General features: G+C 41.9%; 1 protein-coding gene across 1 annotated transcript; it reads left to right on the forward strand.

Moving 5' to 3' along the window:
* Window positions 1–3,125: 3,125 nt before the first annotated feature.
* LOC142735665 (synaptopodin-2-like) lies at window positions 3,126–83,020 on the forward strand. Its single transcript, XM_075849605.1, has 5 exons — window positions 3,126–3,244; window positions 23,235–24,013; window positions 31,486–33,608; window positions 47,406–47,417; window positions 75,932–83,020. Exons 1-5 carry the CDS (start codon window positions 3,126–3,128, stop codon window positions 76,481–76,483), a joined length of 3,585 nt encoding a protein of 1,194 aa, XP_075705720.1. The 3' UTR covers window positions 76,484–83,020.
* The last annotated feature ends 28,804 nt before the right edge of the window (window positions 83,021–111,824 follow it).

A 111,824-nucleotide genomic window follows, 5' to 3' on the forward strand; every position in this document is an offset into this window, starting at 1 on the left:
CAGTTTCTCCACTTTTCTAGAGAAAGTTGACATTGGATGTCCTGCTCCCACTTCAAAATATAAGGTAATTTTTCCCCCTCTGGTGGAGAATTTAACAAAGAGTATACATAAGAGATGAGGCCCACTCGTTCAAGAGAATATAGAATAAAGCGTTCCAGAACAGAACATGAAATTGATGGTACATTCGTAGAACGCCAAAATGAAAGCATCTGTACTAGTCTGAACTGCTCGCTTAAAGGTGGTTTGAAGCGTTCTCTAAAGTGGTTAGAGGAGATTAGCTTGCCATTGGATAAAACATTTGCCAATTTGCCGATTTGTAGTAGGGGAGGGGGTGTGGGGATACTGTATATATACTGTATATATACTGTATATATACTGTAAATTATGTTTAAAATGTACAGCCCTCCACAAAAGTATGGAGTAGTAGCATAGAATTGACGTAGTCTTAACAGCTTTGGGTAAAATAGTGCTTCTCCAAAAAAGGGTATTCCAGGAAAGTGGAGCGAGGAGTTCAGATTTCAAACCCACCCATTGAGGAACGTCTCGAAGTATGTATCAACAAAAGTTGTGCCAACCTAGCAGTCCTATAATATTCAAAGAACATGAAGATGCAACACATCAGAACCACATATGGTGCACTCAAGTAAAATATAACCATGCACCATGTTTGCATATATCTACTCTTGAGATCTACATGAAAGCTGTCTGAACTAGGACCATGTGAATCAAGGGGCAAAAACTGGGAGAGAGCTGTAGTATCGGAAAACATAACCGTGATGAAAAAAAGAAAACCAAAAAGGATATACAATCCAACTAGAATGTCTGGGGTGGGGAATCCGGCCAGCGCAACCATAAGTCCAGGAGGTCAGGGACAACATGGTAACCCAAACCACTTACGGGTTAAATATGAACAGGGAATATCTGTGACAGAGAAGGTGAATAGGGAGTCATGAGACCAGGTCGTATAATGTGTAGAGGGATGTACAGGGGCATCCCCTCTTACCACAACCTGTCGACTAACGAAGCTGCAATGTCAGCAGAGCTCTCTGGTTGCTTTACCACCCCAGAAGCCTGCGAGGAAGTTGTTGTCGCTTTGGTCAGCCATGATCTTGTGGGAAGAGGTATTCTGGGTGGTAATGGTGGCTGAACCGCAAGAGAGATGCCAGCTTTAGGGCTTATTCAGACGAATGTATAATACGTCTGTGCAACGCGCGTGATTTTCACGCGCCTCGCACGGGCCTATATTAGTCTATGGGGCTGTGCAGACAGTCTGTGATTTTATGCAGTGTGAGTCCACTGCGTAAAACTCACGACATGTCCTATATTTGTGCGTTTTTCGCACATCACGCACCCATTGAAGTCAATGGGTGCGTGAAAATCACGCGCACCACACGGAAGCACTTCCGTGGGACGCGCGTGATTCGCGCAACAGCAGTAACATTATGAATGAAAACAGAAAAGCACCACGTGCTTTTCTGTTTACAAACATACAAACAGAGTATCATAATGATGGCGGCTGCGCGAAAAGCACGCAGCCACGCAACATATGATGATGACACACGGAGCTGTTAATTGCCTTTTGCACATGAAAAACGCAGCGTTCTTTGCGTGCGCAAAACGCACACGCTTTTGTGAATCCGGCCTTATGTAGTGCTTTGTTGCCATCATCAGGGTTGCGAACCACATATGTTTGGGCATTGACCTGAAAAGTCACAGAGAATGGAAATTCCCAGTGATATTTCACCTGGGTGGCCTGCAGGGCTAAGGTGATGGGCCTCATATCACTGTATCTGCCCAAGGTCGATGGCGCAAAATCTGCATAGATGCATACCGTGTCTGGAACACCAGGTAGGGTTTGAAAGTTCCGTGCAGCTCCTAAGATCTGTTCTTGAACCTCTGGATAATGCAATCCCAGAATAAGGCCTTATTCACACGAACGTGTCCGTTTTGCGCGCGTAAAAAACGCAACGTTTCTCCTGCGTTGCAGTTCCGTGTGACATCCGTGTACGGTGCGCGTCTGCATTTTTTACGCGTGTATGTCATAGGTATGTTTAGCAACTGTTGCGTGAAAAACGCATGGCACACGGATGGGTGCGTGATGCGCAAAAAACGCACAAGTATAGGACATGCAGTGAGTTTCACGCAGCGGACACACGCTGCGTGAAAAACACTGAATGTCTGAATGGCCCCATTGAATTGCATAGGTCCGTGTGGCGTGCGTTTTTTTAACGCGCGTAACAGGGACGTGAAATACGGTCATGTGAATAAGGCCTTACATCTCTTGGCCAATCAGGGTTTCTTGATTTTACCAGAGCTCTAGAAGTCCTGTCCATCATAAACAATGTCGTGTCTAGTTGAGGCAAGAGTGCCTAAGATAACATAGTGACCAGAGCGGGAAGATCTGTAGATGATTCGGGAACACCCCTTATACGAAGATGTGCACGTCTCAAATGATTCTCGAGATCTTCCAGCTTTATTTCCAGGGCCTCCATCTGAGGGTATGTTCACACGGCCGAAAATAGCGCCTCAATAGCGCTGACAAACATCTGCCCATTGAAAGCAATGGGCAGACGTTTGTCTGTTCACACGAGGCGTATATTTACGCGCCGCTGTCAAATGACGGCGCGTAAATAGACGCCCGCGTCAAAGAAGTGACCTGTCACTTCTTTGGCCGTAAATAGAGCCGTTATTCATTGACTACAATGAATAGCAGCGCTAATTACGCCCGTAATTGACGCGGCGTTCAAGCGCCTGCACATGCCGGTACGGCTGAAATTACGGGGATGTTTTCAGGCTGAAACATCCCCGTAATTTCAGCCGTTACGGACGCCCTCGTGTGAACATACCCTTAGAGGTATGCTCATCAATGTCCCGTCTATCAGTAATGATGGCGTTTACCATGCTTTCCATCTTAGCTTCCACATCGGCAACTCGTTGACTGTGCTCCTGCACTTGACTTGTAAATTGTGTCACCGCCTGGGCTAATTCAGCCCTAAATAGCTTCTCTATATTTTGGTAGAGTTCTGAGTGAGTCTGCAGGTCGTTAATAGGTGAAACTGGATCAGGAGACACCGCGTGCTGCGGCCTGAGTTTTTTTACTAGAGGCCTGTGATGTTGCATCCGCCATGTTGGACTCCGCAGTGGAGCTGAACAAAGCAGGAATAGTTTGCGATGGACCCTGTGAATCTCGGTTACCACCAGATTTTTTTGTCCAGGTCATGATCGGGAATGAATCCCGGTTCAGGTAATGCTGCTGGAGCTGTGAATCAGCGCTAATTATCACCCGGTTGTAGTGGTCGGCACGGAGCTCACACTAAGCACATCTGCTCAGTCGAACCTCGCACATGCGTCCCCTCAGTTTTATGGCTTTTAAAGGAAAAGTCCACTCAGTTAATTTAAAAAGTAACTATACTTTCAAAAAAACTTTTGACCTGTCATAGTCACATGTCAGAAGTTTATATCAGTGGGGGTCAGAGCACTGAGACTCCCACCATTCGCTAAAGCGAAGCGGCAGAAGCGCTCGGGTGAGCACTGAGTTGCTTCGTTTCTGATCGGCTTTTCTCAGAAAGCCGAGCAAGTGGTATACGGGCTCAATAGAAAGTCTATGAGCTCGTATAACACTTTGTTATATTTTTATGGTCTAAATAGAGTCTGTTCCTTATGGTATTTTTGATGGCAAGAATACTGCAGTATGCAACACTATTCTTGCTTTAAAAAAAGCAAAAAATAGAACCCTGGAGATGGATGGAGATACATCAGTGTCCATTTGGATCCATTAAAAAAATTGATCCGTCACAGTGTTATGGCTCCCATTATAAACAGAAGCCATTAAGCCAGTGTGAACAAAGCCTAAAATATAGAGAATAAAGACAGTGATGACTACATACACTACACAATGGGAGAATTTTATTTAAATTTTAAAGTCACTGGCGGCTAAACAGTTAACACAGCTGGCATCATGACGTCACTGTAGGCCAAGGTGGGTGCAGGTTGGTAGAGACTCCTAACAGTTGGAGGCTCTTTGGATTGCTGTATTTTTTTCAATTCTATAAACTGGCCCAGAATGGTTATATACATTACCCTTTCCACAGTATAAAGAAATCCTCTGTTGGCTAAAGGTGTCATAAATAATACTTTATTTGCCACACCTGATGTTAGACTTTGTGCCTACAAGAACCTATCAACCTATCGGGAAGTTTTATAGCACAGAATTTTTGCCATCAAAATGACAGAAACCAGCTAATATGGTCAGCACATGAGCATGGCTTCCCTTATAAAAGCCATAATGCCAGTGTGAACAGAGCCTTACCAGTGAGATGGATCAGTTCCCAGCACTCCACATAATGTACGGCCTAGTTTGGCTCTGCGTTTAGCATGTACGCAGAGGAAACCTCCCGACGTACACGCTAAATGTATCTTTAGGACTTCATTAGTCCAACGGAGACCAAAAGAGTGTCCTTTCAGCCTCAGTCGAGCTGGTATATGTCCGTATACTTTTTTCAAAGGGGTGGAATCTGAAAATCGTATCCGTCGGGAAGCTCCAGTGGCATGACTGTCCATATTCAACCAGTTATCGCTGGAGCCTTTTTGATACAGTAGAGGCTGGCTTGCTCACTCTATCCCACGCGGCCATAATACTGTTAGGCCGCGTGGGATAGAGGGTCCGAGTGTCGGTCAATAAAAAGGGTCTGTTTTTCTCGACCATTTTGCATCCGTTTTGTATCTAGCTAATGCCACACAGCCCCCTGTAGGTAATGCCACACAGCCCCCTCTAGGTAATGCCACACAACCCTCTCTAGGTAGTGCCACACAGCCCCCTCTAGGTATTGCCACACAGCCCACCTGTAGGTAATGCCACACAGCCCCCTGTAGGTAATGCCACACAGCTCCCTGTAGGTAATGCCACAAAGCCCCCTCTAGGTAGTGCCACACAGCCCCCTCTAGGTAGTGCCAGTGTCTGGAGTTCCCGGGCAGAGCACCTCCGACACTCCGGCCAGTGCCGTCAGGAGCTTTTCCAGGTTCAGAAGCGCTCTGGCAGTTGTAATGTGAATGAGCTTTCCCAGGCAAAGCATTGTGCTCTGCCATGAGGTTCGGGCAACGTATCCCGCTGTGTGCTTATTCAGTTGGATACGTTGCAGCCTACCGTCGGAGGTATACATTGGGAGTCTTCCGGCATATACCTCCGACAGAAGTAATAAACGCAATGTGAACTAGGTGTAAAAATATCAGTAACAGCATGCACGAAAAAATACAAATACTTTATCCTCCAACTGCTATTCAGCTCTGTCTGTTTTTTATGATCCTTGAGAAAAATTTGGGATAGAGCAAGATGATGACACTTAGGGAAATAAAGATACAATAAATATACATGTATACGTGGACACAAACAGAAGAGGGTCCCTGGGCAAGTACAGTATATGAGTCCTCGCTTTTTAATAGCCCATCTAGTAGTGTTAGCCATAAAATTCATTAGCTCAGTCCCTTATATGCAATACAATAGAAAGTAGGATGATGCTTTTGAGGTGACAATGGGCCCCCTTACCTAGAAAGCCTCTGTGAAGCTGCACAGGTTGCACATTTGGTATGTCTGCCTCTAATATATATATTTTTTTTATGGAAGGTGTAAGCAGTCACAACCTTTGTATCTAATGTTGAGATCCTAGGTAAAATGTTGGTTTGTGTAACGCAACAAAACCCCAAAAAATTTAAGTTACTTCCAGCTATGATGATCTAATGAAATGTAATCATGTTTTGTTAGGGTGAGTTTCTGTTTTTTTTTCACAGAAATTTCTGCAACTGAAAATCCAATCCATACATGTAAAATCAGGTTGTTTCTGCAGCATGAGCATGGATTTCTACAGCCCCATTTAGATAAATGGCACATTCGCAGAAGTTTCTGCAAAAAATCTGCCACGTGTGAATTCACTCTTTGTCAAACGTATCTGTACTCTCCACTTGACACAAGCAGTATAAAGTAGTGTCTGTTGTCTGCCAACTATAAATTGAGTTAATACAGCGAAGGTTCCCGGAGAAATGAGGATTGGCTGGCAGCAGCGGTTATTGTCAGAACAGTAAGCATCCCCAAATGTTCACAGCCTTTTAAGGAGGAAACAACGGCAGAACAGTGCTTGTTTTCTATCCAGACAAATTTACAACATTGGAATTGATGACTGTAGAACCGAAAGTTCACTGCTTATTATATTAAGCAAGATCTTGCCATCGATACATTTGATTTGAAAAACAGAAACCTATTGGTAAGGTTATTGGAGGGTTAAAAAGTGAATACCAATTAAAATAAAGGAAAACAAAACCAGTATTTTGATTCAACCCTTTTTGGAAATGAAACTTGTATTACAGATTAATTTCTTATAACCACTCTGATTAATTTTAACTAATAGTATAATGTATAGAAAACCATAATATAGGGTTGGTATTGACAGCCCCAGGCTACATGCCCCGAAACATGTCAACAGTCAGGGTTGTATATATGTATGTGTTGTATACCTTGCAAAGATGCTGATGATATGGTATGACTGTATAGTAAGTATATAATAAGGGTGAAGAGATGAGTATCATGGTATCCCTAAAAGCCTCATGTTTACTGTTCCCTAATATACTGTGATTCTATCATTAGAATTAATAATTCGATAAAAGAGTTAGGGAAGTCAGGGAAATCAGATGCCATATGTAGCTCACTTGCAAACCTGTCAGAATACACAGGTTATAACGGTTCTCACCAGTTTGTTTGTGGATCCTCTGTGTCGTCTGGGAGATGGTGCTTGTTACCCAGGGCAACGCTTGACACAGCGGGTTTAGAGGCCGTCAGATGTATAGGCCAGAAGTCAGGACAGGCAGCAGACGTAGTTACGGGTATGGATAGCAACAGGTCAAGGCAGGCGGCAGGCAAGGATAGTACAAAGTTCAGGCTGAGGTCCCAATGGGAAATCCAAACAAAGGCAGAAGGCAAGGTAACAGGGAGAATGCGTACAGGGAAGCTCACAGGGATAACCTGATTGAACAAGCAAGGATCTGAGGGAGGAGGATCCTTAAATAGAAAGTTCTTGGATTTTGGCATGCGCTGGCCCTTTAAGAAGGGAAGAGTCAGCGCGCGCGCCCTCTAGTGGCTGCAGACGCACATCGTGGATGGTAAGAGATGCAGTTACCTGGCGCCGCCCAGAGCCAGCAGAGCGTCCGGATCGGGTAAGTGGAGCTCGGGACGATCATGAGGGAATGGAGGGTACAGGAACCGGAGAGGAGGCCGTGGAAGAAGTGGGGAATGGCGCGGCGGCCGTTACACAGGTTGTCTTATGACAGCCTGTGTCTGCTGTACTATAGGCAAATACAAACTGCCCTCCATAGCGGTCCCTGTTCTGCCGACAGGACAATGACCGTGAATCTGAATTTCCCACAGATTGGGTTATTGGTTTACTCCTGCTCATGAAGGGAGTGAGTGTTGTAATACATATATTAGGGGCTTGGTATATACAGGGTGATTCAAAAAGGATAGTGCAAAATTATAGCCGAGAGAACATAACACAAACTTATTAACATGAAAAGATACACTATCTATCCAAGTTTTATCTATACACTACAAATGTTCAAAGTGATTTCCATTGGTGACACGGCAGATGTTCTGTCCAGTTCTGTCCAGACGCGTGTCAGCATATCATCGGATATGGATTCCACTATTTTAGTGATGCGTTTTCTTCGGTCGTTCTGATCCTGTGGCTGGGGAGTCCTTGATGTAGCCCCGCAGAAAGAAGTCGCAGGGTGTTAGATCTGGCAATGGTGCGGGCCAGCACAACATTGGTGAATCGTTGTTTCCAGCGTGGCCGATCCAATTTTCCGGTAGAGTGTCATAAAGGTATCTGCGAACATCCAAATGGAAATGTGGAGGTGCACCATCCTGCTGATAGACTATGTTTGGCAAATCGTCCTCTATCTGTGGCATAAGCCATACCTTTAACATGTCCAGATAGGAGTGGCCAGTTGCAGTATCCTCGGCAAAAAAAAAATGGACCGTAGACTTTGCGCCTGCTCATTTCACAGAACACGTTTACTTTGGATAAGTTCCTCATGTGCTTGTTAAGGAAACATGGTTTTTCTGAGCCCCAAATTCTAAAGTCGTGGCGATTGACCTTCCCACTAAGGTGAAAGGTAGACTCATGGCTGAACACCAGCCTGTCAGCAAATTCGTCCTCTTCCAATCGGCCCAGCAAGTCAATACAAAAGTCATTGCATTTCGGTTTGTTTTCTGGTTTCAGCTCCTGAAGAAGATGTAATCTGTATTGCTTACAAGGCAGAAATTTTCGTAAGATACGCCATACCGTGGTTTGTAGCACCTGTAGTTCCATACTAGTCACCCTGGTTGACTTCTAGGACTACGCTCGTACACGGCTTGAATCCTGTTCACTGTCTCTTCTGAAGTCTTTGGGCGGACCGGACCTTTCCCATAACAAAAACACCCAGTGGTTTGAATTGCTTCAACCAACGCAAAATGCAGATTCTATGCAGAGCATATTTACCAAATTTATTCGGAAAGTTTATTTCTACTGTCACAACAGACCCCATTCTTGCAAATTTCAACATGCAAAAAGCTTTTTCTTGCTTTGATGTCGCTATCTTATGTCACACTATGTAGGCACATTTCAAGTTAGATATCCCTTTTGTCACACTGAATTGTTTCTGATCTTTAAATAAAGTATAATAATAGACAAAGGGAGTAACGCAGTTATTGAATTATTATAATTTAAGGAACAAAGGTATCCAACACCAATATCGCCCATGCGAAAACCTAACTGTGCCTTTAACCCCTTCCCGACATCCGCCGCATATATACCAGGGCAACACTTTCCAAGCAAAATTTCACAAACTACAAAGGAGGAAAAGTCCCCAAAAGGTGCAGAGTGTTAGAAAAGGGGAATAAGAAAAAAGACACTGTTTATCAGTACGACACTGGCCTGTGCATAATGAATTGGTACACAGCGTACCACACATCTATGGATAGTTTTATTATTTACCCCATTATTATACCCTCTTTTTATGCCCTGATGTACTCCGCAAAGATTACATATGCCCCCACATTATAAACTGAAATACCAGTAATACTCAAACAAAACTTCTACCAAGCAAAATCCACGCTCCAAATGGTGCTCCTTCGCCTTCTAAGCCCTACAGTGTGCCCAAACAGCAGTTTATGTCAACATGTAAGGCATTGCCATACCCGGGTGAATCCACTTAACAATTAATGGGGTACGATCTCCAGTAGCACAAGCTGGGCACACCATATTGTGCGGTGAAATGGCATATTAGTGGAAAAATTGCAATTTTCACTTTGCATCATCCACCGCGTGGAAAAACACCTGTGGGGTCTAAATGCTCACTACACCCCTTGATAAATGCCTTTAGAGGTGCAGTTTCTAAAATGGGGTCATTATTTATTTTTTTTGGTACATCAGGGGTTCTGCAAATGCAACATGGTGTCCACATACCATTACTGCAAAATCTACACTCCAAAAGTCAAATACCCCTCCTTTTCTTCTGAACCCTCCCATATGTCCAAACAGCAGTTTATAACCACATATGGGGTATTACCATACTCGGGAGACATTGCTTTACAAATGCTGGGGTGCTTTTTCTTCTTTATTCCTTGTGAAAATGAAAAAATTTTCATCTTAAGGTATGTTCACACGTTTTACGCCTCGAATTACGCCTGAAAAAAACGGCTCCATTATGCCTACAAAGATCTGCCCATTGCTTTCAATGGGTTTTACGGTGTTCTGTTCCCACAAGGTGTTATTTTACGCGTCGCTGTCAAAATACAGCGCGTAAAAAGACGCTTGTGAAAAAAAGTGCATGTCACTTCTTGGGACATTTTTGGAGCCGTTTTTCATTGACTCCATTGAAAAACAGCTCCAATAACGTCCGTAAAATACGCAGCGAAAAACGCGAGATGCTACAAAAACGTCTGAAAATCAGGAGCTGTTTTCACCTGAAAGTTTATGACTACATATGGGGTATTGCCGTACTCAGGAGAAATTGATTAACAAATATTATGATGCTTTTTGTCCTTTAGTTCTTGTAAAAATGAAAAAAAAATTGTTAAACCTACATTTTATTGGAAAAAAATTAGATTTTCATTTAGACGGTCTACTCCCAATGATTTCTGGAAAAAACCTGGGGGGTCAAAATGCTGAATAGACCCCTAGATAAATTCCTTTCCTTATTTTGGCCCTTTAGGGGCTTTGCAAATGCGACATGGCCTCAACAAACCGATCCAGCAAAATTTGAGCTCCATATGCCAAATGGCACTGTGCCCTGCCGTGTGTCCAAACAGCTGTTTATGACCACATATGGGGTATTGCTGTACTCGGGAGAAATTGTTTTAAAAATGTAGGGGTGTATTTTATCCTATAGTCCTTGTGGAAATTAAAAAATTCTATGTTTTATTGGAAAAGAAAATATTTGTCATTTTTAACAGCCCAATTCTAATAAAAACTATAAAACACCTGTGGACTCAAAATGCTAACCACACAGCTAGATACATTCCTTGTGGGGTGTAGCTTCCAAAATGGGGTATTTTTGGGGTGTTTCCTTTGGTTTTGTACCACAAGAGCTCTTCAAACTTGACATGGTGCCTAAAATATAATCTAATAAAAAGAAAGCCCCAAAATCTACTAGGTGCTCCTTTGCTTCTGAGGCCTGTGCTTCAGTCCATTAGAACACTAGGGCCACATGTGGGATATTTATAAAAACTTGAGAATCGTTGTGTTTCTCTGGTAAAACCTTCTGTGTTACAGAAAAAAATGGATTAGAAATGAATTTCTGCAAAAGCTCTACTTTCACCTCCACTAAATTTCACCTCCACTTTGCTTTAATTCCTGTGGAACACCTAAAGGGTTAAGAAAAGTTCTAAATACTGTTTTGAATACTTTGAGGGGTGCAATTTTTAGAATGTGGTGATTTATGGGGGTTTGTAAAGTATGGGCCCCTCAAAGCCACTTCAGAACTGAACTGGTCCTTTAAAAAAATAGCCTTTTGAAATTTTCTTGAAAATGTGAGAAATTTCTGCAAAAGTTATAAGCTTTGTAACGTCCTAGAAAAAGAAAAGGATGTTCAAAAAACTATGCCAATCTAAAGTAGACATATGGGGGATGTTAATTAGCAACTATTTTGTGTGGTATTACTATCTGTCTTACAAGAAAATGCATTTAAATTTACAAAAATGCTAATTTTTCGCTAAATTTCGGTGTTTTTCACAATTCAATACTGAATATAACAACCATATTTTACCAGTAACATAAAGTCCAATGTGGCATGAGAAAACATTCTCAGAATGGCTTGGATAGGTAAAAGCATTCCAAAGTTCTTACCATATAATAGTTATTACTATATAGTGACACATGTCAGAATTGAAAAATGAGGCTCTGTCAGGAAGGGAAGGGGTTAAAGTGTGCTTCCAAAGATCTGAACAAAAGCATTCTGGGTATGTGCCATAAGGTCTACAATAAAATGTCTAACATTGGTTTTAGAAGAGCTTTGTCTTATTTGTTGTATTTAGGGCTGGACTCATCACAGGATTATCTTGTGGCCAGGCTTCGAAACAATAATAGTCCCCAAAGGTCCAGCAGAAGTCAACCCTATTTGGAGCTGACTTGGGAGCTAATCACTTGCCACTAGGACCTGTTTATTATGGATTGATTCACAAATAACATATTAGACCTAATTGATAATATGGCTAGAAACAACGTTTCTAATGCAATTAAAAGTGCATATGTCCTGCATAGATGGAGGGTGGACCCATAGGGTATGTGCACACGAGAAGTAGGCTTTTAAGTCTGAAAAGACAGACTGTTTTCAGGAGAAAACAGCTGCGTCGTTTCAGACGTAAAAGCTCCTCCTCGCATTATGCGAGGCGTCTTTGACGCTCGTAAATCTTGAGCTGCTCTTCATTGACTTCAATGAAGAACGGCTCAAATTACGTTGCAAAGAAGTGTCCTGCACTTCTTTGCCGAGGCAGTAATTTTACGCGTCGTCGTTTGACAGCTGTCAAACGACGACGCGTAAATGACAGGTCGTCTGCACAGTACGTCGGCAAACCCATTCAAATGAATGGGCAGATGTTTGCCGACGTATTGTAGCCCTATTTTAAGACATAAAACGAGGCATAATACGCCTCGTTTACGTCTGAAAATAGGTCGTGTGAACCCAGCCTTAGAATAATTTCTTCTGACGGGCCCAAGGAACCCCTGTCTGACAAAGCTGGTATTACACTTTCTTCAAGTTCTAATGCACATTGCTGTGAAAGAAAGTCGGAATCGCTTTAATGATATCATCTCTCAATGACATCATCAGAGAACTACAGTGCCGTGCATGCCTAGCTGCCATGAAGTTCACAAGGAAACCATCAATGTCTGTCTGTATATTATTCAAATTGTGATTTCAGAGCTCACATGCATAATGTATTTGCCTTGCGTATATTTAACTGTTTATATGTTTACCATGTACATATACACCAGCTGTCTGCAACTTACTGGTATTCGAACAACAACAAGTACCATCATGCTAGGGCAAGGCTGGAACTAGTTAACCCCTTAATACCGAAGGTATTTTAAACCTTAATGACAGAGCAATTTTGTAAGTTTTTCCATCGTCGCATTCAAAGATCTATAACTTTTTTATTTTTGTGTCAACATAGCTGTATAAGGACTTTTTTTTTTGCGGGACAAGTTCTATTTTATAATAGCACCATTTTGGGGTACATATAATTTATTGATTAACTTTTGAATAACTTTTTTAGTGGGGTACTGGAAAAAATGTTGCCAATTTTTTTGCGTCTTCATTTTACACCGTTTACCGTCTGGTATAAATAACATAATAACTTTATTCAGCGGGTCATTACGATTGCGGCGATACCAAATTTCTATGGATTTTTTAATGTTTTCCTACTTTTACACAGTAAAAACAATTTTTTTTTTAAATTATTTGCTTTTTTGTCGCCATATTTTAAGAGCCGTAACTTTATTATTTTTTGACCGACGCAGCTGTATGAGGGCTTTTTTTTTTTGCGAGACGACTTGTGGTTTGATCACTTTTTATCAAATTATTTTGAAGGCAGGATGAACAGAAAACAGCAATGCTGGCGTTGTTTTGTATTGTATTTTTTCGGCGTTCACCGTGCGGGTTAAATAATGTAATCATTTTATAGTTGGGTTCGTTACGAACGCGGTGATACCAAATATGAGTAACCTTTTACTTTTTTCACAATAAAGTTTTTTGTAAGGGGAAAAAGTGGGGGATTTTATGTTTTTTTACTTGGGACACTTATTTATTTCAAACTTTATTTAACTTTTTTTTTACTTTATTTTTAGTCCCACTGGGGGACTTTACTGTGCAAACTTTTGATCGCCATTATAATACACTGCAATACTTCTGTGTTGCAGTGTATTATTGCTGGTCAGTGTAAAACTGACAGGCATCTGTTAGGTCATGCCTCTGGCATTGACGAACAGGCAATCACTAAAGGCAGACCTGGGGGCCTTTGTTAGGCCCCCAGGCTGCCATAGAACCCATCGGCACCCCGCGATGCACGCGGGGATGCCAGTGGGATGAGAGGGGGAGCTACCTCCCTCTGATCGTTGCCCTGAAGCCCAAGGCTGTTAGCAACAGCACAGGCTTCAGGAGATCCCCGCACGATGCAGGGAAAGTTCTTCTGAAGTGCCGACGTGAAAAGGCGGCGCTTCTGAAGAACTACCCTGAACGGCCGACGTAAAAACATTATACACCGGTCGTTAAGGGGTTATACTACAGGTGGAGATACACAGGTGTTTGATGACTACTGATGTAATTGGATAAGACATTTTCCTATTGGTATCGGGTATTTGCCCACACTTTGGGCATGTTCAGGACACTGGGAAAAATTGAAATGGACCCAATCTTACCTAGTTAGTAATGTCTTACTGCTAGATGTCTGTCTGCAACTTTAGGTGTTGGTTTAATTAGGGAAAGGGATTGGAGAGGGATGGTTGAATGACAGTGATTGGGTGGCCAGCAAGAGCTAGCTGATTGAGAGAGGAATAAAAGTAAGACACACCCAGGCTTGTAAGCTTTCTGTCACTGAGAGACCAACATTTTAAAAATCAATGAGTGCAACAATCTCTTTCTATCGGTTTTTCTGATCTCTGTTGACAGTAAACCCCATTGTATAATGAACCTAACCATAAGAGTAAAGAAGTCACTGTGTTTCTACAAATTACTGTGCCACTGTGAGATTTCAGAAGAGATGAGGAAAAAAATGTTTTTAAATTCATCAAATTTACAAAGTGATTTTTGGGACTCTGGGTACCACTTATGTCAAAATGGAGGAGGATTGAAAACATGGCGAATCTTACCAAGAGTCTCTGCCCTGCCGAAATGGTTCCAAGGATGCAGTGACTAGTCTTCCAGGAGGTCTCAAAATGTACCAGAAGAGCATCCAAAGAGCGGTTATCCTCTCTAGACTCCAGTCTGTGACTTCATAATACAAACGACGCAAAATATGATTTCTGATTTATAAATAATAGAGTGATAATTAAAAAGGGAGGTCACTAGGTCACTGATTTTAAACTGATACAGAGAAATTATTTAACTACATTTGTTGAGTTAGGAGAACATTTTTTCCCCCCTGAGGCAAAATTGACTATAATCACCCTGGGGATATTGTTTAAATCAGCTAGGTCTGAGAAAGGTTGAACTTGATGGAAAAGTGCCTTTTTTTTCAACCTAGATATGCTATGAGAAAGCAGCAAGCAGGAAACCTCTACTTTTCAAGAGTGACCTCTGTCCATAACTTGAAGATGAAGCAGCATGCAGCAATACAATTATCTACAGCACAAAATAGTCTACATTGGAATAACTTATTGATAAACATAGTTAACTTTTTTAATTAACCTAGTCGAAAATATTCATTGTTACTCAACAGAAATGCTGATGACAGACTTGAAATGATTAGCTCATGCATGAAAACCTAGCAGTATTGTTTGGATGCAACTATTGCTGCTAACAGTAGCATAACTAGTTAATACATTTTATGGGGCTAATGCTTTTTTCACATGGGTGATATCTGTATTTAATAACTTTTTTCCTTAAAGCGTACCTAACTTTTCAGGTGACTTTTTAAGAATTAAAAGGTGTCATATGTGTGTACATGAGGAATAACACTATTTTTGGCCTTTATATGACTTCTGTATTTTTTAGCAGTTTTCCCCTCTGTAGGCTCTATCTCTTCTTAGTTGTCTCTGATCTAGGGGGCGGAGTCTAATGGCTATCATGTCTCCTTTACACTGCACAGTGTAGCTGAGAATCCAGCCATGGGGTGAAATATAAGTCTTATCAGTAGCTGCAGCACATCTGTGACTTTCCCACTCTGCTCTTGCTTCCTCCTCATGCTCACCCCTCCTCTCTCCATAGATTTGTATGTAGTGTGTTTGTTGCTGACTTACTCGCTCTCTGCTCCCTCCTCCGGCTCCCTCCTCCCCTCTCCATGGACTTGTAAAAGCAGGCAGTGAAGTGACACACCTCCACTTTCTGCAGCTGTCAAATCTGCTCTGTAACCAGGGATGAACAATGCTTGACAACAGGGAGCGGACAGCAGATTACAGGAAGAGAGACCCCTAGTGGCAGTAACTTCACACAGACTTAGCATGGATAAAATAACTACGTTTATCAGTAAGTAAATCACAAAGTTGATCTACAGTATATTAGGTAAATTTTAGATTAGTATACATTTTTGGGAAAGTTAGTGTCCATTTAAAGGAACATTCCAGGTAAACAGATACACTGTACTATGCCTAGTGCTATGCATGACATAGGGATACAAAGAACACCAACAATAGAAATATCTCTGTCATGCAGTACCACATCAGGCTCTGCTTTAGGCATTACACAGTTTATAAACTTCTGAGTGTATAATATTAGCAAATCTGTGCTATATGTTTATTCAGGTTCTTTTTGTAACACTATAGTTTAAAGGCCAGAAATTGATGTATGCATTTATAGGGGCATTTTCCAAACAATATATATTTTTTATCATAATGATAAAAAAAATTATATTTCATTGGTTACTTTGTTTGATAATATTAGTGTATGTATGCATGTATCACATTAATTATTCTTACTGTGCAAGGGTATGTAAACTACTAGCATAAATGTAACAAAAGATCTACAAATAGGCAAACAACAGTTGCATTCTTATTACATTTCCTCCATAATTGCAGGGTGATACGCTGGAAAATGACTAAATAATAAGATAACCAGGTCATCATGTGGATTATAATAAGGATGTACAACGGTATTAATATGTCTGGAGTTCATGCAAATTATATCCAGTATAGTCTGTCTTGCAGGTTAAGGAAGCCTGTAATGACGGATCCCCCTTAAGAATGGAATAGATTAAGATGATTGTAGTAGACAATCAGTTGCAACTGAACAGTAACCTTTATTCTTTTCACAACAGTATACTACTTTACTTGAAAGTCCTCCTAAAGTTATTACTTCACATAGTTAACAGATGGTGTATCAAGCTGATCCTTGATCCAAAGGGAACATGAGATACACCAATTGGTCCACCAAGGTTGGGTTAAACCCTAAGTGACTGTTGGCTTCCTTCTGTCCTACAGTGCCACTATGGTAAGGGAAGAACAACAGACAGAGAGGCAGCCCTTCCAAAATGAATAACAGCTTTATTCATCCGTGCAACGTTTCCGTCCAGCAGGACCTTTCTCAAGCATGGTCCAGTGCTGCGGAATCTTTTCATTTTTGCTATGGTAAGGGAAGCACCCCTACCACAACCTTTCCTACCTTCGCGTTACTTGCGGAGTTGCACCAGTCACTTAGTCAAGGTGTGCCCTGCGCCTCCGTGGGTCCTCATGTTTGCTTCCCTACTACATTTTACGGTTTAGCCCAATTACCCACAGGTCTGAGCAGGGGCGTAACTAGGAAAGACTGGGCCCCATAGCAAACTTTTGACTGGGGCCCCCCCTCCCCTGGGTGTCACACAACCTCCCCTTGTAGATAGTGCCTTTTTTACAGCCCCCCCTGTAGATAACGCCATACAGCCCCCTCTGTAGATAGCGCCATACAGCCTCCACTGTAGATAACGCCATACAGCCCCCTCTGTAGATAGCGCCATACAGCCCCCACTGTAGAGAACGCCATACAGCCCCCTCTGTAGATAGCGCCATACAGCTCCCTCTGTAGATAACACCATACAGCCCCCTCTGTAGAGAACACCATACAGCCCCCTCTGTAGATAGCGCCATACAGCTCCCTCTGTAGATAACACCATACAGCCCCCTCTGTAGAGAACACCATACAGCCCCCACTGTAGAGAACGCCATACAAAGTCCCCCCTGTAGATAACGCCATACTGCCCCCACTGTAGAGAACGCCATGCAGAGTCCCCCCCTGTAGATAACGCCATACAGCCCCCTTTGTAGATATCTACAGAAGGGGCTGTATGGCGTTCTCTACAGGGGGGCTGTATGGCGTTACCTACAGGGGGCTGTATGGCGTTACCTACAGGGGGGGCTGTATGGCGTTATCTACAGGGGGGCTATATGGCGTTACCTACAGGGGGGCTGTATGGCGTTACCTACAGGGGGGGCTGTATGGCGTTATCTACAGTGGGGGCTGTATGGCGTTATCTACAGAGGGGGCTGTAGGTAACGCTATACAGCCCCCCTGTAGGTAACGCTATACAGCCCCCCCTGTAGGTAGCGCCATACAGCCCCTCCTGTAGGTAACGCCATACAGCCCCCCTGTAGGTAACGCCATGCAGCCCCAACCCCCCAAAAAAATTTGACCTACAGTGTGTCCCGGTCACATGCTGAAAACGTAATGACAGGTCCTTTAGGTATCTCCTCGCTCTGCCATTAAACAAAAGACATGTATCCCCTATCCACAGGATAGGGGATACATGTGTGATCGCTGGCAGCGATAGGGAGAACGGGGGACTAAAAGTCCCCTGAAGTTCTCCATGACTAACCTCTGACTTCTGGCGTCTGCGCAGCTCAATAAAAATGAAAGGAGCGCTGGTCACGCATGCGCACAAGCGCGACCGGCGCTCCATTCATTTCTACAGAGCTGCCGACACAGACCCCAGAAGTCCGAGGTTTGTGATGGAGAACTTCAGGGGACTTTCGGTACCCCGTTCTCCCTATCAATGCCAGCGATCACACATGTATCTCCTATGCTGTGGATAGGGGATACATGTCTTTTGTTTAATGGCAGAGCGGGGAGATACCTAAAGGACCTGTGATGACGTTTTCAGCATGTGACCGGGACAGGAGGGGCGGAAGTTTATCAGTGGAGAGACCTGGTGGATGAAGGACCTGTGATATCAAAATCACGAGACCACTGCATCATAAGGAGGAGGAGCTTAGAAGTGGGAATAATGAGCTCATGTCATGTGAAGAGGATCACATGACATGAGGGTCGGATCTCTGTGAGGGAGCAAGGCTCCTGCGGTGTGTGAAGGTGATGATCATGTGACATCAGGGGGCGGGGATCTGTGAGGGGGCGGAGCTCATATACGCTGTAAAGTGATGATGATCACGTGATATGAGGTACGGAGCTCTGTCAGGGGGCAAGGCCAGTGGCGTAACAACCGCCGTAGCAGCCAAAGCGGCTGCTAGTGCAGCCTACGGCCATGGTGGGGGCCCGTGCCGGCGGGCGACACGGCCCCCTCATGCCGCGGGCCCCATAGCAGCCGCTACGGCGGTAGTTACGCCACTGGGTCTGAGTGTGCATATTACACAATACTCAGCGCAATAATAGTGTGTGGTCTCAGGCCACTAGGTGGTTTACGCAGTCCAGTATAAGGCCTTATTAGAATAGGGGTAGACTGTCTAACTATCCTACGCTAGTCCACCTTTCCATGTGTTCTGTCTGGTATTCCAGCTCAGATCCATTGAAGTGAATGGGCTGAGATGCCATGAAATACACAACCTGTGGATACATGTGGCACTGTTTTTGGAAGAACGTAGCTATGTTTTTCTAATCCTGGGCAAATGTCTGCTTTTCTAGTAATTTGGGATAGTGGAGAGGTTAATAGCTGCTTCACAGGTGGTCTAGTGTAGTGCAGGGGTAAATACCTGGTGTCCAGTAGGTCTTTACTCCCCACCCCTGGTTCTAGATAAGTGATGTGTCCTGTCCCTCTAAAGCATACATTTTAGATAGCTGTCGGTCAAACATTTGTATGCAAGTTAGATACAGTCCTAGAAGACATCAGAGAATCAGACAGGGCAATCAAGGCACTTGCGATTCCACCCCTAAAAAAAAAAAATACTCACCCTCCCCTGGTATTCTGTAGCGTCCCTGCCAGCCTCCTGAGATGACAATGTTTTGTCCCATGTGATCGCTGCAGCCAATCACACCCTACAGCGGTCACATAAGACAGAACAACATCATCACAGAAGGCCTCCAGCCGGCCTCCTATGATGACATCAATTTGTCCCATGTGATAGCTGCAGTCAATCACAGGCTGCAGGGACGTGTCGCTACTGTAACATGAGACCAGGGGTGGTGGTGATGGTATTTTATTTTTTTTTAAATCACCTTCCTCCTTTTTTCCTCTTTTTTTGCCGATTTGTGAGCCGTAAACCCAAAACGTTTCGGATTTCGGTGAATCTGAAACTTTTGGGAAATTCTGACTAATTTTGATTAGTTTGGAATCTATACGCTAATATCTATTGCAGAGATAAGAACCTCTCAAGATCAGATTAATAGAGCAGTGGAAGAAAGATTTAAACTAAAGGGCCCTTTACACCGGCCAATATGGGCCGTGAAAATAAGTGCCGTTCAACAAGACAGCTCCTTTATCTGCGCTCGTTTTCTCCTTTCACAAGGTGCAATGATTGGTTATGGGGATAAGCGTTTGTTACTACGGTTGTTCATCCCAATTCATTTCCATCATGTTGATAGCACATTTCACTGTTTACATAGGGACATTTGCTGCCAACAATGATAATATTCATTGCTGCATAAACAATACAATCAGCCGATGAACACTCATTTGCCTGATAATTGGCCCGTGTAAAAAGGCATTTTATCTTGTTGTGGACCAGTGTCAGTGTGACTTAGCATGTGTTAGGCACATTTTGATCTCTGTACAGTGTTAGAAACTCTAAAGACAAGGCAGTAATATTTTAGACCTAAAACTAGCCATAAACTTTTGATAGCTGTCGGACGAGTGCTTGCTCTGCCAACGCCTATTCGTCATGACCCCCCCATACACATCCACACTAAGTCGAGCATAGACGTGCTCTCGAAAAGGAGAAGAGAGGCAGTGGCTTATAACCTCAAACGAAAGGATCGGCATGCCGAAATCCAACAGCCCGATCCTTCTCTCCCCCAACATCTGCCATTGAGGGGAGTCAGGACACCTCCATACACATGGGATGGTCATTTGGTCCACCGAATTCAGCAGGTTCGGACGATATTCATCTAATATATATGGCCACACCCGTACTCTATGTAATCGATGTAGCAGTAGTACATCTATTACATAGAGTACAGCGGTGCCGGTCATATGACAAAGTGTCGTGTCATCATGAAGAAAGACTGTGCAACTAGACTTCCAAGGGGGGCCGGAATGTATGATGGCAGTGTACGCACATACTACAGTGAGTACACTGCTAAAACTTTTCGGTCTCCACATAACCCCTATTAAGGTGCCCATAGTTTTCATCAAATATATCACAGCAAAATGATTGAGCATATTATCATTTATATTATAAAACTGTTTTTTTGTTTGCAGTATTAGTAACTCTGAAATAATTTTTCTTTGTTCACACTGGGCGAGACTTATCAAGACTGCTTATATGTTAACTCCCATTGTAAAAAAATAAATAAATCTCGTAGTATCCTTTTTTTTGCGGGATCTCCTTGTATTGAAAGAGAAGTCAACTACACTTTTTAATACCTTTAAAAAAAACAAAAAACCGGTATACAAATGAATACCGACCAAATGTATGCCAAATGGATATACATGTGCCTACATTTGGCTAATGAGATTCTATAGGCACAGACATCATGTGACCAGAGCCTTAGTTTGTTGTAACAAATAACATCTTGGGAATTACAAAAATGTACATAGTTAGCCAAGTGGACGTCCAAACACTCAGTGCGTCCAAGTCAGCTTATAATTTATAAACATCTTTCCTAGATTGATCTACTGGATACTACATAGCTTGGTGTAATCTACAAAAAGCCGCAGCAATGAACCATGAACCTTGGGGTACACCACTTATAACTGTTGACCATTCAGAGTAGGAATCATTGACCACAACTCTCTGGATATGGTCTTGATCCAATCTTCAATCCAATTACAAACTAAACTTTCTAAACCTATAGACCTTAATTTACCCATTAGGCGTCTATGAGGGACAGTGTCAAATGCCTTTCCAAAGTCTAAAAACACTATATCCACAGTGGCCCCTCTGTCTAGGCTTTTACTCACCTCTTCAATAAAACAAAGGTTGGTTTGATAGCTTCTGTACTTCGTGCTGGCTGTCACTTATAATACTAATTTGTCACATACTCCTGTATATAGTCCCTTAAAAGCCCCTCAAACAATATAAATATTTCTTGTCAGTGACCCATTCTGTAAATTCGCACATTGAGTGTTTCCAGATAGTAGGATAGGCAAAGTCTATGCCCAATAACTACTCATCCCATGCCAATATACAGCATATCTGGGCATAGGGGTTTCTTACCTATGTTTGATTTTAAAATGTAGGTCTGTATGCATATTTAATTCTAAAAGCTCACAACTTTGTTAAAACATTACTGTCTACTGATGTTTGAACTCTCTATTAAATACTAAGTATGGTTTTCAAGTTTACCTGTGGCTGTCAGGACATACTGGGAGTTGTAGTTTCACAACAGCTGGTTGCAGACCACTAGCATATATATCTATCTATATATATATATATATATATATATATATATATATATATATATATATATACACAGGGTGGGCCATTTATATGGATACACCTAAATAAAATGGGAATGGTTCTTGATATTAACTTCCTGTTTGTGGCACATTAGTATATGGGTGGGGGGAAACTTTTCAAGCTGGTTGTTGACCATGGCGGCCATTTTGAAGTTGGCCATTTTGTATTAGTTTTTTCAATGGGAAGAGGGTCATGTGACACATCAAACTTATCGAGAATTTCACAAGAAAAACAATGGTGTGCTTGGTTTTAACGTTACTTTATTCTTTCATGAGTTATTTACAAGTTTCTGACCACTTATAAAATGTGATCAAAGTGCTGCCCATTGTGTTGGATTGTCAATGCAACCCTCTTCTCCCACTCTTCACACACTGATAGCAACACAATGTAAAAATAAAAAAAATTAAAAAATTGGTCCGAAAAAGTCCGAAACGATTACAATATAGAATTATTTGACATACACAGTGAATGGCGTAAAAAAATAAATTTAAAACCCCAGAATCGTTGTCTGGTCACCATAGCGCTAAAAAGAATGAAATAAAAAGTGATACAAAAATCATATGTACCAAAAAAATGGTGCTAAAAAAAACTACAGCTCATCCAGCCAAATATAATCCCTCACACTGCTCAAACGATGGAAAAATATAAGTTATGGCTCTCAGAATGTGGTAAAACTGAACAAATTATTTTTTTTAACCAATAGTTTTTTCTTTGAAAAATATGAATTTTTTCCCTATTTTCTTTTGTCTAAAACCTGGGTGTGTCTTAGGCCTAATTCACACGAGCGTGTCCATTTTGCGCGCGTAAAAGATGAAGCGTTTTTCACACGTATTTTACGTCAGCAAAAAAACCTGAATGAGGTGTTTTATTTTTTCCTCATCATTTCTTTAGCAACTGGTGCTTGAAAACGGACAGCAATGGGTGCGTGATACGCACAAGAATAGGACATGCAGTGAGTTTCACGCAAGGTGTGAATAAGGCCTTATAGTAAGGTGCGTCTTATAGTCCGAAAAATACGGTATATAATATAGGAGTTTCACTTCTTGAATTGAATTACTGAAATAAATTAACATTTTGATGATATTCTAAATCATTGAGAAGGACTAGTGTATGTGTATATATATATATATATATATATATATACACACACACACACACATATATATGTGTACATATGTGTTCAACTTAAGAGCAGATGTGATCACGGGAGTAAATATTTATTTTTTATTTTTATTACAGGACGTCTAGCAAGACTCTGGAAGTGGAAAATAAAAACGGTGATGAAAATACAAACAAGGAAGAATACACAGAAAGTACCACACTGCAGATCCGTACGGGTCCAGAATCTGTATCCAGAGAGCATGAAATCTCTGAAAAAAACTGTCAGTCTTTTTACTCTAGGACAGTATGCGGTACTGGTGTGATGGAAGCAGAAAAAGACAAAGAGATCATATTGTGCCACAAGATTACTCCTAAAGTGATTGAAACTCCAAAGGGGGACACAACAGTTGATATCCCTGTGACAAGAAGAATAGAAGAGGGACGACAAGGTGCTATGGTAGAATTACAATTGTCCCTCTCACAAGACATACATTTGAGTACTGGAGGGGCTGCTTTTGCGACTCTTTTAGGTGCCGACCCATCTTCTGAAGCAGAGATAAGTGTACAAAACAGTGAAGTTGATGCTTCAGAATGCCTTAATAAGAAGGAGACAGCTATACAGAAGACATCTACCACATTCCAGATAACAGGCAAGCAGCAGGCAAACATTTTCCCAGTAAGAGAAGCACAAGAAACAACTTTCCCCAGGGTTAAATTGATCTTAGACTGCTCTGGCAGAGATATTGAGCCCAGATCGTTGCTTGCTGAGGGGTGTGTTAAGTCTGTAGAGGAAGGAGGGCACTCGGAGGAACCTCCTTCTACTGTCTCCTTTGGAATCACAGTAGAAGAATCAGAACAAGGCGAGGAGGATCAGCAAGATCACATCAGACCTAACAAACACCGGGCCAGGCACGCCAGTAAGTAGTAACCATTGGGCCATTCATTACTTTTTGTGTCATTTTTTTCTTGCACTAACGTCCATTGACCTATAATCTATTATTCCAAATTTTTATATAATAGTATTTACTTTACAGAATAAGACACATTTATAGGTCATTACAGAAGTGTATTTTGCATGAAAGGGCTAGACAATGCAAAAAAGGTTAATTGATAGTTCATTGTACAGTAAAATAAGACTTGGTGAGATAGACTGGATGAAAAGCCTGATGATCCTTGCAGAATACAGTTTGACAGACACTAACATGTGGAGCCCTGACAAGCTACATGATCCTTTTCATTTTGTGAGTCTGCTAGACTGTGAAATGAACTTACTATTTCTTCTGCCTTGATCCCTTTAGAGGTCAGACACAAATTCTATTCTGAGAATTACCCTGACGTAGTCGAAAGCTACATGCTGACTTCACAATATTCTCTTAACTTTCCTGGATAACATTACTAGGGTTTGTAGTGGAAGATGGAAACCATAGACTGAAACTAGAGTAGACTGTGAATTAACTTGGTTTATAAGTTATTTATAAGTTGATTTATAAGTTTTATACACATTTTATATGTAGATCTTTATTGTATACAGGTCTATTATTGATCACTGTAGGTATAAGTATCAAGTATTAATAATAATAATCTGGGTATAAGGAGCGCGTACATTTAATACATTTGACAGCGAGCTCAGTAGCAGCTGTGTCACAGGCGATAGTTGTCATTTATGTCATTGGCTTGTTGCAGGGGTTACTCTCTTTATGCGATATTTAATGTAATTCAATTTTACTTGTCTTTTAACTATAAGGCTGTGTAACGATTTTGGCCCCAATTAAGGTGGACATCCCAATATTTTACTATTAAGTGATTGCCTGAGCTGCTTAGAAGGAAACATTATCGGCACCTCAACAAAGTGAATCCCTTCTACTCCCCAGAATGGGGTTTTCTCATTCTGCCAGCAGGGATTAAATATAGGGAATTTTTAGGCAGGTTATATAATGATTGAATCCAAGCGAACTGAGCTGAACACAATGGGCATTTGTACATGGAAAATATTATTTTTATCTGTCTGATAATCACTGTCTGTTTTATGTATTGGTAATGTTGCAGTTGCTGAATATTGCTTATATCGGTAGTGGATGTCAGGGCATGCTGGGAGTTGTAGTTTCAAAACAGGTGGGAAGCCACAGGTTAAAGGCTTACATGCAAACTAAGCATTATGTAAAAATTCATAATAGTATAATTATTGTTATGAGAGGAAGGTTGTCATTTTTGTGCATGAATGGGTGAAATAATGGAACGTGTAATAATTGTGAATGATGTAAGGTTGTGAGGTTAATTTAAAAAAAAAAAAAATCCAAATATTTTAAATAAAATTAAAATTAAAAATATAAAATATAAAAATACAACCTAATGTCTAAATCTTCAATAACAGAAATAGAAGTAGCATTTGACTGTCCACGAGAAGTTTCCAGCCAGTATATGACTATCTGTTTATCGAATCAGCTGTTGGAAGATGTCACATAAACTTCAGGGAAGGGACAGGAGAAACTGTTGGAATGCAGCGCTGAGGTAAGGGTGCTGTAAATAAGAAGCGAGCCCCAAAGCTTAGGCAAGAATTCAAGGCATACTTTTCAGAACATCTTAGGGTTCTGACACAGTTGTGCAGTAGATCTACTAAGAATATCTTGTGTGACATGTGAAAACTGAATGTTTCTAATACGTTTTTCATACTGGCATGTGTTTCTATGTGCCCGGAAAACTGAGCTTGAATAGACTGGTGGCTAAATTTAGCACAAGAAGAAAACTCTAAGGTTCATTCACTTGTATTTTTAAAGTTGATGTAATTTTATTTGTTAATATAAACCCCAATTACAAGAGTTTAAAAGTAAAAATTGAAAATTATTTAACAATTATTTTACTTGACAAGAAGGCCTGATTTAGTAAGGGTCGATTCACGCAGAATTTGTTGCAGAAATTTAATCTGAATGGAACTGATTTTGTGCTTGCTGCCCAAACAACCCCATTCAGATGAATGGAACTGATTTTCAGACATAGAAATTTCTGCAACAAAATCTGCTAAGTGTAAATACACTCTAAGGCTATATTCACATAGGGCAGACTTGCTGTGAAATTGTATTTGCGGAATTCGCCCAGAAATTCTGCAAGAAACTACAGTACAATGTTAGTAAATGTGCTGCACATTTTAGGCATTGGAGATTTTCAGGTCCGCAACATGTCCTATCTGTTGAAAGAAATTCATTGCAATGAAAGAAATCTGCAGCTAAGTTCCACACCAAAATCCAGGGGCACACATACCATTGCTGCAACCTGTGCAGCTGAACAGGGGCCCAGTAAGGAAGGGGGCCCACTGTCACCTTAAAGCAACCAATCGGATGTTTTTGGAGCTGTTTTCAATAGAGTCTATGAAAAACGGCTCCAAAAATGTCCTGCACTTCTTTTTCGCGGCCATTTTTTTACGCGGCCGTTATTCCCATTGAAATCAATGGGCAGATGTTTGGAGGCGTTCTGCATCCGATTTGTCGGTCGTTTTCGGCCGTTTTACGAAAAATGGCCGAAAATAGGCTGTGTGAACATACCCTCAGAGTTCAGCAATGCGTTTGATTTATTTAACTTTAATTTCAAAAGACATGAATAAACAAATTCACCAACCAACCAATCCACCAACCAGTTAAGCTGGCCATAGATGTCAAGATATTTCCAACAATACAAACTATTTTTCTGAAAATAATTTGCCTTGTAGAAAATATAATTCATTTGTATTGCTCCATGTAATTTTTTCTCTGTCTGCAGTAAACAAAACAATATGATCTAACCACCGAGAATAACAAGTGTTCCGACTAATGGAGCAGATTCTCATTGATCGGAATCAATATTTTTTTAGTGCCAGAGAAAAACCTTTATTATTAACAATTGCTAAATTTTTGATTGTTAAGGCCAGGATCACACACACAGTTTTGATTCAGCTTTTTGTTCAGTTTTTGGAGCCAAAGCTAGAAGTGGATTCAAAAGGAAGGAAAGGCATAAAAAAAAAAGAGTGATGCATATTCTTTCTTTTGTGTTCACCCCTGTGTTTGGCTAAAAAAACGGAGCCAAAACCTGCACCAAAAACTGCATGAAAACAGCGTTTGATCCTGGCCTAATGATCATTTTTATGACTACAAATCAGCTTTAGTTGGCAGACTTAGGCCTGGTTCCCATGAGTCGGATACGCTGCGTAAAAACTGTGCAGCGTATCTGACCTGGAACCCGCAGCACCTTCCGTCCGAAAAAACGTATTTTCGAACTGAATTTCCTAAGATGACGTTGCAGACCATGTGACACTGCAGCCTCTAATTGGCTGCAGCGGACACATGGGATGCAACGTCATCCCAGTTTTCCGGACTGTAGGAAGAAGGAGAGACTTCTGGGTAAGTATGATATTTTATTTTTTCCTGAGTTGAGTTTTTTGCGTTTTCCGCCGCAAATGTCGTAACACTTCAATGGGAAAAACCCGCAACAGAAAATCAACGAAAACGCAGCATAAGTTGACATGCAGATTTTAATTCCGCACTGTAGGTCAATTTATTAACGTTTATGCTGCGTTTTTTTTCCGCAGCGTGGGCCTGAGATTTTCTTAATCTCATCCACTTTGCTGCTACTGTAAATGCTGTGGAATTTCCACACAGAATTTTGTTGTGGAAATTCCGCAGGGTTTACGCTACATAGGAACCCGGCCTTAAAGTTGTCCATGCACCTTCAAAAGATGTCGGCCAAACGCTCATTCTTATTATGGTAAATATCTTTTAGCTTATGCCCTCTTCGCAATAAGCATTCTGATTTAAGTTCAACCGGAATGTTCATTACATCTTTACGTCTATGGCCAGATTAAGAAACAATTTAAAAATTTCAATCAATTTTCTATCCTAAAGTTACTGTAGTAATAGTGTCTTAACACCTTAGCATATCATGATATAAATGAAAGTCACATATTGCCTTGCCTAAAGGCTCCATGATGTACACTTACGTCAGGATGATCGTATGGGCACAGGAGCTGTGGTCGTGCGATCAATACTTTGGCTGGGTTCACACGACCATGTTACGTCCGTAAAGTACGGAACGTATTTCGGCCGGAAGATCCGGACTGAACACAGTGCAGGGAGCCGGGCTCCTAGCATCATAGTGATGTACGATGCTAGGAGTCCCTGCCTCGCTGCAGGACAACTGTCCCGTACTGTAATCATGATTACAGTACGGGACAGTAGTTCCACGCAGAGGCAGGGGCTCCTAGCGTCGTACATCACTATGATGCTAGGAGCCCGGCCCCCTGCAGTGTGTTCGGTCCGGGTCTTCCGGCCGAAATACGTTCCGTCCATTACGGACGTAACATGGTCGTGTGAACCCAGCCTTTCAGGGCCAGTCAACAGGTGTATTGGCCAGTCAATAGCGACCACAGCATCTAAGAATATAAGAATCTTGACAAAATAAGTGGGCTCCCTCTGTCAGTCCATTGGCGCCCTGTGACGTGATTGCGAGGTGCAGAAGGGTTACCATGGCAGCTTGGGCCTAACAAAGGCTAGTATCTGCCAGAGGCATAGTCTAATAGATTGCTTGTCAGTTATACACTGACAGACAATAATGCTTTGGTTACCCCTAGTGGTAACAAAAAAAAAAATTAAATGAAATAATGAAATCTCTTATATAAAAAAAGAATACATTTTTTACAAATAGTAAATCCTACAAAATCACATATGGTTACTGCCGCAATCGGAATGACTCATAGGTTACATATTATTTGTATCACACTACGTATGGTGTACAAAAAACAAAAAATATTGTTGATTTGCTGTTTTTTTTTCCGTTTCCCCCAAATTTTTTTAACAACACTTAATTAATAAAATGTATGTGCCCCAAAATGGTACCAATAAAAGTTACAACTCATCTTGTGAAAAAGAAACCCTTATACAGCAATACTGATAGAAAATAAAAAAGTTATGGCTCTTGGAATGCGGCAACACTAAAATAAGAAAAATAAAGGCTGGTCTGCCAATAGGCATTTGAATAAATTTTGTATAAATAGTACATGTGAATATAAAAAACTTCGTAATATATCTTATTACAGAAAAAGGTCTTTCTCCACTTTTCAGGCTCCTACCCCCTCTCATCCCTTCTAGCTGTTCACTCACTCAGAATTTACTGCTAAATCTGTCTCATCAAGACGAGACGGACTTACAGACCAGGTTACAGTCGCCAATAGAAGTCCATGGAAAGGGGAGGGGGAGGGAGCAGGAGCAGCAACAGAGTGAGAGGGAAGCAGAGAGAGACACAGAGATGCTGCTGCAGCTTCTAGTAAGCGTTATATCTAACCCCAGTGCTGGATACTCAGCTACACTGCTCATTACTGCTGTATGAACTACTCCATTCTGCTGCAGCTTTTATATATACATATATATATATATATATATATATATATATATATATATATATATATACATATATATAAACATATTAAAAAAATTATATATACAGTATATATATATATATATATATATATATATATATATGTTCACAGTATTACAGCCATCTCCCATTCACTTCAATGCGAGAAGGTTCTAACAATGTGGTCCACCGCTACTGCTGTGTCGGCGATTTGCAATACAAGTAGTCACCAGAATAAAGGGGAAGCAGCGCTCATACGAGTGCTGCGGTCCATTCAAAACAGCAGATCGGCAGGGGTCCCGGCAGTCGGTTCCCAACCGATCAGATATTGATGGCATATCCCGAGGATAGGCCAGAAATTTTTAGGGACTGGACAACCCCTTTAACATTGCCTAGAAAGTTAACTACACAAACCTGGCTCTGTTATGCTAGTTTTTGTATTTCAATAGTTTTTTTTAATTCTGCTACGTATTCCATAATTTAAATGAATATACTATCTGGAAGGGAAATGTGGGATTATAACGTTAAACATCCTATTACAATAACCATGGGTGGTAATATGGAGTTCGGCCTCCTTTTATGGCTATAACAGCCTGACACTTTGCTGAGAAGGCTTTCCACAAGATTTTGGAGTGCGTCTGTGGGAATTCAGCCAAAATAATTCAGAATTCTGTGCAGGCAGCATGAGTTCCTTAAACCAAATTTGTCACACCATGTATTTATGAATCTCCTTTTGTGCACAGGGGCACAGTCATGCTGGAACAATAAAGGACCCTCCCCAAACTGTTGCCACAAAGTTGGAATATACAGTTGTGTAAAATGTCTTTGTAGGCTGTAGCATTAACCCTTCAATGGAAATAAGGGTCATAGTCCAAACACTGAAAAACAGATTATTATCTCTCCTCTACCAAATTTTACAGTAGGCACTATGAATTCTCCTTGCATCCGTGAATTTTAGATTCATCAATCAGACTGTCAGATAGTGAAATGTGGTTCACCACTTCAGAAAATACCACTCCAGCCAATGCTTTCAATTGCGCATAGTGATTTTAATGTCCGATTACATGAGCAGATATTCGTATTAGCGATCTTTGATACGATTGCTGTTAGCACTCTAATAGCGGTTACAGACAAGTATTTACACACAACGTTATTAATAATCGTTAACAATGCATTGTTTGGTCCCCTGTTTAACAATTTCACATATCTGCTATCAAACGATTCATGTTGACATACCACAATGTCAGAACGACAAATTACCTTTTTTTGTTCACATAAACGATTATTTGTATGATCAATGAGGTTTTATAGCTAGTCGTACAGTTGCTTCACCTATTCACGGTAGACTATTATCGTGCACAATTGTTCGGTAGCGTTGGATTCTGACCGATTATCTACTATTGTAAATAGACCTTTAGGTTTGTGTGCAGCTGCTAGACTATGGTAACCCATTTCATGAAGCTCCTGACGCACAGTTCTTGTGCTGATGTCACATGTAGAGGCAGTTTGGAACTCTGTAGTGAGTGATGCAACAGAGGATAGGTGATATTTATGCATCTCCCGAATTAGCACTGTGCTGCCCCACTCCGAGTTTGCATAGTCTACCGTTTCATGGCTGAGCAGTTGTTACACCTAGACACTTCCACTTTACAATAACAGCACTTGCAGTTGACTAGGGCAGATCTACCAGACCAGAAATTTCACAAACCAACTTGTGGCAAAGGTGGCATCCTATGACAGTGCCACATTTAAAGTCACAGAGCTCTTCAGTATGACCTATACTACTAGTAGTGTTTGTCTATGGAGATTGTCTGGCTGTGGGCTTCATTTTATGTACCTGTTTGCAATTGGTGTAGCTGAAATACTTGATCTCAAAGATTAGGAGGGGTGTCCATATTCTTTTGCCTATATAGTGTATGTTTGCAATAGGGTATACAACCTTTTGTTCACGCTTCTATTAAGTTGTGCCTGGGTGATTGGTTTAATCATTATTTTTTATTTTTTTCTTATTCAGGGCTCAGACGCAGTGAGAGTCTTTCTGAAAAACAAGTTAAAGAAGCCAAGTCTAAATGTAAAAGTATTGCTCTTCTCCTGACTTCCGCTCCAAACCCTAATTCCAAGGGGGTGTTGATGTTTAAAAAGCGGCGCCAAAGGGCCAGGAAATTTACGCTGACAAGCTACGGCACAGGGGAACTTGATCGATACGAAGACGAAGAAGACGATAACGAGGAAGAAGAAGAAAATAAAGAGAATACTTTTGAGGTCACTTTGTATGGGGCTACTGAATCAGATCTAGATGAAGATTTCTCATCAGATCCTGAAAACAACGCACATATTGTAACTTTTGACTGGGACACTGGGCTAGTAGAGGTTGAAAAGAAACTGAATAGTACTGAAGCAATGGAGGAACTTCCAGAGACCAAAGGTAAAGGGGTTCTCATGTTTGCAAAGAGGAAGCAGAGGATGGATGAAATATCAGCAGAGCAAGAAGAGATGAGGAAACACAGTGTGGAAGAGAATGTATCATTTACAGAGAATGTTAATAAGACAATTTCATATCAGGCGCAGCAGCAACAGCAAACCATTAAGACCCAGAGCTGTATAAGTAAAAGTTATATAGAGGTCAGCAACAGCCAGCAAAGGGTACAAAATGGTATTGCTGGAGCAAATGAGTCAAACAATTCATTTCAGTCGTCTTTAAACAGAACAGCAAGACCCTTCGGTGGAGGTCAAAACCAAACAGCATTGCCATTTTCACCTACCAGAAATATAGCAAGCCCTATGTCAGATGTACCTGCACCACCTCCTTATTCTTCAGTCACTCCACCTCCTGAACCAAGATTTCAAGTTTCTTCACCAGTGCCTAATAAAGCCCAGTCAGCTGTTTGGGCACCATCCTACCCTATAGAACAAATTGCTTCAAGAGATGAAAGAATCGCAGTTCCAGCAAGCAAAACAGGGATCTTATTGGAAGCTAAGCGTAGGAGCACAAAACCTATGTTCACTTTTAAGGAGCAGCCAAAAGTAAGCCCAAATCCAGAGCTTCTAACACTTGTTCAGAATAGGGAAGGTAAACGTGCTACTGGCAATGAGTCAGGACCAGAAGAAGACTACCTCAGTCTTGGAGCAGAGGCTTGTAATTTTATGCAGGCTCACAGTGGCAAGCAAAAAACACCTCCTCCTGTTGCCCCAAAACCATCAGTCAAGTCTCCAACTACAGTGATGCCAACATCACCAGTATGGACCCCACCATCTGCTGCTCCTACACAGCAACCGTTTGCAATCCAGAATTCATTTCAAAGCCAAGGTCCTGCAGAAGCCACTGTGGCACACTCAAATTTTCATTACAACCCTCCAAACACTCTTAATTTATCTGCTCCCACCAAAGGTCCTCCTATGGTATCTACAGGTTTAAGCTACATATCTAAACCTAAAACATCACCCACTACTCCATCAGGGTCTGCAGGTCCAGCCTATGAGATGCCAGCTTTAAAAGGAAAAGGAGCAGAACTATTTGCCAGGAGACAGTCTCGGATGGAAAAATTTGTGGTAGATTCAACCACTGTGCAAGAAAAGGCAGCTCGACCAATTTCTCCAACTCCATCATTACCATGTTCTTGGAAATATTCTTCCAATGTCCGAGCCCCACCTCCATTAGCATACAATCCAATCCAATCACCACTTTATCTCCCAGCAGCAAGCAAGCCTGGATCCAAGACTGGATCCTCAGCTATGAAGAAGAAGCCTACAAAAGCACTGAGCGCTCTTGAAGTAATGAAACACCAACCATATCAGCTTAACTCTTCTTTATTTACATTTCAAGCACCTTCTGCTAGTACATCAGATACAGAAGCACCTAAGAAAATCACAAAGTCAAACCTTCCCCCTCTTGCAAAGCAAACTCAAGCTGCAAAACCAGTCAATGCTTCTTACATCAATGCCCAGCCAACGCCTGAATATCCTCAGCCAGTGTACAACACCCAGCCTTCCTTCCAGTCAAGTGTCTTCACTCCTACCAGCGACTCCTACCCCTCAGTGGGCTATGCGATGCAGCCTAGACAAGAATCACCAGTAGCAACATTGATAGCTCCTCCAAGGCCGAAATTTTCTGCAAAGAAAGCTGGTGTTGCAGCCCAGGTGTGGAAACCAGAAGTTGGTGAAGAATAGTATTCAGTTTATAAATGTATTTCCACTTGTAGAGGGAAAAATAGTTTGCAGTGGTGATCCAACAATGCCATATGTCCTGGCTATACTTAATACCGTAGCATTGTATCATCCTTTAAAATGGGTCCAAATCATTTATCACCTTTAAAAAATAAATTGCACATAGGTTTTCCTATATATGTGTGTGCGTATATATAACTTCATTACAGTACTTGGCAGTAATTAATGTCCCAATTGGATGCATACATTTGTATACTATTAAGTAATCAGGACTGCTGGGTTTGTGCTTCAACAATGAGTGTAGTGACTACTGATCACTATATATAAAGCTAGTATGCAATAACACTTTCTATTGTCTGTCCAGATGCCAAATATGTTAATGTTAACATATCTCCTTAGGTCAGTGATAAAGCCCGTGGTAGAGAGATATTTACAATATGAGGAGTTTTTGTGCAACGTATACTTTTAGTTAATTTATCTTGGGTGATGAGTGAGTTTGTCATATTTTATTTATTCTCATAAAAATGTACTAGACAAATGTACAGTATGTCATAGATAGCATCATGCACAATATAGATGAGATATCAGATCCCATTTGTTGTCTTAGTCTTAGAAATCTACATTTTTGGACTGGCACCTGGAAATTGATGTGCTTCTCCAATTCTAGCTATGTAGAGATAATATATTGAATGAATGAATGAATGAATGAATGAAAGTGTAAGAGAGAGTACATCAGTTATGGTTATGTTGAGTATGTTTTATATATAGGCTACGGTGGGTGGTTCAGTTAATGTATTGTATTTAGTATTTTTGTTATGAAGCAACATTTGATGGGGGTAACTATTATGAAAAGCTCCTGCGAATTCACTAAAATAGCCCAGATTACCTGTGGCCATCTTGTGATTATGGCAAATATGGAGTATTTTATGAATATACATCATGACTTGATGAACGCTACTTTTTTTACTAGCCGAAAGTTTTATAGTTACACACCTATCTGTACATTTTACTTTTTTTGCTTTTATAACTGTAACCAGCATTAGCTACCACAGCTCGTGATGAGCCTTTTTTTTTAATATACGGAAGCGTCTACACTTTTCTGTATAAAGGGCTAGTTGGTTTGAAGAGTTGATTATATTTTTCAGCCGCCATTTAATGTAGTAAACCCTATTATGACAAAAGAGAGATTGTTCACATGTATGTTCACCTTGCAGAAAGTAATTTCTCCCAATCATTGCTGGCCATTCATTTTATTTTGATGTTAGTTCTAGTCACTTGTTAAATTTCTTACAAGTTTTACAACATAAATAACACCATAAGAATGCAACCTCAAAATAATAAAAGCAGGATATCACCATATATGAAGTTAAGTGAATACAGTAAATTCACAGAAAAATACCTATACTTACCGATCGATACAAGACAGGTTAAAACACCTGTTCCCGTCAGGATGCAAGCAAGCCCCAAATCTATATCCGGAGGTAGCACAGGTGCAAAATACTGATGAACATCTACTTACACACCTATCATCCATGAAGGGGGAGGCTGTTTAGTGTTATAATTGCACACAGATAAGGCTTCCATAAGGTGCCAATCACACAGTTATGTGTAGGGTACCATGCTGGCTTACAGTTCCACCGATGCTGGCCAGCACCTTCTAAGTGCATTACACAAATTACTGAGTCCCCATTCTCCCCCAACATCACAAGGCCAAACTGTATCCTGCAGAAATACTAAAAATGACAACCATGAGGCATTAGCTGATAATTGATCCAAAATATGCAAGCTTGCAACCCGCATCAAGGGTTCTCATTGTCTTGCGTGACCGTATACTAGCATTACAAAGAAAATAACAAACATAAAAAAAATCAAATACATTATTTTTACATTTAAATGCACTTTAATATCATGCACAAGATAGATGCCAAAATCCCCCTAAACCTTTTAACCAACATTTGTCATGTAAAACGAACATGTGAAGTGCAGACCAACTTGAAACTGCATTTCATTGTATAGAGTTTATTAGGCTAGTATATACAGGAGAAGTGGTCCCTCCTGGCACTGGCTCATACCATCACAACCACCAATCTTAGGACATAACAACCCATTGTATGCTCACCCCCACTTCCCCTATATATTGGAGATGACAAATGTGGTTTAACCTTAAAGGGGTTTTCCCATTAGGGACATTTATGACATATCCACAGGATATGTCATAAATGTCAGATAGATGTGGGTCTCACCTCTGGGACCAGCACCTATCTCCAGAACGGGGACCCCTAACCCCGTTCTACCTCTCTGTGTTGCAGCTGAAGCGTGTGATTCCTGACCATGAAGAAGAAAACAGCATAGCTCGCTGATCTAAGCTAATTTTGTAACTCCCATAGTAGTTAATGGCAGTTACGGAAGCAGCGTAGAATGTGACCTACGCTGTTTCCGTAAATACCATTCAGTTCTATGGGATTTATGGAAACAGCGTAGCTCAGCGAGTTACGCTGTTATTGTCTTCATGGTCGCTTCAGACGCAACACAGAGAGGTAGAACGGGGTTTATGGGGCCCCATTCTAGAGATAGGTGGAAGGTCCCAAAGGTGGGACCCGCATCTAGCTGACATTTATGACATCCTGTGGATAGGTCATAAATGTCCCTGATGGGAAAACCCCTTTAAGAATAGTTGGTTCTTCCTTTGTTTGCTAACATTGCAGCCACAGTGGAATAGATGAGCCATGTACAAATTCACTACACCAATAGAAAAAGGGGTTAGAGCCAAGGTGAGCAGGGACCTCTATCTGAGTGAGCCCAACATTGTAGCAGCCGCAGGCGCTACTTTTATAGTACCTATGCTCTTGGAGCCCATAAGCGTAGAAGACAGATATTTATACACATAGATCATTGACATCAGCCTCCATACTATATTACAATCCTAAACCAGAGATCTTGATAACACAACAAGGTCAATGAGACAATTTGCTGCTTTCATACACTTTTTATGATTATTTTTTCTAAAGTGTTTATTTCACTTTATATTTTGTTGGTTTTGTTATACTAGTAAATTAGAAACGGCTCTAGTAACATGGATGTATCCCTGATATTTAACGCCAAGTCTAGTAAGATAGTGAGATAAGCAGTGTTATTACCTGTAATCATTGATTTCTTCATATCTAAGCTGAAAATAAGACAATGGAGGGAATATATTAAGACTGGCGTTTGAAACGGCAGTCTTAAATTAATCTAAGTCAGCGGGTAATGCGCCTAATTTAATAAGAGCTGCACATCTCCTAAATAAATTTGCCGTATTCGTGCGACAGAAATGCAATTCTATGCCTGCTATGGGCATGTGTAGATTTGTGCCATATTTTACACCAGTTTCTGGTAAATCTGTTGTTCTTTTGAAGGCCCCATCTCCTCTACTAAACCTCAACCTCTTATCTATCCACTTTAGAAAAGTGGGGAGGGGAGTAAAAAGTTGCACATTTTAGTGTAAATATGGTGTGTGCCAAAATGTGTGACTTTTTAATGCCAGTAAGCTGGCGTAAAAGCTTTTAAAATATTCCCCCCATGTTCTTTTATAAAGCTCACAAAAGTCCAAGTTGACTGCCATATTATTATTGTGTTTAGTACAGTAGAATCATACTATTAAATGAGGTCTTAGCTCACTTATGTAGAGTAGATGCCATCATCCACTGTATATCTTAAAGTCAAGTGCTTTTCTCTGTCCTGTGGTGGTATCTGCCATCTCCCGATTTCTTACGTCCTTGATTTGGTGATTTTGGTGATTCGTTTAATTGGCAAATTACCCTTTGAAATATCCTTAGTATCTATTCACACCATGATAGTGCACCATAGTGCTGCCTTATCATATGTACAGCTGCTTCCAGAAAGCACTAGGGCCACTTCCAGCCACTTGAGAAAGAAGCTAAGTAATCAACAATGCAGGAGGCTCGTCATGTCTCTGGAATTTACCAACCGTACTATGTCAACCTTTGAGTTTGAAGACCTCATATCAGCAGAGATGTCTGTCCTCAATATAATTCCAGAGGTGACTGTGAGTGAGCATCTCCTTTTGGGGCCAGGTTAAAGTTAGAGAAGAGATTGTATTTCATAGCAAGAGTATGTGTGCTGCATTTAGAGTTACATATATAAGCAATGGCTTTCAAGTAACTTCGGATGATATTCTCTGGTGTGAAAGCCCAGCTAGGAAAAATACCTTTATTGTGTAAATTGGTAAATATCGCTATTATGGTACTATTAAGAGGGGTAACTTGAAGCTCCTGGGCCCCTATGCAAAATCTGTAACAGAGCCCCCCACCTACTATGTGCCATTTATAACACTGGTGTCTTATTGTGTGACAGAGGGTCCTTTAGACCCCCTCAGGCATCGGCTACTGGGTGTGACAGCTATCTCTTTTTTTTTTTTTTCCTATCTCTGAACCACCTACAGCTACACCCCTGGTAAAATTCTTGTTTCATAACTTAGCAAAGAAAGGTATCCTGCAGTAATGGAAGAGCAATCGACTCATTATGGGAACTGAATATCCTATAGCCTCCCCCCCCCCCTCAAAATGTCACCGGTTACACCCCTGTATTTACTAGAAGATCATTCTGTTTCTTTTTCCTTCTTCGCATTTTCATACTTCCATTGTTGATTTGCTGTATTTTTCACTCCAGCATTAAAAACTATTCCTGTCTTCTCCTTCTGTCTCCTGCATCTTCTTTTAGTGCATGCTTCTTTTAGATCAGCCATTTTGTCATGTTAACTGAATGGGATACTAGTAGTATACTGACTATCACTGTAAATGGGTTTTCTGAGATTTATAAAAAGCCTTCTGTGTTCCTAAAATAGTGAATAATGAACTTAGTAATAGAGTACATTTTCATATGTTCTTCGAGTGCCACCACAACTGATCTCTCTTGGACCTTTCGGCTTAGTGTCTTAAATGTATGTGTCATCTATAGCACCGATCCCCAACCTTTATTGCACCAAGGACCACTTTCATGCAAGACCATTTTTCCACGGACCGGTGGTGGTGGTGGGGGGAGGGATCACACGCATTACAAAACACCCTGCAGACTGCAATTAAATGGAAATAAAATAAAAATGAAAACGTTTTTAGGGTCAGTTCACACATTGCGTAAATTCGGAATTCGTTGCATAATATACGCAGCATAATACAGTGGCAGCAAAGTGGATGAGGGAGAACAAATCTCATCCACACACTGCGTAAATAGTGAACGGAAAACACGCTCAGAAATTGACTTGCGGTGTGGAGTTTTATTCCGCAGCATGTCAATTGTATTTGCGTAAATGCTGCTTATTTGTTGCGGGTTTTCCCTTATGAATTCAATGGGGAGGTAACACCCACAACAAATAGCAGTTGTTGCGTTTATTGCGGCGGAATCATAGTGATTCCACCGCAAAAAACGCAATTCAAAGAAAAAAAAAATCTTATACTTACCCAGAAGTCTGTGTTTTTTTCTCCAGGACAGCCTCCTGGGATGACGTTTCATCCCATGTGACCACTGCAACCAATCACAGGCTGTAGACGCGGTCACATGAGATGAAACGTCATCCCAGGAGGCCGGCCTGCTAGCAGTTTTCTGTAGCGGACATTCCTGGCATAAAACCGCACCACAGTTTGGTGCGGTTTTTCTCCCCGGAATTCCTTGCGGCCATCAGGGTGGATACCGGATACCGCAGCCCACTACCAAATCCAGAAAATCCAAAGCAACACAGTTGTAGTAGCAGTAGCGGGTGCTATCCCCAGCTCACTACCCTCCAGCAGATGCAAAGTAAAGTGGACTTTTAATCTATTCAAAGATGCACCGTTTCGGTCAAACAGGAACCTTTCTCAAGAAATTAAGTGTTACATACCAGGTATATAAAAGTAACAAAGTTAATTATCAATCAATATACATCAGTATACATCAATATACATCCAACACAATCAGTGTAATATTAGAGTGCAAAGTGTCATCCATTTTTGTCAAAATGCAGTAGTAATTAGTTAGCTTCACGTAGTATTAACCCCTTCCCGACATTTGTCGTATGGATACGTCATGGAAAGCTAGTGCTTCCTGCATTTTGCCGTATCCATACGACAAATGATGGACACCGGCTCAGAAGCTGTGTATTACAGCTGACATCCAGCTGTAATGGTGGGGACCGAAATTAGCTTCGATCCCCGCCATTAACCCCTTAAATGCAGAGGTCAAAAGGGATCGCTGCATTGTAGGGAGTTTGCAGCTCATCGGCACCCCAGCAATGAAATTGCCAGGGTTCTGATGGCTGCAAAGGCAACTGGAGGCCTAATACTGGGCCTGAAAGGTTTCCGTAGCCGACGGCAAGATGGAGCCGGCTCAGGAGCTGAGCCGGCATCATCAGCGGTAAATGTCAGCTGTACGTTACAGCTGACATCCACCTGTAATGGTAGGAACCAGAGCTTGCTCCGATCCCTGACATTAACCCTTTAGATGCAGCGATCGAAAGCGATCGCTGAATCTTAGAGGTTGCTAGCTGATCGACAGCCCGCCATGCGATAGCAGGGCTGCCGACTGCTGTTATGACAACAGGAGGTCTAACAATGGTCTCCTGCTCTACCATTACGGAAGTCGATTAGGCCCTGCCAGGAGGCAAAGCCTAATTTAAAAAACTATACCAGAATTTCTGTTTTTTGGTCACTTTGCCCTACAAATATTGGAATAAAAAGTGATCAAAAAGTCGCAAGTATCCAAAAATGGTACCTATAAAAACTATAGCTCGTCTCGCAAACAAACAACTCATACAGCTCCGTCGACGAAAATGTTTTAATGTTATGGTTCTGACAAGATGGCTACAGAAAAATTTCATTCTGATTACAAAAGTAATTTTATTGTGCAAAAAGATGTAAAACAAAAAAAGTGCTATAAATTTGGTATCACCGGAATCGTACTGACCCGCAGAGTAAAGTTAACATGTAATTTATAACGCATGGTGAACGCTGTATAAAAATAACTAAAAAACAATGAAAGATTTGTAGTTTTTTTGGTCATCTGGCCTCACAAAAAATAGGATAAAAAGTGATCAAAAAGTCGCATGTACCCCAGAATGGTACCAATTAAAAACGACAGCTTGACGCGTAATAAAACAGCCACTACGTCTATCAAAAAATACAATTAGTTAAGGCTCCAATAAGTCAGGAAATAAAAATATGCAGTTGTGCAGGCCCGAGGGGAACATTTCTTCTGTTTCAAGAGGCGATTTATCGAGGCCCTAAAATGAGGGAACCAGGAAGGGTAGGGCCCGAATATATCTGCTGGAAGCGAGGGTGCCCGTATTATATCAGGACAACACTTCCCAGCAAAATTCCCCAAACTGCAAAGGTGCGGAGTGTGTACCAAAAGGGGGATAAGGAAGTACATAATTTATCAGTGCGACACTGGCCTGTGCAGAAAGGATTGCTTCACAGCAAAATACACATCTATGGATTATTTTATAGGTTTTTTTTACCCCATTATTATACCACCTGACTATGCCCCTGATGTACTTTGACCAGCTTACATATGCCCCCACATTATAAACTGAAATACCAGTAATACCCAAACAAAGCTACTACCAAGCAAAATCCATGCTCCAAAAGCCAAATGGCGTTCCCTCACTTCTGAACCCACCAGTGTGCCCAAACAGCTGTTTACTTCCACACATATGCCATCGACATACCCGGGAGAACCCTTTTAACAATTTTTGGGATGTGTGTCTCCAGTGGCACAAGCTGGGCACAACATATTTGCCACTAAAATGGCATATCTAGGGAAAAATCTAAATTTTTACTTTGCACCATCCGCAGCGCAATCATTTATGGAAAAGACCTGTGGGGTAAAAATGCTCACTACACCCCTTAATAAATGCCTTGAGGGGTGTAGTTTCCAAAATGGGGTCACTTCTCAGGGGTTTCTTTTATTATTTCACATCAGAGCCTCTGCAATTGTGAACCAATACTTTGTTAATCGCCAAATTAGGCCTCAATTCAACATGGTACTCTTTAACTCTCGAGCCCTGTCAAATGTCCAGGAAAAAGATTAGGGCCACATGTAGGGTGTTTCTAAAACCGGGAAACACAGCATAATAATTAGAGACCTGTCTTGTTACGGTGGCAAAAGCTGGGCACCACATATTGGCATATCTATGAAAAAATCCCATTTTCACTCTGCAACATCGAGTGCACACTAATTTTTGCAAAACACCTGCGGGATTAACATGCTCACTACACCCCTAGGTGAATACCTTGAAGGTGTAGTTCCAAAATGGGGTCACTTCTGGGAGGTTTCCACTGTTTTGGTCCCACAGGGGCTTTGCAAATGCGACATAGTGACCAGAAACCAATCCAGCAAAATCTAAACTCCAAAAGCCAAATGCCGCTCCTTCCCTTCTGAGCCCTACCGTGTGCCAAAACAGCAGTTTACAGATTTAGCCGTCTTTATCTTGATTTTTAACGCATTAAATACACAGTGGCCTTTATCTTGACTTTTTCAATGACTTTTCAATGGCTTTTGTTGTGTGTTATCACGCTGCAGCAAGTTATCAGAGTCAAGTTAAAGATGGCTACACCCGTATGGCCACAAATGAGGTTTTGCCATACACGGGAGAAATTGCTTTACAAATGTTGGGGTTCTTTTTTTCCTTTATTTCTTGAGAAAATGTAAAATTTTGAGCTAAAACTACGTCTTATTGAAGAAAAGGGTTTGTTTTTATTTTCACTGCCCAATTCTAATAAATTCTATGAAACACCTGTGGGGTCAAAATGCTCATTACACCACTAGATGAATTCCTAAAGGGGTGCAGTTTTCTGAATGGAGTCACTTTTTGGGTGTTTTCACTGTTTTGTCCCCTCAGGGGCTTTGCAAATTGCGACATGGCTTCGGCAAACCATTCCTGCTAAATTTGAGCACCAAAAGCCAAATGGCGCTCTTTCCCTTCTAAGCCCTGCCGTGTGTCCAAATAGCCATTTATGACCACATGTGGGGTAATATTTTACTCGGGAGAAATTGCTTTACAAATGTTGCAGTGCTTTTTCCCCTTTAGTCAGAAATAAATTAGCTAAACCTACATTTTCTTTGAAAAAATTTAGATTTTAATTTTCACGGCCTACTTCCAATAATGTCTGCAATAAACCTGTGTAGTTAAAATGCTCACTATACCCCTAGATAATTTCCTTGAGGGGTGTAGTTTCCCAAATGGGGTCACTTTTGGGGGGTTTCCACTGTTTTGTCACCACAAGAGCCCTTGAAACCTGACATGGTGCCTAAAATATATTCTAATAAAAAGGAGGCCCCAAAATCCACTAGGTGCTCCTTTATTCTGAGGCCGGTGCTTCAGTCCATTGGCATGCTAGGGCCACATCTGGGATATTTGCTAAAACTGCAGAACTTGGACAATAAATATTGAGTGGCATTTGTCTGGTTAAATATTCTGTGTTACAAAAAAATTGATCCAAAAATTTGTCCATTTCACCCCTACTTTGCTTTAATTCCTGTCAAAAGTCTAAAGGGTTAAGAAACTTTCTAAATGCTGTTTTGAATACATTGAGGGGTGAAGTTTTTAAAATGGGGTGACTTATGGGGACTTTCTAATATATAAGGCCCTCAAAGCCACTTCACAACTGAACTGGACCCTGTAAAAATAGCCTTTTGACATTTTCTTGAAAATGTGAGAAATTGCCTTGTAAAATAAAAGTATGTTCAAAAGAATGATGCCAATCTAAAGTAGACATATGGGGGATGTTAACTACCAACACATTTACGTGGTATAACTGCATGTCTTACATGCAGATACATTTAAATTTAGAAAAATGCCAATTTTTTTAAATTTTTCCCTAAATTTGGGTGTTTTTCACAATTAAATACTGAATGTATCGAGCAAATTTCACCAGTAACATAAAGTCAAATGTGTCATGAGAAAACAATCTCAGAATTGCTTGGATAGGTAAAAGCACTCCGAAGTTATTACCACATAAAGTGACACATGTCAGATTGGAAAAATGAGGCTCTGTCAGGTAGGTCAAAAGTGGCCAAAGAGGGTAGGGGTTAATAAAATACATATCATTCATATACAAAGCATATAAAGTGCATATTACATTTAATAACCAACTAAAGTGCACCTGTGCCTTGTAATGTGTCCACCAATCAGGAGTCCCCTTTCTTTTTTTTTTTTAAATAAATTAGTAGTGCTGTTGCATAACATTACTCTACGTCTCCATGCACATTTATATGCCATACTTCCTGTTTGGGCTGGCCATGTGCCACGTGACATTGCAATGTGACCAGTACTATCCCATATGGGTATCAGTTAACTGCAGTCATCACAGCAAGTGTGAATACTGCCCTTGTTCTATCTATAGCAAAAAGGGAAAGTGTTAGTCCACTGACCGCATATAGCAATTTGTATATATAACAACCACATATAGAGGTGCAATCTACTCCGGACCGCATATAGCAGTACAATCCACCTCAGACTGCATATAGTGGTGGATGGCATTCCGGACTGCATGTAGCGGTACAATGCACTCTGGACTGCATATAGCAGTAACGGTCACAGCATGTTTGTAATAAAGTGTAGACATTTTGGTGCAGGCACTAATTAAATACACATTAGCGCAGTTTCCAGGAACGCAATCTCCTATATGAGGAGCTGCGTTCCCATGGGAACTGGGTTACAAACTACAGCAGGGCTAATCTATCATAGATCAGCCCTGCTGTAGGGTCTAGTCTTTCTCGAAAAGACGTAGTTAGCTGAAGATGGGCTTATAGACTTCTTTGAGCCTGTCTTCAGCTAACCCAGCCTCTCCGAGAAGAGCAGAAAATAGCCGAAGTTATCCCATTACAGTTGAAGGTGCACTGCACTCGGTTTTACGCTTCTGATCCTTCATTTCAGCAGTCGGTGGGGGGCTCAGCACTTGGACCCCCACCGATCAAAACTTCTGACCAGTCTCTATGACATGTCACAAGTTTTATAAAACGACAGTTACTCTTTAAAATTTACCAGAAATATTTATGGTAACTTCAAAATAAGGTATATAATTAATAGTTAAAAAGGTAAAACAGAGGGTGAAGTATATAGGAGAAATAAATTGACAATTATAAAATCTTCTTTCCTAAGTTGCAGACCAGCAATCCTGTTATTGTCCACATTAACTTTAGGACACTTTTTCTTCACAACACGACTTGAATGACGCGACACAACACCACACGACACCAATTAATTGTGCCAGCAAGAGTGGTTTTTATTAATTTTGTAGCCAGCATGTTTGAAAAAAAAAAATATATTAACTTTTTTCTTGCTTCAGTGTGTTTCTGCTCTACACAAGCAAATAACATGTGAGCAGGCAACAAGTGACCTTTCACATGTCACTTCCTTTCCCATTGATGATGTTTCCTAACCACTCCTGTCAGAGTCTTGCCTTTGCAGGAAACTTGCCCAGAAGGTCCCCCCTATTTCCCAAAACTCCTGGACAATCTGAGCGATATTACAGTTGTTAGGGAAGCTCTCGATTGACAACACAATGGGCGACATTCATTAAGATCGGTGTTTCATATGCCGGTCATAATATAAGGAAAGTTGGAGTAAGATACAAAACATTTATTAACAGGTAAATGGCTCTTAATAAATGTGTCACAACAATTGTCGTGAAACAACCGCGACATCCATTCCTTCCTTACCATTGGACATAAAATAAAAAAGAATTATACTCACCTTACCGCTCCTCCTCTCCCACCATGTCCTCTCAGGCCCCCTCAGCATGCTGCGGCTCAAACAAGGTCCTGCAGCCAAGCAGTGTCAGGGCCTTATATGCGATGCAGCATTTGACGTTCATCAGTGCTTCATCACATACAACGTAGTGAGGTGAGCGCATTTTCCTTTTTTTATTTTAATTTTTAACTTCTCGACCCTTTTGTCGTAGAAAGGTTAATAAATTCCCGTGATATGCCAAAATTTGTATGCAGTATGGCTGAACTATCATGAGAACTTACAAAAAGTTAGGGCTGTTTAATCAATAATGCTAATATGCCTCCTTCATCTTCTTATATTAACCCCTTCAGGACACAGGCTGTTTTGGCCTTCAGGACACAGCCGATTTTTTCAAATCTGACATGCATCACTTTATGTGGTAATAACTGTGGAATTTTTTTTACCTATCCAAGCGATTCTGAGATTGTTTTCTAGTGACATATTGTACTTTGTGTTAGTGAAAAAATTTGGTCGATATATTCAGTATTTATTTGTGAAAAACACCAAAATGTAGAGAAAATTTGCAAAAATTAGCATTTTTCTAAATTTATATGTATCTGCTTGTAAACCAGATAGTAATACCACACAAAATTGTGACTAGTTAACATTTCCCATATGTCTACTTTATGTTGGCATCATTTTTTGACCGTCCTTTTATTTTTCTAGGACGTTACAAGGCTTAGAAATTTAGCAGCAATATCTCACATTTTCAAGAAAATTTCAAAAGGGACCAATTCAGTTCTGAAGTGTCTTTGGGGGCCTTATATATTATAAAGTCCCCATAAATCACCATATTTTAAAAACTGCACCCCTCAAAGGATTCAAAACAGCATTCAGAAAGTGTTTTAACCCTTTAGGCGTTTCACTGGAACTAAAGCAAAGTAGAGGTGAAATTTGTAATGCATTTTTTTTTGTAACACAGAAGGTTTTACCCAAGAAATTCAGCTCAATATTTATTGCCCAGGTTCTGCAGTTTTTAGAAATATCCCACATGTGGGCCTAGTGCGCTACTGGACTAAAACACAGGCCTGCGAAGCAAAGGAGCACCTAGTGGATTTTGGGGCCCTCTTTTTTTTTAGAATATATTTTCGGTAGCATGTCATGTTTGAAGAGGTCTTGTGGTGCTAAAACAGTGGAAACCCCCTAAAAGTTACCCCATTTTGGAAACTACACCCCTCAAGGAATTTTTCCAGGGGCATAGTTAGCATTTTTACCAATTTCTTCTGATTACGGAAATACCCCATATGTGGTAATAAACTGCAGGGCTCAGAAGGGTAGGAGCGTCATTTGGATTTTGTAGAGCAGATCTTGTTGGAATGGTTTTTGGTGCCATGTCGCGTTTGCAACGCCCTGAAATGACCAAAACAGCGGGGAAACCCCCATAAATGACCCCATCTTGGAAACTACACCTCTCAGGGAATTTTTCTAGGGGTATAGTTAGCATTTTGATCCCACAGGTTTTATGCTGAATTTATTGGAGTTAGTCTGTGAAGACGAAAATCTACTTTATTTCTGAAAAAACAGGAATAAAGGAGAAAAACACTGCAACATTTGTGAAGCAATTTCACCCGATTACGGTAATATCCCATATGTGGTAATAAACTGCTGTTTGGACCCACGGCATGGCTCAGAAAAGAAGGAGTGCCATTTTGCTGGAATGGTTTTCGGGTGCCATGTTGCGTTTGCAGAGCTCCTGAGGTACCAGTACAGTGGAAACACCCGAGAAGTGACCACATTTTGGAAACTAAACCCCTTAAGGAATTTATTTAGGGGTGTAGTGAGCATTTGGACTCCAAAGGTGTTTTATAGAAGTTATAAACACTGGGCCGTTAAAATGCAAAATTTCATTTTCTCCAATAATACTTTGCTTTATCCCCAAATGTTTCATTTATACAAGGGATAATAAAAGAAAAAGCACCCCACAAGTTGTTATGCAATTTCTCCTGATAAGGGCAATACCCCGTATGTGGCCATTATCTGCTGTCTGGGCACACGGTATGGCTCAGAAGGGAAGTTACACAGTTTTGGAGCATGGATTTTGCGCAAATGGTTTTTGAGCACTATGTCTCATTTGCAGTACCCCTGAAGTGCCAATATAGTTGAAAGTCCCAAAAAGTGACCCTATTTTGGAAACTACACCCTTCAAGGAATTCTTGCAGGTAGTTAGTGCGTTTTTTAAACCAACTGGTCTTTTCCAGAATTTAATGTGTAGTGGATGGTGCAAAGTGAAAATTGCAAATTTCCCACCATTATGCCATTTCAGGGCCCAATATGCTATGCCCAGCTTGTGCCACTGAAGATATACATCTTGTGTTGAGTAATACTCCATATATGATTTTTACACAGTTCCAGGAGGTTTTTAGGGCCTACTTTTTACTTGGATCCAGAGGTTCCAGAACATAAAGGAAGTTCGAGAAATACCTAATTTAATAAAATTAAACCCTTCAAGGCACTGTATTCATCTAGTGGTATAATCAGAATTTTTAATTTTTTCTTTGGGGACGAGGTGGTTTTATTGGAATATCAAATTAATTTGGAAAATAAATGCCGAGGGGATATGAATGAAATGGATGTGATGTCAACGAAGGAGTAAAAATTTGATTTAATGAATATAAACAGAGGTGTGATACAAACGGAAGCATTCTCTGATGCAGAGGCCTGGTTTAGAGGGACAGGTCATACAGTAGTGAGTGGTGTCTTTCCTAATCCCTCTGCTTGAGCAAACTCGACATATTTTCTGGGGTTTTTGTTTTTTTTCAGTGGGGGGAAGTACTCCAGGGAAATGCTGGCCATGTATTATTCTGGAGATCCCAGAAGTGCTGCTACCTTCACTGCTGCCCTTTGCTTCCTGGTCTCCAAAAATCATTTATTTGATCATTTCTTTCCTGAAATCTCAGGAAAGTCTCCGTATTGCTGGCTGTTCTGTAGAGAACAAAGGCGTTATAGAGTGCCACTTGGGTGAGGTATACAGCCAATTTTCTATACCACACGTTTGATTTTCTTATTGCACTGTAGGACTGCATTACCTGGTCTGAAAGATCCACCCCTCCCATGAATTGGTTATAGTCTTGGATGCACACAGGCTTGATGGTCTGCTCTGTGGCTCCTCTGGCTGGGAATGGGGTGGATCGAAACAAAGACATCACGCTTGTCTTTATATTTCACAAGCATTAGATTTTCTGAGGAAACAGCCCTGCTTTCCCCACGGCGTAATGTCTGTTCTAAAAAGGACTTGGGGAGACTCTTTTGATTTAGCTGAATTGTGCCACATGCTAGTGTGTTCCTGGCAGCAAGGCACTTCAGGAAGGGGATGCTGTTGTAATAATTTTCCAAATACAAGTGGTATCCGTGGTCCAGTATGGGGTGGAGCAAATACCATACTATCCTCCCACTTATTCTCAGGACAGGGGGAAAATCTGGTGGCTCGATCTTCGAATCCTTCCCTTCATATACACGAAAGCGCAGTGTATACCTGGACACACTTTCGCAGGCCTTATACAGCTTCACGCCATACCTAGCCCTTTTGTTGGCAGGTACTGGCGGAAGTGTAATCTTCCTTTAAAGTGGACTAGGGATTCGTCCACTGCTAGGCATTTTTGGGAAGGTATAGACCTGACTAAATTTTAAGTTGTAGTGGTAAACTACTGGCCTAACTTTATAGATTCTATCATATTTAGGGTCGTTTGGGGGGTGGGCATTCATCATTATTGTTATAGTGAAGGAATTTTCATAGACTTTCAAAACAGGTCCAGGGCATGGCAAAAAAATAAAAAGAGGGGAATGATAAAGGATGTCTCTGTTCCAATATGAACGTATTGTGGGTTTTTTGGTAATGCCCATACTCAATAAAAGGCCCCAGAACTTGCGAATTTCAGAGTGGTCTGTGGGAGTCCATTTATGGGGCCTGGCGTAATAACAATTTGGATTGCGGGCAATAAATTGCTCCGCATAGTCGTTTGTTTGCGCCACCATCAAGTTCACAAGGTCATCCGTGAAGAACAGTTGGAAATAGTTCATTTCACTGAAGCCTGCGGTATCTACATTGATGCCTGGAGTCGCAGTAAATTCAGGCACCTGGGGCACAAAATTATCTGCGGGGATCCATGTGGAGTCAATTGTACTGGGCTGTGATTGTGCACTACTGATGCCTACCCTTGGACACCTACCTGATGGTTCATCACATCAGTAGATGAGTCACAAGATTAAGAGGACACTAAAAATATCACTTCATCCCCACTGCCAGAATCAGATTTCTCAAAGAGCAAGGCACATGCCTCCTCGGCAGTATACAGCTGCTTAGCCCGGTTTTTTTTCTTCTGTAAAACTAACGTAAAACTTTTTTATGTTTTTATTTTTTGTGTTTTTTTTTATATTTTTTATAGAACTGTAACTAATTCCCTAAACCCAAAGTAATTATTTTTGCTATGTACAAATACTCCCGGGTAAAATCTGTCAAGCTCAGGTGGATGGAGATGAGGTACGGAAGTTTGGTATGGGCCACAGATTTGTCTCAATTAGGAGCAGGATACAGGATGGTAGCGATGAGGCAATGAAGGGGTGAATTTATTTTACACCCCACACACACACACGTCACTGGGCAGTGAATTACAGGTGATACTGGAGGCACAGAGTGCTGATGAGGCTGACTGCTGCCAATCAGGCACAGGTGGGTGGTGATGAGGCAATGACTGGGTAATTTTTTTTTTAGTTTTCCTTTATACGCAGGGCAGTGACAGGCGTCTTGGGGAACAGGAGGCTGAATGAGGCACAGGGGGCTGGATGAGGCACGTAGCCTGGTATAGGTGCCAATCAGGCACAAGGCGCTGGCACAGGAGGCTGGATGCAGCACAGGAGGCTGCCAAACTTATGATGGGGCACCAAGGGTACTATTCTGTGGCGCAGATGGCTGGTGATATAGGGCACAGATCACCTAAATAGGACACAGGCCACCTGTACCCTATATAGGGCACAGATCACCTATATAGGACACTGGCCACGTCTACAGGACAAGTGTATAGGGCAGTAGAGACTGGCTTCTGGGTGATCCAGGGGTTAAATATTTTTGCTGACAGCGTAACTATACAATCTTCAATGGCTCCGTCTCTGATTGCTTCCTGAGAGAAGTGAAGCGGTCAGAGACGGAGACTACACTAAACTCCCCCGTCCAACTGACTAAACTGCGATTTGGTCCATCCGCACTGATGGACCAATCACAGTGATCGCCAGCCGGGTACTGCTGTGATTGGTCCTCGGCCGGAATCGCTAGTTACTATGCTGTCACAGACAGCCGTCTTTATTAAACATCCCGGTGCGGCGGTAGTGTAAAGCGATCACGTAACTGTACGTGGAGATGCGGGAACAGACCGCATCCCACGACGTACAGTTACGTGAAAATGAGGGAAGGGGTTAAGTCTTCCCCAAGCAACTAATTATTTGGAATAATTACACATAGACCTGTTTTATAAATGTCCTCACTATATACATATATATATATATATATATATATATATATATATATATACACACACACGAAACAAGAGCAAAAAAAACACAGCACTCCACAGATCCAAGAAATCAGGCCATGTGCTCGTCACCAGGGGATGAATCAATTCCCCTTCTTTTTAGATAGAAAACAGCATAGGACGTAGTAACGGCACCAGGACTTCAAGGCAGATGAAAAACAGGGTGGATTTATTCACCTCAAACACAGCAACGTTTCGGTTCAACAGGAACCTTTCTCAAGCCATCACAACTAACAATGGTGTCAGGTATAAGTAGAGGGAGCATACATCAGCTAACAATCAAGTTATTAAATGTACAATACCCATTATATATGTGAAAACATTATTCAAAAATATTACAAACATTGGTACATCTCTTTGTATTTAAAAGGCCAATAATGGACAGTGTTATATATATATATATATATATATATATATATATATATATATATATATATAAATATACATATATATATATATAACATGGTTCAAAAGTTTGGGGTCACCCAGGCAATTTTGTGTTTTCCATGAAAACTCACACTTATATTTATCAAATGAGTTGCAAAATGACTAGAAAATATAGTCAAGACATTGACAAGGTTAGAAATAATGATTTTTATTTGAAATAATAATTTTCTCCTTCAAACTTTGCTTTCGTCAAAGAATGCTCCCGTTGCAGCAATTACAGCATTGCAGACCTTTGGCATTCTAGCTGTTAATTTGCTGAGGTAATCGGTAGAAATTTCACCCCATGCTTCCAGAAGCCCCTCCCACAAGTTGGATTGGCCTGATGGCCACTTCTTGCGTACCATACGGTCAAGCTGCTCCCACAACAGCTCTATGGGATTGAGATCTGGTGACTGCACTGGCCACTCCATTACAGATAGAATACCAGCTGCCTGTTTCTTCCCTAAATAGTTCTTGCATAATTTGGAGGTGTGCTTTGGGTCATTGTCCTGTTGTAGGATGAAATTGGCTCTAATCAAGCGCTGTCTACAGGGTATGGCATGGCATTGCAAAATGGAGTGATAGCCTTCCTTATTCAAAATCCCTTTTACTTTGTACAAATCTCCCACTTTACCAGCACCAAAGCAACCCCAGACCATCACATTACCTCCACCATGCTTGACAGATGGCATCAGGCATACTTCCAGCATCTTTTCAGTTGTTCTGCGTCTCACAAATGTTCTTCTGTGTGATCCAAACACCTCAAACTTCGATTCGTCTGTCCATAATACTTTTTTTCCAATCTTCCTCTGTCCAATGTCTGTGTGCTTTTGCCCATATTAATCTTTTCCTTTTATTGGCCAGTCTCAGATATGGCTTTTTCTTTGCCACTCTGCCCTGAAGGCCAGCATCCCGGAGTCGCCTCTTCACTGTAGACATTGACACTGGCGTTTTGCGGGTACTTTTTAATGAAGCTGCCAGTTGAGGACCTGTGAGGCGTCTATTTCTTAAACTAGAGACTCTAATGTACATGTCTTGTTGCTCAGTTGTGCAGCGGGGCCTCCCACTTCTCTTTATACTCTGGTTAGAGCCTGTTTGTGCTGTCCTTTGAAGGGAGTAGTACACACCGTTGTAGGAAATCTTCCGTTTCTTGGCAATTTCTCGCATGGAATAGCCTTCATTTCTAAGAACAAGAATAGACTGTCGAGTTTCACATGAAAGCTCACTTTTTCTAGCCATTTGGAGAGTTTAATCGAACCCACAAATATAATGCTCCAGATTCTCAACTAGCTCAAAGGAAGGTCAGTTTTATAGCTCCTCTAAACAGCAAAACTGTTTACAGTGGTGCTAACATAATTGCACAAGAGTTTTCAAGTGTTTTCTAATCATCCATTAGCCTTCTAACACAGTTAGCAAACACAATGTACCATTAGAACACTGGAGTGATGGTTGCTGGAAATTGGCCTCTATACACCTATGTAGATATTGCATTAAAAACCAGACGTTTGCCGCTAGAATAGTTATTTAGCACATTAACAATGTATAGAGTGTATTTCTGATTAATTTAATGTTATCTTCATTGACAAAAACTGTGCTTTTCTTTAAAAAATAAGGAAATTTCTAAGTGACCCTAAACTTTTGAACGGCAGTGTATGTATATATTTATATTTTAGTTTTTATTTTTTTAATTCTCTTATCTGCACTAGCATTGCTTTAACAACATCTGCTGAAATAGAAGATACATTTAATGTATCCCCAACCGGGGTCAGTCTATTTTTACATCTGTTTTGTAGTTATAGTAATTGATCCATGGAAATGCACTGCACAAACATTGTTGAATTGTTTAAAGGAAAATTATGAAAGTAAAACTATAAAGCAGGCATAAACATGGACTAAATGGACTGTCTAATCCAGTAATCTGGTAAAGTAACATTGTAGGAAAACATCCCAGTTAATCTTATTCACTGTCACTTTATGAAAGTGGTATACCAGATGATATCTTGCAAAGTCATTACAGGGCAATTCATAAATGATTCCACCTGATATAGATATATATATATATACATGCTTGCCATGAGTTAGGGGAGTGACAGGGAGACACATCACTGTTGCTCACTGTGCCATCCTTTATCATGTAGTCACCGGCTGTTATTCTCCTCAGCTCCTATTCCTAACCAAGGGCTAGAGGGATTAGAGAGTAGCTGCTTCTCATGAATGGTGAATGTATCACTATCAGCGTATTTGTAGTGAATGGATAATGACACGATAACTTAGCCCACAGGTGGATAAGTAGCATTTATGTAGATCAGGGATGGGGAATGTCCGGCCTGTGGGCCGTATAAGGCCCGCGAGATCATTTGGTCTGGCCCGACCTCACTCGGACGGCGCTGCCGCTTCGTCATTCACTACTTGGCTCCGTCTGCCCTACTCACTCACATTTAGGAGCAGGAGGAGGGCGGAAGGAGCCAAGTGAGGTCACATGAGGTCAGGTGATCGGACTGGTCCACTCTCGGGCCAGCACACACCGACCTCACTCAGACTGCAGCTGGTTTAAGGGACCCCGTTCTAGAGATAGGTCTGGATCCCAGAGGTGGGACCCACATGTATCTGACATTTATGACATATCCCGTGGATATGTCATAAATGTCCCTAATGGGAAAACCCCTTTAAGGTTAAACCACATTTGACGTCTACAATATATATGGGAAGTGGGGGTGTTAAAAAAACGCATGCTACGCTGCTTCGGTAACTGCCATTCACTACTATGGGAGTTACGGAAACATCATAACTCAGCGAGCTACGATGTTTTCTTCTTCTTGGTTGCAAATCAGCTGGAACACAGAGAGGTAGAATGGGGTTTAGGGGGCCTCTTTTTAGAGATAGGTGCGGGTCCCAGAGGTGGGACCCGCATCTATCTGACATTTCTGACATATCCATTGGATATGTCATAAATGTCCCTGATGGGAAAACCCCTTTAAGCAAGTAACTTACTGCTGCGATCAGTCCTTTTCAAATCTTATCATTGCAAAGAGTCGACTGCGCTCCAAAATGACCGACGCTGTAGCAACATCATTAATATCGGCTAACATCACGCGCCTCACCAAAGAGAAGCAGTTCCAGCCATCACATTAGGGTTGAGTTAATTAGATGTTTGACCAAATATAGCAGGGTCATTGTTATAGTTGATCATTTTGTATGTTGATAAGTTGATAATGATGTTATAAATATCCAGATGCAACCACAGAAAAGCCTATGCAGCTTACAATCACTTCTATTAAAACTGACTCCCCAGCTGCACCTCACCAACTGGGGTTGCGTTTTTCACTGCAATTTTGGGTGGTCATCTCAAATTGGATTCCAGGGGACTAGCTTGGTGGACATGTGCCCTGGGCAGGGGCTGGCTGGCAAATTTTAACCTGGGGGCAAGCACACTGCACTGGCCCATAAGTAGCGGCTCATCCTTAACCTGTTTACCTCCACATGCCATATAATGGTGGCAGAGGTAACTGGGCTTTAAATACAGCCATCATCAAAAGACGGCAGCTGGTGGTGATGTTTTCATGCTGAGATCGCACTTTTATTTTTTAAAGATCATATTAGCAGAACATGAAAACATAGGAAACGTTGTCAGTCATACACTTACGTTGCTCATTCTTGACTGTTCCACCACTGATGGTTTTATGGGTCCCCTGCTGCTATTTTTTTTATAATCTAGTGCCATTCATCCATAACAATCCCACATTACCGCAGCACGATACGACATTGTTATAGATGACAGTCATGACCCCAGATTATAAATAAAGAAGCATCAGGGGAACCAGGAAACCATCAGGGGTGGAACAGCCAAGAAACAGCAACGTAAGTGTATCATTTGCATTTTATGCACATACAAGATTTATAAAAAAAGAAACACAGAAACCCCTTCAACTAATGCATTTACCTAGGCTCCTTTTACATGACCCGACAAGGGCTGTGAAAGCAAGCGCTGCTCCATGAGACAGCTTGTCGATCGGTGCTCTTGTGCCCTTTTTATGTATGTGGAAGAGTGATGGTTACTATGATCGTTTATCCCCATACATTTCCATCATTTTGGCAGTACATCTCCGTGTTTACACGGGGAGATGTGCTGTCGACTAGCGACCATTTTATTGGCAGCGTAATCAAGCCGATTAGCCGATGAACGAGCGCTTGCTCATTCATAATGTTCATTCAAAGGGAATTTCAGACTGTAGCGTCCATGGCCGCGGACCGCCGGGTTTACTCACCCCCGGCGGCCGTAGCCATGGATCTGTGAGCGCTGGCTTGCATCTCCTTCCCAGGAGACGCCAGCGCTTACATCCGCTCCGGTCCGCTGTGTCCCACGCACAAATGGAATCATCATCATCAACTGCCCATGATTCCCTGGACTATAAAAAGGGCCCTGCCGTTCTGATCCTTGCCTGAGCGTTGTTAGTGTTCCCATGTCAGTCTTGCAAATGGTCCCTTAGTGTTATCCTGTTCATGCTGTTACCCATGCCCTGTATCCTGCATCCCGTGCTGTGTCCTTATTCTAGAGCCTGTTAGTGTTGGAGTCGTGTCCCTCAGCACCTGCTGTCGTCTGCCACGTCCAGAGTCTCCTGCCAAGTCCAGTGCCATCTGCCACGTCCAGTGTGATCCGCCACATCTGGCGCAACCTGCTGCACCGGCTGTCATATGCCACATCTGGCGTAACCTGCTGCATCCATCTCCATTCGTGCCAAAGCCTAGGCCACTGTCTGGACTATTCAGGTACCCTAGTGCGGGACTTTGTATTGCTGGGGTACTCTGTTGTTTGGCCAGCTGCCACCCCGCTATGGCCTAGTCAGTCCACATACCCACAGACCGTGACAAAGAGCAAGTACACCCCTTAATGGTGATGGTGTACCCTAGAGGCAGTGTCTTCTTTCAGCAGGATAATGCAACCTGTTACTTCAAAAATTGTTCTGGAATGGTTTGTGGAGCATGACAAAGAATTCAAGTTGTTGCCTTGGCCTCCAAATTCCCCAGATTTCAATCCGATCGAGCATCTGTGGGATGTGCAGGAAAAACAGGTTCGATCCATGGAGCTCCACCTCGCAACTTATAGGACTTAAATAATCTGCTGCTAATGTCTTGGTGCCAGATACCACTGGGCAACTTCAGAGGTCTTGTGGAGTCCATTCCTCGATGGGTCAGAGCTGTTTTGGCGGCACGAGGGGTAACCTAAACTATATTAGCAGGTGGTTTTAATGTTATGGCTGAACGGTATTATAGCATGGTAAACAGATTGCTCATTTCTATATCTTGCCAGACACTAATTTATTTATCATCCAAACTGATGTGATTCACTCTGCCTTGGATTCTAGCAACATGAGTAAGCAATAAACATGACCCATACTTTATTAAAAGTTCATAAGACATTTTGCAAAATCATTTCCTGTAATCCAGATTGCAGAGCAGGGAAAGAAAGTGGTTTATCAGAGAGACGAGAGAATCTTTAAAAATTCTTACGTTTTGATCAATGGGGATCCGAGCACTGAGACCCCCACCGATTGCTAAAGCGAACAGGCAGAAGCGCTCCGGTGAGCGATGTGCCGCTTACTTTCTGATTGACTTTCCTTGAAAAGCCGAGTGAGCAGTGTACAGATTCATAGACTTTCTATTGAGCCCGTACGCTGCTCCCAGGAAAGCCGATCAGAAACAAATCGGCACAGCGCTCACCCGAGCGCTTCTGCTTCCTCGTTTTAGCGATCGGTGGGGGTTTCAGTGCTCAGACCCGCACCAATCAAAACTTCTGACATGTCAAAAGGTTTTTAAAAGTGTAGTTACACTTTAACCCCTTAAGTACAATTTTCATTTTTTCATTTTCGTTTTCTCCTCCCCACATTCTAAAAGCCATAACTTTTTTATTTGACATAGCCGTATGATGGCTTATTTTTTGTGGGACAAGTTTTAGTTTTTCATGGCACCATTTATTGTACCACATAATGTACTGCGAAATGAAGAAAAAAAAATTTGTGGGGTGAAATGGGACAAAAACTGAGATTACACCATTTTTTTGTTTTTTACAGCGTCCCTCAGGCGGTAAAAACAACATGTTCACCTTATTCTACGGGTTGATACAATTTCAGCGATACCAAATTTATATGTTTTTGTATGTTTCACCACTTTTATTAAAAAAAAATCAATTTGCTAAAAAAATAATTGTTTTGTATCGCCATATTCTGAGAGCCATAACTTTTTTATTTTTCCGTCAATTGAGGGATGTGGGGGCTTATTTTTTTGGGGGGCAAACTGTAGTTTTTATTGGTACCATTGGGGTATATGGGACTTTTTAAACACTTTTCATTCAATTTTTTTGGGGCGTTAAGGTGACCAAAAAACAGCAATTATTTTAGATTATTTTCTTTGTTTACGGCGTTCACCGAGTGGATTAAATAACGCTATATTGTAATAGTTCAGACTTTTATGGACACGCCAATACCAGTTATGTAAACTTTTTTGAACTTTTATTTTATTTTTGGAACATTTAGGTTTAGGGTCAGTTCACACGATGCATAAATACTGCGGATTTTCCGCAACAGAATTTGTTGCGGAAAATCCACAGAATAATACAGCAGCAAAGTGGATGAGATAGAACAAATCTCATCCATGCGCTGGGTAATTAGTGAGCGGGAAAAAACGCTCAGAAATTGACATGAGTTGCAGAGTTTTATTCCGCAGCATTTGAATTGTATTTGCGTAAATGCTGCTTATTTGTTGTGGGATTAAAATCAATGGGGAGGAAAGACCCACAACTAATAGCAGTTGTTGCATTTATTGCTGCGAAATCGCAGCAATTCCGCCGCAAAAAACGCAACTCTAAAAAATAAATCTTATACAAACTCAGAAGTGTGTTTCTTCCTCCAGGCCGGCCTCCTGGGATAACGACTTATCCCATGTGACTGCTGCAGCCAATCACAGGCTGTAGCAGTGGTCAGATGTGATGAAACATCATCCCAGGAAGCCGGCCTGGATGTTGTCAGAGAGCCGGCCTCCTGGGATGACGCTTCATCCCATGTGACTGCCGCTGCAGCCAATCACAGGCTGAAGCGGTCTCCTGGGATAAAACGTCATACCAGGAGGCCGACCTGCTAGCAGGCCGGCTAAATGCTCCGCAGTTTTCCGCAGCGGACATTACGGGCGAAAAACGATACCACAATTTGGTGCGTTATTTCGCCCGGAATTCCCTCCGGCCACCGGGGGCAGATAACAGACACCGCGGCCCGGTACCAAATTATCCATGACCCAGTAATGTTCCGCAGCCCGGTGGTTGGGGATCTCTGCCCTAGGGGACTTGAACCAGTGATCGCTGGATCCATTGCATGATATACTGCAATACTAATTGTTTGCAGTATATCGCTATACTGACAGTCTCCTTTAAAGCGCTGAGGCTTTATAGAAGTACAAAGACGGCGGACATGGGGGCCTTTATTGACTACCATCGGCTCGATCGTGAGGGGAGGGTGGCAATGGCACGTCGGAGAGGGCCGTCCCCCTTATTCTAATGCTTTAAATGTCGTGGTCGCAAATGACTGCGGCATCTAACGGTTAAATAAGTGGAATCAAAGTGATCTTTGATTCCACCCGTTGCAGTTTGGTGTCGGATGTATTACACAGGCGTGACCCGCTAAGTATGCCTGTCATATTTAAGGGCCACATGACAGAGCTGATAAGCAATTATACCACATGGCACAATAAAAATATTGTGCTGTTTGGATAAAACCTCTGAAGAAAAAAAATGGCGTATTCATGAGGTTTCTGCCTCTCCCCACCTCGTCTTGCCAGGGAGAGGTGGTGGTATAACCGGGTTCATGAATACAGGGGACTCTGGAGTATTATTTCCGCTGAGCTATTATCGAAATGGCACAATATCTTTTATTTTTTTTTTTGGTGCTGTTTGGTATAATAGGATTTACAGGGGCAGGCATACCATGCAGCTACACAGGGACCTAGCAGACAAGGAGGCCCCCTACTGCCATTAGATTACATGAAAGTGACTTCATTAATGATTTTGATCAATGGCTCACAATTAATAGTGGATAAGCAGACTGGCGAGGGATTTTTTGGAGAGCATAATGGAGGTGCTCTATGACTAGCACCCTCATCAAATTTGGACCCATACGCTGTTCTGCAATGAGGTCATCTGACCTATCGGAAAATTACCCTGCCTTTCAGTAGCGCATCATATTTAAATTACGTTTCACTAAAGAGGTTGTTCCGTCACATCCATTTTTGTCATATTGAACTAGCGGGTGAGGGCTGTGTAATACAGCCGATACCTCACTGTAACAGGTGGAATAAAAGATCAATCGCGACTGCGGCATCTAAAGCGTTAGAATAAGGGTGTGGTAGCCCCCGCAATGTGATCGCGTGGTGCCAATGGTCATCATGGCAGCATGTTTAATGAAGGCCCCCAGGTCTGCCATCTTTGTACTCTTATGAAGCCCTGCCTCGGACAGGGCTTCATAGGAGTCTGTTAGAAACACAATATACTGCAATACATTAGTATTGCAGTATATCATGTAAGTGATCCAACAATCGCTGGTTCAAGTCACCTAGGGGGACAAATAAAAAAGTAAAACAAACTTTAATGTTCCAAAAAAATAAAATAAATTGAAGTTGAAAAAAAACCTTTTCCCATTTTTTCCTTAAAGTAATGTTTAAAAAAAAGATCACATAAGTGGTTTTCGCCGCGTCCATAAAAGCCTGAACTATTACAATATATTGTTAGTTAATCCGCTAGGTGAGCACCATAAAAGAAAAAAACATTTAAAACACCCAAATTGCTGTTTTTTGGTCACCTTAGCACCCAAAAAAAATGGAATTAAAAGTTATCAAAAAGTCCCATATACCCCAATAGTACCAATAAAAACTACAGCTTGCCCCGCAATTTGTAAGCCCTCACATCACTCAATCGACAAAAAAATATAAAAGTTATGGTGACACAAAACTATTTTTTTAGCAAATAGTTTTCTTTATAAAAGTGGTAAAACATATAAATTTGGTATCGCCTTAATCGTATCAACCCGTAGAATAAAGTGAACATGACGTTTTTACCGCCTCATGGATGCCGTAAAAACTAAACCCGACAAAAAATTGTGTGTTTTGCCCATTTCACCCCACAAATATTTTTTTTTCAGTTTCCCAGTACATTATGTCGTTCATTAAAGGCTACGGACACCTTGGAATCTTTATTATAAAATCCTTTTACTTTTCCTCTATACCAGGGGTCTCAAACACGTGGCCTGCGGGCCGCATGCAGCCCCTGAGGCCGTCATCTGCAGCCCGCTGGATACAGAGCCGCTAGTATAGGCTCTGCTCCTGGATTCTGTAGAATCCCCTGACATCGCTGTCCATATATGGACAGCGATGTCTGGGGCTTCCCAAGAGCTGGAGCCCCAGTAGAGCGCTAGTATAGCCTCTACTCCGGGACTATGTGGAATCCCCTGACATAGCTATCCATATATGGACAGCGATGTCTGAGGCTTCCCCAGAGCAGGAGTCCCAGAGCAGAGTGCTAGTAGCGCTCTGCCCGGGACTCCGGCTCTAGGGTTGCCCCTGACATCACTGTGCATATATGGACAGTCATGCCAGGAGAAGAGCTGGAGTCCCAGGCAGAGCGCTAGTAGCGCTCTGCCCAGGACTACAGCTATGGGGTTGCCCCTGACATCTCTGTCCATATATGGACAGTGATGTCAGGAGCAGAGCAGGAATCCCAGACACAGTGCTAGAAGCAGCTCTGCTCCAGGACTCCAGCTCTGGGCAAGCCCCAGACATCACTGTCCATATATGGACACTTATGTCAGTGGCTTCCCAAGAGTACTGAAGCAGAGCTATAAAAGTGCTCTGCTCTGAGACACCGGTTCTGGGGTTGCCCCTGACATCACAGTCCGGTCCAGGAGGATCTCCTGATGTCACTGTCTATGGACAGTGATGTCAGTGGCTCCTCCAGCAGAGGAATCCCTGGCCAAAGCATTAGCAACGCTCTGGCTGGGGATTCCACTCTTAGAGAGAGCCCCAATGAAGCTATCTGCTGGGGGGGGGGGGGGTGGTGTTGCACTATCTACAAGTGGTGTGTGTGGCATTATCTACAGAGGGCACTGTGGCAGCATCTACAGAAGCCACTGCAGCAGCATCTACAGAGGGCACTGTGGCAGCCTCTACAGAGGGCACTGTGGCAGTATCTACAGAGGGCACTGTGGCTTTTTCTACAGAGGGCACTGTGGAATTATCTAGGTGGTGTGGCATTATCTACAGAGGGCACTGTGGCATTATCTAGGGGGTGTGGCATTATCTACAGAGGGCACTGTGGCATTATCTATGGGTGGGTTTGTGGCAGTATCTACAGAGGACACTGCGGCATTATCTAGGGGGTGTGGCATTATCTACAGAGGGCACTGTGGCATTATCTACAGAGGGCACTGTGGCATTATCTATGGGTGGGTGGGTGGGTGGGTATGTGGCAGTGTCTACAGAGAGCACTGTGGCATTATCTACGGGGGGGGGTGGCAGTATCTACAGAGGGCACTGTGGCATTATCTATAGAGGGCTCTGTGGCACTATCTAAAAAGGGGCTGCTCAATCTTGACATTCGTGTGTTTGCCAATCGCTGCCAACTGAGCCGCAGGACTGCATTTAGCGACACCTAAACTGGAAAACTTGATTTTTAAAATAAGCACGTGGAGAAAACTCGTAAATTTCCGTTAAGTTTAAACCTAGCGGGATTATTATAGTAATGTAGTATTGTTATAGTAATGTAGTATTGTTATAGTAGTTCAAATAACTAATTGATTAGCAATAATTTAGTATTGTATCAAATTTGAAAGTAATGCGGCCCGTGAACTTCACATTTTTTCTATATGTGGTCCACTTACCCGGCCGAGTTTGAGACCCCTGATGTATATAGAACAGCTGTATCTCCCGTTTTACACTGATCGATTACAGGTGGATCCTGTGTGTCATAGACATGTAGGACCCGTTGACACTGAACCCGTCAGGTCCGCGGGACTGACGGTTCTGTGTAAAACGAGAGATAGAGCTGCTCTGTATAGAGAATACAGAACAGCGGTATCTCCAAAAGTAAAATAATTTTTTAATAAAGATGAATTACAAAGTTCCACTAAACACACTGACTAGTCGATTTATTTAAAAAAATACCCTCAACGGTGTCCATAGACTTTAAATGATGCCATGAAAAACGACAACTTGTCCCGCAAAAAACAAGCCCTCATATGGCTATGTCGACGAAAAAATAAAAAAGTTGTCCTTGTCCTTAAGGGGTTAAGCATCAGGGCCAGGGTGTGACTGCTAACTCTGTACCTCCTATAGCTATGTCCCCTAAATATAATGATATGGGTCTCAAAGGGTGCATAATGGTCATACTATTCCTTGTTCTATTTCTCCAAAAGTTTCCATGAATGGGAAAAGGAAAAAAAATATCTTTATGCTGCATTATTATTATTATTATTGCACCCCCAGAATATAAGAGATGTGGGACAGACTTCAGGAGGCCCTTGCCATTTGACTTTATGCGGCCAAGATGTTTTGAATGGCAGTTCTGCCTCCAGACCATTTTGCAGTTTATACTTAAAGTTCTAGCAATATTTAATAAAAACAGTAGGTGGCAGCAGATGCTTCATTATGGAACAACTGCAGTAAAATTGTATCTCAAGGAAATACATTATCTGACAGTGGCATAACTAGTGGGGTCGCAGCGGTCGCAATTGCGACCGGGCCCTGAAGCGAGGGGCCCCCACACCACATTAATGAAAAGTTACTATAGTAACTGGGGCCTATGTAATAAACTACACGGCCCCCATTACTATAGCAACTGACAGGACTTACCTTCCTCGTTCTGGAACGCAGCGAAGGTCCTGAAATCACAGCGCTGTGCGCAGCTCATGACGTCACAACGCTATGTGCACAACATCCCGACCCTGGATGGAGTCAGGACCTCCTCTGCAGTCGAAGAGAAGGGTAAGTTTAATACCACTATCTGCTGGAGCTGATAGGTCGGGGTCCGACTCCCGGGACCCCCGCCAATCAGCTGTTTTGAAGGGGGTGCAGCGCTCGTACGAGCACTATTCCCCTTTATTCCGTTCACTTTCTCACACTGTGAATCGCCGACACTGACGTGTCAGCGATTCACAGTGTGAGCAAGTAAGGGAAATGAAGGAGAAGCAGCCCTGGTACGAGTGCTGCACCCCCTTCAAAACAGCTGATTGGCGGGGGTCCTGGGAGTCGTACCCCAACCCATCAGCTATTAATGGCCTATCCTGAGGATAGGCCATTAATGGGTAGCCTAGCATGTCAATCAGCCATCGGCCATTACTAAGGTAGTAATAAAGTTTAGAAAAATACAAAGACATAGAAAAAATATTTTATTGAAATAAAAATCCCACACACCAACCCTCGTTATCCATTTTATTGGGAATAAAAAAAACGCTGTTATGGAAGTCGTCCTTGAATCCGAAGTAGTCCAACAACCGAACTCGTAAAAAACACAAACACACAAAAGCGCTGGAGCCGCAATGTCAGCGAGCTGAGCCCTATATCTAATCTTTTCATGTGTGATACTGTCTGCTGAGCCAATGTATCTAATCCAATCATATGTGATAAATTCTGCTAAGCCACTGTATCTAATCCTATTTATAGCTATAGGGTCGTAATGCTATAGATATGCTGTCTCCTATATACATACACGCACACTAATTTTGTTTCGAGGGTATATGAATTGGGGCTATTCCCCCTGATGTTTTAAGTCCTTAGCGACACCCCTGGCTGCTAGTGCTGCATCGTTGGGTCACTTAGGAGACCCAGTGATGCAGCTGAAAACTGTGGGCCGTCGGCCATGAGAAGTTTGGGGGGGGCAAGAAGAAGCTTTGCATCGGGGCCCATGAGCCTTTAGCTACACCCCTGCATTATCACTAGGATATGTCTTACTAATTCATATACAGAACAGTTCCTTCTGTCACTAGCTGGTCTAGAAAACTCGTTGCCTGGCTCAAAATCCCTCCAAACTTAATTTTTTCTTGAGAGTCGCATGTTTGAAGGTTCAACCATGGAATTGAAAGCAAAGGACAGGTCAGCGATGGGAATTGTTGGAAACGACATAAAAACTCCTTCAGGACCCCATCACAGTGTTTTTTGTATTTATACCCGCCTACACACTGTTATGCCATTAACCCCATATTGCACGATGATAAATATTGTGGTTTAAAAATAAGACATATCTCTAAATCTGGTCTACCCCTCACAAATATATTTCTGGCTTTCCTTTCCTAAAGATTACTGTTTCAGTGTTATGTAAATAAAGCATAATCATTTCATAGATCTCTGCTTGCTTTCAGTGAATGAAAATATTTTTCTTTACATCCTGTCCTGGGTATAAGCAGTCTTCTGTGAACTAAACACAGGAGCAATACAAATATCTCTTCTGTCCTGGAGTCAATGGCGATTACTTTTTGCAGTCTTTAATTGTTAAAAATGATGTTTCCATTCACTGACAGCAGACAGAGATCTTGACATAATTAGAAATTGAGAAATACAGTATGTTTTAGAGTTGTATAACATTTCATTATACAAAGATTACGTCTTATTTACAGAAGACTACACCAACCCTTGTTTTACTTTGGCTGGGAGAACATGCAAAATGTTGCAAATCTTGGTCATTTATCCAAATTACTCAGCTCTAGGATGTTTCTAGGGAGTAGGAAGGAAGTTCTTAAATGCCAGACACCTGTTTCTCCAGCTTTTCGGAGAAATGCTTCTATAGTGGAGAACATTCCTAGAGCTACACATTCCGGAAGTATAGTATACTTCATAACCCCCAGTACAGACAGAGAGCTGCCTTACATTACAAATCTGTTATCGCCATTGTTGAATACCTTAATAAATAATGCGATCCAAGATCGGCTGCACAGATTATACTGCTCTGAAGAAGAAAATAAACCATATCCCACATTTTAATCTCAGGTACAGCAAAAAAACTTGTAGTGTTGAATTCCTATGGGTTTGTTCTATATTTTCTCCGTGTTTATCTATCCTTTTTGTTTAGCTAAAGAATGAAGAAGATCTAGTTCTACAACAATCCCATACTGCCTATCACTCTGGCTGGGATCACACGCCCTAGTTACGGACGTAAAATATGTCTTCAAAGCGTCGACAAACATCTCCCCACTCATTTGAATGGGTTTTACGATGTTCTGTGCCGACGGTCATTTTTTTTTACGCGCCGCTGTCAAAAGACGGCGCGTACAAAAGACGCCCGTGTCAAAGAAGTGCATGTCACTTCTTGAGACGTAAATGGAGCCGTTTTTCATTGGCACCATTGAAAAACAGCTGCAATTACGTCCGTAATTGCCGCCGCGAAAAACGCGAGTACGAGCAATTACGTCTGAAATTCAGGAGTTGTTTTCTCCTGAAAACAGCTCCGTAATTTCAGCCCTATTGGACACTGCCGTGTGAACATACCCTCAGGGTATGTTCACACGCTGAGCCAAAAACTTCTGAAAATACGGAGCTGTTTCAAGGGAAAACAGCACCTGATTTCCAGATGTTTTTTGAGCAACTCGCGTTTTTCGCGGCGTTTTCGCTGCGTTTTTTCGGCCGTTTTTGGAGCTGTTTTCAATAGAGTCTATGAGAAACGGCTCCAAAAACGTCCCAAGAAGTGTCCTGCACTTCTTTTGCCGAGGCTGTAATTTTAAGAGTCGTCTTTTGACAGCGACGCGTAAAATGACAGGTCGTTGGCACAGTACATCGGCAAACCCATTGAAAGTAATGGGCAGATGTTTGCCGACGTATTGGAGCCGTCTTTTCAGGCATAATTCAAGGTGTAAAACGCCTCCATTACGCCTGAAAATAGGTTGTGTGAACCCAGCCTAAGGGTATGTTCACACGCTTAAAAAAAACAGGTGTAAATACGGAGCTGTTTTCAAGGGAGAACAGCTCCTGATTTTCAGTCGTTTTTTAATTAAGTGTTTTTTGCGTCGTTTTTTACGGATGTATTTGGAGCTGTTTTTCTATTGAATCAATGAAAAACGGCTCCAAAAACGGCTCAAGAAGTGACATGCACTTCTTTTTACGAGGATTTTTTTATGCGCCGTTATTTGAAAATGAGGCGTATAATAACGCCCCGTCGGAACAGATCGCCGTATTTCCCATTGAAATCAATGAGCAGATGTTTGTAGGCATTCTGCTTCTGATTTTTCAGACGTTTTTCGGGACATTTACGGTCCGAAAAACGGCTGAAAATAGCCCGTGTGAACATACCCTTAGGGCACGTTCAGACGTGGCGGAATTTTTCCGCTGCAAATGTTGGTGCAGATTTGAGGCAATTACGCAACGAATCTGCACCAACATTTGCATATTTGACAGGTAATTCAGACGTTGCAGATATCACAGCGGACTTGCCACAGATTTCAGTTTGTGCATTGCAAAGGCTGAAATCCGCAGTGAAATTCCGCTTCTTCTCCGCAACAGACAGTGCATGCTGCGGAGGGAAAATTCCACACCGCAGCCTATGGTCCGCAGCGGAGTTTTCCACAACGTCTGCACGAAGATAACTAAAAAGGTGTGGAAACCAATGGACAAACTGTCTGCTAAGGATTTCCACTGCGGACTGTCCGCAGGCGGAATTCCACAGCAATTCCGCCACGTCTGAACGTGCCCTAACAGTCACCTAGTGCTGCAGTAAATATAACTCCTATACACAACTATCCAAAGCTGCAATGGGAGGGATTCGTCATTTGCAACTGCAACTGTTAAAGACAGTCCTGCTGAACATATGGACAGACGTATGCAACTATATGCCTATACCGCGGCCGGCATACATCTGCCAATGACTGACATACTTTTGCTCATTAAAGTCTAAGGGCACGTCTGCATGTACGCCTATAGATTTTCTCATCATTTACGTGGACATGCACCCCAGATCTGGTGTGAATTGAGGCTTAAAGTATTTATTAGTAATTTCCTCTTATTTATATTATGCCAACATATATCTCAGCGCTGTACAGAGAGGGATAGATTTAATAATAACTTTTTGGGGACAAGTAATGGAAAAATAGTTAAGTGATGTCTGTGACTACATTTTCCTTTGGCCTCATTCATACTGGTTGTCAGAGTATCCTGACTGCATGGAAAAGGTGCGTTCGAAGCCAATCTTTATTTTAAGGAGGCGTTTTTTCAATATGTAGTATGTTAAATTGGATGCAGTATAATGTACCTTATTTCCCCGTAGAGGCACTATATTCATCTCTTCCAGGAGGGAATATGGTGTGTTATACAGAATACATACGGAATAGAACTGAGGGCAATATGGTGCGCAATACGTTATATTGTCGACCAAAATTTACATACAAGTATAAGTGAGGACTTAAAGCAGTCACTTAAAGGGAACCTTTTACCTCCCCATACATGTGCAGCTGAGTGCAGCATGTAATGGGCAGGGCTTTTTTTCTACCTCCCTCCGTTATTTAGATATTGGTGCTGTTATATTTGGCGCCCGATATTTAAATAACCCCCTGAACTGTCAACGGGGCGTGTACTGGCAAGGGGGCGTGTTACTATGGCTGTGACACTGTCCAATCAGATATGGACAGTGTTACAGCAAGAGCGAGGAGGGAGAGTGTGTGCGCGCACACGCTCTCTCACTCTTCAGCTTTCAAGATCAGTCTTCTGGTGAGGGGGCGTGTCACTGCTACGGACAGTGTAAGAACTGTGGAGAGGAGAGCGCGCATGCGCGCTCTCTTCTCTTCAGCTCTTGTGAGAGATCAGTCTTGCACTTTCATCCATGGTGACCACAATGCAGCTCATGGGCCTCTAGAGGGTATTCTAATTCTCAAACCCAATGCTACAAAAGTGTTCTGGATTCTGAGGGACAGTTTGATTCATGACACAATCTTGCCGTTCTTGGTTGATAGTTCTGATAGATTTCTCTTTGACTGCAGAAATCATTACTCGGTTCAGGTCTGGTGTATTTTTGGGTCTTTAGGACCAGACACAGTATAACCATTTTTTTTTAGTATGTGTGAGTTTAAAGGGTAACTAAATTTGAAAAAACTTTTAACATGTCATAGTGACATGTCAGAAGTTTTGATCAGTGGGTGTCCGAGCACTGAGACCCCCACCAATCTCTAAAATGAAGCTGCAGAAGCACTTGAGTGAGGTCTGTGTAGCTTTGTTTCTGATCAGCTGTTCCTCGGAAACAACACTGTAGTTTCGTATTACTGGATGAGAAAGTAGTGCAAGGTCTTGGGGGATATGGATCTTGTGTTTGTATAAGGGGGGATTGACACGAGCGTGATTTTCGTGCGTGCAGGCCGCGTTTTTTTCACGCGCCACGCACAGCCCTATAGAAGTCAATGGGGCAGTTCAAACAGTGCGTGATTTTTGCGCAGCGTTTGTTCGCTGTGTACAAAACGCGACAGGTTCAATATCTCCGCGTATTTCGCGCATCACGCACCCATTGAAGTCAATGGGTGCGTGAAAACCACGCAGGTCGCACGGAAGCACTTCCGTGCGAACCGACTGAAACAGCGCACCAGCTGTCAAAAGGATGAATGTAAACAGAAAAGCACCACGTGCTTTTCTGTTTTCAAACATCCAAACGGAGTGTCTTTGAGATGAGCGAACCCGGACAACCGAACCGAACTTCACCGGGTTCGGCCGAACTCGTTTTGGCCGAACCCGGCAAAAAAAATTCCGGTACGCGACGTCAGGAGATAGTCACTGTCCAGGTTGCTGAAAGAGTTAAACTGTTTCAGCACCATGGACAGTGACTTCCGATCCCAATATACATGAACCAGTAAAAAAAAACGAAGTTCTGACTTACCGATAACTCCCGGCTTCTTCCTCCAGTCTGACCTCCCGGGATGACAATTCAGTCCAAGTGACAGCTCCAGCCAATCACAGGCCAAGCACAGGCTGCAGCGGTCACATGGACTGCCGCGTCATCCAGGGAGGTGGGGCCCGATGTCAAGAGAGGCGCGTCACCAAGGCAACGGCCGGGAGGGAAGTTCTCGGTAAGTACGAACTTTTTCTTTTTTTTTAACAGGTTTCTCGATATTGTGTTCGGCATTCACTGTCGAGGGTGCTGAAAGAGTTACTGCCGATCAGTTAGCTCTTTCAGCACCTTGGACAGTGACGGGCGTCGACTAGCCTCATCTCTATGATGGCGGCTGCGCGAAAATCACGCAGCCGCGCATCATACATGGATGACACACGCAGCTGTCAAGTGGTTTTTGCGCGCGCAAAAACCCAACGTTCGTCTGAATCTGCCCTAAGGCTGAAATCTCACACACAGTCCTTTCCGTAATTTTTTTGAGCCAAAGCCAGGAGGGAATTCAAAATGCATGGAAAGTATAAGGACTTATACTTTTTCTTCCATCTGGATCTACTTCTGGTTTTGGCGGAAAAAAAAAACTGCATCAATAACTACAGGTGTGATTCCAGCCTTATACGGTCACTGAGTCTAGCACTGACACTGTTATCGGATTTCATTGGCTGATATTATTTTATGGGCACTTCTGTCGCTGACACACATGTATGAACACTACTATGGCTGTCCCAACGTTATAGTTAATTCTGTATGTTTGGCACAAATGTTTGCATTAATCTGTACATCTGTTATTTTCCTGCACTACTACATTGGCATTACAATGGAAAATATCTCCAAGGTTGCTCCACTTTATAAGCTTTGTGCCTAGTGTAGGGTCACTCTTATGTGAGCACTTTTATTTGCTGACTAAGACTGTGCGCCCAGGCTGAGACACAGTATTGTCACGAAGTTATGAATGAGGTGGGCTCGTTAGGATCTGGCCTGGCTTGGGAGGCTGGTAGGACATGTGTCCTGGGTGCCAGGGCGTACCAACCAGCCACTCTATCTTGGCTGGAGTATTTAGATGCAGGGCTAGGAGAGTGATCTGAATATTTTGCCCTGGGTTAAGGAAAGTCTAGCTATGACTCTGGATGGGGCTTACATCTGAATATGCGGGTACTTTTGTTCTTTAATGCTTCATTGATTGAGGCTTTGAAATGCCAGCTTGCCATTATTGTGTAATTAAAAATGTCAGAATTGCTGTTTTTTGGTCACTTCATCTCACACAAAAAGTGATCAAAAAGTAAAATATAAAATATAAACTACAGCTCGCCCTGCAAAAAATAAGCCCTCACACCGCTAAATCTACAGAAAAATAAAAACGCTATGGCTCTCAGAATATGGCGACAAAACTCAAATTTTATTATTAACAATCTGTTTTTTCCTTGTAAAAGTAGTAAAACATAAAGAAAACTATATAAATTTGGTATCGTTGTAATCGTATTGACCCGCAGAATAAAGTTAACATGCCGTTTTTACCGCACGGTGAACGCCGTAAAAACAAAACCACCCAAAAGATTGAGGAATCACTATTTTTTTCCTATTCCACCCCACATATATATTTTTTCTAGTTTATATGGTACAATAAATGGTGCTGTGAAAATTTACAACTCGTCCTGCAAAAAACAAGCCTCATACAGCAATATTGATGGAAAAATAAAAAAGTTACGACTTTTGGAAGGTGGGGAGGAAAAAACAAAAGTGAAAATCCGAAAAATGGCTGCAGCGGGAAAGGGTTAATGGAGGCACTTTGCCTGTAATTCTGAGGGCAAGGCTTGTATTTTTAGGCAGAGCATACATAGACGAACATGTAACCGCACTACACCTTAAAACTCCATTCTTAAAGAGGCTCTGTCACCAGATTTTGCAACCCCTATCTGCTATTGCAGCAGATAGGCGCTGCAATGTAGATTACAGTAACGTTTTTATTTTTAAAAAACGAGCATTTTTGGCCAAGTTATGACCATTTTCGTATTTATGCAAATGAGGCTTGCAAAAGTACAACTGGGCGTGTTGAAAAGTAAAAGTACAACTGGGCGTGTATTATGTGCGTACATCGGGGCGTGTTTACTACTTTTACTAGCTGGGCGTTGTGTATAGAAGTGTCATCCACTTCTCTTCACAACGCCCAGCTTCTGGCAGTGCAGATCTGTGACGTCACTCACAGGTCCTGCATCGTGTCGGCACCAGAGGCTACAGTTGATTCTGCAGCAGCATCAGCGTTTGCAGGTAAGTAGCTACATCGACTTACCTGCAAACGCCGATGCTGCTGCAGAATCATCTGTAGCCTCTGGTGCTGATGTGTCCTCGCTCTTCTGACACGATGCAGGACCTGGGGAAGTGACGTCACAGCGTGATCTGCCAGAAGCTGGGCGTTCTGAAGAGAAGTGGATGATACTTCTCGTCAGAACGCCCAGCTAGTAAAAGAGGTAAAAACGCCCCGATGTACGCACATAATACACGCCCAGTTGTACTTTTACTTTTCAACACGCCCAGTTGTACTTTTGCAAGCCTCATTTGCATAAATACAAAAATGGTCATATCTTGGCCAAAAATGCTCGTTTTTTTAAAATAAAAACGTTACTGTAATCTACATTGCAGCGCCGATCTGCTGCAATAGCAGATAGGGGTTGCAAAATCTGGTGACAGAGCCTCTTTAAAAGCTAGTATGATTTATCAGAAGACTCCAGTCAAAAACTGAGACAGTGTTTTATGCCTAGTGCAGAGTCTGAGGTGGTGGTGCAAGACATAGGAAGTCGAACAAGACCAAAGAGAGAATTTCTATGTAATGCACCACCCTTTACACAGTCTATCAGTTTTGCCCAGAGTGTTTTCATGTTTGACCTGTCTATTTCAGGTTCTGCCGCCTCATCTCTTGGCCCTTTAGCCCGTTAGTGACTGCCCATAGGTGTTTTTACGGCAGCCACCAACGAGCTTTATTCTGATGCAGTAGCCTTTTTACGGCGCTGCATCAAAATATATAAACAGCGTCGGGAGCCGTTAAATCTCCCTGTCCTCAGCTACGAGAGGTAGCAGAGAACAGGGAGCAGACCTTCTCGAATGGGCAAGATCGATATCAGTATCGATCTCGCCCGTTTAACCCCTCAGATGCGGCGCTCAATAGCCATCTAAGTGGTTTTAGCGTGAGGGAGGGAGCTCTGGCCTAGCAGATGCCTGTCCGTTTTAAACGGACGGGCAGTAATACACTGCAATACAGAAGTATTGCAGTGTATTATATCGCAAAGTAAAGTGCCCTAGTGGGACTAGTAAAAAAGTTTAAAAAAAGTTGAATAAAGTTAATAATAAAAAAATAAATAAGTGAAAAAAAATGAAAAACCAACTATTTCCTCTTACAAAATGCCTTATTATTACAAAAAAAGTTACACATATTTGGTATCGCCGCATCCATAACGACCCCAACTATAAAGTTATTACATTATTTAACCTGCTCGGCGATTGGAGTAAAAAATTAAATAAAAAACAATGCAAGAATTGCTGTTTTCTGTGAATCCTGCCTTAAAAAAATTTGATTGAAAAGTGATCAAAAAGTCGCATGTACTCCAAAATGGTACTGATAGAAATTACAAGTCGTCCTGCAAAATAAAGCCCTCATACAGATATGGAGACACAGAAACAAATAATTTTGAAAAAAAAGTGTTTTTACTGTGTAAAAGTAGTAAAACATACAAAATCTATATAAATGTGGTAATCGTTGCAATCGAAACAACCCGCTGAATAAAGTTATTGTGTTATTTATACCACACGGTAAACTGCATAAATTTGTGGTGCAAAAAAGAAAGCCAAAATTGCAGGTTTTTTTCTATTCCCCCACCAAAAAAAGTGAATAAAAGTTAATCAATAAATTATATGTACCCCAAAAAAAAGACCTAATACAGCTATGTCGACGCAAAAATAAAAAAGTTATAGCTCTTTGAATGAGACGATGGAAAAACGTAAAAAATAGCTTGGTCGTTAAGGTTTAAAATAGACTGGTTACTAAAGGGTTGAAGGCTTAGGGTATGTGCACACACACTAATTACGTCCGTAATTGACGGACGTATTTCGGCTGCAAGTCCCGGACCGAACACAGTGCAAGGAGCCGGGCTCCTAGCATCATACTTATGTACGACGCTAGGAGTCCCTGCCTTGCTGCAGGACAACTGTCCCGTAGTATAATCATGTTTACAGTACGGGATAGTTGTCCTGCAGCGAGGCAGGGACTTCTAGCATCGTACATAAGTATGATGCTAGGAGCCCGGCTCCTTGCACTGTGTTCGGTCCGGGACTTGCGGCCGAAATACGTCCGTCAATTACGGACGTAATTAGTGTGTGTGCACATACCCTTATAATAGTAAAACAGCATGCATATTCTACATTACAAAAACAATAAACTGCAATGTAGCCATTCGTGGTGATGTTCTTGTGTGACTAGCCTTTTATACCTTAAATTTGAAATTTAATGGAGCTCTCCGTGACTTTAATATTAATGGCCTAATGTTCAATCGTTTTGGGTCCCACATCCTGGACCCCAACCGATTAGTACAACAAAGGGGCCCCTTCATTGTTTGCACAGGCCCGGGTGACCCATAGTGCATACTGTATCTACACTCCAACAGCCGGTGCCTTGTGATAATAATGTGATGCAGGCTCCAGAGCTGTTTCCTCTTTTGTCAATGCAATAAACTGAAAATGGACCGGTGTCAATTTGTGACCAATGGGTCTAAACATTGCAAAGTGGTAATGAAAATGGCTCAAATGTGGGTACCTCATGCTAAACACTTATTTAACTAACAGAAAGAGAAACAAGCAATAAGCTTTATATGCCGCTGTCTTTGAATCAACATTATCCTATAATAAAATATACAGAAGAGCTCTTGATATCTTCATAGTTTTTTTTTGTCACATTTGTCTTTTCACCTTCAGTGTGACCTTTGTTGTAGCTTTGACTGTTCATTTTAAGTGCAATTACATTATGCCTCATGTGTATGCTGCCGGTGGCAGTCACTGCTCTGCTTCTCTCTATAGCCTATATCTTAGTATCATGCTGAGCAGATAATGAGCATTCTAACTAGGTCCCTACACTGTAATGTTAGTCAACCAGTTCTTCACCTCACTATCTCATTTTCTAATTAGGTCATTGACAATACAATAACATACTTGCACTTGCTAGAATAAAGTTTTCATTCCTTTTTGCATTTCTTACTGTTTATTGTCATATATCATACAATCAAAATTGATTGATTATGACTTTTTATCCTTGTTTTATATACAAACTTTGCATTTAAATAAAGAACAAGGTTTTACGCATACACAGAAAACTATTTAGGGCCCTGTGTCTGTGTGTGTACAGGTACTAGTCTGGGGCACTATGGTAGGTGGTTAGTTATTACTCTAGGGTAGGATGCTGTATTAGACTACTGTCAGGCCAAATGCTATACGACTACTTATAGACGAGATAGAGCAGGATATAATATGACTTTACTGTTAGACAATATGGTACGCCACTACTGTGATGCAATATACTGTATGACACTACTTTGAAGTAAAGTGAACAGTATTGTAAACCAAAATACATTACTATAGGGAACTATTCACTATGACACTACTCCAAGGCAATATGCTATAAAATCCTCCAGTAGGGCAACATACTGGTTAACATTAATTCAGGGCAAAATGCTAAGTGTCATTACTTTGTGGCAATATGCTGTATGGCAATACTCTTGAGGCAATATTCTGTAGTACCACTGTTTGGCTATTTCTATGTTCCAGTAATACATATGTCACTTCTCTGCAAGTTCAATAAGCAAAGTGGCTTGGTGCAGTATACCACATAGCACTACAGTTTGCAAACAATATGCCATGTGGCGCTACTATGTAGGGACAATATATAGTTTCATGTATTAATAAGGGTAATGTGTGCACATGATCGTTGGAACAATGCAATGTAACATAGAGATCAGAGATCAACGGAGATGCAAAGAGCAGCTATAAATACATTTACTAATGTCTTTTTATAACATGAAAATAAGATGGCTTGGAGTAAAAGAATAGGTTGTATTTTCATAAGTCTTTGCCAACACCAAAGTTCTAAAGCATCACTGTGTCTCTGTAATTGTTACCGTACTAATTGTGTAAAAAAATCGAAGTCACCGATAATATGATATATTTTATATTACTGTTAGTCAACCTACCACATTTAGAGGCCTCAGATTTGGCCCTTGAGCCCATGCGAGGCCTGCACACGTCCACTGTTCCCCGTTTACAGCAGAGAAGGCAAATGTGCGATCACTCTCCATAGTCGATAGGAGATAGAAACAGCAGAGAGAACTACTTCACTATAATCACGGGTCACCGTGTATGTGCAATCTCCTCTGGGATTGCAAGATCGTATATTTTATTAGACAGAGAGTTCACAGCTCCGAGCATGCGCTCCGCTGTCGTACATATTCTATAAATTGTGTCACACTCAGGACAGTATATGTGCAGAAAAGTAGAAGAGAGCAGTTAGGGGCAATAGGGTGAGCACTCGAGGGCCATATATGGCCGGGTACCTCAGTTGCCCTCCACTATTTTAAATATTTGTCACATGCCATACATACGCAAGAAGAAAGTAAGTCTGGGTAATAAATGAATAATTGATAAATAATACAAAATATATGTCTTTTTATAGGAAAAAGATGGACGATCCACATCCTTCACTGCCAGAAGTTTTTCATCTGCCAGTTCACAACCATTTGGTACCACTTTGTCGCCAACACTTTTTGAGCCTGCACCTGGTTACGATGGAAAATCAACAGCAACACCTGATACACCGGGCAAGAGGTTAACTCCATGGGAAGCAGCAACCAAATCTCCATTGGGGTTGGTGGATGATGCATTCTTGCCACAAACTATGCATAAATCTGTGTCTGCCAATGTAGTGTCGGCTGCACGTCGAAAGACTTTACCAGAACCTCCGGCAGCCTGGAAGTCCACCTCTACTCTGCCACCTTCTAATAGTGCTTATGCCTATAGGAGTAGACCTACTAGTATTTCAACTGTGCCAAAGAATGTAGTGTCTGCACCTTCTATGCAATGCGGTTATCAGCTCAGGTATCCTTATCCCGGCTCACATTCTATGATAAATACAGGTTCTGTCCCTTTGGAAACAAGGTCAGAATATTGCATGTCTACAGGGCGCAATGCAAACTTTAACCCTTATCCTAGGGCATGGAGGAGATGAATATCATGTTCAATTATTCAGTTATGCTAATGGCTCACAAATTATATTTGCAGTCCAATGTTTTGGACTCATGTGGGCTTATAGTGAACTGGAGGGAACCAGGAGTACACGTGAAACTATCACTCAGTTTTCTTGAGATCACAGGGATTTAGAAATGCACAATTATGTCATATTTTCTAATAACGCTTCATAAGGCTCAAAAATTTAGCATCTACATTCAAATGATCATTTATTTTTTCCAAACCACTATGAAAATCGATTCCCCAAGTAAAATAAGGCAAAACACAGCTCCTTGATGCAAAAAAAAAAAAAAAAGTAGGAGGCTATTGCTCCAAGCCTGTGGCACATACATGATCAAGGTGTACCCGAAATGTTGTTCTCTGCAGAACAAAGTCACAATACCTCTTGCTCAGTTCCAGAATAGAAAAAAATAAGTTGTAGGTTTTTGTTTTTTTAAATAAATAAAGCACATTAACCCGAACACAAATATGCTCCAAATTTGCAGTATATGTCAGCATTTTATTGTGGCCCTTTTAAGTAATATAATCTGACAATGTGGCCCTCAGACCAAAAAGTAATGCACCCCGGCTGTAGAGTATACAGGGCTCATGCAAAAACAAATGCACTTTTTATTTTTATTGGGGTGATAAAATGATGATGGTAACATTAGCATGCTAGTTAAAGTAACTAGCAAGGGTACAAAATAGTCTGTATGTAATATAAAGATTATAGATACATATATTGTTGGAATATAAGGGACCAATTTATATACAAGAAAAGCATACATCTGTGGGTACAACAAAGTACTGTTTTTTGTTGTTTTTTTTCATACTAGAGCCTGTTGACTTATACTGAGGCTCTAAGTTCCCAATATATGAATCTCACAGCAGCCAAAACATACCTGTTTTTTTACTTAATTTTTTTCTTGAAGAACAAAGAAGTTCAAAAATATTTAGCAGGTTTTCGCAATGGTTGCCTGTGATACAATATTTCTCCCTTAGCTGATAGAAATATTGTATCCTAGTCTATTGGATTAAAGAGTATTCCTTCTGTGCTATCAGATCAGCCTTGCCGGCTGTTTGGATATACAGCCATACAATACAAATAGATCATGGCAGTCAGTGGCAGACTGACATCGCCCCTTTTATGACAAGGACCCTGTGACAATAAGCTGATCTCTCACGGCAGGAACCCCCAGGGATCAGCTGTAATTTAGGGGGGAACCATGGCATCAACTGTTTGATTTTTATGATGCGCAACTACATGGAAAATAAAGCATTACGCAGTACTCATTGAAATCAATAGGCTGCTGTGTAATACATGGAAGTGCTGGATCCTCCAGGGCAAGATGCTTCTTATCTGGCTAATAGATAAAGGTCCTGAATGGGGAACCACTTTATTAACAGAAAATTCTGTGTATATATAGAGTATTTGGAATTAGTATTTGAAAAATGCCCATTTAGGCCTCATTCACATGACAGGGTTTCCCGTCCGGGTGCCGGCCGTTCATAAATCGGCCGGCACCCGGCTGCATTAGGAATAATAGACCCCCTAATGGGGCTATTCACACAACCGATTTTTTGACGGCCGGGAAAACCGGCCGTCAAAAAATAGGACATGCTCTATTTTCGGCCGGGTACCCGGCCGCCCGGCTCCCATAGAAGTCTATGGGGCCGGGTAATACACAGCCATCACTGGAATGTGTCCCGAGTGATGGCCGGGTTTTCCGTGGCTTGCGCTCTATCTCCTCCTCCTCACAGCGCAGAGTGCATGTGAGGAGGAGGAGTTTATGCCATTCGGACGAATGGCTACGCTGTACACTGTGTGGCAGGGCCGGGGTGTACAGCAGGTGGAAGGGAGCGCTGCGCTGGCTCCCTTCCCCTGCTTGTTAAAAGCGCCCTGGCCCGGCGACACCTTCCATGGCGCCGCTAGCAGCTGCTGCTGCTGCGGCTGCTACTACTGTAGCGACGCCACTATAGCAGAGCAGGGAGGTATCTCCCCGCTCTGCTATGTGCTAGCCTCACTTTAGCTCCTTGAAGGAGCGGAATCCCCGTGTTTTCGGGGATTCCGCTCCTGGACAGAGCACTTGATGTCTCTGTCCATATCTGGGCAGTGACATCAGGGGAAACTCCTGAAGCGGAATCCCCGAACACATGGGGATTCCCCTTTAGGAGTTGCCGCTGATGTCACTGTCCAGATCTGCCCGGCCCGGAACGGATGCAAAACTTTATGCAAACCGGGCAAAATGGCCGATTTTACCGGCCGACACTCGGGCTCGGGCGGGACCCGGTCGTGTGATTCCCGCCTTAAGCAAATAAAAAATATTATTTACTATTTATTATATATTTGACAAATCTCCCAAGCATGTATGAAAGTTTATTGTTTTGCTTGTTAGGTGCAAACAAAACAAAATCTCAGTTTGGTGATTGGTCATAGGCGATTGTTTAAACTGGCGCTTAATGTTGAGAGGCTCAGCTCATCACCCAAACCTGGAGTGGAAGCAAATTTGTTAAAAAAAAAAAAAGCAGCTTCAGATATGACATTAGGCCCCATTGTCTGCATAGGCACTTATAGATGTTGGGCCCATGAGCACGGCCATGGTTGCCCAGCTGCTCAGTCTACCCATGATGGCAGTTTAGTTATATGCACTTACATAGTGGAACCATAATGATGACAGTGTCAAGGTCTGTAACAGATTCAGAATCCAGTCGCTGAAAAGATCAGGCAGGAGGGTGATAATAGCAATAGTTCAGTAACCGTTCAGGTTCGGTAGACAGATAAGCGGCAACAGGTTTTGGCGTGAAGCAGAGACGTGGTCAGGAAAAAATTCACGTTTGGGACACATATAAGCGGCAATAGTTTGTAGCGTGAGGCAGGAAGGAACTAGACTACAGGCAAGACAATAGTCTGACAATCAAGAAGTGCAAGATCCGGGCTTATGTATTAAGCCAAAAGGATGAGACCAATCAGGCGAGGATTCCAGAGAGACAGCAATCATGACAACCTGGACAGTAGTTTCAGCAGTGGAGCTGTCCAGCATTTCAGATGTCTCCATGAGAGTTTTCTGGGACACATGAGTTTCTGGCTTCAAATCCTGAGGGACAGTTTCATTTTAAAAATGGCATAAGGACGTATGGTAAAGAATAAGTAGAAAAATTGAATGCATGTGATTCACAAGACTACAAAGTTAGAGTGAGAATAGTGTGAGGGATTTAAGCAGTATGTGAATTCGATCTGCCAAAGAATGAAAGTGAAGATATTAGACACACATAATAGATTATCGATAGTCTAGTATTACAGAAACGGCATTCAGGAGACATGCACCCAATTCACTCCTGGACAAGTTTATAAAAAGCAAATTTGTTTCACCAAAAAAGTGGGTAGATTTTATTCTGCCCCTGCGATATTTAAAAATATTCTCTACGCCAATGTTTTTTATGGCGCCCTTTGTTATTCAGAAATATATATAGCTAGGGAAGCAAGGGAATTCGCTTATAAATAGCCAAATTAATGCAAATTTCAAGGTGACATGCACCGTGGGTAACCTCTACCTAACTTAATGATTCAATAGAAAAACTGAAACTGCGCGTCACTACGTATAAAATATTCCACCCAGAGAACTGCCTGCTGGGTAATACTTCTTGTTTCATCCAACAATAAAAATAGGTTTGTGCCTTTAGTATTTTGCAGAATTAAAAGCTAGTTCCAGAGCAGTAACTGCATATGAATAGTATTACATGTTTCAGCTGCATTTAAGTTTTTTTCTCCATTTGCATCCCACTCCTTGCATTTTACAGCTGTGGTTTTTCAGGTTGCCTAGAACCAATTGACCTCCTTCCTGGGTGACCACCATGTAGTTGTTACACAAGTCATCATAGGAAATCTCTTTGCTGTAACAAAACACTGTGACTCTACGCTACATAAGCATGGTATAGATCTCTCCCATTAGATGACAAGAAGCAGAAGAAATTGTGCAACTTCTGGATAATAAATAAGACAAGGGAAAGTGGACAATACAAATTGTAAATGCTACCTCTGTACTGAGAGGGCGACTTAATGCCCTATTACACTGGCCAATCTTGGCTGCTGCAACAAGCGCCGATCCTTGATCAGCTCGTTGATTGGTGCTCGTTTGCTCCTGTCAAAAGAAGCTATTTATGAGGACGAGCGGTTGTTACTCCGATCGCTCGTCCCCATACATTATTATCATGTCGGCAGCGCGCCTCCCTGTGCTGCCGACGACGATAATATTTTACTTTTTTAAAACTATACGATCAACAGATGATCGAGCATTTGCGTTAATCTGCTGATCGCTGTCCTGTTTACACAGGGCAATTATCGGCAACGAGCGTTCGATGAACACTTGTCCGCCCAATAATTGCCCAGTGTAAAACCCCTTTAGGGAGCCATTGTGTGGGAAGCAAAGATAAGCTTTATACCTGTACAAACAAGGCTACAATTATGTTCTTGGATCACAGTGGATGTCATATTGTCATGCAGAACATTACTCATTCAGTTCCCATCTAAAGAGCGCTTTAATCACAAAAGTTAAATAATGTTCTAGTTTGGTTTTATATTTTATTAAGAGCTTTCTGTACATGAGGCAATTATCATTTCTTTTACCCATGCTGTGAATCTTTCATCCCAATAATTATGATCCTCAAACAGGATGAACTGTGTGAATCAAATTGCTGAATTCTTACTAAACCGCACTCAACAAACTCTGTGAAACTAGGGCAAAGGCATTGACTGATGGTTCCTATTGAAATGTGAGCACGGTTTTCCAAGCTGATTACTATTAGTTAAAGGGGTTGTTCAGGATTAGAAAAACATGGCTGCTTTCTTCCCAAAACAGTGCCTCACTGTTATGTATGGTATTGCAGCTCAGCCCCATTCACTTCAATGGAGATGAGCTGCAATACCAGACACAACCTATAGATGGATGTGGTGCTGTTTCTGGAAGAAAGCAGCCATGTTTTTCTGATCCTAGACAACCCCTTTAACCACAGCACTGTAAGTACAGAAATTGAGGTGATGACCCCAAGTCCCAGTTCCGGCAGTCTAGCACAGATATATAATAGAAATAGACACTTTTCAGTATTTATAGCACAGTTTGAAGCAGCACACAGTTTATAGCGTTTGGTTTAGACTACAAACACATACTTTCTTCTGGAAACAGCACCACACTTGTTCATGGGCTGTGTCTGGTATTGCGGCTCATCTCCATTCAGATGAATGGAGCTAGCTCTCACAAGTTACACTATTCTAGCATGGCAATGGAGTCAATTAAATGAGTATGAAAGACATATTAACTCTTGTGATTGGACACAGCATTGTGTTTGCTTACTGCTTTTGTACTGATTAACTTTTTTTTAATATGTCTGGTAAACTTTTTAGGACTTTCTGTATCTACCTTGAAATCCTTATAAATACGTCAATCTTCTTAGGCTGTATATAATACTGTATATAACTCTGTTTTACATGTTTGCGACTTGATATACTGCGCATGGGTTCCATGGCAACCCACAACTCGAGTTTAGAATTAGTCTTCAACAATAAGCTAACCTTTACATTAGCTGCAGCGAATATGTTTCTACTCTTTAGTATAGAACAGGGAGTGTATAGCACGAGTTTGGTTTTCAATAAAGTAATGGGTTAATGTACATTCACTTTACACTATATGTAGGAGTATATTCAAGAATATGTCATACATATCCACATGTAATTATTACACAAGCATAATAACATATGTCGCAAAAAATTTAAGCTATGGGTGGGAAAATTGGGGTTTGGCAGGGTGCTATGAAGGTATCTTATCGTGATAAAGTCATGGTGAGAATTATTGGTACTATATTATTTTTTCTATGGTTTAGATTACTGTTAATGTGCACCATCTTAAAGGAAATTTCTTCCCTAGAGAACCAAAAGATTTCTCTAGATCAGCTTCTACTAGCAGAAGCCCGGAGCCGCATCATGTATAGCCCTCAGCCCCGAAGCACTAACATTGTAACTACGGCTTTCATTTTTTCTTGTAACCAACACCTTATATATTGAATCTCTGTACCCTACATGTCCGTTTGGCCTCAGGAAATATCATGGGCCATGCTGGCTGGAGGTGTTGGTGTTTACAGTGATTTCTATGGGTAAACTGCCCCTTTATACATCCCCCTCCTCTTAGGATTTGAGATGAAAAATACATGATATAGTTTGTGCACTTTCCATGCTTGAGGCAATAAACGCTCTCCCATATAAGATAAGTGTATAAATAATGCAGGTGTATTGTACATTTGAAAGAGAGCAAATTCATGATAGAGCAGCGTTTAGAATGCACAGTTCTGCCTGGTAATAAATAGGTTAAAGGGAACCTGTCCGATCGGCGGGCGGCAGGTTATAGAGCAGGATTTGCGGAGCACATTGATATATAGTTTTATGGTAAAAGATTTAGTGTAACTTGTAATTTATTGATTTAGATCCCTGCTCACTCTGAAGTAGGAGTCCAGTGGGCGGTCCTATTTAGCGAGTGACAGTTGTTTCTATATGAACACACATATAGGGAAAGCTGCCAATCACTGAGTAGGACCGCCTACTGGACTCCTAAACTCAGAGTGGGCAGGAATTTAAATCAATGAATTTACAAGTTAAATGGAATCTTTTCCCACAAAACTATATATGAATTTACTCAGCCAATCCAGCTCTATAACATTCTCCCTGCAGATCGGACTTCATATTCAGTGACAGGTTCCATATGATTCTAATTCTCTCATGCATTCAGTACTTGATGTACGTCATTCCTCTTTGCTTATAAAGTATATGCACCTTCAGCTATCTTTTGATAAGCCATTGAGATCATTTACTAGATAAGATTGCTGAGAGCAATGGCATAGAAGCAGGGCACACAACTGCTATAGGGCCTTTGGTGGAAGAGGGCCTGGCAACCAAATATTTCCCATTGTTGCCTTGACACTATCATACCTGCAGTCACCATTAGGGGGAGCTCACTGTTTACAGATTTATAGAGCCCCTTGAGTTCAATACTAGCTATATACATTCATATACAGTTATCTCTCCCGATTGGTGGCTTTGTTCAGATGGAATTATATCATTTAAGGCAGAAAAACAGATCTTCCCTATACAGATATATCTTGAAATGAATCATTAAGTATCACATGCCAGCCATTTAGATGAATGTCTGACCATATAATACATGGATAGGCTGGATCTGCCTGATTGAAAGCTACTCTTATGGATCATCGTATGTGGGACATATCAGGGGACACTCTTCTATGATGTCCATAAGCCCGAAAAAGGGCACACGGACAGGGGTTGTCTTGATAAGATAACCCCTTTCAGGCAGTAAATGTTAAAATAGAGCCTTATGAAGTTGATAGCATAGCAAACATATCATTCATTGGTAAATAGAAAGTGAATTTACCTTTTATACTCTTTTATTTTTCAGCTGATCAAAGATTGTCACCGGAGTTATATGTTGTATTGCTCAATGCTTTTTTTATTATGGTGTTTTATCTTTTTAAAGTTAATCCACATATTTTTGCAATTGAGTTGATTTTTATAGATGCATGTTTTGTATTTTCTATATTTATGTATACACATTACCGTCATCAATGATCCCCAAATGCCAAGATAGTCAGTACTTTTATGCTAAAATGGAGAATATATTTCTTATATATACTAATTATAGTATATTCATTTATCATTTTAGTCCATCACACAAAAGTCACTCCGCTTGATTGAATTTTATAGAAACAGGTATGAATTTTCTGTAGTTATGGGGAATTGTATGTATATATGTAAATATACACTTCTCCGATGCGGCTGTTGTCCTCAGGATAAGGTCGCTTTCACACGGCAGTATTTTGGTCAGTATTTTACATCAGTATTTGGAAGCCAAAACCAGTAGTGGGTCCAAAAAACGGAAGAGGTGCAAATCTTTTCATTATATTTCTACTATGTGCAGGTTCCATTCCTAGTTTTGGCTATCAAAAAATTATGCAAAATACTGACCAAACTACTGCCGTGTGATAGAGGCCTAATAGATTCAAAATGAAAGTGGAGTTGTAGCCCATAGCAATGTCATTTACAATAATTCTGGTTTAAATTTACTTTGGCAAAACATTTTGGAATTCCATTATAAGAAATTTTCTAATATATTGTTACTATCCAAAACCCTTCACTGCAGGAGTGATGGCAACATAAGAAACTTTCTTGCATCTTGCTTGCAACCAGAAGTGTAACTTGACGGTTCTGGACCCCAATGTAAAAACCTGTATGACAGCCCTCACCTACCATGTGCCATTTATTATACTGGTGTCTTCTTATATAGCAGAAAGGCCTTTCGGTCTACACAGGCACCACGGCCCAGGGGCAACTGCTACCTCTGCACCCCCTAAAACGATGCCCCTGCAACCAATCAGAAACAACACACTACTTTGCAGACATCTGTAACCTGCATTTTCTAGGCAGAATGTAAACTGCTGTAAACAGTATTCTGACAGTATGTAATGATGAACACAAGAAATGTGTATTCCCTCCACTGACTTGTTCTTTATTTCCATCTCTCCTGATAGGAGTAATATAAAAAGTATTTTGGAAATGACTCACAATGCAATCACCAAATATTGTAGTCAAAGTACCTTCTTTGTAATGTATCTGTACATGCCCTTTAATATAAGTATGAAGACGGAATTACCACTGTCATAGTAAATGTAAATGTTCTTTTTAAGCTAAGTTCACACTACCGTTAATATATGTTTACCTCTCTTCCGTCAGAGGAGAGAGGATCGAAAAATTAAACGGAAAGTAATTAGAATTACCATTGATTTCAATGGTAATTCTTTTGTTTCAGTTGCTTTCCGTTTGTCTCCGTTCTCTAGGTTTACGTTTTTTTGACAGAAACAAAAGTTCTGCAGACTGCATTTTTGCTTCCGTCAAAAAAAACCTGAAACCTAGCGAACGGAGACAATCGGAAAGCAACTGAAACAAATGAATTACCATTGAAATCAATGGTAATTCTAACGGAACCGTTGCTTTTCGTCTAATCTTTTGATCTTCTCTTCCTCTGACGGAAGAGAGGTAAACGTATACTAATGGTAGTGTGAAAGAAGCCTAAAGGCCCTATTACACTGGCCACTGGCCAATTGGCCGGTGCAACTAGCGCTGATCAACAAGACAGCTCGTTGATTGGTGCCCGTTTGCTCTTGTCACACGGAGCTATGGATGGGGACGAGCGGTCGTTGCTCCGATCGCTCATCCCCATACATTATTATCATGTCGGCAACGTGTCTCCCTGTTTACACAGGAAGATGTGCTGCCGAGAATGATAATATTTTACTTTTTTAAAACAATACGATCAGCAGATGATTGAGCGTTTGCTCGTTCATCTGCTGATCGTTCCCCTGTTTACACAGCGCAATTATCGGCAACGAGCGTTCTATGAACGCTCGTCTGCCCAATAATCGACCAGTGTAAAACCCCCTTTAAGCTGACTTTTAATTAAATGTAATGATCAAAACAAATACAGAAGGCACAACATGTCCGCAGTAGTTACATAATGTAATATACTGTCTCCTGCACCTGTATGACATTATTCTTTAAGCTGATCGCGGACAGCATACTATACCAATGATCCAAATATACATTGCTGAGAACAGAGCACTTGGGGACCATTGAGCATCCTGATATTATCTTAGGTTTCTTTGAATGTATTTTTATTGCTTTTTGGGGTTTGTTTCTTTTAAATCATTGATTGTCCACAATAAAAGACCACTTGGAAAACTCAGAAAATAAAGTGTGATTTAATAAATGTTACATCAGAGCACAAACAGGAGATGAATTCATGTTTTGATATGTGGGCTTTCATATAATCACTTAATCTCTTTTTCTGTACAATTTTGCTTCAGATGCACTGAATTCAGGAGATTATCAGAAGACAAGGTCAAATAGCAGGATATGTTGTCACAAGTGTAGCAGAAGGAAATGCCCATGTGCTGCTGTTGTAAACATGTCTACTTAGACCAGTGAAACATTACAGAAAGCACTCCATTGTTCCACCAGCTGAATGATGCCATGCCAAATATTAGAATGTAACGTCAGCACTGGGTATGTGCATGGTATTAGATAACATGGTGTTACAGGCTTCATGTAATATGAAACCAATACAGCATGACTATTAGGGCATGGCCAGACGTGGCGTATTTCTTCCGACACTGTCCGCATCAATGCCGCACATAATCTGCGTTGCAGATTCCGTTGCGCCTTTGCCTAAAATGTGCAGTAAATTGCTGCGGATTAGCCGTTGCGTATTCAGGTGAAGAGTACATCCTGCTGTCTTTTAAAACATTTCATCTTAGTCTGGCTATAGACCTCGAAACATATAGGTCCAGCCAGAATGAAGAAATATCCTGTTCGTAAATCCAATCCGCAACGCAACACACATAACATCTGCGGATTTCATTGCGGAATTTTGAATCTCCATTGAAGTCAATGGAGAAATTCCGCAACAAGTCCGCAACAGCCAGTGTATGCTGCGGACAACAAATTCTGCACCGCAGCCTATGGTCCGCAGCAGAGTTTTCCCAGCACGTCTGCACGAACCTAACTAAAAAGGTGTGGAAAGCAATGGAGAAAATGTCCGCTGCGGATTTCCGTAGCGGACTGGCCGCAGCGGAATTCCAGAGAAATTCCGCCACGTCTGGCCGTGCCCTTACTGTTCCTGTCATAAATCAGAAGACGTCATTCATATACGAACAGTATATACAGATGTAGCCGTTCTCATCTTGACTTTTAACGCAATAAATACACAGTGGAAAGATCATTTTTCTTGACTTTGTAATGTTTTTTGTTGTGTGATATCACGCTGCAGCAAGTTATCAGAGCCAAGATAAAGATGGCTACATCCGTACTATATTATAACATATATACACTACTGTTCAAAAGTTTAGGGTCACTTAGAAATGTCCTTATTTTTGAAAGAAAAGCACAGTTTTTGTCAATGAAGATAACATTAAATGAATCAGAAATACACTCTATACATTGTTAATGTGCTAAATGACTATTCTAGCTGCAAACGTCTGGTTTTTAATGCAATATCTACATAAGTGTATAGAGGCCCATTTCCAGCAACCAGTACTCCAGTGTTCTAATGGTACATTGTGTTTGCTAACTGTGTTAGAAGGCTAATGGATAATTAGAAAACACTTGAAAACCCTTGTGCAATTATGTTAGCACCGCTGTAAACAGTTTTGCTGTTTAGAGGAGCTATAAAACTGACCTTCCTTTGAGCTAGTTGAGAATCTGGAGCATTACATTTGTGGGTTCGATTAAACTCTCAAAATGGCTAGAAAAAGAGAGCTTTCATGTGAAACTCGACAGTCTATTCTTGTTCTTAGAAATTAAGGCTATTCCATGCGAGAAATTGCCAAGAAACTGAAGATTTCCTACAATGGTGTGTACTACCCCCTTCAGAGGACAGCACAAACAGGCTCTAACCAGAGTAGAAAGAGAAGTGGGAGGCCCCGCTGCACAACTGAGCAACAAGACAAGTACATTAGAGTCTCTAGTTTGAGAAATAGACGCCTCACAGGTCCTCAACAGGCATCTTCATTAAATAGTACCCGCAAAACGCCAGTGTCAACGTCTACAGTGAAGAGGCGACTCCGGGATGCTGGCCTTCAGGGCAGAGTGGCAAAGAAAAAGCCATATCTGAGACTGGCTAATAAAAGGAAAAGATTAATATGGGCAAAAGCACACAGACATTGGACAGAGGAAGATTGGAAAAAAGTGTTATGGACAGACGAATTGAAGTTTGAGGTGTTTGGATCACACAGAAGAACATTTGTGAGACGCAGAACAACTGAAAAGATGCTGGAAGAGTGCCTGATGCCATCTGTCAAGCATGGTGGAGGTAATGTGATGGTCTGGGGTTGCTTTGGTGCTGGTAAAGTGGGAGATTTGTACAAGGTAAAAGGGATTTTGAATAAGGAAGGCTATCACTCCATATTGCAACGCAATGCCATACCCTGTGGACAGCGCTTGATTGGAGCCAATTTCATCCTACAACAGGACAATGACCCAAAGCACACCTCCAAATTATGCAATAACTATTTAGGGAAGAAGCAGGCAGCTGGTATTCTATCTGTAATGGAGTGGACAGCACAGTCACCAGATCTCAACCCCATAGAGCTGTTGTGGGAGCAGCTTGACCGTATGGTACGCAAGAAGTGCCCATCAAGCCAATCCAACTTGTGGGAGGGCCTTCTGGAAGCATGGGGTGAAATTTCTCCCGATTACCTCAGCAAATTAACAGCTAGAATGCCAAAGGTCTGCAATGCTGTAATTGTTGCAAATGGAGCATTCTTTGACGAAAGCAAAGTTTGAAGGAGAAAATGATTATTTCAAATAAAAATCATTATTTCTAACCTTGTCAATGTCTTGACTATATTTTCTAGTCATTTTGCAACTCATTTGATAAATATAAGTGTGAGTTTTCATAGAAAACACAAAATTGTCTGGGTGACCCCAAACTTTTGAACGGTAGTGTATATATATATAGACAAACAAAAAAGATCCAGCAGCACCGGTGGAAAGATGTAGGAAGATGTGGGTGCAAGCCTCAGGGAGCAGACCAAGCTCTCAATATCCACAGAGATCCAAAAATAGGCAGCACACCATAGAATTAGTGAAAAAAGAGGGTACTTTATTGGCCCCAAGTGCGACGTTTCAGCTCTATCCACTAGAGCCTTTCTCAAGCATGCTTGAGAAAGGCTCTAGTGGATAGAGCTGAAACGTCGCACTTGGGGCCAATAAAGTACCCTCTTTTTTCACTAATTCTATGGTGTGCTGCCTATTTTTGGATCTCTATATATATATATATATATATATAATCATTATTTTTTTATTTTAACTTTTAGGAATAATTATAAAATATATGTACAATGAATATAAACTATTTTAACCAGTAGCATCCCACTTCCCCTGGGCAGAGAAAGAAAAAATTATTTAATTAACAATTTTCTGCAATTTCAGCATTTTTTAATTGCTGAGATTCATATTATTATATGTTTTTTTAAAGATTTCATAAGATTAATAAGGTTCATCTATTCTTTCCTATTTGTGCCTCTTCTGTATTGTGGTTGTGGATAATTAAAAGTTTTGCCAGAAACCACAGAGATAATGGGTTGAAGTTAAAAGGACTCTGATATTAGTACCCATTTTCAGCAAATTTTAGCTAGTAAGATACCTGTCAGTAGTTTCATTCACTTCAATGCCTCCCAAAAATTTGTCATTGTCCTCTGATTAATAATAATTAGCTATGTAAGAAAGCTGTAAATCTCCCGCTTAGCCAGGTAACGTAATTGAGATGCTGGATAATTATACCTCATATTAGAGAAAGATATTATTCTCCTTTCTTAGTCATGTAGCATAAATAACTGCTTAATCCTGACTCATTTTCTGCCACAAATTAGGGCTTTTTCTAAAATGCTTTTTTTATGCTCTCTTGGTATGGAGGTAAACAAATAGAGAACTTGATATAGTTTAACCATCCCGATGATTGTAATTCAGTCTGCCTTCGAGATGTGGAGACCCATCCAAATCCCACATTTTCTCTAATCAGCGGGGCTTTTAAATTTGTCATCTAGGTGTAAATCTACTTTGTCCGAAGGTAATAATATCAACATAGCACAGTTTTTTAACAATTCTGAGCAGAACCTATATTGCTGTATTGTCTGTATTTTCTGGGATAACTGAATATATGAGGACGTCATCGGCATAAAGCCAGTGATATATTTCTCTTGTAATTTACACTTTCAGCTACATTTCAATCCTTATTTGACTCAATAAAATCTTTAGTAACCTTTATACAGTCCTGCGGGTAATATAATGTGCAGACATAATATACTACATTTATTACAGAACGCCGAGGCTGACAATTTCTATCCCTTCCTCTTTAAAAAAAACAAACAAAAAAAAACGTACCTCTAAAGTGGAAGTCTGTGCAAACTGTTCATGTGATCCAGGCTATAATTCTGCAGTACGGGAGCAAAATTATAAGTTCCATCAAGTACCACAGTGATTATGATATTAGGAATATGATCGCCCCCTAACTCTAAATAGTATCCATTTGTATACCAGCAGATTTATTATCTCCAACAAGACTGAAAGGTGGTGACAGCAGGTAAGAACTAAGGAATTTTAGTTTAAAAAAAGAAGAAAGAAAGAAGATATGTACTAAAATTTTAATGCTCGTACTACTCCATAAGAAAAAAACTTCCATTATTTTATTCATTAATAACGGCAACCACTACACAGTACCGGATCCGTCGTATACAGCACTGCTCTGCTCGTCGAATCTGGCGGAATCTGCAGCAGAGGTTCTGAATGGAGCCTCGAACACAGATGTGAACACCTAATTTAACATTAAATAGTTAAAAGATGAGAATGTGCTTATCAGTCTCACACAAGAAGGAAGCACACTTTAAAAAGGCATTGAAGCCGGTTTTTCGATTTTATAGTAAAAACAAATAAGTCGAGTCCATGTTTACGAACAAGCTAGTACATGGCAATCTGAGATTAGACTAGTGCTGTTCCAGGTGCAGTGGTAGAACAATCCCCGGGTCTGTAGCTCTGTGAATGTTCTTATTCCGCTTCCTGAAAAACAGTGAACTGCATGAGCCATGTCCCCCTAGGAGGTAGAAAATAAAAATGAGGTAAAAGTCAACATCTCGGATTATACAATAGAGTCTTACATATTGTGTGAGCGTCTCCAGCTTTTAGGCTGAGGATTCATTATTATAGCAGGATTTTATACAAAAATAATACCAGATTCTTCATATTTGCTTTCATAAATACCTTTAAGCAAAACCACCCATGGCGTTCAAAAATATATTCATTATTTTTATTCAGGAAGGTCAGCAGTTTAGCAGACAGCAGAGACATGCCAAAAATACCAAGAAAGGGAATAGACAAGTAAATTTAAGCAAGTTCAGTTCACACATTATATTCACTGGAAGCTCGGAAGGTGCAGCTAAATAGTTGTCTATTATTATAGGAAAGCAGCAGTTTTCACAAGACATTGAGTATAATATTAATATTTTATGTATGTTCCTGCTGCTAAAGCTAGTCAGTCGTGGTGATACAGAATGATTCAATAATGAAGCTCATGTCCCTTTAAATGCCTGCTCCTTCTGCATGTACAAGCCCAGCATATTGCTCAAGGACTATATCTAAATGATTGCACCATGTAAAGGTGCCAGACTTTGCATGGGCAACTGATTTTTATGTCATCTTCACACTGACGGCATCATCTGGATATAACCAACGAAGAGACCCAAATATTAGCACTTTTATATTTTCCAGAAAACACATACTACATTTCATCCAATCATGTATTTTATTTGGAAAAAAAAACCCCACAAAGTAACAATTTAAATTCACATTTTTGCTATGTGCTTCTACAATCTGCTGCTTCCACTATGTGAATGAATGTTAAGCACTGTTCATACAGAGAATGTAAGCATACTTCCCAACTATGCCTCTAATCTAATATCCCTGCCCATACACACCCGATTCAGCCCACACAGTATCATAGTATCATGCTCTCATAGTGCCTCCCACACAGTATAATACCAAATAGCTGTCCACACACAGTATAAGGCCCTCTAGCTGCCACCATACACTATAATACCCCCATGGCTGCCACCATACAGTATACTGCCCCATAGATGCACCCATACAGTATAAAGTCAACACAGATGCCCCCATACAGTATAATGCCCACACAGATTCTCCCTTGCAGTATAATGCCCATACAGTTGCCCCATGCAGTATAATGCCCAAACAAATTCCGCCATACAGCATAAAGCCCCCATAGCGGCCCCCATACAGTATAATGCCCCCTTAGCTGCCCCTTGTGCCAGTGCCCTTGTAGATAGTGACACAGTGCCCATGTAGATAGTGCCCATGTACATCGTGCCACAGTGTCCCCTGTAGATAGAGCCCCTATATAGTGCCACAGTGTCCATGTAGATAGTGCCACACCCCCCTTGCAGATAGCGCCACCCCCTCCCCCCTATAGAAAGCGCCATTGGGACTCCAGAGCATAGGCCGGGGATTCCACTCCTAGAGGGAAGCCCTGATGTCTCTGTCCATATATGGACAGTGACATCAGTTGCTACTCCTTGAGCAGAATACCTGTTGCCGACCCTGGCCGGGGATTCCACTCCAGGAGGAGCCACTGACGCCAATGTCCATATATGGACAGTGACCTCAGGGGTTTCCACTAGGAGCGGAATCTCCGGCCATGATCATCGGCAACGGGGATTTCGCTCAAGGAGTAGCGACTAATTCTGAAGCAGGGAACCATCAGCTCCCTGCTTCAGAATTAGTTCAGAGTGGAGGAGCAGAAGGAGCTTCTCCGCTTGCAAAGGACTCCATGGGCACAGCTCTTTTAAGCGCTGTGCTCGGGGAAGCCCTTGACGGTACTGTCCATATATGGACAGTGGAGTCAGTGGCTACTCCTTTTGCGGAATCCCCGTTGCCGACTCTGGCCGGGGATTCTGGTCCAGGAGTAGCCACTGATGTCACAGTCCAGTAACATCAAGAGCTTCCCCAAGCACAGCTCTTAAAGTACCGCTGTGCCCGGGGAGTCCTCGGCGAGCAGAGGAGCTCCCTCTGCTACCCCGCTATGAACTAGTTCTGAAGCAGGTAGCTGATGGTTCCCTGCTTCAGAATTAGTTTGACAGCGGGACATACCCCCGGCTGCCCGGGACAGCGGGACACCGCCCGGAATCCAAGACTGTCCAGCTGAACCCGGAATGGTTGGGAGGTAGAACAACAACACCACTAGGACTACAGTGACATTTACTGTAGGTCTCTTGTTGGAGGCTGCACGAAGGCACTCGGCATGGTGCCCCTTGCGTTGCCATATTACAACGTTTTTCTCCCTGAGAAGCAATGCTTCATAATACGACATCCGATGGAGCATGCTACGATTTTTATAGGTGTCATATTACCGCTCCATAAAACTCGGAGAAGCCCTATACTGAGCAGGAGAGAAGTAATAGGGAGAATATAACTATATTATAATGCAGACATTATAAGTCATTCAGGGTCTATAAAAAGCTGTGTGACAACCCCTGCAGTCGTTGTACTTGTTACCATTACCGTCACCTTTAAAAATTGGTACAAAGAAGAGCCTTGCATTGATACATGTTGCTGTATGGCTTCCTTTACACACACGATTTTTTTAGTGCTTGCTTGTAAAAAAACAGGCATTACAAGTATTTTTCAGAGTTTTTAGGGGCGTTTTGTATTTCATAACGTTTTGTGCATGCGGAGCATGCCACTAACGGCAGAAACGGCACAAACCAAAAAACTTTGTATGCAGTGCTTTTATTATAGACTTTTAAGTAACGTGGCCACAGCATTTTTTACCTAAAAAAAATACAAAAAAAAAACAGAAAAACCCCCGTGTGTAACTCCAGCCTATATTGGGTTTGTACCACTTCTTAATACCCCTTTCCCCTTTTGTTGCATAGTACCTCTGGAAATCCAGCATCTGTCAGATACAACTAAATGGAATATTTAATGACTTTAGATATCAGGGATCATCTAGGCCTTTTTTATTTCAGGAAGAAATGCCCTTTAGTCTTAGCTAAATGCAAATTGACCATGTCTTCAGAATATAGGGGCACTACTGTAAATGCTAGTAAACATTAACAGCATTTATTGGGGCAACATAAAACATTACAAACTGCTATGCGTATGTCCACAAGTAGCAGAAACACTATGGATTTTACGCAATGGATTGAACTGTGGAAAATCCACAGCGTGATACAGTAGCAGCAGACAAAAATATGCATAAAAAATGTTCGTAAACTGACCTGCACTGCGGTTTTTTTAAGGCAATTTATGCATCGGAATCGCTACTTTTCTGTTGCCAGTTTTCCCCATTGAATTCAATGGGGAGGTAAGATCTGCAACAAATAGCAGACGTTGAGATTTTTGCAGCGTAAAAGCTGCGATTCCACCTAAAAGATTGCAAATCTGAACAAAAAAAGATGGTACTTACCCAGGTCCCTTTGCTTCCGCGTCCATCCCCGCCTCCAGGGATGACGTTTCATCCCATGTAATTGCTGCAGCCAATAACACGCTGCAGCGGTCACATGGGATGAAACGTCATCCCAGAAGGCTGGGCTGCAGGACGTCACAGGGACGCGTTGCCATGCCGAGGGGTAATTAAAGGCTTTTTGGTTTCTACCTGCTGTTTTCTGCAGCGGACGTTCCGGCTGAAAAACTGCACCACAATTTTGTGCGGTTTTTCAGCCGGAATTCCCTGCGGGGACCAGGGCAGATACGCTGTGTACTTTTACGCAGCGTATCCGCCATGGGCGTAACTAGGAAACACTGGGCAAACTCTTGACCAGGGCCCCTCCCCGGGTGCCACAAGCAGCCCCCCTTATAAATAGTGCCCCCTGTAGAATGTGCCATACAGCCCCCCTGTAGACAGTGCTATATAGCCCCACTATAGAACCAACCTCAGTACATATATACACAGAACCAAAACCAATCTCATACGTATATACAGCACCAGAACATAGATCAATACATATATACAACACCAGGACAAATACAGCTCAATTTAGTGCATCCCCTGCCGTATAGGTTTTTACAGCGTAAAACTACACCTCCCAGTATGGCCCGAACAATGGTGAGGATATGCTGGGAGATGGTGTTTCACAAAAAATAAATTATATCATAATCATCTCGCTGCAGATCATACAGTGACTACATTACTGATTAGAGGCAGAATAAACATTTACATTAAGTGACTCACCGGTGACGTCTCAGATTCTAGTTCTTTTCTTCTCCCTCCGGTCCAGACCTCTATGATGGATTTCTCCCGGCCACGACCCATTTCTGCAGTTTTCCGCTCACATGTCTTTAGCTTCTCACTTTTAAAACATTTCTGCACCTATAAACAAAGTTAAAATTCTCAACACCTCTTACACCTCTAACTATAATAGCGCCATACACTGTGTCCCTGATTATAATAGTACCATACACTGTCACACACACACACACACACACACACACACACACACCGTGCCCCCTGTAGATAGTGCCCCCATAGCCACCGTGCTGCCCTACATATAGCTTCCCCTATATGTAGTGCTCCATGTATAGCCCACCTCTGTAGACAGTGCCCTACATATAGCCACCCTGTTGCTGGTACCCCACAGGTAACCTACCCCTGTATATAGTGTCCCACATATAGCCCATCCCTATAGAAAGTGCCCTAAAAAAATAGCTCCCCTATAGATAGTGATCTACATATAGCCCACCCCTTTATAGTGTCTCACATATAGCTCCCCCAGTATATAGTGCCCCACATATAGACCCCCCCTGTAGATAGTGGCCCACATATAGACCCCCCTGTAGATAGTGGCCCACATATAGACCCCCTGTATATAGTGGCCCACATCCCCACATATAGACCCCCCCTGTAGATAGTGGCCCACATATAGACCCCCTGTATATAGTGGCCCACATATAGACCAACCCTGTAGCTAGTGCCCTACATATAGACCCCCCTGTATATAGTGGCCCAGATATAGACGACCCCCCTGTAGATAGAGCCCCCACTATAAATAATGCCATTAACAGTTTTATGAGGGGAAAAAACTTGACATACTCACATGACCCTGTTCCCACACTGTTCGCTGGCGATGCAGATCTGCTCTCTTCTGAGCAGGTCTGCTGAATAACTTGCCCCGTCAATCAGCACCTTTCAAGCGTGGAAGCGGCGCGATGATGTCATCGCGCCGCTAGCCAATCAGCGTCATTGTAAGGTGCTGGATGGTCAGGCACGGAACATGCCCGGCCATTCAGTGCTAGTGCATGTATTTGGCTGTCGCTAGCACCAGGGCCCACTCCGGTGCTAGCGACGCCTACAGGCATGAAAGGGCCTGTGTCACCTGGCCCATACTTGTTGGAGGCTCGGCGGCGCGGGCCCGATAGTAGCGGCGCTACTGCTGTAGCAGCCATAATGGCTGCTAGCGGCGCCACCGGGCAATATGGGGGGGGGGCGGGTGGGCTGGCGGCACGGGCCCCCTGAAGCCCCGGCTACGGCTGCTACCGCGGTAGTTACGCCGCTGGCATCCGCCCTGTGTGAACATACCCTATGTGTTAATGACATGACCAATATAGTTGGAAAGCTAAGTCGGCCTGTACATAATTATAGGAGGATGGAACAAGTAATATATAAAAACTAGTTGTTAATAATAGCAAATAATGGATACATGAGGTGTTAATGTTCAATAGGCTTGGTCTATAATACTATAATGCCAAAAGTATGTAAACACCCCTCCTAATTATTGAGAAAGGTGTTTTACCCATTGCAAACAGGTGCACAAAATCAAGCACACAGCAATGCAATCTCCAAGGACATACATTGGTAGTAGTATGGGTCATATTAAAGAGGTCAGTGACTTTAAATGTGTCACTGTCATTGGATGACACCTTTGTTAAAGTCAGTTTGTAAAATTTCTGATATGCTAGATCTGCCCCGGTCAATTGCAAGTTAAAAATTATTGTGAAGTGGAAGTGTCTGGGAGTAACAACAGATCAGCCATGAATCGGTAGACATACAAACTTACTGAGCAGGGCGGCCGAGTGCTGAAGCGCATGACGCATTAAAATTGCCTATCCTCTGTCACATCACACTACAACATTCCAAACCTCCTCTGGAAGTGACATCAGCACAAGAACTGTGCGTTAGGAGCTTCATGAAATGGGTTTCTATGGTCGAGCAGCTGCACACAAGCTTAAGATCGCCATGCACAATGTCAAGCGTCGGCTGGAGTGGTGTAAAGCATTCCACTATTGGGCTCTAAGGCAGTGGAAACGTGTTCTGTGGAGTGATGAATCACGCTTTTCTGTCTTGCAGTCTAATGGACAACTCTGGGTTTGGTTGGTGCCAGAAGAACGCTATGTTAAACGAATGTATAGTGACTACTGTAAAAAAATAAATTTCAGGGTATGGGCTAGACTTCTTGTTTCCAATAATGTCCTACAGCATACAACGACACCTTAGGCAATTGTATGCTTCCAACTTTGTGGCAACAGGTTGGGAAAAGCCCCTTCATATTGGGGGGGACACCACGTCATTTTTAAAGATAAATAAATAATTGGAAAGAAGGATGTGGGGTTCCCCCATTTTTATAACCAGCCAGATACAACATAGCAGCAGCCTAGCATTACCAGGGTGGGAAGGGCCACTGTTTTTGGGCTTTCCCAGCCTAATAATACCAGCCTGCGGCCACGCCACTTCCCGGACGATCACTACTGAAGGTCGGATACTGGATCATACCCGGCTCTTCCCAGTACCCCTGGTCGCGGTGGGTACCGGGGTAATAATGGGGGTTAGTGTTAGCCTCTTCATGTCTAACATTAAGCCCCGCCTTAGTAATGGACGTTGTCAATCAGCCAGCAGCCATTACTAGGTGGTAGTAATAAAGTTTAGAAAAATTCAAAGACATAGGAAAAATATTTTATTGAAATAAAAATCCCACACAACCCTCGTTATGCATTTTATTGAAAATAAAAAAAAAGCCATCATCGAAGTAGTCCTCGAATCCGAAGTAGTCCAACAACCGAACCTGTAAAAAAACACAAACACACAAAAATAATTAGTAACACATAAAAAATCAAAACAATTATTATTCTTACCTTTCCTGGGTCCAGCGCTGGAGCCGCAATGTCAGCGAGTTGGGCCCTATATCTAATCCTTTCATGTGTGATACTGTCTGCTGAGCCACTGTTTCTAATCCTATCATGTGTGATACTCTTCTGCTGAGCCACTGTATCTAATCCTATAAAGTGTGATGTTGTCTGCTGAGCTACTGTATCTAATCCTATTGTAACGTCCATGGTCGCTGACTACGAACTCCTTCCATCCAGTCAACGCCCTTCTCTCCAGAGTTGTCTGCACATACGGCCGTCCTGTTCCACAGTGACTACCAGGGTGCGCTCGCGAGCTCAGTCCAGACTCAAGAAGCCAGAGCACACGCATGTGGGAGATTGTGCCGATTGCTCCCAGAGCACCCTGGGCTATAAGAAGGTCTCAGCCCATTCCTCCCACACCAGAGCATTGTTGTCGTATCCTAAGTTTGTCTTGCAAATGGTCCCCTAGTGTCTCCTGCTCCCAGTGTTCCTTGTTCCTGTATCCTGTAACCTGTATCCTGATCTAGTGCCATGTTGAGCTGTTGCCCTGCTGTGCTGTAGACCACGCCTGTCCTGCTACTCCACGCCTGACGTCTACCTGCTGTCTACTCCCAGCCAAGTCTGCCTTGCTACTGTCCGAGCTGCCACAGGTACCCTATATGAACTATAGATTCTGACCTGCGCCCTGTTGTCCAGCTGACAATACCGCCAAGGCGGTACGGCCCAGTGGGTCCACGAACCCTACGTGACAATATGCTCAGGCCATGGACCCCGCCGGTCGATCCAAGACCATGACGATGTCACAAGAGATGCGGGCGGATATGCTAGATCTCCAGTCTCGACAGGACCAACTTCTCCAGGCTTTGAACATTCTCGCATGTTCACAGGAGGCACGAGCTGCTGCTCCTCCTACTACACTTCCTGGCAGTACTGTTCCTCAGACTACACCTCCTGGCAGTGTTGATCCTCTTTTTTTTTTTTTTGCCACTTCCTGACCGCTATGATGGAGACGCATGTACCTGTCGTGGATTTTTGAACCATTGCCAGATCCACTTCAGCCTGTATTCAAGGGCATTTTTGTCTGATGGCGCAAGAGTCACTTTCATCATCTCTCTTCTTACTGGCAAGGCCCTTGCATGGGCGAACCCTATCTGGGAGAGACAAGGACCAGAGACCCGTGACTTCCAGGGCTTCATCCGGACTTTTCGCATGGTGTTTGAGGAGCCTGGACGAGTCTCATCTGCTGCGGCTTCCTTGCTAGTGGTCCCCTAGTGTTTCCTGCTCCCAGTGTTCCTTGTTCCTGTATCCTGTAACCTGTATCCTGATCTAGTGCCATGTTGAGCTGTTGCCGTGCTGTGCTGTAGACCACGCCTGTCCTGCTACTCCACGCCTGACGTCTACCTGCTGCCTAGTCCCAGCCAAGCCTGCCTTGCTACTGTCCGAGCTGCCACAGGTACCCTATATGAACTATAGACTCTGACCTGCGCCCTGTTAGCCAGCTGCCAATACCGCCAAGGCGGTACGGCCCAGTGCGTCCACGAACCCTACGTGACAGTACGCTCAGGCCATGGACCCCGCTGGTTAATCCAAGACCATGACGACGTCACAAGAGATGCGGGCGGATATGCTAGACCTCCAGTCTCGACAGGACCAACTCCTCCAGGCCTTGAACATTCTCGCATCTCTGAAATCCGTGCTATGGTCCAACGCTATATCCCCATACTGTTTGAAGATGCCAAACTCGAATCCATTCTAGCAAACGGTTTTAGAATAGTCTCCCGTCGGGCACCCACCCTGGGAAACATCCTTTCCCCTTCTTGTTTACCATCAAAAGCCAAGTCTCCAACATGGTTGCACTACACAGGTTATTACAAATGTGGGTCTCATCCTTGCAAGGTTTGTACGGTTAGTAAAACCACAAAAACCTTCTCTAACTTTAATGACACTATCAACTTTCCAATCAAAACCCATATTAATTGTAACAGTGATCATGTGGTCTACATAGTGGAATGCTCACAGTGTAAGCTCAAATATGTAGGCTGCACCATAAGGAAATTAAAGATTAGAATCCTCGAACACCTAAGTTATATTAGAAACCCAGCAATGGTCAACATCTCAAATGCCAGTAAACACTTTATCACTTGCCACAACAGGAATATCAACTCCCTCAAAATCTACGGCATTGAAAAAATGATCAAAACTAGCAGAGGGGGCGATCTTAAACATAGATTACATACACGGGAAGCTTTTTGGATCTACCATTTGAATACTAGATTTCCAAGCGGTCTCAATCTCCGCAAGGATCTAATGTTTCACTATTGATACCATTAAATTAGCTTTTCCGTGTTAGATCAGCTCCATCTATATATATATTTTTTCTTAAATTTGTCTTTTTCCCTCCTTTTCTCCTTCCATGTTATTTAGTGTATAGCATTCTTATCATTTCCACTATACTTACAGATCAAGTTTTTAGTCTGGCCTTTATTATATCCTATCTTGTGGGCTTCTATTCAGACTTACTCTGGTTCTACTTCATTTGGGACCATCTATTTTGTGACACTGACAATTATATTGATCCTGTTGCCATTTCTTGGGTCAACCACATATAGCATGTAGTAGGGCCATTCGTTTTCAACAATATAGTGGCATATGTGTCCTTTCGTTATAGATTTCGCCCACTAGTTGGTATTTATTATGGTGACATATACATATTAATCAAATGACCCTCTTATCATATAGTCTTTACATTCCATCTACACTGGGACAATATAGCGATCTCCTAGCTTTGTGTTAGACACACTATACCATGCTAATTTTTATCTCACACTGTCATTATCTCTCCATATGTACCCATATAGGTTTGAGTTAGCATATGTACTCTTATGTTATTCACTTTTGTCTGCATTTCCGTCGAGTTGTTCTGGAAATGGCACGACTTCCTGCCGATTTGACACTGGTGAAATATATATACATTTTTTGCCTCTGTGTTATTGCGGCTATTGTCTTGCTCTAGTTGGTGCTCTCGTGCCCACTTGCGATTATTCCAAGTGGTCCGATATAATTGTGTCACCCTCGTGGGTTTTCATGTTTCCAATTATCATACTAATGTTCCATCAAACATATTAAACGGACACCCACGAGGACTCTACAATTTATGTTCACTCATATTGGACGGTTGTGAATATTATAATATAACAGAGCTTTTTATCTGCCTCCAATGTGATATTTTCACTCTGACATCCTATCACCAAGATTTTTTGTTTTGTTTTGTTTTTATTATCATTATTTTTATCCTTCACATTTAGTTCCTCACATAGGGATTCAGCTCCTTTTGCTTTAATCTTAATATATTCGTTTAGGCAAACCAGTGGAGCTTACAAAAATTATTCTAGCATTATTTATTGATCATTCAATATTTATTTCAATTTTGTTATTGCATGTATATAAAGATTATTTCTGGCTGCTATGTTTTTATCCACATAGCCTCATTACAATCATTTTGCCTTTATATATTGTCCAGCTGTATTAGGATTATTTATTAGCCTTGCCATTAAAGATGTACTATTTTCTGGACATATGTGTTAGGTGGAATACCAGGCATTTTTTATAGTCATTGTTTGCATGTCAGACTTATCAGCAATGTTGTCTCTTCATATATATGCTTTTTCTTATTCCCTGTGTTCACACTTATATATATCTTCATGCGGTTGTTTGTTTGGTTTTTTCCTTCACATAATGCATATGATTTTGTGTTTTCTCTGTGGGTCTTTTCTGCACACATGTTTTCCGTGTATCAATATATGTCGGGTGATGCTCCGCAAGCTTCGGGGACATGATCCTCTATCAATTCTATGAAATCTCGTATTATACACACAATTTTTTTTATAAACAATAAGTTTCTGCTGTATTTTATTTATTTCAATTCCTATTTCTATCATATGCATTAGTGCATTGCTTATAATTACAGCCATTATATAATTTTGAAACTCAATAACGATGGAGGATTGATTTTGTTATAGCTAATCAACTCACCTGCGAGCGCCGCCTCGTTCTAGGTTCAACCTCCCATTTAGTCAGTATTTATTCACTCCATGTGCTTGCTGGAGCTCACTCGACTTAGCCATGATTAAGGGCACAGCCAGTGCCTGAAACGCGTAGGCTATCTATTGCCGCATATCACCACCTTGTTCTTTCCTCCTGGTGTTTTTCAAGCATTGCTCTTGTATTTAAATAAAATGGAAACCTAGTTTTTCCTATTTACATCTTCATCGCTGGATCTCCTCTGGTTTTTTCTTCTATTGCTGCCGTGTGCCGTCGCGGTCGATCCGGGCGATTACAAACACTGGAGTGTTTTGACTGGTGAGCTGGAGGTTTCCTCCCCATTCCCTTTTCCATCATTATTTTTACTCATGTATACGGCTTCAACCTCCGTGCACACCAGCCGTTTTTCTTAGCCATTGTCTTTGGATTTTTTTTGAGATTTACTCTGGTTATATAAACTCACTAGAACATTGGCTACAAGGTGGTTGCATATGGCAACATGGGACATATATTTTGAATCAATTCCCATTGAGAAAATTATACCATCAGTAACATCAACCTGTTTATTACTGATTTTTAACACGATAATCTTGGTGTATATCTGACGTCTCACAATGACACAGGATTATAGTAGATCCAGAGCTGAGAGAGCAGCAGCAGTGTTTGGAGATTCCAGTTACACGCAGAATCCAGACTCATCGTTACAAAGTCAATTTAGAGAACTGGAGAAACTCCTAGCCCAGGAAGCACGTGTCTGGTGGGATGTAACCACACTTAGGAATTACATTTCCAAGAACATGGTACCACGAGGATTGCGTCTTCGAAAAATCCCGACGTTTCAATATTCTGCGGCATTCACAGAGGCATGGAACAGCACCCTATCAGAATGTTCTCTCAAACTGATGGGTCTTATTACCGAACAGGAAGACATCAAATTGGCTGAACTTAATCTGGAAATTCAGAAGTTAAAGGAGGAAACCAATAAGTTGTCCAGCTCACCTGATTTTTCTATCCTGGAATCCAGAACACACAAATACATCGACCAACTAGAACAATCCATTATGGACACCAAAAAAAGCAAGTTCCTCAGAGACACAGAGGATTACGCTAAAGGTGAAGTGTTCAACTGGACCAGAAGGGACAATATGTCATATAAATCCAAATCCATTCTGAAGGACCGCAGAAGATTTAAACAACGCCATACAAGCCAACGTAGAGTTAGCTTCAGCTCTACCGAGCCAGAAACAACGGATGGAGGCGAGGGAACATCCGATCTCGATTTACCACGAGAAGCAGGCTCATACAGACACCCCTTTCCTTCCAAACGTGGACCTCCAAAAAACGGGGGCGCAGGGGGGGTAGGAAACATAGAAGCCATGGACAGCATTCTACCACGCCGACTGCGCAACCAGAGACTGTAAAGGAGTCCATGGATGTTATCAACTTGTCCCAGTTCCCTCTTTCCCCTTCTCACATAGAAGTACTGGCCTTAGGTCTGAATTTTGCTCCCAATAAAGATTTTGACGTTTTTCACACACTGTTAGATATTAACAAATTTATACGCAACCTGACCATCAAGAGGCACTTTTCCTTAGATAGTGACACATCTCTGGAAAATGCTTCTGTCACTTTAGACTGCGCACCATATGACAACAACATTTTTCGTTCACTCATGTTTCAAGAACAAGTCACTCTATCTAACTTAGTGGATCTTGCAGAACAGAATGTATCATCTTCTGACATATTGGTGAGCAAATTTCCAACATCCAATCCTACATATTATCCCACTCAGTCTAGAACTGACTCAATGGATAAATTTCAGTCCATTATGGAGAGGGAGTTACACAAAATTGCCAATAATAGCTATAAAACTTCATCACAAAATAATCTCACAAATGAACAGAAAGATGCGATAAAATCTTTGAAAAACAACCTAGACATAGTGATCCGCATGTCGGACAAAGGGGGGAGTGTAACTGTCATGGACCGATGTATGTATACTGAACAAATAACAAAGATGTTACATGACATAGAAACTTACATCAAATTAGACTCTAACCCCACCATAATTTTCCAACAGCGCTTAACCAAGCTACTTAATAAAGGTCTAGATAGTGGCATTATAACTAAAAAACAATATGACTATCTGCTTATTAAGAACCCCATTACTCCAATTTTATATGCCTTACCTAAGACCCACAAGGGCATTATCCCTCCACCTATGCGTCCCATTGTGTCGGGCATCGGGTCACTCACAGAAAAGCTCTCCGAGTGGCTCGATTATTTGTTGCAGCCCCTTGTCCAAAGAACCCCAGGACATCTTAGAGACACCAAGGATGTGCTTCACATCTTTGATGAAAAAATATGGGAGTCCGAATTTTCGTGGCTATGCTGTGATGTTGTGGCATTATATACATCGATACCACATCATATAGCAATTCAGGCACTACAACATCACATATCCAAATACAGCGCATATGACGAGATGTTACAAGTCTTCATGTCCGAGGTTTTGTTGTTTCTGCTAACACATAATTTTTTCTACTACGAGGGCACTTTTTTCCTCCAAAACAGAGGAGTATCCATGGGGGCTAAGTTTTCCCCCTCCATTGCCAACTTGGTTATGGCTTGGTGGGAGGAAACTACGATTTTCTCCGCCCGCAATCCTTTTTTTCACCATCTACATTGGTATGGCAGATACATTGACGACCTCTTGATCATCTGGGAGGGCGATGTATCTGCCATACCTGAATTTTTGGAATTCCTCAACTTGAATACATTCAACTTGAAATTTACGCATACGTGCCATTCCACCATAATTCATTTTCTAGATTTGACACTCACGGGGTTTGCAGGCAAGAGTATACACACTGAGATTTTTCATAAACCCATTTCAGGTAATACAATCCTTCATGCCTCTAGCAGCCACCCTAGACACACCATCATGTCCATTCCTGTAGGAGAACTAACTAGGGCAAAAAGAAATTGCACCAACCAACAGGGTTTTCTATCGGAACAGCAAAAAATATATAACAAACTAAGCAATAGGGGCTACAAAAAATGGACATTGGATCGAGCACAAGCAATAGTGAACCAGAAGGATAGGAAAGATCTACTCTCTCTCAACAGGGTTAAGACAAATAAAGATACTCCTACAACAAGCAATACATCAAAACCAACACTTGTATTGCAGTACAGCAACCAGTTCTCTGAAATCCGTGCTATGGTCCAACGCTATATCCCCATACTGTTTGAAGATGCCAAACTCGAATCCATTCTAGCAAACGGTTTTAGAATAGTCTCCCGTCGGGCACCCACCCTGGGAAACATCCTTTCCCCTTCTTGTTTACCATCAAAAGCCAAGTCTCCAACATGGTTGCACTACACAGGTTATTACAAATGTGGGTCTCATCCTTGCAAGGTTTGTACGGTTAGTAAAACCACAAAAACCTTCTCTAACTTTAATGACACTATCAACTTTCCAATCAAAACCCATATTAATTGTAACAGTGATCATGTGGTCTACATAGTGGAATGCTCACAGTGTAAGCTCAAATATGTAGGCTGCACCATAAGGAAATTAAAGATTAGAATCCTCGAACACCTAAGTTATATTAGAAACCCAGCAATGGTCAACATCTCAAATGCCAGTAAACACTTTATCACTTGCCACAACAGGAATATCAACTCCCTCAAAATCTACGGCATTGAAAAAATGATCAAAACTAGCAGAGGGGGCGATCTTAAACATAGATTACATACACGGGAAGCTTTTTGGATCTACCATTTGAATACTAGATTTCCAAGCGGTCTCAATCTCCGCAAGGATCTAATGTTTCACTATTGATACCATTAAATTAGCTTTTCCGTGTTAGATCAGCTCCATCTATATATATATTTTTTCTTAAATTTGTCTTTTTCCCTCCTTTTCTCCTTCCATGTTATTTAGTGTATAGCATTCTTATCATTTCCACTATACTTACAGATCAAGTTTTTAGTCTGGCCTTTATTATATCCTATCTTGTGGGCTTCTATTCAGACTTACTCTGGTTCTACTTCATTTGGGACCATCTATTTTGTGACACTGACAATTATATTGATCCTGTTGCCATTTCTTGGGTCAACCACATATAGCATGTAGTAGGGCCATTCGTTTTCAACAATATAGTGGCATATGTGTCCTTTCGTTATAGATTTCGCCCACTAGTTGGTATTTATTATGGTGACATATACATATTAATCAAATGACCCTCTTATCATATAGTCTTTACATTCCATCTACACTGGGACAATATAGCGATCTCCTAGCTTTGTGTTAGACACACTATACCATGCTAATTTTTATCTCACACTGTCATTATCTCTCCATATGTACCCATATAGGTTTGAGTTAGCATATGTACTCTTATGTTATTCACTTTTGTCTGCATTTCCGTCGAGTTGTTCTGGAAATGGCACGACTTCCTGACGATTTGACACTGGTGAAATATATATACATTTTTTGCCTCTGTGTTATTGCGGCTATTGTCTTGCTCTAGTTGGTGCTCTCGTGCCCACTTGCGGTTATTCCAAGTGGTCCGATATAATTGTGTCACCCTCGTGGGTTTTCATGTTTCCAATTATCATACTAATGTTCCATCAAACATATTAAACGGACACCCACGAGGACTCTACAATTTATGTTCACTCATATTGGACGGTTGTGAATATTATAATATAACAGAGCTTTTTATCTGCCTCCAATGTGATATTTTCACTCTGACATCCTATCACCAAGATTTTTTGTTTTGTTTTGTTTTTATTATCATTATTTTTATCCTTCACATTTAGTTCCTCACATAGGGATTCAGCTCCTTTTGCTTTAATCTTAATATATTCGTTTAGGCAAACCAGTGGAGCTTACAAAAATTATTCTAGCATTATTTATTGATCATTCAATATTTATTTCAATTTTGTTATTGCATGTATATAAAGATTATTTCTGGCTGCTATGTTTTTATCCACATAGCCTCATTACAATCATTTTGCCTTTATATATTGTCCAGCTGTATTAGGATTATTTATTAGCCTTGCCATTAAAGATGTACTATTTTCTGGACATATGTGTTAGGTGGAATACCAGGCATTTTTTATAGTCATTGTTTGCATGTCAGACTTATCAGCAATGTTGTCTCTTCATATATATGCTTTTTCTTATTCCCTGTGTTCACACTTATATATATCTTCATGCGGTTGTTTGTTTGGTTTTTTCCTTCACATAATGCATATGATTTTGTGTTTTCTCTGTGGGTCTTTTCTGCACACATGTTTTCCGTGTATCAATATATGTCGGGTGATGCTCCGCAAGCTTCGGGGACATGATCCTCTATCAATTCTATGAAATCTCGTATTATACACACAATTTTTTTTATAAACAATAAGTTTCTGCTGTATTTTATTTATTTCAATTCCTATTTCTATCATATGCATTAGTGCATTGCTTATAATTACAGCCATTATATAATTTTGAAACTCAATAACGATGGAGGATTGATTTTGTTATAGCTAATCAACTCACCTGCGAGCGCCGCCTCGTTCTAGGTTCAACCTCCCATTTAGTCAGTATTTATTCACTCCATGTGCTTGCTGGAGCTCACTCGACTTAGCCATGATTAAGGGCACAGCCAGTGCCTGAAACGCGTAGGCTATCTATTGCCGCATATCACCACCTTGTTCTTTCCTCCTGGTGTTTTTCAAGCATTGCTCTTGTATTTAAATAAAATGGAAACCTAGTTTTTCCTATTTACATCTTCATCGCTGGATCTCCTCTGGTTTTTTCTTCTTGGTCTATAATACTATAATGCCAAAAGTATGTAAACACCCCTCCTAATTATTGAGAAAGGTGTTTTACCCATTGCAAACAGGTGCACAAAATCAAGCACACAGCAATGCAATCTCCAAGGACATACATTGGTAGTAGTATGGGTCATATTAAAGAGGTCAGTGACTTTAAATGTGTCACTGTCATTGGATGACACCTTTGTTAAAGTCAGTTTGTAAAATTTCTGATATGCTAGATCTGCCCCTGTCAATTGCAAGTTAAAAATTATTGTGAAGTGGAAGTGTCTGGGAGTAACAACAGATCAGCCATGAATCGGTAGACATACAAACTTACTGAGCAGGGCGGCCGAGTGCTGAAGCGCATGACGCATTAAAATTGCCTATCCTCTGTCACATCACACTACAACATTCCAAACCTCCTCTGGAAGTGACATCAGCACAAGAACTGTGCGTTAGGAGCTTCATGAAATGGGTTTCTATGGTCGAGCAGCTGCACACAAGCTTAAGATCGCCATGCACAATGTCAAGCGTCGGCTGGAGTGGTGTAAAGCATTCCACTATTGGGCTCTAAGGCAGTGGAAACGTGTTCTGTGGAGTGATGAATCACGCTTTTCTGTCTTGCAGTCTAATGGACAACTCTGGGTTTGGTTGGTGCCAGAAGAACGCTATGTTAAACGAATGTATAGTGACTACTGTAAAAAAATAAATTTCAGGGTATGGGCTAGACTTCTTGTTTCCAATAATGTCCTACAGCATACAACGACACCTTAGGCAATTGTATGCTTCCAACTTTGTGGCAACAGGTTGGGAAAAGCCCCTTCATATTGGGGGGGACACCACGTCATTTTTAAAGATAAATAAATAATTGGAAAGAAGGATGTGGGGTTCCCCCATTTTTATAACCAGCCAGATACAACATAGCAGCAGCCTAGCATTACCAGGGTGGGAAGGGCCACTGTTTTTGGGCTTTCCCAGCCTAATAATACCAGCCTGCGGCCACGCCACTTCCCGGACGATCACTACTGAAGGTCGGATACTGGATCATACCCGGCTCTTCCCAGTACCCCTGGTCGCGGTGGGTACCGGGGTAATAATGGGGGTTAGTGTTAGCCTCTTCATGTCTAACATTAAGCCCCGCCTTAGTAATGGACGTTGTCAATCAGCCAGCAGCCATTACTAGGTGGTAGTAATAAAGTTTAGAAAAATTCAAAGACATAGGAAAAATATTTTATTGAAATAAAAATCCCACACAACCCTCGTTATGCATTTTATTGAAAATAAAAAAAAAGCCATCATCGAAGTAGTCCTCGAATCCGAAGTAGTCCAACAACCGAACCTGTAAAAAAACACAAACACACAAAAATAATTAGTAACACATAAAAAATCAAAACAATTATTATTCTTACCTTTCCTGGGTCCAGCGCTGGAGCCGCAATGTCAGCGAGTTGGGCCCTATATCTAATCCTTTCATGTGTGATACTGTCTGCTGAGCCACTGTTTCTAATCCTATCATGTGTGATACTCTGCTGCTGAGCCACTGTATCTAATCCTATAAAGTGTGATGTTGTCTGCTGAGCTACTGTATCTAATCCTATTGTAACGTCCATGGTCGCTGACTACGAACTCCTTCCATCCAGTCAACGCCCTTCTCTCCAGAGTTGTCTGCACATACGGCCGTCCTGTTCCACAGTGACTACCAGGGTGCGCTCGCGAGCTCAGTCCAGACTCAAGAAGCCAGAGCACACGCATGTGGGAGATTGTGCCGATTGCTCCCAGAGCACCCTGGGCTATAAGAAGGTCTCAGCCCATTCCTCCCACACCAGAGCATTGTTGTCGTATCCTAAGTTTGTCTTGCAAATGGTCCCCTAGTGTCTCCTGCTCCCAGTGTTCCTTGTTCCTGTATCCTGTAACCTGTATCCTGATCTAGTGCCATGTTGAGCTGTTGCCCTGCTGTGCTGTAGACCACGCCTGTCCTGCTACTCCACGCCTGACGTCTACCTGCTGTCTACTCCCAGCCAAGTCTGCCTTGCTACTGTCCGAGCTGCCACAGGTACCCTATATGAACTATAGATTCTGACCTGCGCCCTGTTGTCCAGCTGACAATACCGCCAAGGCGGTACGGCCCAGTGGGTCCACGAACCCTACGTGACAATATGCTCAGGCCATGGACCCCGCCGGTCGATCCAAGACCATGACGATGTCACAAGAGATGCGGGCGGATATGCTAGATCTCCAGTCTCGACAGGACCAACTTCTCCAGGCTTTGAACATTCTCGCACGTTCACAGGAGGCACGAGCTGCTGCTCCTCCTACTACACTTCCTGGCAGTACTGTTCCTCAGACTACACCTCCTGGCAGTGTTGATCCTCTTTTTTTTTTTTTTGCCACTTCCTGACCGCTATGATGGAGACGCATGTACCTGTCGTGGATTTTTGAACCATTGCCAGATCCACTTCAGCCTGTATTCAAGGGCATTTTTGTCTGATGGCGCAAGAGTCACTTTCATCATCTCTCTTCTTACTGGCAAGGCCCTTGCATGGGCGAACCCTATCTGGGAGAGACAAGGACCAGAGACCCGTGACTTCCAGGGCTTCATCCGGACTTTTCGCATGGTGTTTGAGGAGCCTGGACGAGTCTCATCTGCTGCGGCTTCCTTGCTAGTGGTCCCCTAGTGTTTCCTGCTCCCAGTGTTCCTTGTTCCTGTATCCTGTAACCTGTATCCTGATCTAGTGCCATGTTGAGCTGTTGCCGTGCTGTGCTGTAGACCACGCCTGTCCTGCTACTCCACGCCTGACGTCTACCTGCTGCCTAGTCCCAGCCAAGCCTGCCTTGCTACTGTCCGAGCTGCCACAGGTACCCTATATGAACTATAGACTCTGACCTGCGCCCTGTTAGCCAGCTGCCAATACCGCCAAGGCGGTACGGCCCAGTGCGTCCACGAACCCTACGTGACAGTACGCTCAGGCCATGGACCCCGCTGGTTAATCCAAGACCATGACGACGTCACAAGAGATGCGGGCGGATATGCTAGACCTCCAGTCTCGACAGGACCAACTCCTCCAGGCCTTGAACATTCTCGCACGTCGACAGGAGGCACGAGCTGCTGTTCCTCCTACTACACCTCCTGGCAGTGTTGATCCTCGTTTTTTTTTGCCACTTCCTGACCGCTATGATGGAGACGCAAGTACCTGTCGTGGATTTTTGAACCATTGACAAATCCACTTCAGCCTGTATTCAAGGGCATTTTCGTCTGATAGCGCAAGAGTCGCTTTCATCATCTCTCTTCTTACTGGCAAGGCCCTTGCATGGGCGAACCCTATCTGGGAGAGACAAGGACCAGAGACCCGTGACTTCCAGGGGTTCCTCCGGACATTTCGCACAGTGTTTGAGGAGCCTGGACGAGTCTCCTCTGCTGCGGCTTCCTTGCTGAACCTACGCCAAGGAGACATCACTCTGGGCGAGTACGCCATCCACTTCTGCACCCTGGCAGGAGAACTGTTGTGGAAAAATGAGGCCCTGGTGGCTACATTTTGGCATAGACTGTCTCCTGAGATTAAAGATGAACTTGAGGCTCGAGACCTACCGTCTACCCTGGATGGCCTCATCCTCCTGGCTGCCTGGATAGATAGAAGGCTCCGAGAACAGCTCCAAGAGGTTTGTCGGGAGGGAGGCCTTCCTAATCTGGCCCCTACCTTGCAGCAACCCCTGCTGTCCTCAGATGCCGATCCTCCTCAGGAGTCCT

Source organism: Rhinoderma darwinii, chromosome 1, assembly GCF_050947455.1.
Source record: "Rhinoderma darwinii isolate aRhiDar2 chromosome 1, aRhiDar2.hap1, whole genome shotgun sequence".
Classification (NCBI taxonomy): Eukaryota; Metazoa; Chordata; class Amphibia; order Anura; family Rhinodermatidae; genus Rhinoderma; species Rhinoderma darwinii.

Bases quoted from the DNA above. Each gene is read 5' to 3' on its own strand.
- LOC142735665 (XM_075849605.1), top strand. From the start codon at position 3,126: ATGTTGGACTCCGCAGTGGAGCTGAACAAAGCAGGAATAGTTTGCGAT. The intron at 3,245-23,234 runs GTAATGCTGCTG...TTTTTATTACAG, and splicing joins GGGAATGAATCCCGGTTCAG to GACGTCTAGCAAGACTCTGG. The intron at 24,014-31,485 runs GTAAGTAGTAAC...TTTCTTATTCAG, and splicing joins ACACCGGGCCAGGCACGCCA to GGCTCAGACGCAGTGAGAGT.